Below are 144,179 nucleotides of genomic sequence, written 5' to 3'. Positions count from 1 at the left end.
CTATATATAGCGTGGCTGAGCGAGGTGCACAGTGGCAGTACACACAATGCTATATTAGTCAGGCTAAGCCGTGTACACAGAGTGTCAGAAAACACAATGCTATATATATAGCGTGGCTGAGCGAGGTGCACAGTGGCAGTACACACAATGCTATATATAGCGTGGCTGAGCGAGGTGCACAGTGGCAGTACACACAATGCTATATATAGCGTGGCTGAGCGAGGTGCACAGTGGCAGTACACACAATGCTATATATAGCGTGGCTGAGCGAGGTGCACAGTGGCAGTACACACAATGCTATATATAGCGTGGCTGAGCGAGGTGCACAGTGGCAGTACACACAATGCTATATATAGCGTGGCTGAGCGAGGTGCACAGTGGCAGTACACACAATGCTATATTAGTCAGGCTAAGCCGTGTACACAGAGTGTCAGAAAACACAATGCTATATATATAGCGTGGCTGAGCGAGGTACACAGTGGCAGTAAACAATGCTATATATAGTGTGGGTGAGCAAGCGGTGTACTACTGTTCCCAGCAGCGACACACAATGACTGGGGGGGACCCTGGCTAGCGTGGCTGGAGAGAGAACTACCCTGCCTGCCTACCCAAAGCTAAACCCACAGACAAATGGCGGAGATATGACGTGGTTCGGGTATTTATTTACCCGAACCACGTGTCCGTTCGGCCAATCAGAGCGCGTTCGGGCCCGAACCACGTGACCCGTTCGGCCAATCACAGCGCTAGCCGAACGTTCGGGGAACGTTCGGCCATGCGCTCTTAGTTCGGCCATGTGGCCGAACGGTTTGGCCGAGCACCGTCAGGTGTTCGGCCGAACTCGAACATCACCCGAACAGGGTGATGTTCTGCAGAACCTGAACAGTGGCGAACACTGTTCGCCCAACACTAGCAGAGAGAGTATAGTTGCCCCCAGTATAGCTAGTATAGTTGCCCCCAGTATAGTTAGTGTAGTTGCCCCAGTATTAGTATAGTTGCCCCCAGTGTAGGTAGTATAGTCACCCCCAGTATAGCTAGTATAGTTGCCCCGTATTAGTATAGCTGCCCCCAGTGTAGGTAGTATAGTCGCCCCCAGTATAGCTAGTATAGTCGCCCCCAGTATAGCATAGTTGCCACCAGTATGGGGGAAGCTTGGAAGGAGGGACAGCGGCAGGAAGGGGGGGCAGACCCCCCCACCTCCCTCACCTGGGTCCCCTCCTTATGGAGCTTCCCCCTCCAAATTAGCAGTGGCAAACAGAATCAAGCTTCAGCGGGCAGAGAGGAGCTGCCAACCTTCTTCCTGCATACCAGGCGATGGTGCGCAGCGTCACTGTCATGTGACACTGGTCTCCGACTTCTCCGCCGCTCACTGTGCTTCCGCTAATCAGGAAGCACAGAGCGGTGGAGAAGGCGGTGACCAGTGTCATGTGACGATGCAGCTGGCCAGGGGGGGACGCATGCCCCATTTTTCCCAATGTGCGGATGCCCATGATTATATTCTGGCCTATCATTAAACCTTTGCTTTGCTTGCAATACCCTCAGAAGAAAATTTTTGCCCAATACAGATGGGCCTTTCAATCACATAATCTTTCAACAGCTAGTGTCCAGGTGGGGAACCCCTCAGGCAGAAGGACACAGCCTGGCAACCATTGATGTGGTTAACCTGTATAACAGGATAGCTCAGAAAATGGGGGTCAGGACTGTCCTGGACATGCTACATGCAACCCAACTCGTTGACGAGGCTGGCAGTGTGCGTTCTTGGGACAATTTCTCGATATCGTACTAAGCCACAATGCCTTTCAGTTTGGAGGCATATGATATAAGCAAATTGCAGGAATGGCGATGGGGATGTCCGTTTCTCTGACTTTTGCGAATATGTTTCTTGCAAATTGGGAGGCCGAATGGGGAACGTAACCCATTTAGATGTTACCTGAGGGCATGAAACAGGTACGTGGATGATGTGATGGTCATTTGGGGATCCACCAGGGAACACTTTGACCTCTTGAGTATTTGAACGTAAACGATATGAATATGTCGTTTGCTGGTGAATGGTGAGGTATGCAGGTTCCCTTTCTTGAACTGATGGTTGAGGTAATGGATGGTGCATTGATAACTAAGGGCCACAGGAAGAGCACGGCCACAAACTCGGCCCTGCATTGTACTAGTTACCATCCCCCACAAGTTAAATCGGATATACCGCATAGCCAACTTCTTAGACTGCGTAGAAATAATTGCGGAATTGAGGACCTTGAGGAACAGGCACAAGAAGACATGTGCGACCGTTTTCAGGCTAGAGGCTATGAAAAAAGTGGCTTGGACTTAACACTTGACAGGATAAGAAATACGGACCGGACTGATTTACTCAGAACTAAGGACAAAGATGAAAAGAAAGGGTTTGTGATGGTTTTTGATTACTCACCTATGTTTGATAGGATACAAGAAATAGTGAGACGTAACTGGCAGATCTTAGAACAGGACAAGGGGTTGGATCCCAAAGTTTTACACTCTCCCACAGTGGCATTCAAAAGAGGCTCCACACTAGGTTCTATGTTGACAAAAATTGAATTTGTACCCCCCAAACGTGAAAAATGGTTGGGAAGGAATAGAATAGTGGGAACCCACCCCTGTGGACATTGCCCAACATGTTCACATATTTGGAAAACTAAACAGGTCAGATTGAGATGTACCCACTTTCAGATTAGGGATTTTATCACATGTAGGACCGAGTTTGTGGTCTATGCACTCCCGTGTCCCTGTGTATTTTTCTACATTGGGAAAACTACACGCCCAATGCAAGAAAGATTGGTTGAACACATAAGATTCATTCGGAAAGGGGACCCCCTGTACCAAGACTGGTTAAACATTTTAGGGACATACACGGGGGCGATTCTTCCTGACTAAGAATAGAAGAATTGGTCACCGTCGTGACTCCAAGACGAGGGGAAGATCGTGAAAGACTTCTCTCCCAAAGGGAATCCTTTTGGATTTCAAAAACTGATGCAATGGGGCCCCTTGGCTTTAATGACCGGAATGAGCTATGTGTTTTCTTATGGTGAATACACACGGTTCTTCCCGCATCAAATGCGCCGCTTGATTCACGACAAATCGATTATTCCCGAACATTTGCGAGCGCATTTCGATGATTTTTAGGTCGATTGCCATGTAAAGTATGGCAAATCGACCTAACGATCCATCGAAACGCGAATCGGACATGTCGGAAATAAACAAATCGACAGGAATCAAGCGGCGCATCGACGGGAATCGAGTGCGGGAACGAACCGTGTGTATCCAGCATTAGAGAAATAGTCCAAGGTTCCCCAAACTGTGATAACCAGTAGGCAGACATTTATTTTCCATTGTATTTCCCTGCAGGGAAAGTATGACATTTAACCTTAATCCTCTGTATAGAATTTTTGTATTGTTGTGTGTATATTGTGGCTTAAAGGGACTCCGAGCAGTGCAAAACCTATGGAAAGATGCATATCATTTTAAAGCTATCTTTCTCCTGTTTCCAATGATATATAAACCGCCACCCTACGCCTTTTAGTTTTCTCTATTTTGAGATTGAAATTGCCGCGGCCGCGATTTAGATTGCAAAAATAGAGAAAACTGAAAGGCGTAGGGCGACGATTTAGGGGTCGTCAGAAAGAGGAGAAAGAGAGCTTTAAAATGTATATCCATCTTTCCATAGTTACAGGGCGACTTTTTCCTAAAGTCAGCAGCTCCATTCTGCTGAATGGAGCTGCTGACTTTGTGAAAAAGTCGCCTTGTGTAATACAATGTAACTATGGAAAGATGGATATAATGTTAAAGCTCTCTTTCTCCTCTTTCTGACGACCCCTAAATCGTCGCCCTACGCCTTTTAGTTTTCTCTATTTTCGCGACTGCGGCACTTTCAATCGCGAAAATAGCGAAAACTATAAGGCGTAGGGTGGCGGTTTGTATATCATTGGAAAGAGGAGAAAGAGAGCTTTAAAATGATATGCATCTTTCCATAGTTTTTGCACTGCTCGGAGTCCCTTTAAACCTCTTCCTTATAGCCTCTATTGTCTGGTATGGGTATCTTTGTATTTTTGTATTTTTCTAACTTTTCTATAGTATTTTATAATCTGAAATACATTTGTATACTTTGTATTGATGTAAGTTTCAGGTCTGACGTTAAGAGCTTAAAGAAGACCTGAACTGAAAATTAAAAGTCAAAATAAACATACACAAGTCATACTTACTTCCTGTGCAGTCTACTCCTCAATCTCTTATTCCTCTCCTGAGTCCTGTTTGTCCACTGTGATCAATGGAATTCTCCGTCCTCCATTTTGAAAATGGCCATTACACCATAACAGCTTTCTGGTCAGCACACAGTTAAACTGTAACATCGCCCACTTGAGCCATAGGGAAACATGGACACATCAGTTCTCCTCTCAGCTGTAGCTGACAGCAACTGATATATAACTGACAGCAACTGATATATTTCAGTTCTGACAAAATGTTGTCAGAACTGGAAGAGATCATTGTCAGAAGAAAATGGTGAGTTTCTGAGAGGAACTGATGGCAAGGTAACTATGTAATGTTCATTTGAAGTTACCTCATGTGTTTATTTTAAATAATTTTACTCAGTACAGGTTCCCTTTAAGTCCCTGTGCGTTCTGATGCCAGGCTAGTGGAAAAGTGGGCTCCATTAAGCTGAGGCTATCGGGTCGTTGTCTTCCCCCGAATTTTCATTGGCGGTAGCACTTCCGGATTGCCATCAGGTTGTTTACCCGTTCCCATAGCGATGCAGACGCACGCTAAGCGTGACGTCAAAGGCAGCAGGGATCAGCGGAGTTAGAAGGGCAGCGGCGGAAGTTGCGCACTCAATGTGACGCACCCGCCGCCAACCAGAGGAGCCAGCACACCATTGGCTTGACACACAGATGGGCGTGCACACTTTCTATCTTTAGTTCACGCCCCCCCTCCGTGGCGTTTGTTGGACTTAACGCCATTGAGCTAGACCTTCCGTGATCAAGCACCGCTCGGTGCGAAACAATTGTCGGAGGACGGGTTCTGATGTGTGTGGTGTCATCTGACGGGTGAAGTACATGCTTGGTTTTACCATGTGATACACTGGTACAACTGTTTCACACTTACTGAGCAATAAATAATTGCTTAAGTGCATTGGTGCCCACGTTTCAAACTTCTTAAGGACTGTGATCCCTCAGGCAGAATTGTTTGCGTCTTCTCAGAACAACAAAGTCTCTCTATTTTTCTACTGGTTCCGCCATCCAGCAGCAGCAGCAGGGGATGCCCTCTCTCATCTTTGGCAGTTCAACCTTGCCTAATATACCTTTCCTCTCACTCCACTAATCCTCAGATTTCTAAAAAAAAAAAAAAAAAAATCAAATGTAATGCACAACAGTGGTTGCAAAAATACCACTCTGGCCTAAGAGATCATGGTTCAACCTTCTTCTTCAGTTAGCCCTGGAGGATCCAATTATGTGTCACAAAATCCCAGACCTTTTAACGTAGGGATAGGTGAACCATTCAAATCCAGATCGGCTTCAATTAGCGGCCTAGAGGCTCAAAGCCAAGGAGCATCCCAGTAGAAAAACTGGAAGTTCAGAACACGTGATCAGTACCCTTCTAAAAGCTTGCAAAACTTGATAAATTCAGCATACTATAACATTTAGGATACGTTTGTAGCCTTTCACAGACATTCTTCATAACTTTTCAGGGCTCGACAAGAGTCTTAGTCCTTGTGCTCTAAAGGGCCAAGTTTTTTTCTGTTTTAATGATAACCAACTACATGTGGGCAAATCATCATTTTACAGTGCAATTTATGAGAGCAGTTATAAGAATGAGACCTCCAAGAAACCCTTTCTTTCCTCAGCAGGAACTGTGATATCATCCTCCAATTTCTGTTCCCTTTGTCCCAGATTACCATTCAGCCCTCAGACACTGATGGTATTCTGAAGGGATTCAACACTGCAGACAAAGTAACCTTTTGGATTGGTTGATGAGCCCACACACAATTACGATTGTATGTACAATTGATATAATCTGCAATCTTGTCCTGAGATTGGGTAAGCTGGCACAGCTTCGCATTTGGGTTATTTCAACAACCTCACTAGATATGGCAATCTATATATAATTAAAAACAGTTATGGTAAAGTTCTCCCTAAAAAAGACAGGATTCTTTGCAGAGGATATTCAGAGTAAGCGCTTAGACAAACAATTTTTAATTGTTTATTTTATACAAAATAGTGCATAAAAGAGTACATAAAAATGACAAAAGCTATAACAAATGACCAGATTAATATGGTTAAATATTGGGAAAAGTAAAGTTGAAATAACTGGATAAAATCTGAGCAGTCGATGGATTACTGTGTCGTTTTGGAAATTGTAAGTCCAAGAAGATGATGGAAAGTTCTTGATTAATAGTCCAAAGATAAGCCGAGGTCCAAGCCTAGGCTTCCTCAAGTGGTGGATCTGCCAGGAAATTGGAAAATGTAATACCTACCTGACAGTTATTTTCCTTTTCTAGTGTAAACACATGATGGCCAGGGTTCCTTCGCTTCTCGTCCATGTGGGTTTTCTAAATAAGAATGAGGTACGGTGGGGATCCTAAAGCATTTAAAGGTAGGCTGTCAAATGTTAAAGAGGATCTGTAACCTCAAAAAATCCCCTGGGGGGTACTCACCTCGGGTGGGGGAAGCCTCCGGATCCTAATGAGGCTTCCCACGCCGTCCTCTGTCCCACGGGGGTCTCGCTGCAGCCCTCCGTGCAGCCGTGACGTAATATTTACCTTCCTGGCTCCTGCGCAGGCGCTCTGACGGCTGTCGGCTCCGAACTACACGGAAATACCCGATTGCCGTCGGGTCTGCTCTACTGCGCAGGCGCAAGTTTCCGGCGCCTGCGCAGTAGAGCGGACCCGACTGAGATCAAGTATTTCCGTGTAGTTCGGAGAGGAAAGCAGCCACAGCGCCCCCGCTGGAGCCAGCAAAGGTAAATATTGAAATTACAGTCGGGCCTGTCGCCGGCTGTTCAGAGGGCTGCAGCGAGACCCCCGTGGGACTGAGGACGGCGTGGGAAGCTTCATTAGGATCCGGAGGCTTCCCCCACCCGAGGCGAGTACCCCCCAGGGGATCTTTTTCATGTTACAGAGTCTCTTTAAGGGGCTAGAAATTAACCCATCTGTTACCGCCGCACAATTGTACCAGGAAAGGAGCACTGAAGCAGGCATTGCAATTTTCCGATATACCCTTCCCACTTCCAGGCTATCCTCTTTGTGGACTGGTGGTGAAACTGTATGCATATTCAAGTCTCCATCTTACTAATGCTTTTTAGAAAGGGAAAGTTATACAGTATATGTATCTTTCCTTCTTACGAAAGTGATAATTACATGCTGATATTGAGTTCATAATTGACAAGGACATCCACATCTCTTTCTATCAAGGGATAATCTAATATAATTACCTAGGTGACCTTGTAAACTGGAGTTTTTTTTTATTATGGTTACTGTAATTACTCTTTAAAATATTTGACTTCTGGCTAAAATCATATTTTCAGACAGGAAGAAGCAGATTTGCAGCTATGTTCCCTTCAAGCACCCTAGCACTTAAAGGACAACTGAAGCGAGAGAGGCTTCCATAGGCTGCCATATTTATTTCATTTTAAGCAATACCAGTTGCCTGGCTATCCTGCTGATCCTCTGCCTCTAATACTTTCAGACATAGACCAGGGTAACAAGCATGCAGAAGATAAGGTGTTTCTGACATTATTGTCAGATCTCATAAGATTAGCTGCATATTGTTTCTGGTGTGATTCAGACACCACTGCAGCCAAATAGATCAGCAGGGCTGCCAGGCAACTGGTACTGTAAATAAAAATGGCAACCTCCATATAACTCTCACTTTCAGCTGTCCTTTAATATAGGTAGAAAAAACAACGTTTTGTAAAAAATAATAACTTTTAATGGATAACTGATAGAGTTAAATTATGCAAGCTTTCTGGGATCTAGTCCACTTCTTCAGGCATATTTCCAGATGTTAGCTGAAGTAAAACACTGATGCAGATAAATAGTAAATACGAAGATGACAGTTGTGCTGGTTACTGTTTATCCGTTAGGTGTCAGGTGATCAGCAGGCTGGAGCCAGTGAGTTAGTGCAACCATACATGAAATCCAGCAGGTTTCTGAAGGATCATGAAGCCAAATCAGTCATGTTACATAAGGAGTCACGAATCCTGTTCCACAATTTAAACCTTCTGTTAATGTCTTGAATATTTTCATAAATTTGTACTCAGACATTTTTCTTGATTTTTATAGTTGTCCTTTAACAAATGCAGGCCATTTTTTTTACAGAATATTGCTTAGGTTGTCCAGACAGAGTGGCTTTAGTAAATCAAACTCATTTATCACAAATGTATTTCCAAATGTAGGAGTTTCTCAAACTTCACATCAAGCTAGCACCACTCCATCTGCAAGGATGTGTATGCACATGAATGATTTCACAGTAGGAAATGCTCACGGTGATTAATTGATTAGTTTAGTAAGTGAGCCATTAATTATATCTATGAACTAATGACAAGGGCCTCAGGATGATTTAGCATGGCAAACACCAGTAACTGGCACACCTTTTACCCTCATGAGTCAGAAACCATCAACAGACAAATACTACAGTATTTTCCATCCATTTCAACATTACTAATCTCTGCCACTTGGGGGCAGACTTTCACTTACACTGAGCTTTTACTGCAGAGCTGACTTAGATAATAGGAGTGATGAAGTTTCATTGACTCAGCACTTAGCAGCTGGACACATCATCTTGGCTTCAGGTATGCTGGAATTGGTTAGGCACAATGCCACGTACGTACAGCAGGAAGAACAGTTGTGCCATTACTCAGAAAACATTCCCAATACCCTAGAGCAATATGAATACATTGAGGCTTTCTGTTTATCAGCCTCTCCCAGCAGCAGCAACTAAGTGTGGTGGATTCTGATCATAATTTATTTATACATCTCTAGCAGAGACAGCATGGCGTTAAGATATGAAAGGGCATTTTCCCTTTTGCGTATTCAGTGGGGTATACAGCAAAACATTTGTGCAATAACATTTATAGTTTTCACCTGTTAGTGCTATTTATCTACGTTTAAATAGTTTTTCACCATTCACATAAATAAGACTTTTTTATATATAAATTGTGTTTTAAGCATTATAGAAAAAAAAATGTGCATTGAGGGGCGTAACTACAAATCATGGAGCCCCTCAGCAGAGGCGTAGCTAGGGTTTTCAGCGCCCGAGGACAAAGACTATTAATGCGCCCCCAAAGTGAAGGTTGCATGCCGCGCCAAACAAGGGGCATGGCTGAATAAATGTGGGTGTGGTTATGGGTGGAGCCAAATGTTCATGGAGGTTAGCAGGCTCACGCTCACCCACCCTCCCTCAGTATGTACCTTCCAGCATGTTGCAAGACAAATTCAGCAATCATGAGCCCCCCCCATCAAGAAAAATTCAGCAATCATGAGCAAACATGAGGCCCCCAACATGACCAACTCAGCAATCATGAGGCCCCCAACAAGACAAATTTAGCAATCATGAGGCCCCCAACATGACCAACTCAGCAATCATGACGCCCCCAACAAGATAAATTTAGCAATCATGAGGCCCCCAACAAGACAAATTCAGCGATCTTGGGGTCCCCAACAAATCATGAGGCCCCAAACAAGACAAATTCAGTAACCATGAGGCCCCCAACAAGACAAATTCAGCAGTCATGAGGCACATAAATAGACAGCATTTCACATAAATAGGCAGAATGCCCCCTTAATATGGTAGACACCTCTCACCTGGCAGCAGTTCCCCAAAATACACTTAATCTGACAGCAGTGGTTCCCCAAAAATAGGTAGCCCCAGGTCTATAGGTGTCCCCAGAATAGGTGGCCAGCAGTATAGATGTCCCCAGAATAGGTGGCCAGTGGTATAGATGTCCCCAGAACAGGTAGACAGGGGTAGAGATGTCCACAGAACAGATAGCCAGGGGTATATGTGCCCAGTATATGTAGGCAGGGGTATATGTGCCCAGTATATGTAGGCAGGGGTATATGTGCCCAGTATATGTAGCCAGGTGTATATTTGCCCAGTATATGTAGCCAGGTGTATATTTGCCCAGTATATGTAGTGGGGGGTATATGTCCCCAGTATATGTAGTCGGGGGTATATGTGCCCAGTATATGTAGCCATGTGTATATGTGCCCAGTATATGTAGCCAGGTGTATATGTGCCCAGTATATGTAGTCAGGGGGTTATATGTGCCAAGTATATGTAGCCAGGGGTATATATGCCCAGTATATGTAGCCATGGGTATAATATGTGCCCAGTATATATAGTCAGGGCTATATGTGCCCAGTATATTTAGCCAGGGGTATATGAGCTCAGTATATGTAGTCAGGGGTATATGTGCCCAGTATATGTAGCTAGGTGTATATGTCCCAGTATATGTAGGCAGGGGTATATGTGCCCAGTATATGTAGCCAGGCATATATGTTCCAGTATATGTAGCCAGGTGTATATGTGCCCAGTATATGTCCCAGTATGTGTAGCCAGGGGTATATCTCCCAGTATATGTAGCCAGGGGTATATGTTCCAGTATATGTAGCCAGGGGTAAATGTCCCAGTATATGTAGGCAGGGGTATATGTGCCCAGTATATGTAGCCAGGGGTATATGTCCCAGTATATGTAGGCAGGGGTATATGTGCCCAGTATATGTAGCCAGGTGTATATGTCCCAGTATATGTAGCCAGGTGTATATGTGCCCAGTATATGTAGCCAGGGGTATATCTCCCAGTATATGTAGCCAGGGGTATATGTCCCAGTATATGTAGCCAGGGGTATATGTCCCAGTATATGTAGCCAGGGGTATTTGTGCCCAGAGTAGATAGCCAGGTATATATGTGCCCAGTATATGTAGTCAGGGGGTATATGTGCCCAGTATATGTAGCCAGAGGTATATGTCCCAGTATATGTAGCCAGGGGTATTTGTACCCAGAGTAGGTAGCCAGGTGAGCAGCGGTAGGGAAGGGGGCCATCTCCCCCCTCCTTCCCTCACCTTAGGGTGCTCTCCCTCCCTCGCTGTTCCCTCCATTAATGTCCGGGTGTCTGGCGCAGCGGGCGGAACTTACCTCCGTCTCGTCGCAGCACCGGATGGATTTGCCGCTACTCTGGTCTGGTCAGACCAGAGCAGTGGCTGTGACACCCGAACTTCTGGCGCTGGAGTGAGACGGAGGTGAGTTCCGCCCACTGCGCCAGACACCCGGACATTAATGGAGGGGACAGCGAGGGAGGGAGAGCACCCTAAGGTGAGGGAAGGGGGGAGATGGCCCCCTTCCCTACTGCTGCTTACAGCTCTCCCTCTTCTCTGCGCTGCTCCCCTCCCTAACCCCCCCCCCACCCCCGAAAAAAAAAACCCACTGCAGCTCAGCCGGGCGCCCTTGGGGACCCAGCGCCCGGGGGCACTTGTCCTACCCCGACTCCCCCCTAGCTCCGCGCCAGCCCCTCAGCAAAACTTTGCCTCCCCTTGGTGACCCTCACAATATTGGGGTACATCATACCAGGGTCATAAAACAAGTCATCAGGATCTTCACACTCATTATAATTTGTAACCACAAAAACCCTCTTTCCTGATCTAACCCTACCCCTCCTTCCTTTTTTTTTCTTTCTTTTTTTTTTTTCTTTTTCAAACTCAGCATAACCATCCAGGTAATTTCCCGACTTTTTCACCAGCCTCTCTCCATTCTTATTTTTGCTCTCGAGGCCTTTGCGTCAGGAGTGTTAGCATCATAGTTTGAGAAAATATTTTTCATATGCTAATAAGGATAAAAAAAAAAAAGAAAGATTGTGTATTCTTACGTTCTAAAACTCATCTTTACATAGATGTTTTTAGTTATATCTGGTTAAATATAATTGCAAAAAAATATGTCTAGAAAACAAAGAAAAACGGCTTACTAGAAGTAGGCAGAATTGAAATTAACTACTTATACCTGAATAGGTCTCATTCATACTATTATACATATGTCCCTCTTTTCAACCCAAACAAAACATACCCTACACAGCTTTACATTCATTTACTCCAACAGAAACCACCCAAACGGCCACTCCCTCAAAATTTCTAAGCTCATATATTCCGCAATTTCCCCCATTTCTCCTTCCAACAATGAATTGTGTTTGATGATCCTTCCTCCATGTTTTCTATATTTATCTCACATAAATCATCCATCCCTTTTACCCACTCAGCAAAGTTTATAGGTGTCGATTCCTTCCAATGTCTTACTATTATTTGACGAATAATTAGAGAGCCTACTTCTTTTAAGAATATAGTGTCCAGGGTTCCTGGTTGAGTGTTGACACCAAAAATAGCGGTAAACGGAGAAATAGCAAAGCCTTTCTCGGTCCTAGATTGGCAGAATTCAATGTAATCTCCCCATAGTTTTTGTACCAGCTGACAGCCCCACCACATATGCACTTCATTGCCTCCCATCTCCCCACATTTCCAACATCTGTTATTAACTGATGCAGAGTACTTATTGTAAAGTACAGGGCTACCCCTCCTTCCTGATGCCTAACCCTAAACCCCTCCTTCCTGATGCCTAACCCTAAACCCCTCCTTCCTAATGCCTAACCCTAACCCCCCCCCCCTCCTAACGCCTTACCCTAACCCCCCCTTCCTGATGCTTAACCCTAACCCCCCCCCCGCCTTCCTGATGCCTAACCCTAAAATCCCTCTTCCTGACGCCAAACCCTAAACCCCTCCTTCCTAATGCCTAACCCTAACCCCCCTCCTAATGCCTTACCCTAACCCCCCCCCTTCCTGATGCTTAACTTTAACCCCCCCTTTCCTGATGCCTAACCCTAAAATCCCTCTTCTTGACGCCAAACCCTAAACCCCTCCTTCCTAATGCCTAACCCTAACCCCCCTTCCTGATGCCTAACCTTAAAACCCCTCTTCCTGAGGCTTAACCTTAAAACCCCTCTTCCTGAGGCTTAACCTTAAAACCCCTCTTCCTGATGCCTAACCCTAACCCTAACCACCCCCCCCACACACACACACACACATACACACATACACACATCTGCAAATAATGTAAATGCAAACAAATTGCATTTCAGCAATATATTTCAACATTTGAAAACAAATCAAAGACAAAACATTTGGGTTTGATGGGCTTGGCGTTTGCTATTTATCAGGTGACCAAATATCTGCTTTTGGCACATCGCCTATGGGGGCACCCAAATTGTCCATTAGTTCCAGCCTCCAGTGGACAATTTCATAGTGACGGCTGTATGTTCAAGGTAGTGTCCTCATTGCACAAGGTACCACATGTGGATTATTATGCTATTATTGTACTATGCCTGTCTGCCACCTCAGAGCTATCTGCCACTCTCTTTGCCAATTTCTGACCATTTGCTTATACCTACCCATTTTTTTTTCTGCAGGAGCTGAGTCAGGGATATAACTGTAGGAGAGCAGCCCCCGTGACCACAGGGGGGCTCAGAGCAGTGGAGTCCCCCTACTACTAACTTTCCATTCCTCCGATACAGGGGACCATCTTCCAGATCAGGTGTTTTGTGGCTACACTTGTTATAGGTGTGAAGATAATGATGGCCAAACTAATTTTATGACCCCTGTAAGATGGGCTACCAGGAAAAAAGGGGAGGCAAGGGAAGGGGTTTGAACATTGGGGGGCTCTATCAATGTTTTGCTGGGGGGTCCCATGAATTGTAGTCACGCCACTGCTCTGAATTAATCCTCCTTACTGAACTTTGCAGTTGTTAGGCCCAGTGCACACCAAGCGGTTTTTGGAGCGATCCGCCGGCCGCATCCGCCTCTAAAAACGCTTGTCTAAGGTATTGCAATTGGGTGGTGCACACCGGCGGTTTGCGTTTTTTGCCAAGCCGCAAACGCGCCTCCTGCTGCGCGTTTGCGGTTTTCGGAAGCGTTTCGTCCTCAATATAAAGTATAGGAAAACCGCAAACCGCTCTGAAAAACGCTAGTTCAGAGCGGTTTGCCAGGCATTTTTGTTACAGTAGCTGTTCTGTAACAGCTTTTACTGTAACAATATGTGTAATCTGCTACACAAAAACGCACGCAAAACCGCTAGGTATGTTTAGAAAACCTCTCTAAACATACCTAGAATCGCTCTGAAATCAGCTCCCAAAACCGCTAGCGTATTGCGGATCTGCTAGCGGTTTTGGTGTGCACTGGGCCTTAATCAGATTTTTTTTACAGTGAAAGTGTAATGTTCATACTCTTGGTTTAGTGCTGCTGCTCCAAATGACTGTGCATGAGCTATTAAGGGTATGGAAGAGTTGGTTTAGGGTCATGGTTGCAACAATCACCCCTGCAACCCCTGTCATCATAGGGGGGCCCAGAAGCTTTGAGTGCCCCTCTTCCTCCCTCTCCACAAATGCAGCCAATGAGCAAAAAAACCTCCATACAAAGGAAGGTAGATCAGCGCATCACCAGGCCGCCTCAGATTGGTATATGCACAGCTTCTGTTTTGGGTACAAGGTGCATTTGTTGTCTCGGGGGGGGGGCCCCTCCCAGCCGAGGATGACCTCATCGTGGTGGGAGGGTCCAGTACTTGATAATTTGCATGCAAGCTATTATGGAAACTAACATCATCCAGTGGTAGTCAGGTGCAACTCATTTGAATGCAGGGTGTGTACTTTGTCTACTAGTAGTCCTTGCACATTTTGTACTGGTAGTCATATGGATGCAGTCTGCCCTAAGTAGCGCTGTCCATTATTCCCTGTATAAAAAACCTCCCTGTTCGCTCACAAAAAACGTGTGCAGGAGCATGTGTAATTGTTTCCTGCTTCCAGAGGCTGCTTCACAGCAGAAAACTCTCTGCTGCCATTCGCCAGCTCCCGATCACGTGATCTGCATGGGGATCGGGGACCAAGGGGGCACCATGCTATCATTTTTGTAGGGGGCCCTGTTAAGTCTAGTTACGCCCCTGGGGTACAAAAATTGTGTCAATGCCAAAAATGTGTCCACACTCTGAATTTCCAAGAAAGTGTCATGTTTATCCATCGCTGTCTATAAAAAGTCCAGACTTTTTGCTACTGTGCCCGTAAAAAAAATAGAAATTAGGTGGACAACCCTTCACAGCGATGAACTGATACTTATAAAACTAACAGTGTTAGCAGTCCTAAGTATCTTTAGTGACAGTACAAATAATAGTATAATTTAGGCCACTGCATTATTTTGTAGAGGGCCAGGCTTTCTACCATATGCATCTTTCTGGTTGGTGCCACCAAGACTGTGACACACTCAAGTGAAATCAGCAGTGTCTCATTATGCAAACCGTGCCAATCAATGTAGACTATTTTCTTAAAGATGTACTAGTATAACTCACAACCAATTTTCTTCATAGATGGCATTAAATAAAAACTGCAGACATATGCAACATATAACTAATTGCACATGACATACCTCCAACACCTTCCTGGAGGAAATATCTGCAAGGCCACCCATTATGTTTGTGCATCAAACATTCCACACTGCGGGTTGGGCGTAGGTTTTATTCTTGTAACGAAAATCCTCAGGCTCTGCCATTACCATCCTGCAATCAAACCCTCCATCAGTGCGCCAAACCAGTAGGTGCTAACACGTTCGGCATCCCTGTATCAAAATGTAATAGTGTCAAAGAACCACCAACCACCGCTGTCCCTCAGCGTGTCCCACAGAGTGTTCCAAGCCGCATCCCGTGACTATTATGCTTCGTCCTTCAACCCGTTAGGAGGAAGTGTTTGTAGTCACGTGACCGCGGCTTGGAATGCAGCGTGGGATGGGTTAAAGAAGAAGGCTGCTGGGTAAGTTTAACCCCCTCCCCGCACACACCCGCTCAGCTGCACTAATTAGGAGGATGAAATCTGATTGAAACTCATTCAGATTTTATCTGGAGCTCATCACTGCCCAGTGCCCCCTCCCCCGTGCACATACCTGGAGGGGGCTCAAATTTTCTCTCAATACCACTATTTCAATGGGTAACTATGGCAGCGCCCCAAACCTCCGCCACTAGAGGGCGTCCAAATTACCTGTTTCCGGTGAGGCGAGAGGGTATGAGGAACTTCAATCTTGAATAACTGGTGTAGTTATTACTCAGAACAGTGCTCAGAAACATTTTTTAAAATTCAGCATTACACCTTCACTGTGCACATTATACACCAGCTGATTGCTTCTGTGCAAGAGATTGTGGGGGTGTCACATAATACTCCCGTCAATAGGAAGCATTTTGTTCTGTTAACAATGGGACTTTTCCTGTTAGCAAGTGAATGCATCAGGCCTTAAAACCAGTCTTCAGTTCACACTGTTTCCGTTCTTTAGATTGAGCTCTGAGGCCAGAGCAACTCGAGAGGACAAGTGAATAAATTAACATCTTTTCCTTTGACATTTTTGTTATTATTATACTTTTTATTTATATAGCACCAGTGTTTTACAACAGCATTTTACGGACAATACCTAATATAAACAGTGAAAAAAAGCATTATAGGATACAGATGATAATAATTATTCCAGGATTTGTATAGCGCTTTTCTCCTGTTGGACTTAAAGCGCTTGCGAGGCAGCCACTAGAGCGCTGTCATTAAGCAGTAGCAGTATTAGGCTGTCTCGCCCAAGGACTCCTTACTGAATAGGTGCTGGCTTACTGAAATAGGAAAAGCCAAGATTTGAATGCATCCAGGTCTCCTATGTCAGAGGCAGAGCCCTTAACCATTACACTATCCAGGATCCAGAATACACTATCCAGAAATTGAAGGCGTCTGTGGGAGTTTACTGGGGATGAGTATGTAAAATAAACGGACAGTCACATGTCATTGTTCAACGTATAAAACCATTTTTATTTCAACATTTAAAACATGCAGATAACACACATACATATAAAAATGGAACACTAGCTTCCAAACCAATGGGCTCTATTCTCAATCACACATGCGGTAAGACATTTTTTACCGCTATATTACCGCCAGTGATAATTTCCGCATTTTTTCCACATTCACTAAAAATGTCCTGCATGTTTCCCGCATGCGGGAACAATGCGTAAAAAAAAATTGAGAAACATGCGTAATTACATAGTAAACATGCGGAAACCATGCGGAAAAAAGTTGCATAAAAAAACTTATCCAAAAAAAAATAAAAAAAAATTAAAGTCCACCAAACACGGCACTCAAGGCTCCAGACTCTATTTAAGTCAATGGGAAGTGAAATATATCACCAAGTACTAGTAGGTGATAAAAATTTGGTAGTTAAGTCAGAAATAAGGCGCTTCTTTTGTTTTGTGAATTTTTTGCGGAAACTACCGACTTTTGCGGTAAATGTTCATGCGTAAACTGTCAAGATGTTTTACCACAAGTGCATTTCCGCATGCGGTAAATCATTGACAATAGAGCCCAATGAATGCTTGTTACATAGTACATAGACCATCAAGGTATAAATAGGCTGCAATAATACCAACTCCTTAGCCAAGTGCTCGGCCTTGATATATTGATTTTCTATAACATGACATGGTATTATATCTTATGATTATATGAAGTGTAAATACCTCTAAATCATTCAGAGAATGATGTGTATCTATTCAAAATTCATTGGTATTTTTGCAGTCTATTTATACCTTAATGGTCTATGTAATATGTGACAAAACATAATTGGTTTGGAACCAAGTGTTCCATTTTTTAGATGTATGTGTGTTGTCTACATGTTTGAAATAAAAATGGTTTTGTATGCTGAACAATGACATGTGACTATCCGTTTATTTGATATACTCGTCCCCAGTAAACTCCCACAGACTTCTTCAATTTCTAACCTATGTATAAGGGAGGTGGGGCAACTTATTAATAGTGGGCTCAGCCCAATCTGTTAGTGCTTGATTACCTGTGGGCCTGGAACTCACTAGAAAAGCGCAAAGCGCTATCGCAATCGATAGCGATTTGTAGGAGTGATTTCCTTGCTGCTATAAAATGCATTAGAATGGAAACGGTCTCAAAATGCTACATGTCCTGCGATAGCGTTTTCCTTAACCTCCCTGGCGATAACCCTGACACAGTGTCGGGCTAGCTGCCGCACGGGATCGCATGGCCCCGGGAGGATTTTTTTTTTCATAAAATGTGTTTAATTTTCTTCAGCTAGAACTTGGCTAGCTACTTGTGCCCCCCAAGTGCCTCTGCTCTCCCCCCTGATCCCCGCCGCAATACATACCCCCAGGGATCCCGCGATGGCGCAGCCTTCCGATCAACTCCAGGCTTTGCTATCGGGAGGATCGTGACTGCGCATGACGTCATGACATAGATGACGTCATGTCCGATTGTCGCCATAGCGATGACTGAAGCTAATTGGGAAGCTACGGCTCTCGCGGGTTCGTGGACGGGTGAGTGTTGCCGGCGGCAATCGGGGGGAGCAGATAGGTGCCAGGGGAATTGGTGGCCACAGGTAGCTAGCCTAGTGCTAGCTACTAAGTTTTATGGCCCGTACTCACGGGCTGCAAATGTTGCCTGTCGCCAGCACACGTGAGCGTGTGGGCGACAGGCCGGCGACAGCTCCTCGCCAGGTCCCTCCGCGTACACACGCGGAAGAGGGACCAGCGGCGAGGCGGAAGCTGTCGCCGACGTTCCTCCTCCCTCCGCCGGAAGCTCCATATACTTTAATGGAGGTTGCTGTCGCTAGTCCGCGTACTCACGCAAACTAGCGACAGTTGCGGCGTGGGTGCGGCGGCGACTGTTGCCATGCGATTGAAACTTTCAATCGCATGGCGACATGAGCGACGGGCGACAGTTCGGGGTGCGCGCACGTGCAACGGCCCATACTCACGGGCGACCTGTCGCCGCAACACGCGCTCGCCGCGTGTTGAGGCGACAAAAGTCCCTCGTGAGTATGGGCCATTAAACTACTTTTATTCTAAAAATCCCTCCCAGGGACGTAGCCTCATAAACTTCGTACCGCCAGGGAGGTTAATTGCAATTGCTCTAGTGCAACTTGACCCATCCATTTACATTGGCCGAGCCTTTAGGGAAGCGATGGAAAGCGTTCCATAAACGCTAAAAAAAAACACTCTAGTGGGTTTCCAGGCCTCAGTCTTAATTTTTGGAAAGTCACATTACACTGTCCAACCAGATAATATACAGTTTTTACATTTTAAATTGTACATAGAAGTGGAAGGTATGCAGTGCTATGCACACACATTGCACAGCAGTACTGGAGCTCGCTAGGGAGAGCCCTATCCTTTGAGATTCATAGTCAAATTCTGAACAAATGCAGTATTTTCATTTTTATTAGGTAGTCTCTGCAGTAATGATATCCCATCCTATGCATACATCTGAATAGAGAAATATGGCATTGCAGTGCAGGCATTTACCCTGCAGGAACATTCAGAACATTCTGAGGAATTGGACTTCAGGGATGTAGGTCTGGTAACCAATCAAATTCCAGCTGAATCCAAAATGAATCAGTTTTCATTAGATGAAATGATGAATAACAAAAGATGAAACCTTGAAATGAGGCGCAATTCCCACTGGAACTGATGTGGTTAACTTGCTGGTTCCTTGGAGAAATTATTGCATGTTCTTTGACCTTTTGTTTGATGGGTTGTCTTCAACCTTGTATGATTATTAATTGCACCTTTTAACTGTGACAAGACCTCAGAAAGCAAGCAAGAAAGCAAGCAAGCTTGAAGGTCGTAATCAAAACAGAAAAGCACTTTTCAGGCTCTATAGTCATGTACAGGTATTAGAATTTTGTCACCTGAAACAATTGTTTACAGTATATTCATGATGACAAAGTGGATGGCATCCTCACCATGCAGTGCTGGGTCCATGGCTTACATCAAGGGAAGGACACTATCTGCGGCAAGTTTGTATGTTCTCCCCTATTATTACCTACATATTATGTTCTCCCCATGCTTGCATGGGCTTATTTGTTGAATTTGCAGACAACAAGATGGCAACACCCATGAAAGAGAGAGAAAGACAACCCTTTCTGCAGCTCTGGCAAACAAGATTATATAGCAATGTGTGTTTATAAATTACTGTTATTTATGTATCTAAAACATGAGAACAAGTAATTTAAAAAACCATAAAGTCTGGGTTTCCTTGAATAGGAAGGCTGCATTAGTAGCGTCTTAAATCTCCATGTCTTTCGCAGTATGTAGGTGAGTGGTGAAGCCTTGAGGCCCCTTTCACACGTGCGCAATGTTCGTCAATTTGGCAGCAGGCCAACGCTGCGCCAATATAAGTCTATGGGGTATTTCGTACCTAGTGCGATGCGTTCTGTCGCAAGTGCCCCATTCAACGCGAGAGCAATAGTGCGTTGTCAGGCACCTTGCGTGGCGACATGCAGCGAACTGGAAGTCATGTAAGTCTATGGCGATGCAGTTTTTTTTTTTATTGTTTTACGATCGTGTTGTGGCGCGCATGCGCGGAAGTGTATTTTTCAATACACTTCTGCTCAATTCTTATTTCGGCCACAGGAAGTAAGCGCTAGAGAGTCTCACTTCCTGATTGGCCTGCAGCCAGAATGGAGATTAGGCACACTGCCGCAGTAATCTTCAAAGGATTTGTTTGGGCGTTGCGATGCGATCGGCCAATAGCACCGCAACCCCAGGTTAGCAGTGTGAAGCTGGCCTCAAGGAAAGGCAACTTTTTACCGATTTTTACTAATATAGTGTTTGTTTGTTTTTTCTCTTGTTATGCTTACTGTATCACTGTTATTTTGTCGTTAACAAGGAGGTTGATTCAACAACAAGCCTGAAATCTGAAATCATTGCCTCATTTACTTACACAAGATACCTTATCTTACTGGATGCCCACTTCTTAAGGTTACATACATCAGGCGACTTGGCAGCCAATCGACCACCCGATTTGATTATAATCAAAGGAAAATCGGTGCCACCAAGAGCATGCCCGGTCGATGATGAGACCATTTTCGGGTTGAAATTGGTCGCATGTGTCAATCAGACATGTTGGAAAATCTCAGGTCAGCAAAGGACTAGAGGACATGATCTGCGCATGGAGGAAAAACGTTTTAGCCATTTATTTAGGAAAGGGTTCTTTACAGTAAGAGTGATTAAGATGTGGAATGCATTGCCACAGGAAGTCGTTATGGCAAACTCTATACCTGCATTTAAAGGGGGCTTAGATGCTTTCCTTGCGTTGAACGACATCCATGGCTACAATTACTAGGTAATGCCTAATGATGTTGATCCAGGGATTTTATCTGATTGCCATCTGGAGTCGGGAAGGATTTTTGCCCTTTAGGGGCTAATTGGACCATGCCTTGTAAGGGTTTTTTCGCCTTCCTCTGGATCAACAGGGATATGTGAGGGAGCAGGCTGGTGTTGTACTTTATACTGGTTGAACTTGATGGATGTACAGTAGTGTGTGCATTTATTCATTACCTGTCCTGTAGCAGCTTCCAAACGGTGTTTGTCCATCTCGCCGGGTAACAGCCGCATGCACGCTAGCGGCGCATAGCGTCTGACGTTAGAACCCGGCGAGATGGATGGAAACCGCGTGGAGGCTGACACAGGACAGGTAATGTATAAACGCACACACTACATACATTTATACATTGCGGCGGCGAGGGTTTTGTCGTCTCGGCGTTCATTCGCAAATTGACCAACCAACTTCGGCCCTGACATCTTGCAGCATGCGCGACCGACTGTGTGGCCAATTTCCGTCTCGAAATTGGTCGCTTTGTCGGTCGGGCATGCACTTTGCAGCACCAATTTTCATCCAATTTGATTATAATAATCAAATTGGATGGTCGATTGGTTGGTTGGTTGGTTGGCTGATGTATGTCCACCTTAAGACTCACAAATGAACAGATTACAAAGGGCTGAAGTGTAAGATAATGATAATAAACACAGCATGCTGAAGTCTGCTTTAGGCCTGGGACCAACTAAGGGTGTGGCAAAGCACTATTTACTGAATCCCGGAAGTGCCACGATTTCACAGCGACTTCCAGGGTGATTGGGAATTGGTTACTGCAGCCACTGATACGATTACTCCGGTATCCCTCCCAAAATGCTGTAAGCAGCACTTTGCAATCGCTTCACAATCGCAATGCTGTTACTGGGACCACCCCCATAGGGGCCCGCTGGTGTAGCCCTTAGCTAGGAAAACATTTGTGTCACGATCAAATGTGAAGTGAGAATAAAAACCCATGTTCTGATTTGGGTTAATCTCACTTTGAAGACTGTTTAACATCACACTTGCATTTTGACTTTTCACTCAGATCCCATACAGAGAATTTATGACAGACTTCACTGAACTTTTTATCAGTATCCCATGTTTGCACAGCCACACAATAGATTTATAGCCTCTAATTAGTTTTTGAGTAACTGACTTTTTTCTTTTTGGGACTTTTACACAATCCTGCCTAGAGCACTTTACATACATGCGACAACTTATTTTTTTAAACCCATTTTTCTCACTGCAGTGAGTGTTTGGAAGAAAAGTGTACTATGCATGTGTGTATATATACAATTTGACTATGGGGGTTTTCAATATATGAATTCATTGGTCTATTCAGGATATCTTATTATTTTATCAATAAACGTCTTTGTTTATGCATTACTCTATTGTAGCTTAGCAGTATACTGTATAAGACAGCGCTACACAGACCATGCTCTTACATGACTTCAGTGTACACTGTACAGTGTACTGTATTTTTTGAACTATAAGACACACTTTTTCTCCCCCAAAAGTGGGGGAAAAAGTCACTGCGTCTTATAGTCCAAATGCAGAGGTGTTCTGACTTGTGAATGCCAGCCAATACAAACCTCCAACCCCCTGAAATGTCGGGGACTCCTTGTACTGTGCACATGCAGAGGAGGACACAGGGGGACAAACGGTGGACACAGGGGCACACAAAGGGGCATAGAGAATGACACAAGGTGGACAGAGGTGGACACATGTGGGACACAGGAGGGCACAAGGGGACAGAGGAGGACACAGAGAGACACAAATGGGACAAGGGGGCATGAGGTACAAAGGGGGCAAAATACACAAGATGCCCCTTCACCATGGATGCACCCGGTTTAGTATGTATTTTTTCCCTTGGCTTTTGTCGCTGCCCACACTGTAACTTAAGCTGGAGGGGAGCGCAGAGGGGAGAGCCCTGAGGTGAGGGAGAGGGGGGGGGGGAACTTCCCTTCTCCCCGCCGACTGTGGCCAAGGCTTTCCCCTCATGCTGCCACCCCTCCAACCCCCAGGAAATTCTGCAGGGGGGCCCGGTGGGTCACAGTTACACCCCTGGTCGGAAGCATCTTATAGTCCAAAAAATATGGTACTTTTCCTGAATACTACAGTCAAATTGTCCCACTTCTTGTATATTCTGATTACACCTTGGCCAGCACACAAAAAGTCCAGGCTATGAATCCTTATAACGTGAGCACCTCCACCATACCCTCTCGATGGAGAACCCACAGTCAGTAAAAAGAGACCCTATATTTCTATGGGTCAAGCAGTGCTTTTAGGGTAGTTACATAGGCCTTCCCTCAGCCTTACTCAAACTTCCTGGTTTCCACTTCCGTGATCACTCGGTCATAGAGAAATAATATTCGCCATAGTAAAAAAAAACAACATTTATATATTTATTAGAAAAAAACAGTTGTACACTAACAAAAAATGTCATCAGATAATGTGTATGAATTTTGATGTTACGCTAGTTGGCCTCCAGACTGGCTCCTGTCTCACGCTGCTAGAAAAAACGATGTGTGTACGCATGCTTAGAGCTATCCTGAATCTTGGCCAGGATACCACTTGCATGTAATGTTCTGCCCTTGTTTTTGTTTGTGTTTCCTCTGGGCACTCCAGTGTAATTACATCCCAAAACATACTTATAAGTTAAATGGTTCCCCCCAAAGCTGGTCCTTGACTATGGTAGAGACATTATAGGATGACTACAGTAGAGATTAGATTATTATTATTATTGATTTTTAAAGTGTCAACATAGTGACATAACTATTTTCTTTGTAGAGTGTTGTGGAAGATGTTAGAGATGTATAAACATAATATAAATAAATAATAATAATAATTCACAGGAGACTCAGTTGCCATGACTAGTCACTTGGCCCTTGAAGAGGTAACCATGAAGGTCGAGCGGTGGGGAATATAGACATACATTTGAAAATGCTGTGTTTAAAAATGGGTACAATCTGTAATTTTATTGAAATTCTACTGTCACACTCTGTCTGTACTCTCACAAGAACTGTCCCTTATCTATGCCTAAAACTAACCACCCCTATTTTTGCCTAAAAATAAACACCCACACCTACACCTCAGCTATACCTAACACTAATGGCCGCCGATGTAAAAAGCCACCATTGGCTACTACGACAGTAAATAATAATAGTGGGTGCCGGTACCGCTACTGCTATAAATAGCGAGCGACGCAATTTGTATAGCGGGCGGTCAGAGCAGGGACAAGGTCCTCCAGCACCCAAGGCTGAGACACCAAAGTGCGCCCCTCCATCCCTCCCACCCCAGCCGTCACACACTGATTGCTATTAGACTAAGAGAGCCACAGGGCCCACAACCTCCCCAACACCTTAATATCTAGTTCTCTGGCTTGCAGTCACTGCCATGTATCCTACACTGCGCCCTGAGGCTGGAGCCTCTCCAGCCTATGCCTCGGTCCTGGGGGCCTGCTATTTTTCTCGGGTGCCTCCGGCGCCCAAATTTACTGTTGTAACCACTATTAACGGCTTTTTACATGGGTGCCTACGGCGACGCCCGCATTTACTTAGTTCATTTTAGGATGGGATTGCTGTAAAGTGTTGCATGTAATCTATAAAGGCATCGTATAATAATAAAAACAATTTTAATAGTATTATTACCTCATAATATAGTACATACAACAATCTACAGCAGTCCTTGCACAATGGGAACTTACCCTGCAACATGTGAGCCACTCCATGCCTCTAGCTAAGGCTAGGTCCACAGCGGTTCCATCATATGTCCGTTACATTATTTTACACTACTCACCATTGTGCATCTGCTCCAGTATGGTACTGCTTCCATCTGTTGTCGCTGCCAGAGACAGGCACTGCAATACAGATGGGAGGCCCGGGGCATTAAAAAAGACTGAATGCAATCCTTACTTCCCCAGGAGGATTGTTATTGGTCCACCACTCGACCACCAACTCAACCGATCGTTTTTTCAAATTGCAAAAAAATCATTTTTTTTTAATTGTATTGTGTGTGGCCACCTTTACACTATCTTTCCCTCTCCTGTGCCTTAAACTACCCTCGAAAAATCTGACCGATGTCTCTCAAACATTACATTTTTTCCCAGTTATGAAAAAGAGAAAAGATTGCTTGGATCTACAAGGCCTCTTTCACAGTGTGACGTTAAAGTTGCACGTTAAAACAACATTTAACGCAGAGTAACTCACTGCAATGAAAAATCAATGGGCTGTTCACAGTGCACACGTTGCGTTGGTGACTAAGGCTGCACGTTAAGTGAAAGTACTGCATGCAGTGCGTTATATACGTTATTAGCTGCGTTGGACTGTTTGCACATGCTCAGTAATGACTTGGACATACTTTTCATTGCCTGTATGCTCTACTGTATGCGATCGTAACGGGGCATTAAAGAGACTCCGTAACAAAAATTTCATCCGGTTTTCTTCCATCCTACAAGTTTCAAAATCTATTCTAATGCGCTCTGGCTTACTGCAGCACGTTCTACTATCACCATCTCTGTAATAAATCAACTTATCTCTCTCCTGTCAGACTTGTCGGCCTGTGTCCGGAAGGCTGCTAAGTTCTTCAGTGTTGTGGTTCTGTGATGCATCTCCCCCCTCCAGGCCCCTCTCTGCACACTGCCTGTGTGTTATTTAGATTAGGGCAGCTTCTCTCTGCTCTCTTATCTTTTACAAGCTGGATAAATCCTCCTCTGAGCTTGCTGGGCTTTCATATACTGAGGAATTACATACAGGCAGAGCTGTCTGCACTCTGCAGGAAGAAACAGCCTGAAACTTCAGTGCATGAGAACATAGGGAAAGAAACACACAAATGATCTCTTGAGATTCAAAAGGAAGGGTGTATACAGCCTGCTTGTGTATGGATGTATTTTCTATGTGTGGACATACTGTACATCAACCTACTTCCTGTTTTGGTGGGCATTTTGTTTGTTTATAAACAAACTTTTTAAAACTGTTTTTAACCACTTTTAATGCGGCGGGGAGTGGTGAGATTGTGACAGAGGGTAATAGGAGATGTCCCCTAACGCACTGGTATGTTTACTTTTGTGCGATTTTAACAATACAGATTCTCTTTAAGTTGCGGTCCGACTTTTTGGGGGCATTGCGTTGTAATTTGCGTTGCGACTTTAACGTCGCATCAAACTGCAACGTCCTACTGTGAAAGAGGCCTTAATCAAGAAATTGACATTTTTTAATCATATTTCAGTTCCGCTATAACTGAATAATAATAATTTTTACACTAAACAGTCTTTATTTTTTTCTTTTGTGAGGCATAATAAGTTGAGCGAAGCAAGGATTAATTCGTTTTCAAGAAAAGTGAAATTCCACTTCAAACAAATGACAACCCCAGGCTGTGTAAGAATTGAGTAAGTTTCTCCTTGCAGACAGACACAGACAGCAGTAACAACTGGCACGACTGTTTTGAACCTTTCCCACTCTCAAGCTAAAAACCAAACGTTTGGGCTGGAATTCTTTGTATTTCCCATCAATGCCTAAAAACTATTAAAGTTTAGTCTGAGAAAAAAAAAAAGAGCTGAGGGTCAGCAGGTTTGACATGGAAGGCGTAAACAATAGGCTGAAGCAGAATTTGTTACAATCCGGGCCGGCGACCAATGGGAACGAGAGACCGCGCTGACAGACGTGCAAAAGAACCAATAGGAGAGACGATTGACTGTAGACGGCGAGCTTCCTTCTACTGTCACAAGGAGAGGGGTGGCGGTGTAGTGTCAGATAATGCTCCCTATCTGATAGTGCTCCCACGCATGCGCAAGCCGACTTTTTCACACCGGCCGGACGGATGGGTGCGGGCAGTGGAGAGCGGGCACCAGGGTGATGCTGCGGGTCAGCTAGTGAATAGAAGGAGCCAGTGGAGGCGAGGGACGGACGGACGGGGGGAGTGGCTGGCCCAGGCTAGAGGTGTCTCGGTGGAGGGCCGTATCCTGTGCCTAGCCTGCCTGCAAGTTGTGTTTCCTGAGGATCAGTGAGTGGATGTGCTGCTGCCTGGCCTGCACTGTCCATGCTGCTGTCTGCATGGTCCTCTCAGCACAGTGCTCACCCTGCACTCTCCTGCAGCAGCCTTTTGTTTCTGCTCATTCCTTCTCCTATTCAGGTTCTACTTCTCTACTACTGATAGGCCAGCATTATTATTCACAGCCTCCTCCTCACCTGGATGTAAAGTGTAAGATGGTTTGCAAGGGCAGGATTTGGGTGATTGTAACTTTCTGGCAGCTGCCCCAAGTGTGAATTTGTATTGGGGCGTCAAACTTTCTGTTTGCCATTGAACTGGCTTGTGGCATATTTGAGACTATGTTAAAACTACTGTTTTAGTGCATTTTCTGTAGAGTTGACCTGAGTCGTGTTTTGGAAAACCCATGGTATTCTTCACAACTCCCCTTTCTCTGAATTTTTATCCAGCTGTGAAGTGTAGTGCATGGGCACTGGGCACCATACACCAATCAACACCTATGGATCGGTTCAATGGAGCCTCTCAGATGTTTGCTCTCCTTGCCTGGCAGTAGCAAGACTTCAACTGGAGTGACTAGAGGTGCAGCCAATGCATCAGTGTTGCCAGTGCCTCTGGTCTCGGAGGATGATGAAGACCAGGATGACAGAGGAAATACACCCACTAGGCAGGAGTTTTTGGAGGAGTATGTCTGTGGTGGTGGTGGAGGAGGAGACGCTGGGGTCATTGGAGGGCAAGCATCATCTTCATTATCGAATCCACTGTACTGGACTGCAGTGTTCGATTACGAGGCCTCTGCTGAGGATGAGCTGACCCTGCGTCTGGGAGACCTTGTTCAGGTGCTGTCCAAGGACTCGCGTGTTTCTGGCGATGAAGGCTGGTGGACTGGGAAGATCCAGGATCGGGTTGGCATCTTTCCAAGCAACTATGTGACCAGAACACAGAGCTTCTCCAGCAAACTACAGGGCAAGAGGGTAGAAGAACTACCTTGCTGTCCAGCTTCTGCTCTGAAATGTAAGAATTTCTTGCCTCAAATATTTTACAGTCTTTTGTCATTGTAAATTTCCCTTGATGAGAATTGACATTTTTCACCCCCTTTAGGTATCAATGTTCAAAATTTTTCCTGAGAATTAAATATAAATTTGTCAGATCTGGTAAAGAAGAAGAACCTGGACTGTTAAGCAGAACACCTAGAGGCTGTCATTGAATTATTCATAGGCTAAATGCTTGGCACGATTCTACTTTAGGGGACCCAGCAGGAAACCTCATATGGAACAGTTCTCTGATCACAGCACCCTCTTACAACACAAAGCATTGTGATTGGCTGCACAGTGTAGGCGTAGTTTACTACAACCTATTAGAAACCTAGAAGTTTCAGAGGGTGCCATCCACCCAACCACGTCGTTAGTGGAATTTCCCTATGAGGCTTCCGGCTGAGTCTCCTAAAGTAGACTAGTGCCAAATGCTTATTTCAGGGCAATAAATGACTGTTCTGACTGCTTTGCAATACAGTAGTATGCAGCTTGTAAGTCTATACATTGGCAGATCGTGCATTCCATTAGACAGGTTCTTGTTGACAGACTTCCTATAACATGAATGAACATGAAAATGGGACCAAAATGTGATATTGAATGCATTTGGCATTGTAGATAGTGATGGTAATGTCTAGGAGAACTCATGGAGAAGCATGTGATTGGTTTGATCAGCTGAGAGATTTGCAAAGCTCTGATCTGATCACATCCTGCACAGGATCATGACTAGCAAATCTGAGACTTGCATATCTACCACCTGACCAAACTGATCACATGCATGAGTTCTAGACATAACCATCACTAAAGGTGGCCATACACTTGATAGATTTGCAGCAGATTCGACCATCAGATAGATTTCTGTCAGATGCCTGTCAGGTCAAATCTGACAGGAATCTATCTGATGTGTGCCACACACTAGGAACAGATTTCCAATAAATTTCAGAATGAAATTATTGGAAATCTATTGAAAATCGATCTAAAGGCATTATTGCACCATCAGATCCAATGCAACTCTATGGGCCATCGATCTGCCAACTGCAGATCGACCTAGAGCTTCCATCCTGTCAGATAGATCAAATCGATCGAAATCGGCCACAAATCGATCGATCGGCAATCCATTTCTGACACTAAATCGCCAGCGCTTTTTGAAGTGCTGAGCAATTTTTGCGTCCCCCCCCCCCCTTTCCCTGCACTGTATAAAGTGCTATATTTTGAGCACTTTTGCAGAGGGATTTTTTTTCCACTTCCTATCAGGAAGTGAACTCTAGTACCCGGAACTGAATAAATACAATGTATTTATTCAAGAAAGCGCTGGGGAAATTGCTATTCAAGGCGCTTTTTCAAGCGCTTTGCGTTTTTTTTTTCCCCCCTATACCATCCGCTAAAGGCAAATCGCCCAGAAAATGGTACAGGCAGCGCTTTGGTGAGCGGATCGGAATCGAACCACTCCTATGTGAACACTCTCATAGGGAATCATTACACAAGCTCTTTTAAGGCGATTTCTGAAATAGCCAGCGCTTAAAAAAAAAACATGAAAACGCCCTATGTCTGAACAAGCGTTAATTGAGCACTCATGGAGGTAGTAGTAGCTGCTGAAAAGTTAACTTTTTAAAGTTGAAGTCGATCAGTAAGGGCTGGTGCACACCAAGCGGGTTTGTCGGCGTTTTTGCAGCCGCTTGCAGCTCCGGATACGCTTGGTCAATGTATCTCAATGGGTGGTTCACACCAGAGCGGGAGGCGTTTTGCAGAAACGCATACTCCCGGGCTGCTGCAGATTTTGGATTGCGGAGGCGTTTCTGCCTCCAATATAAAGTATAGGAAAAACGCAAATCGCTCTGAAAAACGGCAGTTCAGAGCAGTTTTGCAGGCGTTTTTTTTTGTTGCAGAAGCTGTTCAGTAACAGCTTTACTGTAACAATATATGAAATCTACTACACCAAAAACGCATCACAAAACCGAAAAATGCTATCTGAAACGCTACAGAAAACTAAGAAAAAGCGTTTCAAAATCTGCTAGCGGGTTTTGGTGTGCACCAGGCCTTACAGAGAATGAGTATGATGTGGATGAGATGTCCTGACGTATCAGACTGACAAAGAAGGATAAAAATGGCAGCCACAATTTTCCACTCACTACTGGATTCCTTTTAAGCCATTGCTTACCTTGCTTACCTTTGGTGTTTAGAATGGCATTTAAAAAAAATTCCATCAATAAAAACATGCACGTTAAAAATTGCAAAAAAAAAAAAAAAAAAAGGTTTTTGTTTTGAGACCTAAAATTTAAGACTACCTTTTCTTGTGAGTTCCAAATTGTCAGGGTCTCATCACTAATTGTCATTTTCCTACTCACTTGAGTAGTTCCTTTTTCTGGGCATGCACAAGTTCCAAACAATGCATGCCCTAAGTCCATTATCTTATTATTGGGCACCAGCACTTGCTATTACTGGACATGCCTGGTTGAGAACTCGCGCATGCCAGTCTCTACACGCTTGCGCATGGCCAAGGGTGTTTTAAGCCTTCAGTATTCTACTGTATGGCCAGTCAAGTACTAAGTGCAGAACGGGAGAGGGAATCTAAAGGCAACCAACAGTGGTAAAGCTAAGTACACACAAGTCCTGTTGCTCAGCAGGGATAAGGACACTATCTTCAGCTACAGATCATGGGCAAGTTCTATACAATCAGTTTGGTAGCTTGCAGGCTAGTGACACATCTGTTGCTATGTCGGGATGACGTAGCCGCTTCCCGCGGGCTGGGGCGAATGGTGACACCAGTTTGATTGGCTGCTCAGACGTGAGCAGTTGCTAAGGATCCGCCATGCCTGATCTTTGGATGATGTCGGGCTGCTGTACAAACACTAGATTCATGCATGATTCGTGCCCCAGAGGGTCTTCATCGGCCGACATTGGTTTGTATATAACTTAAGAGGCGTACCACTAAGCTTTTTAGCCTACAAATTAATTGTTTAACGTTCACTTCAGTCACTTAAAACAAACCTATATGTATTTCTAGGGGGCAAAAATAAGATGCTCACCTCAGTAGAAGGAAGTGTGGATCCTCCATAGGCTTTGCCCATCCTCTTTACCAGGCTGTTGCAGCTCTGGGACCCCTGAAGCTCGGGGCCACACTGTGCAGTAGCACAAATTTGCTGCTAGTGCACAGGAAAGAGGTTAGGCACCCTTTTTACATGTGTGCAAAATTGGCTGATGTTCCCCCTCCCAGCTACTTACACTGGCATAGGAAATCGGCTTTGCAAACCTAGCCAGCCAGGTAGTTGAAGGGAAAAAAAAAATGTCTTTGTCGGGATTTTGTCACAAATTGTGAAGTGATTCCTGTTCAACAGAACAGTAATTACAACGCAACCGCCCCAAAGCACTGCATGCAGCACGTTTGTGAATTATGCAAATAGCGAACGCTACGATGAGAATGATCCCGAAGGTCTGTTTTCCACTGAGATCAATTTGCTTCAAATCATAAAACACTATTGTTTTTTTCAAATCGCTAGGGTTACTACATTAACATAATTGTGAAAGTATTTTCCACTATCGTGATTTTATTTCCTGTAAATCGCAATCACTTTTTGGAGCTAGTTTTTGCTTGTGCGTGTTTTTTTTTTTTTTTTTCTTTTGCCATTGCTAGTGGAAGAGGGCCCATAGGGATACATTAGCAGCCAGTGCTGTGGTGTCGGTACAAAAATCATCCGACTGCTCAGTTTATGAAACCTCCGACTCCAGTAACCGAAATTGCTCCGACTCCCAACTCCTTAGTCTATTACTTACCAGGGTGAGGGATTTGGTACAAAAATCATCCGACTCTTCAGTTTATAAAACCACCGACTCCAGGTACCCAAAATTGCTTCAACGCCAACCCTGACTCCACAGCCCTGTTAGCAGCAGCCCCTTGCTGACCGCCGGAGATCAGCAAAGAGCTGAAACGCGCTCAAGCGTGAACCAGCCCTAAAGGTGGCCAAACACCATGCAATTTTTAAAAAATATATCTTTTCAATTTAAGAATGGCAATCAATTTTTCTGACTGATTGTAACATTTCAAAAATCTTACCAATGTACCACACACACATGTTCAATTTTTCCTCAGTTATGATAAAAATGATTGGAAACTCTGAGAAAATTGCTTGTGTTTAAATATTAATAAATTGACAATCTGCCACACACCGTTCAATTTTCATAAAAATTTATCAGAAAAATCCACCAGTCCTGATAGACTTTTATCAAATAATAATGGGAAATCCGATCGGATTTCTTGCTTGAATAAATGTTTTTTTTTTTTCGATTCAAGAAATCCAATTTTTTTTTTTTAATCGAATTGCTGTTAAAATGGATCATTTTATTGTATCGTGTGTGTGGCCACCTTAAGGCACACCCGCTATGCATGATTGGTGTTTCACTTGCAATTAGCAGAAGCCCATACAGTGTGGCTAGTTGTCGGTTGAAAAATCCTGAAATGTCCTTTCACTGCAGTGTACAGGCCTGAGTGACAGCAGTAAAGTTTTAAAGTGTAGGGTCCTATTGAGGAAGAATACCATTTAATTGTAGTTTTACTAGACCTAGCATGTCAAGCTAGTAACCCAGGGAACAGACATGGCCCTGAAGGCTTTTGTTTGGCAGTGGCTTCCTGTACCATTCTTCAATTGAAACATTTTTAAATGGATGTAGCACAATCCTGTATTGACAGAGCAACATTCACAGAGCTCCAGTAGCTGTTGTAGACAGATGTGCAGTACTCGCTGCAGATGCCTTCGCCCAATAGCGTGCTTGTGTCTGGGAGAGCTTGCTGGCGGTGTTTGTACTAGTGACCAGTGGGTGACCTTCCCATAGTGTTGGCACTTTTCCTCAGTCTAGGGGCTTTCCAAAACTTCTACTTGTAGACTTCACAATGATCCACTTCATGTTTTCAGAGACTTGAGTAGCAGCCAGTCGAAATCAGCAATTTTCTCATTTGTGTTGGGGATATTGAATTATTGCTTTCCTTCCCAGGTCTACATAAACACCCATGCAGACATCAGGCATACAGTTTTGTGGCTGATCAGGAGCTAAACAAAAGCGTCATTCAGTACCAGTATCTGCATTTCCCGCCAGTTAATTTCTGTATAGTTATGCCCTGCATTCATAAGATATACAGTGGGATGCGAAAGTTTGGGCAACCTTGTTAATCGTCATGATTTTTCTGTATAAATTGTTAGTTGTTAAGATAAAAAAAAATCATTTAAATATATCATATAGGAGACACACAGTGATATTTGAGAAGTGAAATGAAATTTATTGGGTTTACAGAAATCGCGCAAAAATTGTTTAAATAAAATTAGGCAGGTGTATAAATTTGGGCACTGTTGTCATTTTATTGATTCCAAAACCTTTAGAACTAATTATTTGATCTTTCAACAAGGAAATTAAGAGGAGGGAAACTTACAATTGACTCCCTTAAAGAGGAACTCTGGAGAAAATAATGTAATAAAAAAAGTGCTTCATTTTTACAATAATTATGTATAAATGATTTAGTCAGTGTTTGCCCATTGTAAAATCTTTTTAAATCCCTGATTTACATTCTGACATTTATTACATGGTGACATTTTTACTGTTGGCAGGTGATGTAGCTGCTGCATGCTTTTTTGGCAGTTGGAAACAGCTGTAAACAGCTATTTCCCACAATGCAACAAGGTTCACAGATGGGAAACTGCCAGGAATACCACGGTCCTCAGAGTTTCTTGTGGGAGGGGTTTCACCACAATATCAGTCATACAGCGCCCCCTGATGGTTTGTTTGTGAAAAGGAATCGATTTTTCATGTAAAAGGGGATATCAGCTACTGATTGGGATAAAGTTCAATTCTTGGTCGGAGTTTCTCTTTAACCACTTGCCGACCGCACACTCATACCACGCGTTGGCAAAGTGGCAGCTGCAGGACCAGCGACGCAGTTCTGCGTCGCCGGCTGCAGGCTAATTAATCAGGAAACAGCCGCTCGCACGAGCGGCTGTTTCCTGTCATTTCACGGCGGGGGGCTCCGTGATAAGCCTGCGGGCCGCCGATCGCGGCTCGCAGGCTAAATGTAAACACAAGCGGAAATAATCCGCTTTGTTTACATTTTTACAACGCTGCTACAGTAGCAGCGTTGTAGTAGATCAGCGATCCCCGGCCGGGGATCGCTGTCACATGACAGCGGGGAGCCTGTTAGAGGCAGCACAGAACAGATCCGTTCCTGTGCAGCCTCCGATCTCTCGGGGAAGGGAGGGAGGAGAAGGAGGGGGGAATCCTGCGGTGGAGGGGGCTTTGAGGTGCCCCCTCCCCCCGCCACCCACAGCATGCAAGAGCGATCAGACCCCCCCCCCAGCACATCATCCACTAGTGGGGGAAAAAAGGGGGGCGGTCTGGTCGCTCTGCCTGTCATTTGATCTGTGCTGGGGGCTGTAGAGCCCACCCAGCACAGATCTGAAAAAGCAGTGCTGGTCCTTAAAGGGAAGGTTCAGGGAGGGTGGGTAAAAAATAAAAATCAATTTCCACTTACCTGGGGCTTCCTCCAGCCCGTGGCAGGCAGGAGGTGCCCTCGCCGCCGCTCCGCAGGCTCCCGGTGGTCTCCGGTGGCCGACCCGACCTGGCCAGGCCGGGCTCTTCTGCGCTCCAAGGCCCGGAACTTCTGCGTCCCACGCCGGCGCGCTGATGTCATCGGACGTCCTCCGGGCTCTACTGCGCAGGCGCAGAGCTACTGCGCCTGCGCAGTAGAGCCCGGAGGACGTCCGATGACGTCAGCGCGCCGGCGTGGGACGCAGAAGTTCCGGGCCTTGGAGCGCGGGCCTTGGAACGCAGAAGAGCCCGGCCTGGCCAGGTCGGGTCGGCCACCGGAGACCACCGGGAGCCTGCGGAGCGGCGGCGAGGGCACCTCCTGCCTGCCACGGGCTGGAGGAAGCCCCAGGTAAGTGGAAATTGATTTTTATTTTTTACCCACCCTCCCTGAACCTTTCCTTTTAAGGGGGGGGGGGGGGGTGTAAAGGCTGAGTCCTGAAGTGGTAAAATACCCTTTCTCATAATTTGATTTACCTGTGTATGTAGGTCAGGGGTCACTGAGCTTACCAAGCCAATTTGAGTTTCGATAATTGGTTCTAAAGGTTTTGGAATCCATAGAATAACAGTGCCCAAATTTATGCACCTGCCTAATTTTATTTAAACAATTTTGCACACTTCCTGTAAATCCAATAAACTTCATTTCACTTCTGAAATGTCACTGTGTGTCTCATATATGATATGTTTAACTGACATTTTTTATCATAACAACCAGAGTTTTATACAGGAAAAGCATGACGATTAACAAGGTTGCCCAAACTTTTGCTTCCCACTGTATACTGCATTTTATGTTACATGGTTAGGGGAGTGTAGAGATAAAATGGACTAAGCTGCTTTATGATGCAGATGAGGCAGAATTTTTAGCAGCATTGATATGACTCTTTGCTGAGCTTTGAGAAACTAGTGTGTGTGGGAAAACTCTATTGCTGTAACTGTATTGCTATTTATTTCCCTATTGCATGTTGTTCCATTCATTGTTTGGGTGTTTGCACACTAGGAGTAGCTATATCTCCGGACCTGGAGAAATTGTTTATGTGATTTTGTAGTTCTCTTTTTAGTAATCAATTTCATTTCTCCCCACACCCAATTTTACCTATAAATGATAGAATGTGAGGTCACAGTTGACTTTCAAGGGCAATATGTAGGCTTTTATGTCATGTATTTCAGTATTTCTCAAAGATGGGTCATTTTGTTTTTCACTTAAAAACACAACTTTTATTTAAAGGACAACTGAAGTGAGGGATATGGAGGCTGCCATATTTATTGCCTTTTTACCAATACCAGTTTCCGGGCAGTCCTGCTGATCTTCTGCCTCTAACACTTTAGGCCATAGACCCTGAACAAGCATGCAGAAGATCAGGTGTTTCTGACATTATTAGCTGTGTGCTTGTTTCTGGGGTTATTCAGACACTACTGCAGCCAAATAGACCAGCAGGACTGACATGCAACTGGTATTGCTTGAAAGGAAAATAAATATGGCAGCCTCCATATTCTTCTCACTACAGTTGTGCTTTAAGGCTACTTACACACTAAGACGTTGCGTTTTAGGGGACGTTAGGGTCGCATAACGTGCCCCTAACGCAACGTATGGTGGTGTTGAAGTTGGACGTCAGATTCAGCTGCGTTATGTATCTCTCAAAGCAGCCGCTCCAGGTTAGTGATAGGAAGTCTGGATCTTTTTATGGATTCTGATTATTTGAATCGGATCATTGAAAAGATCCGGATCTTTGAACCGAATAATTTGAATCATTTTACTAGGGAAGCAGACTGGGTGAAATGACTAGCAGGACAGGACTTTCCCTGCACTGTACATTCTGTATGTTCCTGTTTCTTCCAGACAGACATCCTGTGAACCGAATCTTTCATTGTGATGACCCGGATGATTCGACTCACAAAAAAGATCCGGATCAAATGAATGGTTCGTTCATGATCCGGACAACACAACAGTCCCACCACTAGTCTCTGCAGTGCAGTGAATATTAATTAGCCATGTGGCTGGCTGCTGAGGAGGAGGGGAGACCTCCTCCTCCAACATTACTGAGCATGTGCAAACAGCCTAACGTGGCTTAGCCCAGTATAACGTACAGCATGCAGCACTTTGTTTTAACGTGCTGCGCTACTGTGTAACACAACGTGTGCACTGTGAACAGCACATTGATTTTACAGTGCTGGGAGTTAGGCTGTGTTACTGGCTGCTGTAACGTGGGACTTTAACGTCCCCCTGTGAAACCAGCCTAAAGGGACTCTGAAGGGAGAGGTACTGGTATAAAGATGACAAATGTATTTCCTTATAAATAGTAGTATTTGCCTGGCAGTCCTGCTGATGTTTCTGATCTCTGGCAGTCCTGCTGATCTTTCTGATCTCTGTTACACTTTAAATGTAGGTTCCCTTTAAATTGAGTAGGTTAGTATTAGTTTGTGTTAAAACTTCTTTTTAGGCCAGGGTCATAGTTAACAGAATCGCACGAGTTTTCCAATATGTTCTATGGGGAAATCTCATGCGATTCTAAGTGTAACCCTGGCCTCAGTAAAAAAAAGTGTAGCAGGCTGGGCACATCCAATTAAAACGCCTATTTATTGAAAAAAACATTATTTAAAATTACATACGAATCCACGGCAAAGGCCACAAAGAGAGAGAGAGTGTACAACCCGCACAGAGATCACCTGCTGACCTCTGTGCTGCTTGTACACCCTCTGTCTTTGTGGCCTTTGCCGTGGATTTGAATGCATTTTTAAAGGTTTTTTTTTTTTTTTTTTTTATACTGTGATGGTCTTAGAGCACTCCATTGAGCCTCAGTAGCTGGTCTTGCGCACCTTCCTATCTACACGACCTTACCCAAGTAACCCTGGCCTCAGGTTTTTGCAAAGAACGAAATTTCATTGTATGAGGTGCATGCAGACGCAATAGAGAAGACCAGCAATATCAAGGGATGCGTGTATATGCTTTAGATTTTCTGGCCAGAATTATCAGGAACAATAGTTTGGGGCAATGAGGAATGCTTAAATATGGTATATACTCTAGATGATCAACTCTGCCAATGTTGAGATGGACTTATTTCTTGAAAAACCTTTGAAGGAAAAAGTCAAAAGTTGGAGAAAGAAAGAGTAGGAGACAGAGATAGTGACCTCAGCTCAGGGCTGTGGAGTTAGAGTCGGAGTCGGGGCAATTTTGGGCACCCGGAGTCGGAGTTGGGGTTGGAGTCGTGGTTTCATAAACTGAGGAGTTGGAGTCGGAAGATTTTTGTACCGACTCCACAGCCCTGCCTCAGCTCACCGCATAGAATACATTTGGGATGAATTGGAGCGGAGACGGCGAGCCAGGCCTTCTAGTGATAAGTTACAGAATGTGCTAAATGTAACCATGATACTGTCGGCAAGAAAAGAGACCCTGTATTATAGTTTCCTTAGAGGGAGTCTTAAGCGGACAAAAAAAAACCAGAAACGGACCGAAGGAGTGGGAAGGCTCTGGGTCCTATAGGGCCTTCCAGTTCCTCACATGGTCCTCTCATTCCAGCGTGGGCTCCCCCCATTCATGTCTCCTGTGGCGGGAGGATTCAGAAGTCACTGAGGGCTCCATACTGTGCATGCGCGAGAAAGTGTGCTCGCTCATGCGGAGTACAGAGCAGCCCGTCTTCTAGAGCATTCAGGCTCCCAAAGACTTCTGAAGTCTCGGGCAGTGACCCATCGGTCGGAGACTGCTAACAGGGGAGCTAGCACTGAAACAAGGGGACCAAGAGGAACAGGAAGGCTCTATAATACCCAAAACCTTCCCTCTCCTTAGGTAAGTATCTGATAATTTATTAATTAATTTTTTTCACTTCAGACTCACTTTTTAAAGTTAATGGGAATTAGATGGGGGGGAAAAAACCCAAGATACTGACCTAAGGAGAAGTTAGGCGCTGGGTCCTGTAGAGCCTTCCCTCTCCTCTGCCGGTCCCCTCGTTGCTGCGACAGCTCCTCCATTTGAATCCCCCTCTGAGGGGGACTTCGGGAGCAGAGTCTACCCGAAGACAGGCGGCTCCATACTGCGCTTGTGTGAGTGCGTGAGAGAGGGCGCTCGCGCATGCGCAGTATGGAGCATCTTTGGGAGCACTCTATCTCCCGAAGCCTGCGTCCGTTGGCGGAGATAGCAGCATTTGACCAAATTGGTTGAATACTGCTACGGGAGAGACAGCGCTGGAACGGGGACTGGGAGAGGAGAGGGAAGGCCCGTTATACCTGCCAGGGCGTAGATTTTAATCATCCTGCAGCATGCTATCGCAGATCACTCGCCCTGCCGATTTCAGTGGCTTCTGACCCGGTCATCACTGTATGCCAATCCCATTGGCTTACATTGATGGACAGCGTCAGGAGCCAATGAAAGTGGCTCCTGACCTGCTCACACAACTTTGCTGTCATAGCGACAGCAGAGAGAGGAGCCTGCGGGGATGGAGGAGTGGAGTGTATGTGCGTCGATTCGTCAGGAGGCGCCGTTCTTTGGTACCAGCAGTCTCTGTGAAGAGACTGCTGGTACGGAAGTGGTTAAACGATATCAGTTGCCTGAAAGTCCTGCTGAGCTTTTTGGCTGTAGTAATGTATAAATTGCACAACTGAAACAAGCATGTGGCTATTCCAATCCGACTTCAGTCAGAGACACGTGATCTGCATGCTTCTTTATCTTCTGTGGCTAAAATTATTGGAGGCGCAGGACAGCCAGGCAATTTGCATTGTTCAAAAGCAAATGAATATGACAGCCTCCATATCCCTCTCACTTCAGCTGTGCTTTAAAATGGCATTGCACCTGGAGCACACTGTTCCCCCCAGGGCTGTGGAGTCGGTCCAAAAATCCACCGACTCCGACTCCTCAGTTTAGGATTCCACCGACTCCGACTCCACGACTCCGACTCCTCTAATTTGCATATTACAATTTTGTTGATTAAAAGTATGTAACATGAAATTCATCTCTTAACTGCCAACGCTTAGGAATTTTAAAAGACAACTGAAGTGAGAAGGATATGTAGACTACTATATTTATTCCCTTTAGACTAAAACTAGTCCTTGGTAAGAGTACTTGTAAAAGGTACAACCGGAACAAAGAACATTTATCAAGTGTGGGTGCATGTAAGAATGATGTGCAGGTACTCTGCAGGGGAATGAGGAGATTGTAAACAGACAACACCTCTGTGTTCAATGTGCACAGCATTCTCAGTGGATTCCCTGCAGCTCTGTGGGGAGTGCATATGTAGAGTATAGTACTACTGTGTAACAAAGTAAACCTGAGACAGATGAAATTAAAGTTTTATACATACCTGGGGCTTCCTCCAGCCGCCTTCAGGATAATCAGTCCCTCGTTGTCCTCCTCCACCACCTGGATCTTCTGCTATGAGTCCAGGTACTTGAGTCAGTCAAGCGTAGTGCGCATGCACACACTCCGCCGCCAGGAGCATACTACACCTGTGCAGCACTATTGCGCAGGTGCAGAATGTTCCTGGCTGTGGGAGCGGGGTGCGGCCGGACAGCGCTGACTGGCTGAATTACCAGGACTCATAGCAGAAGATCCGGGTGGTGGAGGACAGTGAGGGACTGATTAGCCTGAAGGGGGCTGGAGGAAGCCCCAGGTATGTATAAAACTTTACTTTTCATCCGTCTCAGTTACCCTTTAATTTGTAGTCACCAAACCAAATTTTAATAACATATCAAATTATTTTATTTCATCAGCAAAGGGAGTGCATACATTTGCATAAATCAGCATCAATGCAGAATTATTTCCATCGCGTTGACCATCTCTATTAGTGACACAGCTACACATCAGGATTTATTCTTACAGCATAGATGTTATTTAGTATATATAAGAGATTCCTGTGTACACATCATATATACAGTCACAATCAGATATGTATATCTGACCTTAAAAATACGGGGACTGCTTTATTGAAGCAGCACAAGTAACTAATTTTGATTGGTTTATTTCATTTTTGTGGACTAAGCACAGCTATTACTGTATATATACTGTATATATACATTATTTTTAATGACTATTATCTGAGAAATAGAACATTTTATCATATTTTCTATTTTAATTACAGTTACAAATTCATTAGGAGTCGGAGTCGGTGCATTTTTTCCCGACTCCGACTCCAGGCACCCAAAATTGCCCGACTCCACGACTCCGACTCCACGACTCCGACTCCACAGCCCTGGTTCCCCCTCCTTACCTCGCCCACCAGAAGCTGCTCCATGGTGCACTGCAGTATTTTCTCTCCTCTCTTCTCCATAGGAACAGACATGCAGCTCGGCTGTAGCTGCAGGACACGTCTGTGCAGTGCACCGCAGTGTCAATTGTTTGCAAACAATAGTTGCTAGATCCCGATAGTAGGTTCATTGGTAGTTTACATAGATAAAGGAGACATTGAAATTGAAGTCTATAAACTGCTTGTTCTGTGTCTGCGTCTAGGTTCCCTTGAGTCCCCCTCCTGCATTGCCGGTATATCTGTGAAAGAAGTTCTTGTATGTGGTCAATAATCATCACGTCTACTGCAGCAGAATTGCAGAAGACAGCTGAATTGTGGCTGCCGGGTATAACCAATTTACTCGTTCAAAAGCTCCCGTAGACCCGCGGTCTGCTAGAGCAATTCGGTAATTACTTAGTACTCCCGAATCACAGAAATGCTGCCATTTTCTCCAATACCCACAGCGAGATTTGGTTCCCATTTCCTTGTATAGCGATCGCCCCAGGTCAGTTGCTAAATTGCTGCAGCTGCTGTGCAACCATCCCCATAGGGTTCCATTGGTGTAGCGTTTTTGCAATCGCTCACGATTGGCAAGCACTGTAAAAAGAGATGCTGGTGGGACCCCTGGCTTAAAGGGAACCTAAACTGAGAAGGATATGTTTTTTTTTTCCTTTTAAAATAATGCCGGTTGCCTGACTCTCCTGCTGATACCGTGTTTTTAACACTTTCATTCACAGCCCCTGAACAAGCATGCAGATCAGGTGCTCTGACTGAAGTCAGACTGGATTAGCTACATGCAGGTTTCAGGTGTGTGATTCAGCAACTGCTGCAATCAAAAAGATCAGCAGGACTGACAAGTAACTGGTATTGTTTAAAAGGAAACATCCATATCCCTCTCAGTTTAGGTTCGCTTTAAGGGATTAAGAAAAAGTCAACAGAAGCAAATGATTTTGGTGTACAATTAATCAAACCGCAATTCTTGCGCCTGATTTTGGTCAACTATTTGTCTGCAATTAGTCTTTGAAGGACAACTGAAGTGAAAGGGATATGTAGGCTGCAATATTTATTTCCTTTTAAACAATACCAGTTGCCTGGCAGCCCTGCTGGTCTATCCTGTAACAAGCATGCAAAAGCACTGATCTGCATATGCTTGTTCAGGGTCTATGGCGAAAAGTATTAGAGGCAGAGGATTAGCAGGATAGCCAGGCAACTGGTGTAGCTTAAAAGGAAATAAATCTGGCAGCCTCCATATCCCTCTCACTTTTGTCCTTCAAGAGGTTCTGTATCAGCAGCAGCAGACAAAATATATGCATGCAGTATTATTCTAAGCAATCAATCTAAACTGAGAAATAACTGGAGAAAAAAAATAAAGGGCTTGGTATCCTGTTCTCCAACGATCTTATGGAAGGGTGTTGATTTTCAAAGGCTTCTATATGACTGTATGTAGACTAAATGTGCATATATACACATCCAGTCTTGATTGACCACTTTTACCACTTCCATGTGATACCAGACCTCACCTTCACAATCTCTTCTGTAGTATTCACAATCTGTTGGCCATCATACTGTATGGATGTGGTAAAATTGGCCAATCAAAAATAGATTTAAAGTAATCCTGTGACCGCAAAATAAAAAGATTTTATACTCGCCCGGGGCTTCCTTCAGCCCCATGAGCACCGATATGTCCCTCGCCGTCCTCCTGAGTTCCTCCGTTCGGTTGAAATCAGCCCAGGTAATCTGGCTCAGTTGCGCCAGTCGACTCTTCTGCGCATGTGTGACCCCTCTGCACATGTGCAGAAGAGCCGACTGGTTCAACTAACCCAGATTACCGGGGCTGATTGCAGCCAAATGGAGGCACTCGCAACTTCAGAACTCAAATCTCTGCTGTGGTGAAATCATCCTATTTTCACCTGAAGAACATTGCAAAAATCAAGCACCTCATACCCCCAGAAGATCTGCCAACCTTAGTCCACGCCTTCATCACATCCCGACTGGACTACTGCAATGCTCTCTACACTGGCCTTCCAAAAAAGGTCTTGTACCGACTACAGCTGATACAGAATACTGCTGCCAGACTGCTAACCAACCAACCTCATCACTGCCACATAACGCCAGTCCTGCACTCCCTTCACTGGCTACCTATAGAATGGAGGGTCCTATTCAAGATCGGCCTACTGACATTTAAATCCCTGAATAATTTAGGCCCTAGATACATGAAAGATATGTTGCAGCTGCATAGCAATCCCCGCATTCTCAGATCAACAGGTTCCAATAATCTAGTCATACCCAGAGTCCACTTGGAAACTTTTGGTTCCAGAGCCTTCTGTCATGCTGCCCCTATGTTTTGGAACTCCTTACCTCAACAGATCAGGACAGCTCCATCCCTGGACGTGTTTAAATCCAGACTGAAAACCCACCTGTTCAGTTTGGCATTTGCAGAAATATAACTTTTGTTGTGTGAATACTTCATCCTACTAATTACTGAATCTGAGAGAGCCTAAGCGCTTTGAGTCCTATGGGAGAAAAGCGCTATAGAAATGTTATTGTATTGTATTATTGTATTGTATCGATAATCGTGGGGATGGAGGAAGCCTTGCGTAAGTATAAAATTCTTTTATTTTGCCGTCACAGGTACACTGTAAGGCTAGGCATAGCGTCCTAATTTTTTAAACAATCTATTACCTTATGACTGAAGTTCCTGTCCTGCTTGCAAGATTAATGCCTGTTTTCACAGTGCGACGTAAAAGTCGCATGTTAGAAAATGTTTCAACGCAGACTAACGCACAGCAATACTGCGACATTCACAGTGCACACGTTGCATCTGTGTGTAACGTGTAACGTTATTAGAAGGTGCTGCATGCTGTGCGTTTAGCAATGAATCTGCTGCATTATTTGTGTTGCACATGCTCAGTAACGTTTTTTTTTCTTTTAAATGTAACGTATGCGCCGTTTTCGTTCAATCATTGTGCGACGAAAACGGCGCACCAAGAGACGCGTAAAGTAAATGTCCAAGTTAAAGTCTATATGCGTTGCGTTAGGGCCACGTTGTGCGACCTTAACGTCGCACTGAAACGCAACGTCCTACTGTGATTGAGGCTTTACTCTCTGTTGTCAACATTGCTGCTACAACTCAAGAGTCTGAGGCTATGGACCAATAGAGATTATGCTTTCTAGTAATCTAGAAAGCACTTTTCTATTGAAAGGCTATGAGGGTGAGCACACAGCAATGTTTCGGTTGTGGGCTGATCACAAATATTCTGCACTGCAGCACTTTTGCGATTGATCCAAAGCGATTGCATTCAAGCCAATAGGGGCCAGATTGCGAGCGCTCCAGAATCAGGTCAGAAATCACGGCACCTCAGTCCATCACCAATCCTGTGTGGCTCCGTAAGTCTGCCACTCACTACTGTGCAATCGTCAGCCCGATGGCGCGTGTCCTCGATTGCCCTCCCATAGCCGGGAGCGCTATCCACATGCGCGCTACGTGAAGACTCGTGCACATGCACTAGGTGCATCTGGCCATGGGAGCGCTGCTGGACCTGCTTGGCAGACTCGTGAGATTTTTTACAGAGGAATGGAAGAGAACAGCAGTGAATGGGAGGAGCGGAGGGCATGAATCTTCTTGCCCATACTTGGCTGTACCCAGCCTTTATACAGCGCAGTTCTCCTCGGGTATCCTTTAACATTAGCAGCATAATAATAATTCCAATATTTGTACAGCACTTTTCTCTTGTCTGCCTCAAAGTGCTTGTGAGGCAGCCACTAGGGCGCACTCAGGCAGTAGCAGTGTTAGGAGTCTTGCCCAAGCACTCCTACTGAATAGGAAGTGCTGAGATTTGAACCCAAGTCTCCTGTGTCAGAGGCAGAGCCCTTAACAAGCACATTATCCCAGGGCTGTGGAGTCGGAGTCGTGGAGTCGGGCAATTTTGGGTGCCTGGAGTCTGAGTCGGGAAAAAATGCTCCGACTCCTAATTAATTTGTAACTGTAATTAAAATAGAAAATATGATAAAATGTTCTATTTCTCAGATAATAGTCATTAAAAATAATGTATATATACAGTAATAGCTGTGCTTAGTCCACAAAAATGAAATAACCCAATCAAAATTAGTTACTTGTGCTGCTTCAATAAAGCAGTCCCTGTATTTTTAAGGTCAGATATACATATCTGATTGTGACTGTATATATGATGTGTACACAGGAATCTCTTATATATACTAAATAACATCTATGCTCTAAGAATAAAGCCTGATGTGTAGCTGTGTCACTAATAGAGATGGTCAATGAGATGGAAATAATTCTGCACTGATGCTGATTTATGCAAATGTATGCACTCTCTTTGCTGATGAAATCAAATAATTTGATATGTTGTTAAAATTTGGTTTGGTGACTACAAATTAAAGGGTACCTGAGACGGATGAAAGTTTTATACATACCTGGGGCTTCATCCAGCCCCCTTCAGGCTAATCAGTCCCTCGCTGTCCACCACCCGGATCTTCTGCTATGAGTCCTGGTAATTCAGCCAGTCAGTGCTGTCCGGCCGCATGCCGCTCCCACAGCCAGGAACATTCTGCACCTGCGCAATAGTGCTGCACAGGTGTAGTATGCTCCTGGGGGCGGAGTGTGTGCATGCGCACTATGCCCGACTGGCTCAAGTACCTGGACTCATAGCAGAAGATCCAAGTGGTGGAGGAGGACAACGAGGGACACATTATCCTGAAGGCGGCTGGAGGAAGCCCCAGGTATGTATAAAACTTTAATTTCATCTGTCTCAGGTTTACTTTGTTACACAGTAGTACTATACTCTACATATGCACTCCCCACAGAGCTGCAGGGAATCCACTGAGAATGCTGTGCACATTGAACACAGAGGTGTTGTCTGTCACCCATAAACCTTGTTCAGATTGTGCATGAAGAATGTGTAATAGAGGAAGAATCTCCTCATTCCCCTGCAGAGTACCTGCACATCATTCTTACATGTACCCACACTTACATTGCCTAGGGCCTGATAGATGTTCTTTGTTCCGGTTTGTACCTTTTACAAGTACTCTTACCAAGGACTAGTTTTAGTCTAAAGGGAATAAATATAGTAGTCTACATATCCTTCTCACATCTTGTAAAATTCCTAAGCGTTGGCAGTTAAGAGACGAATTTCATGTTACATACTTTTAATCAACAACATTGTAATATGCAAATTAGAGGAGTCGGAGGAATCCTAAACTGAGGAGTCGGTGGATTTTTGGACCGACTCCACAGCCCTGCATTATCCAACCACGGCCAAGCATCATGATCAAAAGATGCTTCTGTAATAATTCCAGGTTGCATGCAAATTGTATGCAGAGAGGAATTGAGACAATCAAAGGCACTTGATGCTGGTATTGAAAGGGCCAATTGAAAGTTTCAAACAATTTGCATTAAATATATATGCAAGCAGAAATTATTAGTCTCTCGTGTCGTCTCCAATCAAGATATGCATTGGCAATATTTGGCCCATTTTAAAGCTGCGTGAAATATGCATCAATTTGAAATGACTTGCACCTATTTGACCATTCCTACCCGCTAACCAAGACTAGTAAGCAGGATGAATATAGGTACAGGCATTTTTATTTTTTAATTTTAATTTATTTTTTAGCCAGGCCACTCCCCTACCCAAGACTGTAGTAAAATAAGATTACATCTCTTGGTAAGGCTAAAAATACCTGAATCTAATAGTCAAACGACCACCACTGCACTGTTGTTCTCCCTGGGGCCTAGTGGAATAGCAATGCATTCTGGGAAGAAAGGCATGGTGGTTTGTGGGAGAAGAGCTTGCCCAAGCTGCCACTCAGCCTCCTCTTGTTAGGGTCAGTGAAGTAGAGGGTGATGATGTGGTTCCAACTGCAGGCTAACAGGAAATAACTGACTGTTCAGGGAACATGAAGATTCAGCAATGGTCACATGACCTCAGGGCAGTTTCTAGGCTAAATTGCACCCAGGGCGAGGGTGTAAAAATTTCATCCCCTTCCCCCCCCCCCCCCCATTCCCATTCCCATGGACTAACGAACTCTTACTCTTTAGGGACAGTCACGTAGTCACAGGTCACTAGTAGATCTGTCTAATTACTAGTGACAAGCTGCTCATCCAGGTGGAAGCAGGGACCATGAAAACACGCAGGCAAAGAGAGCCCGGAAAGCATGCAGTACCGCTACAGGACGTCAGGTGTCATCGCATGGTGGTGAGGTGATGATGACTTAACGTCTAACGCAGGCAGCCGCAGGGTGCCCAGGAGGAGTCAAGGAAGGTGATCGTGCTGGTAATCTTCTTTCTTTTTCCATTTGGCTGCACCGCACGTCGCCAGCTCCCTAGTGGTTATGTCCTTCTGCCTGCGCCCTCTTTCTTTTACTTGCTGGTCTGCACTCAGGGCGGTCACCCTGCCCAAGAAACAGCCCTGCATAACCTCCACTATTTACTGCAAAATTAACGTATCTGCAGACTTTGGAACATCTTGTGGGATGGCTATAAAATATATAGCCAATATAAGCCGATTTATAGCCGATATTAAAAAAAACAAAAAAAACACAAAAAGCCTATAAGAACAGGAATACTATCTTAATAAAGGACCACTATGGGGAAAAATTGTGAAATTTAAAATACATGTGTACATATACAGTATAATATCAATATATAAAACATTTGGGTATAGTAATCTAAAAAAAAAAACAGGTCCCAGCCAAGCACCATTATAAGTATATGGGAATAATGCCTGGTATAGTAAACCCTGATATAGTAGAACTTCTGTTATGATACACCTGTTTTTGGCCTGTTCTGTATTCCTTATCCGGCTATAGTGAAAAGTTGGCGGACGCATGCATCGGAGCCCCGCAGGCGCAGTGGCTGGTAACTGGTCATTCGCCGAAAACCAATCTAGCTGTCTGTGGGGAACAGGAGGATCAGTTCAAGACGGCGTGGGCACAGGACGTCTGCAGTGGGTTGGGAGAAGCCCCAGGTAAGTGAAACTTTTTTTTTTTTCTTAGCTCAGTTAAGGTATCCTTTAAGACAATTTCTGAGTAGTTTGGGTCACCCTGAGCTGCTTGGTTACTCTGATATATAAATGGATTCTACTGTACTTATAACTAGTACAGTTCTCCCAGAGTAAAATGCACTAAAAGGGCCCTTTTCCACCAGCGCTGGCCGAATCGTAAAGTCGCAAACCGCTAGTGGAACTACGCCACAATGTGACACTGCCCACTCCATTGCTTGGCAGCATAAGAGCTATTTTACTAGAGCTACAATTACATCTGATGCTTCCAATGGATGTTGGCTACATTTTGTTTGCTATTGGAGGTGAATAAAATGCTTATCTTCATAGTCTTCTGGTGCTGGTCATTTTCTACAATACAAGCAGGAACTGAAGACAGTTGTATTAGAGGCTGGCAGAGCATCACCAGGGATGAAACCCAGCCACTGGTGGTGATGTCTATGCGTTCCAGACTTTAAAAAGTGAAAGTTTGATTTATGATTATTATTCTGGCCCCTTACTTTTGGCCCCTTAACAAGTGGGAGGCACATACAGTATGCAAACTTGTCATCCCTACACCGTTCACCTAATTTGAATGTAAATACCCTCAAATTAAAGCGGACAGTCTGTAGTTAAAGAACAAGTGACACCCATGCTAACCGAGAAATAAAAACACATTTAAGTTGATAAATACTAGTTCTACTTGCATAACAGAGGTATTGCACGTTATGATTCCTGTGAATTTTATAAAGGAAAAGCAGTGAATCCTATTCTAGACAGTTTCCATCTTGGTTACCTTTGACATCCTGACATGATTTCTTCCCTCACTTTCTTTTATCTTCTCTTGCTAATTGTGTATTCGTTATCTGCCCTCCTCCCAGAGTTTTCAGACACTCCCACCAAGGTCTATACTAGGAAGTGCACTGTCTTATGTCATTAGAAGGAGGGGGAAATAAAGGGAAGAGGAGCAGCGCCGGCCCTAGACTTTTTGGCGCCTGAGGCAAATTTAAAAAAAAATTATTGCTGCCGCCCCCCTCCCTCGCCTGGGTCCCCCGTCCTCCGCTCCCCTCCAGCCTAAAATAGATCAGAAGCGCTACTCATAGGAGGCAGTGGGCGGATGCCGCCCCTAGAAATGTGCCGCCTGAGGCAAAAGTTTCACCCCGCCTCATGAGCGGGCCGGCCCTGAAGAGGAGGAATAAATTATAGATTAAAAGACCCCCAGCATGCAACTGTTTGGCAAGTAAAGGGCCAGTTCTCCTTAGCTATGTGATAACTCCAAACCATAACAGCAGAAAAACTTTTGAAAGTTTTGAATGTAGGATTAGCATCTTTATCACTTAAAGGGGCACTACAGCGAAAAACTGTAAAATGTAAAATATGTGCAAACATATACAGATAAGTAGTACACTTTTTTCCAGAGTAAAATGAGCCATAAATTACTTTTCTACTATGTTGCTGTCACTTACAGTAGGTTGCAGAAATCTGACAGAAGCGACAGGTTTTGGATTAGTCCATCTCTTTATAGGGGATTCTCAGGGATATATTTATTTTCAAAAGCACTTAGTGAATGGCAGTTGCTCTGTCCAACTGCCAAAAAAACTGTGTAGGGAGCAGGAAAGCTGGCCAGCATCATTGTTTTAAATCCTTTTTAGGGAATATCTTTATAAAGAATAAAAGCCTTGCTGAGAATCCCGTATGAAGAGATGGACTAGTCCAAAACCTGTCAATGCTGTCAGATTTCTACTGCCTACTGTAAGTGACAGCTTTATAGGAGAAAAGTAATTTATGGCTCATTTTACTCTGGAAAAAATGTACTTCTTATTTGTATATGTTTGCACATATTTAAAATGTTACAGTTTTTCGCTGTAGTGCCCCTTTAATACGCTCAGACCAGTTGCTGTTGAAATTTGATTTTTATGGTGACAATCCTGCTTTAAAGCACTTTATGTGTCGATTCATTTCAAATCCATGGTGGTTGTGTATAGAGCCAAACATGTTAGAATTGTGTCGCTGTCCCAATATTTATGGACTTGACTGTATACTGTAGTTTATTTTACTGTTGAACAAATGTGCATTTTATACTTATAGCCGTCCTTTAAACTTGGTTTTCTAATTTAAAATGTCTTAATATATTCTGTACTGGTTGTATTTTGAATTGCAGTTTGATCACTTGCATCAGTTAGAGCTCTTTCACATCACAGCTTGCGTTGGAGAACGCTCAAAGCATACGTTTTGTTGTATGCGTTTTAATGCGTTTTGATATGCGTTGCACTGCAGTGAGTGTGCGTTTTTAATCCGTTTTCAATGCTTTACAGCACATAGGAAAACGCAGGTAATTTTTTTTCTTTTAGTTTTCAACTTTCTACATTGTTCCTCTGTTGCATTCTGGGACTGATTGCCTGCGTTAACGGATTAAAAACGCGCATAGTGTGCGTTTTACATTGACTAACATTGTAACGCATAAAGCTAGCGTCGGCCAAAAAACTGCGCCTGGGTACAGTGTAACGCAACGCACAAAAAGGCTGCGTTATATGTGAAAGCTAAAATGAAAGTCTATGGACTTTCATTTCACCTTGGGTAACGCAAACTTTACCCTTTGCGTTGAAACGCAGAAAATCTGCCCTAATGTGAAAGAGCCCTTAGAGCTTGCCACAGGAGAGTGCAGCTACCTAATTCTGGACATACTGACACATTGAAAACACACCCTGTTATTGACTTGATTGGCCTCCCATTGTAAACTGCTTCCACACCTTGTTACAACCTCAAGAGGAAACCCCCCCTCCCTCTCCACTGTATGGGGATCCCGCTTCGCTCAGCTATGCATTGTTCCTTATCCCTGCTGAGCCTAAACTTAGCAGAGCTTATGTTCCACTGAGGAGTGGAAGCCTGATGGAATTCTGTCTAGACTGGCTTACTTCAGTGCTTGCTAGAAAAATGTGCTCTGCAGGTTAACTAGCACCATGTAGTGTGCAGATCATGGCAGCTTCTAGGCTAAATTGCTACCAGGGCGAAGGTGTAAAAATTGCGGCCCTCCCCCCCCCCCCCCCCCCCCCCCCCCTACCCCCAGGAACTTGTGAACGTCACACAGCCACTACTTACTAGTGACCAGCCGCTCATCCAGGAGGAAGCAGGGACCAGAAAAACACACAGGGGAACCCCAGAAAGCCGACTACTCCGTGGGCGCTGCACACTGACAGCCTGCAATACCGCTACATGACATCCGGTGTCATCACGCATTGGTGACATGAGTATGACTGGATGTCTGATGCAGGCAGTCCATAGAAGTCAAGGAAGGTTATTGCACTGGTAATCTTTTTCCATTTGGCTGCACCGCGCGTCACCAGCTCCTTAGCGGTTATGTCCTTCTGCCTGTGCCCCCCTTCTTGCCGGTTTGCACCCAGGGTGCAGGTCGCCCTGCCCAAGAAACCCTGGTGCAGATCACTGTATATTGGGATAAGTCCTTGCATGATGTCTGTAGGTTTGTAAAAAGATTAAGACGGTCTTGCTCATGATCTGGCTTCTGTAGTTCCTGTGCAACAGATTTTATGTGTGCACAGTGTACATTAGTTCACACACCAAACAGTTGGAAGCTGGGTCGATAAGCGATAAGTATATGGCAGTGATCTCACTGCCACGATCGCTGGAGATTTGCGGTACAATCGTTTTTTTGTTTTTTATAGAGACATTGCAATTGCAAAGTTACACAAAAGACAGTTGTAACGAGAGGGATATGGAGGCTGCCATATTTACTTTTAAGCAATACCAGTTGCCTGGCTATCCTACTGATCCTCTGCCCCTAATACTTTTAGCCATAGACCCTGAACAAGCATGCAGCAGATAAAATACAATAACATTTTTATAGTGCTTTTCTCCCATAGGACTCAAAGTGCTTAGGCTCTCTTAGATTCAGTAGTTTTTAGTAGGATGAAGTATTCGCACAACAAAAATTATATTTCTTCAAATGCCAAACTGAACAGGTGGGTTTTCAGTCTGGATTTAAACACGTCCAGAGATGGAGCTGTCCTGATCTGCTGAGGTAAGGTGTTTCAGAACGTAGGAGCAGCATGACAGAAACCTCTGGGACCAAAAGTTTTCAGGTGGACTCTGGGTATGACTTGATTAGAACCTGTGGATCTGAGATTGCAGGGATTGCTACACAGCTGTAACATTTCTTTCAAGTATCCAGTGCCCAGATTATGTAGTGATTTAAATGTCAGTAGGCCGATCTTAACAAGGACCCTCCATTTTATAGGTAGCCAGTGAAGGTAGTGCCGGACTGGCGTTATGTGGCAGTGACGGGGTTGGTTGGTTAACAGTCAGGCAGCAGTATTCTGTATTGTCTCTATACGGTACAAGTCCTTTTTTGGGAGGCCAGTGTAGAGAGCATTACAGTAGGGCAGTCGGAATGTAATGAAGGCCATGATCTTCTGGGGGATGAGGTGCTTGATTTTCACGATGTTCTTCAGGTGAAAATTAGGATGATCAGGTGTAAGGCTTCTTTTCCACTTGCAAGCGCAATCGCAAATGTGTTTTCAAAAGCTGCTTTTTCCACTCGACCCGATAGCAACGTTCACTGTCAGGAGTGAAACACAATCACGCCAATAATCGTGCAACACTACAGTTGTGCTCGGGGAAAGATCAAAGAAGGTACATTTTGGCCCCTGGAGGCACCTGATAGTGGCCCCCACTGTGCACCCAAATTTCCTTTCTTTGCGGATTTTATATTGGGGGCCTATGGCAGGGCGGTTTTTTCCAAAAGTGCTCCTGTGCCCTTCATTGCTGCTTCGCAATAGGCCACCTTCATAAATAGGTCTACTTGCATTGCTGTACTGTTATACAGAAATATGTCAAGATTCTTTCCTACATCCTGCTATACTACAAAGAGAGCATCTGTTGCATTGTTGTGTTGCAGCTCAGACTGGGGATATGAAGATATTATATGCATGAGCCCCACTGACCCATCCTGTTGCCTGTATACCAGGTGTGGGGAGAACAGTCGTGATAAAGAACTTCGGGCTGCTTCCTGGAAGCTGTTCTCACTCCTTTTTTTTTTTTTTTTTTTTTTTTTTTTTTTTTCCCTTACTGGAAAAGCAGAAAAAAACTGAACTGCTGTGCCAGCAAATTAAGTACAATACATGTTGGCATTTGAATGAAGTCCTTGCCAGATGTTCTCGAGCAGAGATGCAGTTCAGTTGCTTGAAACTTGTTTTCTGTAATGTTATGCAGATTGTATTTGTATTTTCCCTTGCAGAGTGGGGAAGAAAATAATTAGATTGGCTGACGCATTTCACGCTTTATGGGACATAAGATGCCAATTTCTATTTTTGCTTCTTTTTTCTGAATGCTTGCTTAGAGCACGAAACTAGACCTCAGATTCAGGAAAAACATTGCCAGACATTTTTAATGTAATCTTGGGTGGCTACTCCTGTCTGGTGAGCAGCAACACTTCAGCTCAAGATGGGTCTTCCTGCTTTTGTCTGTTGCTAGAAGTTTTGTTGTTGGTGAATTTCTCTTCCCCCCCCCCCCCCCCCAAAAAAAAGACAGAATGTTCTAGTATTTTTTTGCCTTGTAGTATTTAATTCATCTCTACAGCAGGTGCTTCTGGATTGAACATGTCCACAGGTGTTGAGCACTAATAAATTGCTTCTCAGTTCAGTGAATAAAGGCTACACATTGAGGGCTCGTGTCCACTATTGCGGTGCGGAATCGCCTGGATTCCACCGCTGATGAAATCGCATGCGGATGCAGTTCCCCATGCGATTTTTGCTGCGAATTCGCATAGGTGAGGGTATATGCGATTTTTAACCATGTCATTGCCTGTGATTCGCATGCATTCCACTCTCAGGCGAATTCGTTGGCTCTTTTGTGCGTTTTTTCACCGCTCAAAAAAACGCACATCACCAACGCAACAGTGGAAACAGGCCCATTCACTTGTATACCATGTGCGAATCCGCATGCGTTGGACGCATGCGGATTCGCGATAGTGTAAACGAGCCCTGAACTGCATTTTAATCTGCAATACACAGTCTGACTCTGACCGCTTAAACAAAAGCAGATAGTACAAAAATATCAATTCACATAAACCGAGAGACCTCTAATTAGCGAAATCTATATATAATCTGTATATAATAGTTTCACAACAATTTTCTCCACATACTGCATACTTTACTGTACAAATCTCAGTGTTCTCCCCAGAATTTTTTTCAGTCGGGTGGCATGAAAAAGTAGCCGGGTGGGGCGAGATGAGAATGCAGGACTAGCACAACTCTGCTTACCGCAAAGAAGGTGAGCCGCTGACAGCCGGGCACTCACCAAAACTACCTAAGTGGAGCACCCGGCTAAAAGAGCCTGGGGAGAACAGTGGATCTGATCGAATTATCACATCTGAGGAAAATATTGGGAACTTAAACCAGCCTGACTAATGCAAAGCTCGATGCTGAAACCCATAAGGCTTTTCATGAACCTCTGTGACTAATATAAAGGAATAGCAGTGGAAACTGAGAGGGTCTACATAATAATTCTGCCACACAGTGTAAAACTGTAGCAATGTACAGCTTTACAAATGCAGAACACCTCAGAGCTTCCTGCAAATACAGGAAGTACCTGTAAGAGTCTAGAATGCTGTCAGAATCTGCCTGAGAAGAGCAATTCTGTTATTGTGGAGTGCAGGTACACTCTACTTTGATACATAAATAGTAGCTTGATTTGCCTAGCAAAGCACCTGATTCCACACCCCACAACCTCTCCCTGGCAATTTGTTTATAAACTACTTCTGGGCTAGTGCCTGAGTTTTCACGGACATGAAGGAATGATTTACATATTCACTATCCTAAAGTGATGCTTTTAGAGAAGTAAAGGTGCTTCTACACTTGTCAATTTTACCTTCTGATTGAATCTGCTAGAAATCCATGCCCCAACAAGCACAATAGATTGTTTGATGTACAATGTAGGACAAAAATATCGCAATGCTGTGGTTTGATAGATTTTTAGTAGATTTCATGCTGAAATATATTAAAAATCTGTCTAGTATGTGTGGAAGTATCCTACAAGTGCCACCATAGGGTCATATCAATTCATAGCTTGCACTGGTAGAGGCCAACAAACCTGAATACTGTATGACAGGTGTGCCATAAGCGGGTCAACCTTGATTTTTAGTGCCCCCCCCCCCCCATACAGTTTCTTAGTGTCTAGCTGACCTCCCTCCCAGTTTCCTAGTGTCTAGTGGTCCTCCCTCCCCAATACAATTCCCTGGTGACTAGTGACCCCCCCCCCCCCCATATCTCCCCTTTACATTTCCCTGGTGACTAGTGGTCCTCCCTTCCTCCCTCATACAGTTCCCCAATGTCTAATGTCCCCCATGTGGTTTCATAATTTCAGCGCTTAGCTATATAGACTTCGCGGTCAGTTGCTCACTTGCTAATTATAATGCAAAGTGAGGAAACTACCTGCGGGACAGATTTTTCTCCACGGGCCAGAGTTTTACATGTATTCTCTAGGTTCTGGTTGATCACCAGGGGAATTGGTTCATTTTAAGTCATTGAAAATATACATGAGAGAACTTTTCAGTCATAACTGAGTCACAGTAACAAGCATCCCTAGAGCCTTGTCAGTTTTCTGTCTCCAGGGGTGGAGTCTTCATGTCTACTTCTTGTGACTACAGGTCCTGCCTCCTCCAGACAGACACATAGCTTTTACCCCAATGTAGGGTTTCTGTGAAACCTAGTCTGGCATCTATTTTCTTCCTATGTTGTGTGTCACATGGTCACTTCTGATTGGCTTTTCTGCAGTGTTTCACTGCTTTTCTTTTTGTACACTGTTAATAGTCACATATCATCCTCATAGCTGTTAGAATGTGCCTTGTTCAACTCTGTTTAGTTAGGATTGAAGAACTTTTGTAATTGTAGATCATGTTTTGACTAATGCACCTTTTTTTATTTCCCATCTGCCCATACAGTACAAGAAGTTGACTTTTCCGAGCTGCTTCTGGAGGAGATCATTGGGATTGGTGGTTTTGGGAAGGTTTACCGTGCTATTTGGGGAGATGAGGAAGTAGCTGTGAAAGCAGCCCGACACGATCCAGATGAAGACATCAGCCAGACTATTGAAAACGTCAGGCAGGAGGCTAAGCTCTTTGCTATGCTTGATCACCCTAACATCATCGCACTGAGAGGTGTGTGCTTGAAGGAACCCAACCTGTGTTTGATCATGGAATTTGCCCGAGGAGGATCCCTAAACCGAGTGCTTTCTGGGAAGAAGATCCCACCAGATGTATTGGTGAATTGGGCTGTGCAGATTGCCAGGGGGATGAATTACTTGCATGATGAAGCCATTGTTCCTGTCATTCATCGCGACCTGAAATCTAGCAACAGTAAGTGCCAAGTACCGTAAATACATGTGGAGAAGGAATTGGTAGCACTGTATAAAAGGAACACCAAAAGTCTTGAGTACAAATGGGAGAAAGCATATCTCACAAATCAGTTTTGTTTTAAAGAGGCCCTGAAGTGAATCCAAGTTTATGAAAGAGAGGTGTTTACTAAAAGTGTGGTTTCTGTTTCGTACCTTGTAAAAGTTTACTTTGAAACTGTATTCAAATTCCACATCTTTGATCTGTCTCTGCACCAACTCTCTCCTTACTCCTTCCATCTGGTGAATCATGTTGTCTGCTCTCGTGTGCAGTCTTTTACTCTGAGTCTGGTTCCTCACATGGTTTTGTAAGAAAGAACAGAGGCGCCAAAAGGATAAAAACAGTAATTCAAATGTTTAAAATAGCTTGGGAGGCAGTGGTGGGCTTACCGCCTATATGCAGACACAACAAGCTGTGTATTCAAAATAAAGGACATTTATTGGTACACTCCAGGGGTTAATTGCAACGCGTTTCGCAATTTCATACCCGCTTCATCAGGCAAAATGTGACAGGAGTACACAACTGGGGATGAAAAAGGCATGTAAAATTAATGAGACTATAGGAATAGCAATACTACTAAATAGTATTGCTATTCCTATAGTCTCATTAATTTTACTGGAACACTATAGCTTTCTACACTTGACCCAGCTCACTCCCATACTCCCTCCTTTTCCCCATCCTCTCCTATGGCTTAAAAAACCTCCCCCATGACACCCATAATACACCTCCCCCCCCCCCCCCCCTCCAAATCATCCTGCCTTCCCCCACCCCAGTAAAAACGCATGCTTAGTTCAATACGTATTTACACAGTTTAACTGTTTTCTTTTGAAATCACATAACTGATATACATGTACTGATTTGGATATACACCGATACGTGCCTTTTTCATCCCCAGTTGTGTACTCCTGTCACATTTTGCCTGATGAAGCGAGTATGAACCTGCGAAACGCGTTGCAATTAACCCCTGGAGTGTACCAATAAATGTCCTTTATTTTGAATACACAGCTTGTTGTGTCTGCTTATAGGAGGTAAGCCCACCACTGCCTCCCAAGCTATTTTAAACATTTTAATTACTGTTTTTATCCTTTTGGTGCCTCTCTTTCTTCCAACACGTTTAATATCCACCCTTGGTGGAGTGGGATACCCCTTACTTTTTCTTTGAGTCTACAGAGAGCGACTTCTTATTCCTGAGTGGGGACAGGACAATATCCTCACCTGCCTATACAGTGGTTGCCTGGAGGTAACCCTGGTTTGTGAGTATTATTTTACTCGTTTCAATTATATCAATTTGCCTGAACGTACTACACTATACTGGGCTCTCGGTTCTTTCTTTTACATATATCCTCACATGGTTGAACTCTCAAAACAGCTGTCTGGTCTCTGCACACAGTGGGCAGATATCATCACTCATGTGAAAGTATGGAATTGGCAGAAAGACTGGGCAAAGCTGCAGAGAAGACCATGCTATAGTTTTTGTTGTGTTTGTCTGTGCACTGAAATTCACGGTTATGCACTCCAGTAACTTCCTATAAGGAGTTGGTAATTAAGTGGTAATAATGTGTGTGGAGATAAAATGCATCCCTGCAGATGTGTGCAGATTTACTGGTAAGCCTTGAGCCAGTGACAAAGAAAAGAATTTGGGTACATCATGAATACCAAACAGTATGCTGTTGTCACGGTTTTAAACAGGTTGGTATTGTTACTGCCTTCACAAAGGAATCCTGAGTCGAATAGGCAGAGAGGGACCCAGCGGTCGGGCGTAAGAAGATATGGGAAACTTCTTGACTTTCTTATGCTAGGCATACACGGCTCGTTTTTATATTATCAATCGAGCCACTGATGGCTCGATTGATAATATCCGATGTGTCCGATCACCGAGCGGGATTGATACCGCGCTCGATCCCCGCAGGCGGACAATGGAAGAAACGAAGCGCAGATAAGGAAGTGCCCGCGGGGACGAGCGGAAATCGATCCGCGGGGACGCCTCGGCATCGAGCCGGCGGCTCGATTTCGGCACATAAACGTGCCATGTATGCCCAGCATTGGAGACTTCCCACCACTGAGGTAAGTATCTTTTTTTTTTTTATTTTAATTCGCTTCAGGATTGTGGATGGAGGCGGAAGTGGAGGACTAACAACCTATAACTTAGAATAAAAGATGCTTCATAGACCATTTCTAAAAATGATCCTGTTATGTATCCATATTTGTATTCTGAAACAGGAAAGTTTAGTGAAAGCCCAAATACTACTTTTATTCTGGATCATGGTGTAAATCAAAATTGCTGTGAAGCTGTGCTATTCAACTCAGTTTGCTTCCATGTGATCAGTGCTGACCACATACCTTCCGGTTATTCCTGCTTTTAAGTCCTGTAGCAGAGCAGGTAGCATGAGTCAACAGAGTTGAGCAGCGATCATGGGTGAGACATCAGTCAGGCTGAACTGTGATGCATTATATATTACTACTACTATATTTGAACTTCTCTCAAAGAAAATGACCGCGCTCAAAACTGGATCAAAAAACGCCTCCCATCTGTCAAACTCATATATATCTTCGGCAAGGCATCTGCCGAGGATATATATGAGATTGACAGATGGGAGGCGTGTTTCCAAACTGGAGGGAGGTGTTTGGGGCTTATAGGAGCTGATTAGCGTAATGATGTCAGCCCCTGATTAGTCATTTACGTGACGAAACGCGTTGGGCGGAGCTACATCCCATGTGACCAGCTGTCGGGAAGTAGAATGCAGGTGGCTGGGATCTGAGGCGGCAAGCGTATAAACGGGACTCGGGACTGATACTTCGCTATTTGTACAATGCCTTTTGACCTAGGTCTTTTGTGAGTGCAATTTGTGAACTTTTTATCTATGTTTTATTAAACAATTTTACGCTATGAGAAGCCTTTTAGTTGTAGTGCCTATGTGACCTTCCAATGCAGAAGTGGTTTATCATATGACTGTTTGACTGTGCAGTGGTCTGTGTAACCCAGGCATGGGCAAACTTGGCCCTCCAGCTGTTAAGGAACTACAAGTCCCACAATGCATTGCAGGAGTCTGACAACCACTGTCATGACTCATAAAGGCAAATGCATTGTGGGACTTGTAGTTCCGTAACAACTGGAGGGTCGAGTTTTCCCATGCCTGGTGTAACCCCATATGTTATTGAACCCTACCTCCGGATCTGTGGAGGCCTCAGAGGGTGAGTGTGGGTGTAACAGACACAGAGGTGATTACGGGAAGTGGAGAGTGCACACTGGAGTGGTGACGGATAACTGTTCTGGAGTTGATTATGCTATGTACTTTCCTTGTTCTCTTTACATGTGACCTGTTGGCTGAATAGAAAGAGACTGGTCCAGATTTTGGGGGACATCAACAGTGTTTCTGCTTGTTTGGACTTACCTGGAGTATTTCCAATTGGTGATGTGTGACTTTCTCTTTTTTGATCCAGTTTTGAGCACGGTCATTTTCTTTGAGTGACTCTTCGCAATTTAAGTTTGCTGTGACAAGGGCACCACGTTTGTATCAATTGTTTTATCCATTTTATTTTTTGTTATATTTAAACTTTGCTGCACTTGCAGTGGCTGTATGAAAAGATGGAGAGATCGAGGCAAGAAACAACATACGTGGTTTCATTAGTATTTGTTTTTGAAGCTGTGGCTGTGGATTCCTATGTGTGGACACACTACTGTCACTATATATTCAATGTGTGGGCATTGATTTGCTGGCTGTTCTATAAGCATTTTGATGCTGAAGAATGTTTACTGAAGACTGAGACATCATGCAGTGTCACTAATCACTCATTGCTGAAATGAATGGGCGTTTTTTATTATAGGAGTATAGAATTATATGAACATTAGGCTGGTACCGCAACAGCTTTATTCACACAGTGAGAGTGCAGTGTGTGCTTTACTCTCTTGTGTTATTGCATTATAGGAAATTACACTCCCATTACAGTAGCGCCCGTTATTACATTATCTTCATTATAAGTGAGAATTTTACATTAGGAGCATCTAAAGCAGAGTCTAGAGGACGCTGCACAAACTGGCTTAAATCACCAATAGGACAGCACCGTATTAACATTTCAGCGATTCCCCCTCACAGATGGCTAAGGCTTATTTATACTAGAAAAACCAACAAACTCCTAGATTAGGAAATAGCCATACTTGGCGCTGTCTAAGAAAGGGATAGCTGGAGATTCCATGCAAGCTTTAAAAAAAATGAGGGGGGAGAGGATGAGGTTTATTTTATGAGCTTTGTAAAGTGGAATTGAACATGCATTTTTAAAATGTTTTATTTTGTATAAAAAATGCAAAATTAAAGCAAACGCGCACTGTGCTTTATTTCCATCCCTGACTCCATCCCTGTACTTGTGTACATGGCTAACTGACACAGCAGGAGTAGAATATCTGCAGAAGCTGCTGGATCCATGGCAAAGGGTTCTGCCTGGTTCCTCTGATACTGGGTAAGGGGTGGGGGGAGGGGGTTACTATTAGTCAGCACAGTAACTCCGTTCATATTCTGAACAAGTACTCTAAGACCAAACTGCAGCTCTATTCTAATAATAATAATAATAGGAGAACAGATCTTACTGATGTCAGCAAAGGGATAATTCAGCCTGTTTATGCTCTGTTTCATAGAGGCATACACTGTTAAGGTGGCCACTAACTGTTCAATTTCTAGCGAAAAATCGTTCGAGCGATCAGAAATTCTGATCGGACGAAAAATCGTTCACTACACCATCAACTAACCAATCTTTGCTTCCTATCTATCACGACCACCAAGAAAATCCAAATTTTCATTCGACGAAAATTCATTCGGGCGACATTTTTTTCACTCGTTCATAATCGATTGTGTCCACCAATGGAGATTATTTACAACCAATCCGATCAGAATTTCTGATCGCTCGAACGATTTTTCGCTAGAAATTGGACCGTTAGTGGCCAGCTTTAGATGAGACATAAGATTCCATATAAACATCAAATCAAATGATGGGGGTTCTGCATAGATTGTACTGCATCAGGCAGAACAAAGCTAGTGGCTGCAGCAATGAGATCAATATTAGACAAGAGTTCTGTGGAAATCTTGTCTAATATCTAATGGTCCAGAGTAGTGCAAGATTGCTATGTGGAAGATTTCAATAGTTTACCTGATCTACCACAAATTGAATAGTGTATGGCCACCATTAGTCGTAGCTGTGGACGTTCAGAGCAGGAAATTTTGAATCGGGATGAATTCATTTATCGGTTAAGGCTTATTTAGAGTGAATGCAAAGCAGCACATTAAATGAGCAGAAGTGCTCTGTCGCTATCTGTCTTGCATCCGCTCCACCGTCATCGGCCCGCCATCATCCGTCGCTGCCACGCAAATATGCGTTCCCTAGTTCCGCCGCTGCTGACTCCTCCACTTGGTCCCGAAACTGTTACACAGACCAGACCCCAGGAGCATGGGGCTCCCAGTGGGATTAAAATAGACCTATTCTCCCTAGCAAATTGGTCAACCATGAACCAATGAGAATCCTCCCTGTTTCTGAGGATTCCTTTTGCAATCCAGTGGGGATCCCGATGCTTGTGCTTGGCACTGATCTATTTACCAGAACCGAGCAGACGAGACAGAAGCAGCAGAACCTGGGGCGTGTGAGTATTTGCGTGGTGGTGACTAGAGCAGATATGGCCTCGAGCCTAGTGAGGATGGACAGGTTCATTCTCATTGAGTTCAATTGCCTCTGTGTGCCTGGTGCTTTGCGTTCTATTCTGGATAAATGTGGCTTTTTTTTTGACAAGTGGAAGCAGATTCTATTTTTATTAATCGGATCCGCTTCCTGCGTTTAATGGAGGTGCAGAAAATATACCAAACGGGTAAGTTTTCTGCATACGTGGGAACCGAGCCTTAAAGTGGACCTGAACTCTTGCACTGGACACAAGGAAAACATAAGAGAAATGTACCCTGTATGTATTTAAAGAGTTTAGCCTGTGCAATTCCCCCTCATTTGTGTCTAATCACTAGTTGTATTTAGATCTCCCCCCGTGTCACATGACTGCCTATGGCAGATAAGCCCATTTGAAAGCACAGGCTGTAATCAATATGTCTGCTTCCATGAATCAGGAAGTAGAAACTGTGCAGATTTATTTTAGGATTTGTATCGGCTGTAACAAAGAAATGTTTTTAGTTTAAAGGTTATTATGCTGTTTATCTTTTTAGAGCAGAGAGGAGTTCTGAGTTCAGGTCTGCTTTAACTTGAAAGAGTAAGCTTTCTTCAGACTCTATTCCTACTTTAAAGTGTATTTGCACCACAATAGAGGCATGATTCTTAATTCAAGACATCTTTGTCATTCTCCAGTCCTTTTCCTGTATGCAGTTGGAGACCCAAAACTTGGGCTAACACTGAAGAAACGCTGAAGAGACGTTAAGCCTTATACACAAGCTAGATATGGAAACTATCTTTTGTGGTCACCTTTAGTGACAATTTACCCGTGATCACAATACAAATGTGCTGTTGGGCAGAGAGCTAAGCAGCTACAGTTGTGTGAGGATTTCTAGACCCGGTGAATTGTTGAGTTTGAAGCTACCAGCATATATCCACTACACTACAACTGTATATAGGCCTTAAATGGTGCATGTCTTCAAGCAACAGAAGAATAGTAGTTCCCCCACCCCCTCCCCCCCCCCAGTTTTTTTGGGTTTAAAGACCAGCTGAAAAACTTGGGCATGTCGAGGTAAGGGGTGTTGATAGAATACATTCACATATGTTCATTATCAACGTTGTTGGATTCTTGCCAATTATTGCGACCAAAAGCCGCATCTACACACGTAGATGCGGCCGCGATGCTCCTTATCAATTGAGCCGCTGATGCGGCTCGATTGATAAGATCCGACAGGACGGATCTTAGCACCACCGATTCCCTGCTCGCTCCCCGCGAGGGGACAATTGCAGGGAATCGAGCGGCAGATGAGCGGCACGGGGACGAGCGGGAATCGAGCGGGTATTGATTCCCGCGCACGCGCGCCGAGCGGGGACGCGGCGGGCACGCGGAAGAGGCGATCCGGCGGCTAATCGAGCCGCCGGATCGCCACAATCTCTCCCCGTGTAGACGGGGCTTAAAGTCCCAACCTTTACAATTCTTATGAGCAATGGATAGAAGTCATAACAGCAGTGCTATGAATGACTGTTGTATCAGACATGACACTATGAATGAGGAGTTTGTGCCATGGATGGTGACTGCTCTTCCGCTGTCACCATGCACAGCACAAATCCGTTCTAGTATGGTCTGAGCCTATCAGTATTTTCTGGCAATTTTCTCACCAGCAGTGTGTGGCTAGTAAGATTATGCCCAGTGTATTTTGGGCCACACCCCTCACAGTTGCATTGTCTTCACTACTATATAGGCTCCAGTATTAGTTCACATTAGTGTGTTCTTTGTTGGGGTTTGTAATAAGGTTAGATGCCTTCAGCTACTGCTGACCTTACTAATCCTCTAGGATTACAAAATTAGCAGTACCTGAGGGCTTCTGACCTTATGAACTTTGAACCTCTTATCATGTCACTCAGTGTGACAAGTACATGACCTAGAAAGTGGGCTCACATTTGTCAGTATCTGACATTTAACACTAAATGAGTGTGTTTGTGAACATGACCTAGCCACAAAAAGTTTAGCATAATCTTCTATATTGTAAGCTTCTTCTTTAAATTATTTTTATTCTGTTTAACCGTTTTCTAATAATGGGGACAAGATAGACCAATTATACAGTTTCTGTTGTCTTTCTCCCCTTCCTTTAGGATTCATTCGTTCTTTTCTCTGCCTTTCTATCTCTTATTCCATGTTTAGAGCCCAGATCTTGTTGAAGTTTCTGCTTGGATAGGTATTCTATCATTTCTGCCAAACTTATGCTTAGAGGTCAATAGCATTAAAGTATATACACCTCCCTTCCTTATATTCCTTTTCTCCCCTGCTATCTTTATTTATGCAGTGGTACCAGAATGCATATTTTCATGTGTCTGAGGATGTCCGGATCCTGGAGTCTTTGGTAAGAAGTAGTCACTACTGTTCATGGGCAATGGGTGCCAATTGGTCTTGAGTTGGTGTATTGCCATGAAGGGCAGGTTTACAAAGCAGCCAGGTATGATGGGAATGGGTTAAGGGCCTTTGCATACTATACTTCAATGCATCTCAATACTGTAACAGATAGATAGTAGTGGAGAGTTTCTACTACACGCAGATTAGATGCAGAAAAACTGACTCCAATGAATGCCTATGGGAAAATCTGCATCTGAAAAATTGCGTTTATTAGAAACAGGCCCATAGGCATTCATTGGAGTCAGTTTTTCGGCATCCAATCTGCGTGTAGTGGAAACAGGCCCTAACAGAATCATTGCTATCTTTTGGCTCACAACAACCCTTTTTTAACAATGAACTTTTCCAGTGATGGTTGCTTTTGCCCACTTTTGAGAATTTCATGGAAATGTACAGTCCCTACACTATGGCTGCCATATTTCTTTCCTTTTAAGCAATTCCAGTTGACTAATACTTTTGGCCATAGACCCTGAACAAGCCTGCAGCATATCAGGTATTTCTGAAATTGTCAGATTTGACAAGATTGGCTGCATGCTTGTTTCAGGTGTGATTCAGACACTGCTTCAGCCAAATAGATCACCAGGGCTGTCAGGCAACTTTTATTGTTTAAAAGGAAATACATATGGCAACCTCCATATTCTGCTCACTTCAGTTGTCACAGAATGCTGCTGTACACGTGGATGCGACGAGGAGACATGTAGCTGGCCAGCTTTGAGGGGGTCACCACTTCTGGCTGCAGGGCTGCGGAAGGACAGCATGGGCACAGGATACGATACAATACAATACAATAACATTTCTATAGCGCTTTTCTCCCATGGGATGCACCAGGTAAGTTGAACTGCTTTTTTTTTTTTTTTTTTTTTTTAATAGACTTTAAGTGAACCCAGGGTGAGAGTTATATGGAGGCTGCCATATTTATCTCCTGTTAAGCAATGCCAGTTGCCTGGCTGTCCTGCTGATCATCTGCCTCTAATACTTTCATCCCTTGACGCTGAACAAGTATGCAGCAGATCAGATGTTTCTGAGCTTATTGTCAGATAAGCTGCATGCTCGTTTCTCGTCTACTTCAGACACTGCTGCAGCCAAATAGAGCAGCAGGGCTGCCAACCAACTGGTATTGTTTACAAATAATTTAATATGGCATCCTCTATATCACTCTTACCTCAGGTTCACTTTAAGATTTCCTTTAAGTAAAATCCTGCAACATCAAAGGAAACCATTGGCTCAGTTGTGACGACGTGACGCACAAATACATTCTTTGCTTGTATATCAAGATGGTGCTTGTGTATCGAGTCAAGATTTCCTAAAAAATGTTTTGCTTGTCTTGCAAAGCACTTTTGAACCATGGTACTGTATATACTCTAGTACAGTGATGGCTAACCTTGGCACTCCAGCTGTGACAAAACTACAAATCCCATCATGCCTCTGCCTCCCTGAGTTATACTTAGAGCTGTCAGAGTATTGCAATGCCTCATGGGATTTGTAGTTCCACCACAGCTGGAGTGCCAAGGTTAGCCATCACTGCTCTAATATAAGTCTAGAAATGTAGGTCTGATTCACTTCATAAAAGTATAGGGGTCGACTTATACAAGAGTCACGGGAAACACTGAGCACACTGAGTTACATGTGGTCTAATAGTGACATTCCCATTTGCAGTGAATAAAAAATCCAGCGTAAGACGTTTGAATATTGGAATCGACTTACATGAGGTCGACTTGTATTCGAGTATATACTGTACTTGCAATCCAAGGTTTTACTGTACAGTCCTGGCCAAAAGTTTTGAGAGGGTCAAAATATTAGTTTTCACAAAGTTTGCTGCTAAACTGCTTTTAGATCTTTGTTTCAGTTGTTTATGTGATGTACTGAAATATAATTATAAGCACTTCATACGTTTCAAAGGCTTTTAACCTCCTTGCCGGTCTAAAAAATCCGGCAAGGAGGCAGCGCGGCACTTTCTAAATTTTTTTTTATTTTTTAAATTATGTAGCGAGCCCAGGGCTCGCTACATGATAGCCGCTGAGCGGCGACATCCCCCCACCCACTCCGATCGCCTTCGGCGATCAGAGTATGCAGGGCTTCCCCGGTCGCCATGGCGACGGGGCGGGATGACGTCACCAACGTCATGGACGCCGGGACGTCACAGGGAATCCCGATCCGCCCCTCAGCGCTGCCTGGCACTGATTGGCCAGGCAGCGCAGGGGTCTGGGGCGGGGGGGAGCGACTTGGCGCGGCGGATTGCGGCGGATCGGCGGCGAGCGGTGGCGATCGGAAGTTACAAGCAGCTAGCAAAGTGCTAGCTGCTTGCAACAAAAAAAAAATTATGCAAATCGGCCCAGCGGGGCCTGAGAAATCCTCCTGCGCAGGTTACCCCGAGCTGAGCTCGGGATAACCGGCAAGGAGGTTAAAGGATACCCGAACTGAAATGTGACATGATGAGATAGACATGGGTATGTACAGTGTCTAGCACACAAATAGCTATGCTGTGTTCCTTTTCTTTTTTCTCTGCCTGAAAGAGTTAAATATCAGGTATGTAAGTGGCTGACTCAGTCAGGAAGTGAATACAGTGTGACCCTCACTGATAAGAAATCCCCCTTTTTTACCTCTTTCTTGCTTTCAGAGGCCATTTTCTGCTAGGAAAGTGTTTTATAGTTGGAATTTCTTATCCGTGAGGGTCAAACTGTAGTCACTTCCTGTCAGGACTGAGTCAGCCACTTGCATCCCTGATATTTAACTCTTTCAGGCAGAGAAAGGAAAAAAAAACACTGCATAGTCATTTGTGTGCTTGGCACTGTACATACACATGTCTATCTCATCATGTCACATGTCAGTTCGGGTATCCTTTAAGGACAATTAGATGAGATTTATGCAAAGAGTCAGTATTTGCAGTGTTGGCCCTTTTTTTTCAGGACCTCTGCAATTCAACTGGGCATGCTCTCAATCAACTTCTGGGCCAAATCCTGACTGATAGCAACCCATTCTTTTATAATCACTTCTTTGAGTTTCTCAGAATTAGTTGGTTTTTGTTTGTCCACCAACTTGAGGAATGACCACAAGTTCTCAATTGGATTAAGATCTGGGGAGTTTCCAGGCCATGGACCCAAAATTTCAACGTTTTGGTCCCTGACCCACTTTATCCTTTTTGCCTTATGACATGGTGCTCTATCGTGCTGGAAAATTCATTGTTCTTCACCAAACTGCTGTTGAATTGTTGGAAGAAGTTGCTGTTGGAGGGTGTTTTGGTACCATTCTTTATTCATGGCTGTGTTTTTTGTGAGTGAGCCCACTCTCTTATATGAGAAGCAACCCCACACATGAATGGTCTCAGGATGCTTTACTGTTGGCATGACACAGGATTGATGGTAGTGTTCACCAAAAACTTAAGCACCAACTTTTTTAATTTCCAATATTTTTGACAGTCTCAACTTTTGGCCAGGACTGTAGTAATGTAAAATTAGAAGCCGCATCATTGCTTTCTCTATTATAGGTCTGCATCCTAATCCATTTTACAGTGACAATTCATGGGACACTGTTTAAATAAATGCCAATTAAGGTGCTCAGAGGAACAATGAAATGGCCCTAACAGTAGCTCATACAAAATAGCGCTAAGTGACTTCAAAAGCTCCTATTCCTTTCATTTACTGCCTGACCACATTATTATAGAAGCTTGCGGAGCTTGACAAATTAATGCCCTGGAGCAGAAAATGCTTTCACACAAAAATAATGCCTGTGTATAGCAAAAACAACAATCAGCGGGGAGTTTTCTATTCCTTCAAAAGCAGAGATCAGCACTAAGGTACTTTCCTATATCCTAAAGCACAAGCTAATCTGAAGTCCTGAAACTGCAGCAGTAAATGACTGATTTACCTATCCTGGCTTGCATACATACATGCCTTACAGTTGCTGAAAATGGGAACCAAAATAAGGTTGTTTTACCCAAGAGGTGTTTTTGTATTTTGCCTTCTTGATTTCTTTAGATGTCACCTTTTGTCGAAAATCGATTGTCCATGAGTGTTGAACTATCTGAAACGTAGTTTAAGGGCTAAGACATGTTGGCCAGCGTTTTGTGATGTGTTTGAATTTTGAATAACACATTTCTATTGACTAAATGCAACGCCACAGAATATATTGGCGCTTTATAAATCAATAATAATATTGCAGCAAAATCAATTATGGTATTTTTGCCATGGTTTTCATTCAAGTCAATAGGAATGCCTTTTTCAAAAAACAAAAGCATTGACAAGAGGCAGTGTGTCTCACCTAAGTTGTGGGTCGAATTTGTTTATTAAGTAGCTTAACTATAGCGACTGTGAGAGGCCTGCTCCTCCCCCTTCTGCAGAGTAGCACAGTGGAGCAGTTTAAAGGGGAACTTCAGCCTAAACAAACATACTGTCATTAAGTTACATTAGTTATGTTAATTAGAATAGATAGGCAATATAATTTTTTTACCCACCCTGTTTTAAAAGAACAGGCAAATGTTTGTGATTCATGGGGGCTGCCATCTTTGTCATGGGGGCAGCCATCTTTTTGGTTGAAAGGAGGTGACAAGGAGCAGAAGACACAGTTCCAACTGTCCTGTGTCCTGATCACCCCTCCCAGCTGCACACGCTAGGCTTCAAATGTCAAATTCAAAATGTCAAAAAAAAAATGTGCACCAAAACAGCAGAACGAGAGCAACAACATCAGAAATCCCATCATGCTTTGCACAGCATCAGGGGAAAAAAGCCCGGGCAGTTTTCTTCTGTGCAGCTAAAAATGAGGCTTGTATAAGAGAAACAAAGTTCTGATGCTGTTAAACCGTTAAATAAACACCAGGCCTTTTCAGTGCTGCTGAGTCGATTTTTAGTCCGGAGGTTCACTTTAATATTTACCTGCTCCAGTGCTGCTTCGGGTCTCTTCTGATCCTCCTGACAGCCACATGCTCTACGCAGCATACATCAGGCTTCTGAGGCATGTCACATGATTGGGAGAAGGCGGTATGGAGGCACCAAGCATGCAACTGACATGAACAGAAGAGACATGACACATCACTGGAGCAAGTAAATATTACACTGCTCCTCTGCACTACTCTGTGGAGAGAAGGGGGGTCTACTAGTCACTAGTCACCAGATCTGGGGCATTCCTGTTGGTTTTTGCTGTAACCGGCTCAGTCTGACAGTTATTCAACTACAAACACTGTCACTGGTGTTCTCTGGTTGGGAAGGCAGTGCACTGTTCTTTTATTGCTTACATTTTCTGTGAGGGAGGGGCACAGGAAATGTCAAGAAGGGTCTTCATTACGCCCGGGGGCCTTGAGTTTGGCACCTGTGATCTAGAGGATGGGAGCAGAGGACTGACAGGAACAGGAAATAATGCCTTCCCACCAGCATAATCGCATGACCCTCCATGTAATACAGCTTTTGCATGGGCATACAGCAACCAGCAAGGTGGTACCTCTCTGTTCTTATCATCAGGACTGTGGAGTCGAGGAGTCAGAGCAATTTTGGGTTCCTGGAGTTGGATGATTTTTGTACCGACTCCACAGCCCTGCTAATCATAATGTGACAAAGTGGTGCTCCCTTTACAATAATGAAAAATTCAATGCTTCATTGATTTTGAGTGAAGAAAAGAGGCACATAGTTATTAACACTATACATTTTGTTTGGTAGCTATAGTTAATTTTGTCAATTCATTGACTGGTCTTTCAGCTGTGACTCTTCCCCAAAGCTGCCGAGTGTCCAGGAGTAAAGCAGTAGGATATCAGCAGGATTTCCTCTGATTTATCCTGGAGATGTGTTTGATGGACACTTCTAGGGTTGGTGAGATGGGAAATCTGGTCAGTTTTCTGCACCCTTTCAAGGCTTTCACGCTGCAACACACGTGCTCTGAAATGAGTAATCTTCTCTGGCAGATACAATAAACCGCTAATATTTGGAAGTCTCCCATTTCATTGCATCTCAAATGTATTTTATTATAATCATAATCGCCTCCAAAATGTTGCAGGACTTGCATTTGCTTTTGGGAAAACAATCACATCGCTCTAGTGTGAACTAGCCCATAGAAAGACATTAGCCAAGCACTTTTTGAAAATCTAGTGCTTTTAGGTCCCTTTGTATCCCTATGGGGAAGTCCATACTTCCTATGTTGTGGTACGGCTGCGCCTAATATAACGCTAGCGCAGAACTACGTTACAGTGCATGATCCGCAGTGATCTGCGTTGGCCCAGAAGTCATGGTAGTCCATGGCGACATGGGGTTTTTAAAAAAAAAAAAGTCGGCAGCGCACATGCGTGGAAGCATATTTTAACAATCCGCTTCCATGCACTTTCACGTACCCGAAGCAGGAAGTGACCGCAAGCGCGCATCACTTCTTCCTGCTCAGAAGATTGCCAGACGGAACACCGTGTACTAAATCAGTGTTCCCTGAAGACCTGTTTTTGGCGATGCTACCGTCAGTTGCTCTGAAGCTCTGTTGGTGAGAACCAGCCATGAAACAAACGTGGTCAGACTTTGGTTAAGTTCCATACCAATGGGAGAAAAAATCGCACAAAATGAACAATGAAAGACATGTGACAAACTACAGATTTCGATGAACGTTTTGTGAAGATTTTTGGGCATTTTGAGCAACTGTCTTGATGGATCACATTGGCATCTAAACGATCTTACCTCCTGCATCCGTCATTTTTAACGATTCTATCATTGACATTCTTCGTATGGTCTATTGCCGCTGTTCACATCCTACCGCTGAACATTTTTATTAGAAAGATTGTGGAAACTTCATTCATCAACTGTTTGCAACTATTGAGTCTTGCAGTCGGCACTTAGGTTTAGAGCATCTCTACATACCTATTCTGGATTTGTGACTTTATTACAGGAAAAGAGCAGGCAGAACAGCTGGGCAACTGACATTGCTTGAAAGGAAATATCTGTGATAGCTTCTATAACCCTCTCTGTACTTTGCTCTCTATAGGGCCACATTGATGTCTGCATTTCTGCTAACACTGGACATTACTTCACTAGCTTTATAAGTAAACGGATCCATAACTTCATTTTCCAAATATTAGATGTACTAGAAGTCGTAGCAATGTATTTTACTCTATATTCTAATGTAATTGTATTCATTATACATGTGAAGTTATAATATTCTGCAGAATGCATCTTGACACAATGTGAGAAACAGAGTGGAAGACTAAGTAGTATTTGTGCTGTGGTCTCAGCGTAAGATAATTGATGCTCACAATGTATTTGTAGTAGCTGATGACTCCTGCACATTCAGCAGGATTCAATACAAACTGCAGCCTGAATTATTTAAAGCTAGGCTCTGGATGAGTTTGAATTTCGGCTTCTGGTTTTGTGAGAATGGGCATTATTCACAAAGCTTTTTACCTCTTTTCCTCAGTTTTCACCGTATCTATGTTACATTTTTAAGCTTCCAAAGAGCTAAAATATAATTAAGGTAAGAAAAGTAAGATTGATATGAAGTTATGTAGGAACAACTTACTTTGAGGAGTGATTATTTTGCTTGTAAATGTGCTAAAAGGTTATTTTTATTAAATCGGTGATAAATTAACTCATGTGTGTGAAGTTTTGTGAATAGAGCCCAATGTGCTAAAGGTTTTTATTCTTGAATCACTTGCACGCCCAATTCCAAGAGAAAAAAAAAAATCTGGGAAGCGGTATAAAATAGAAACAGAAGGTGATTGATTTGCAAATCATGTAATCTCCATGTTTAATGCCTTAGTCCAGACTCCTTTTTTATGCCTATGGTCATAAAATTAGTGTCAATTAGAAATGTATATGCTTTTGTTCATTACAAGGCTGCGCTTCTTACAATACATTTTAAAACACTTGACTGGCTTGCTCCTGTAGTTTCTTCATGTCAGGAGGGTGGGAATTGCTTCTTTAAAACAGAGTAGATCTATTGTCCTTGCCTACCTTTTGCCTATCGAGACAGACTAAACATGCATTAGATGAAACTCTGCCAAGGGGGCAGTTAACCACCGCCTGTGCTAAGAAACTAGCATGTGTACAGCGGTTTCCTAATCCTTTCTGACTCCTCGACCAGTAATTAGCCTGGTGGATGGATTCGGCCGAGTGCAAGCCGAGAGCATTGTCCTCCCCACTCACCCCGCCCACTGCATGACATCACTCCTGGGCCGCTCTGTCAGCCCCCCACCCCACCTCTCTGCATTGCAACAGAACGTGTGGCTAGCCTGCAGACTAGCCATGTGCCTGTACAGTTTTGGTGCTGCAATGTTGCCTGAGAGTTCGTGTTGAGATCCCTGCTAGGCAGCATGGCTCGTACATTTGTACAAGGCAAAACTGTTAGTAGTCAGCACTGCAATCCAATTCCTTCACTGGTGTGTAAAAAGCATTTAGGAAGATGGTACACATGGGGCTCCAGAAGTGATTCAAAAGAAAAATACCTGGCAGGTTATTATGTATATTAGAGGATTCATTCAATGTTACATTTAGTGATTTTGCTTGACTTGTTAAATTTAGAGTGAAATTGCTGTTTAAAAATATTTAGGAATGGAGAAGACCAGTTGATGTAGTTTTGAAAAATATGTCCCCTTTTTTTGTGATGTTGGAATTTAGCTACTCCAATAGTTTGGGGTCCCCTTTATCTGATTTTTTGTAATGCACCAAATATTTTTAATGTTTGTCAAGTCTGGACTGCAGGCAGGGCGGTTTATCACTGTTTTCTATGGAACCATGGCATTGTAATGCATATTTGTGTTGCTTAATAAGCAGGATAAGGAAATGATTCACACTCCACACCTACATAGACATGTTAAAATTAAGCAATACGTGTAAACAGATAATTAACAATTCATTAGTATCAAGCAATGCAATGCTGAATGTAGTTTAGCATTGTTTGATGAACTTCCCTGAAAAATGTCTTAGTGATAGCGTACATTGCTTCAAAACCTGTATAGGATGTGGTGTCCATCATTTTCTTAAAGAATCTTGGTGTGTTGGATCACAGGGCAGTTTTTCGTTGTTTCAGTCCATCTTAAAGGATACATAAGGTGATATAATCCTATAAAGCTTTACCTACCTGGGGCTTCTTTCTCCCTCTAGAAGTGTCTCTGGTCCTTCACTGCAGTTCGGTCGTTCTCCAGGGTCCTGCTGTCAGCCCTGCATGCGTGCCTCTCATGATCACACTCCCGTATCCAGGAGCACGATCACGAGGCGCATGTACAGAAGCTACTGACCTGGCAGTCACTACGGGGTTGACGGCGGGACCCTGGAGGAAGAAGGAACTGCAGCGAGTCACAAGAGAGACTTCTAGGAGCTGGAAGAAGCCCCAGGTAAGTAAAGCTTTATATGATTGTCACCTAGTGTATCCTTTTAATGAGCTCAGGCCCAGTGAAGGTGGCAGGGTTTCTTGATCATGTTAATGTACTTTTTTCCCCTTTGTATGTCAGTTTTTTTATTTTTTATACTTTTATGTAAGTCTCTCTTTCTCCTAAGTTTTTTTTTTTTTTTTTTTTCTCCTAGCTGACATTTTCACACTAAAATGCCTTTTTGAAGAGTCTGAAGCCTTATAAAGTTGCTCTTTTTATTTAACATTTATCTTCTGCACTATCACCATAGCTAAAACGCTGCATCCCCCAAGGCAGAATGCTGTAATTAAACCCACTAAATCCCACAGCAAAATGCAGGGATTGCTTCCTGGTAGAGGCAGAGCTTAGGGCTGTAGCTCTGCCTCTACTCGCGTCAATCCCTGATGAATGCTGCCTCTCCCCGCCCCACTGTCTTCTTTCATCGAGAGGGGCGGAAAACAGTGGAGGATTGACTCTAATGGAACCAGAGCTACAGCGCTAAGCTCTGCCTCCCCAGGCAGCACAATCCATGACTTTGAAAGCTGTGGATTTTTGCCCCGGGATTTGGGGGGTTTAAGTACAGTGTTCTGCCGCGGGGATGCAGCGTTTTAGCTATGGTGATAGTGCAGAAGATAAATGTTAAATAAAAAGATTTTTAGAAGGCTTCAGACTCTTTAAACCACCAGCAAGCAACAAAATAACTGGGATAATTTTTACAGTAATTTTTCATCTAGGTTTGATACTTTTTCAATTGCAGAATGCTAAAAAGTTATTTTCAACAGGGGGATCAAAAATTATCTCCTAGAGGAAAATGTTGAAGAAAAAATGAATTGATTAGTGGCCAATATGTTTATTCAGCAGAAAGGCGATGTGACAGAACATGTAGGATCAATAAATGAAACATCTTCACAGGTGGTGTCAAAACATAACACTACATCATTACAGCAAGAAAACACTGAATGTTTCCTCCCAAATTTTCCAACATTACTCAATGAAGCAATAACGTGAACTCCTGAATGTATGGCAGAGTTTAGAGTGTACTTGTAGTGAAAAAAGTGCAGCAAATGGGTACTTTCCCTAGAAGTAGAGGGACTAGGCAGGGGCTTTCCCCGTTCCCTCCTCCTTGCCGTCTGGTGCAGGGACACCTGAGGCACATCCAGAGGGCTTGGCCTCACTGTGCAGCAGATCGCTCATGGCGTGGCTTTTTCTGCCAAGCCTGAGCAGGACCCCCTGGCTACTTTGCAGGCGCAAGTCGTCCTGCACCTGTGCTTGTTTGCATACGGTGTGTGGCTGTGAGATTCTGAGGGTCCGACCGCTGGATAAGTGGTTGGGAGGAGGACATGGGGGGGCCTCTAGAGGTTCCAGAGGCTTCCCTCTATTGAGTTTATAACCTGTATACCAGGGTTCAGGAACCTTTTTGTCTGAGAGAGTCATAAACGCCACATATTTTAATAAGTAATTCTGTGAGAGCCATACAATATGTTTCATCCTGGGACAGTAGGGCTCACGGTCTGGTTGCCATGGTGATGTGCATACAGTTGATCTGACGATCTTCAACTTCTCTTGGGTTTCAGCAACATCAGCAATTTCCCCGAGAGCCAGACAGGTGAAATACCGACTAACAGCTTGTACAATTAGCTAGCTGACTTGGGGGTTGATTCACTTTGTAGGACGAGATCCCCGCACTTTGGCCCAATAGGCTGCCCGTCAAGTGACAGGCAGCCTATTGGGCCAATCAAAGTGCAGGGATCTCGTTATACAAAATCACTGTACCTGACAGGGTCCAGAGTGGGACAATTGGAGCAGCCGTTCGTTTTGGGGTAGCGCGAGTAAGTTAGTGGTGCATGCTACAGCAGTAGTGTGTACTACTTTGTAAATTTTACTTGGGCTGCCACACTAAGCTGTGCTGCTTGATCAGTGTATCTTAGAGAATCAACCCCTGACTTGTCTGTGATCCAGATGTAGCCATCAAAAGAGTCACATCTGGCTCCCGAGAAATAGGTTCCCTACCCCTGCTTTAGACCTTCGAATCTTATTGGTTTGCTTTAAACTTGATTTTTGTGGATACAGCCATTTTCAGCAGGCAGTGTTTTTTTTCAGAAGAGTGCCTAAGCCCCATACAGTGATTCTTACTACAGAATCCAGTGTTTTAATGCAGTGCAGAAGCCATCCAATATTGATGTAAGCCTTTTCTCTTGCATAGAGAGATATTTTATTGGCATGTACCCCTTTTAATACCCTGTACTCACCAAGTACCCCCCCAACATAGTAAACCTCACATGTAGGGCTGCTCAAATCCGGATTCGGGAGAAACCCGGATAGTTGCTATCCGGATATCTCCCTGTAAACCTGTGCGGGGGGGTCAAGCCTACCTGTCTGACGTCTTCTTCGTCCGTCCCTGGCGCCTCCCACGATGCGGTCCAAGCGGCGGTCACGTGACTACAGACACTTCCTCCTTCCAGGTTGAAGGAGGAAGTGTTTGTAGTCACGTGATGCACGTGGACCGCATTGTGGGAGGCGCCAGGGACAGACGACGAAGACGTCAGACAGGTAGGCTTGACCCCCCCGCCCACCCCGCTCAGGTTTACTGGGAGGTATCCGGATAGCAACTATCCGGGTTTCTCCCGGATCCGGATTTGAGCAGCCCTACTCACAAGTACCCCTTAACAAATAAATGTTTGTTCGTAGTATTTAATAATTGGTTCTAAACAATTTCCAAGCATTTACCATTGCTTTTAAAACACAAATTTTGTGTTGTTTAACCACTTAAGGGATCACAGGGTTACACCCCCATGTGACCAGGTTTTTTTTTTTTTACAATTCAGCCCTCTGCAACTTTAACAGTGTGCTGCACGGCCATACAACTTGTCACTCAAATGATGAATCTTGGCTCCTTTTCTTCCCACCAGCAAAGCTTTCTGTTGTTGGGCTGTGATCTATTTATTTATTATTATTTTTTTTTAAGTAATTTAATGGTATTTTATTTTTAAATATGTCTATTCACCCCCCCCCCCCCCCCCCGAGGTCCATTCAGAGCGATAGACATCAGCCTATGAAAGAGGATTGCATGGCGAGCCGCTCCAGGGGACAGCCAAGTGACAGGGCTGTCCCCAGTACAGAGCTGCGGTAGATCGCTCCGTCACACAAGTGCGCGCGATACCCGCTAATCTCCTCCCCCAGGACTTGACGCCAATTGGCGTTAGGCGGTCCTGGGGGAGCCACCTTCCTGATACCTATCGGTGTTAGGCGGTCGAGAAGGGGTTAAATAAAACTTTATACAAAACTTTTAATTTCACATTGTAAAATACACTCCTAGTAGGAGAGCAGAATCTTCAGCCCTGGTTTATGTCAATATCATAATAATATATACCGTATGTCAAATATTGTCAAAATTATTTGAAGTATTGACTTGCTTGCTGGTGGTTTGAAGGGAATTTTTTGGCAAGTTGTGAAAATATCACCTAGGAGAAAACTCAGGAGAAAAAGTGAATTGCATATGGGCCTTGGTGTCCATAATATTTCTGCTATAGCTTCAGCATTGCTCCTTCCAATGAACAAGCAGGATTAGGACCTCCAGACTCAAAATGAAAATCCGACAGCCTGCAAGTAAAAAGTTCTATTTACCTGAGAAGTCTTGTCCCGCGATGCCGTCCAAAGTCCCTGTTTCACCCGACTTCCGGCGCCTGGCCCCGCCTCCTCTCTCTCTCCGCAGAGAAAAACGCCAAGCTATTTACCATAGTAAATAGCTTGGCGTTTTTCTCTGCGGAGAGAGAGAGGAGGCGGGGCCAGGCGCCGGAAGTCGGGTGAAGCAGGGACTTTGGGGCGGTATCTGGGGACAAGACTTCTCGGGTAAATAGAACTTTACTTGCAGGCTGCCGGATTTTCATTTTGACTGGAGGTCCTCTCTAAGGATTGACTGATTGGATCTTCTTGTAAGGGACTCTCAAAAGTCATCTCCTGCACCTCATTTGAAGGCATCCATTCTTGGCTGTAAATTAAGAGATGCACTGTTAGGAAACCACCTGCCCTCGTTTGCTGCTTCTGAATCCCTGGATCGGAAATACTGTCACAAGTCAATAAAAACTTGGCAAGGCAATATGTATAGCACCAAGTGCCACAAATAAATGTCCGTATGCTTTACTGAGGGAGCTTATGCCGACTGGCTAACACATTCAGCTTTATGCAGCTGACACTGGTACTGCTGTTCTCTGCTTATATCTTTTGCATAAATCTCTGTCATATATGTTATCTCCAGTCTTGCCTCTGGCCAGAAAGTCTGTCATGCTCATCATGTGTCAACACAGACATGTCAGTATCATGTCTAGCCTTCAGGCGAATTTATTTACATAACACTATTAGTTGTTCAGTATTCTGCAGTAGGGCAACACACAATGCTGATAGGACACAAATAAAATAATAAAACAATGGAGTAAAGCATGTATTTGATTTTAGTAATTAGTAAGATTCCTTTCATATAAGGAATACTTTGGGTCTTTTGATATCTTCTCTGTAGATACTGGGATGTACATTATATTGCATTCATTCATTCTATTATGGGAGGTTTTGTGAAATGCAGGGTTAATTGCTGACACAGCATGTCCAGCACAGGAAGTCTGCCCTTAGCAGATAATGGGCTTCCTCAGGAAAAGCTTTATGCTAAAATTACTGGTAAGCAGTAGCAAATCCCTTGTCTTTAGCATTGCAGTCACTATAAACAACAAACTCAAGACAGTCATAGAAAGGAGATCCCCAAGCAGCTTATGGATAAGCAAGTTACATAAAGCACAGCGTCTGTATAGGAGCAGAGGGGATGCAGTATGCTTTATCTTTGGGAAGAACATTAGAAACCACCAGAAATTGTGCTGAAACTGAGGAAATGCTGTGGCCTTTTCTTGTCTGTTACACATTGATGCAAATGAATATTTAATGTAATCGCACTGTATTCCCTGAATGATGGAGAAATCAGTGTGGCAGATTTTTGTCTCATAGGTTGCCATATTTATTTATTTTTAAACCATACCACTTGCCTGGCAGTTGATCTATTTGGCTACAGTAGTGTCTAGATCACACACCTGAAGCAAGTATGCAGCTAATCCAGTCAAATTTTAGTCAAACTGTGGATTCGGTGGAAACGGGCCCTAACTTGGGATCTTAGCATGCGATCTGTCGTGACGGCTGTTATTGCAATGTGACACTAAGCGACGTTCACGCAGTCGTCTGCCTGTACCCACGTCATGATATCGCGGAAACGACTGCTCGGCGTTCAAAAAATCTTCAGGAAAATCGCGGCGTGGGCCCAAGCTTATCTCTTTTGCAGTTTCCCTCACTAATGTCCAGTCATGTGTCCTGGGACCCCACACAATTCCCAGGAATTCATCTAGTCTCTTGTAGTCAGTAGAGCAGGTCACTACATTCCATTTGTAGCAGCAGAACAAAAGCCTGGATCACATGTACTTCTAGCCTGCTGGGCTTGTGGGAAAGATAAGGCCAGAATAACACAGAGCTCTGTGTTTCTGAAAGCAACATTTTACAGCCAACAAAGCCACAGATACATGCAAATACAGTGCGATTCTGTCTTCAGTGCTGTGAAACCATGTTCTCTAGCTAAAGAAACACTATAGTCATTTAAAGGTACCATGGATCTCAATCTAAAAGCACAGAAAATCTCTAGAGAAATCATTACACTTTCAGCATTAGTTATAGGAAGCATAGCCAGTGGGGCAGAGTAAATGCTATATCAAATTATTCATTCATTCAGCCAAATATACAGAGGGGATTCATAGTACTTTTAGATTTATTTTACTTTTTTTTTTTTTTTTTATATAGATTTTGTAAATGGTCACCATTTACAAAATCTATTAAAAAAAAAAGTAAAATAAATCTACTCAAAACTGTAAAAATGCACCTTTATTTCCAAATAAAATATTGGCGCCATACGTTGTACTAGGGAAATATTTGAAACGTTGCAGGACAAATGGGCAAATAAAATGTGGGTTTTATCCACAATAGCGTGTTTTATTTGAAAACTATAATGACTGAAAACTGAGAAATGTTTTTTTTTTCTTATTTCCTCTAAAATGCAGTTAGAATAAAATAATACTTAGTAAAAAGTACAACCAAAAGAAAACCTAATTGGTGGTGAAAACAAGCTGTAGATCATTTCAGTGTGAAATGTACTGATAAAGTTGTTGGCAGATGAATGGACGCAGTGCTGAAATGTGAAAGTTGCTGTGTTTTTTAAAGGGAACCTTTAAAGGGGAACTGAAAAGAGAGAGGTATATGGAGGCTGCCATGTTGATTTCTTTTTATGCAATACCAGTTGCCTGGCAGCCCTGCTGATCCTCTGCCTCTAATACTATTAGTTATAGCCCCTGAACAAACATGCAGCAGATCAGGTGTTTCAGACTTTAAAGTCAGATCTGACAAGATTAGCTGCATGCTTGTTTCTGGTGTTATTCAGATACTACTGCAGAAAACGCGACCAGCAGGGCTGCCAGGCAACTGGTATTAATTAAAAGAAAATAAATATGGCAGCCTCCGTATACCTCTTACTTCAGTTCCCCTTTAACTGAACCTGAAAAAAAAGTTTCACTTACCTGGGGCTTCCACCATCCCCCTGCAGATATCCTGTCGCACGCCATCACTCACTGATCATCTGGGCCCCCGTGGCCTTAGTTTAGCTTTCAACAGTGCGCTTGCGCGGCCCTGGCCGCGCTCCCGTGCCTGTTGCCGTCTTGTGCCTGCGCAGTACCCAAACTACGCACATAGTAAAGAAGGTAAGCTCGCCGCATACATACATTTTAATTACTTTTGCACATGTAGCTGGAGGGGTAGTGGGGACGGGGGACCCAGGTGAGGGAGGGTGGGTGTCCCCCCTCCCTGCCGACCGCTGTCACCTCCATCCTGGCTGCATCACCCTCCACTTCGGCGGCCCCCTCCCTGGGCATACGTTTCCACGGACTGAAAACGTATGCTCCAAACATATTAAAAAAACAAAAACAGAGGGGGAAAAACAAACCGGACCCGTTTCAAACAGATCCGATCTGTCACGGACCTAGTGTGGACAGTGTGAACTGGACAAGTGTGGACAGAGCCTTAGGCTTGGTCCACACTTTTCCATTTGCAGATCGTATCTGTTTCAAATGGATCAGTTTTTCTAAAAACTGATACAAAACTGATCAGTTTTTCAAAATGTTGTCCAGTCCTTTTGTAGCATAAGTTTCTAGTCCGTTCAAACATATGTGTTGTAGAGGTACAGACTAACCAGCAAGCGCATGGTGAACCAGAACTCATTGGAGTGTGTGAGGGGATGTGTGTTTCTATTGGATAAGAGATGATATTGAGGGGAGGAGCAAGCAGTAGGCAATCCATTTTTGCCTCTTGTTTTGTGTGTAAAGGTTCTCTGTGTAGAGGACGATCCGTTTTTGTGTAGCCTTTCACTACCCCTCCATGTGTCCGGGGCCCGTGAAAAACCTGCAAATCCAGAATCTCTGTTCAGTTTTTCAAAACGGATTCTGCAGATCCATTTTTAAAGTGTGTGAAGACGGCCACTGTTTTAATCACTTAAGGGCCAGGGGTGTTTTGCAGGATCTGTGCTGCGTGGGCTCTCCAGCCCACAGCACAGATCAGGATTTAGCTAGGGCGATCAGACTTACCCCTTTTTTTCCCCACTAGGGGGGTGTCATGCTGGAGGGGACTGATCGCCACGGGATTGCTGCGCTTTGCGGGGGGGACTCTTCAAAGCCCCCCTCCGCAGCGTTTTCGGCGCTCCCTGCCTTCCCGTCCCTCCCTCTTCCTCCATGGGCTGCGCAGGACGGATATCCGTCCTGCGCATTGAAGGATAGGCTTCAGCCTATCATATGCTGGCGATCCCCGGCCAATCAGAGGCCGGGGATCGCCGATCTACGTCACGGCGCTGCTGCGCAGCAGCGCCGTATGATGTAAACAGCGGGGATTTCTTCCCCGCGTGTTTACATTTTGCCGGCGAGCCGCGATCAGCGGCTCTCCGGTTGTTCACGGAGACACCCTCTGTGAACTGACGTGAAAAGGCCGCTCGATCCATGGGAAACCACTTAAGACCTGCCGACGCCTATGGGCGTTAGCTGGTCGGTATCTGTGGCTCCAGTTTTGATACGGGCCAAAAAGCGAAGCCACGGATACGTTTTTAAACATGTGGGAACCGACCCTAATTCCCATGTAATCAAATTTCACATTTTCAGGCTGGTCGTATTGGTGGGTTGTTCTTAAGTCCGGCGTTAGTAAGTCAGGGACTACATGTATTGTCGCATCTTCAAGTCTCAATGATAATGATGATGAAGCTCCCAGATATTTGTCACCTCCCAGGGGAATGAATTCCTCTTACCCATTCTCATAAAGCATGAAATGTTAAAGTGGACCTGAACTCTTGCACCGGGTAGAAGGAAAACAGAGAGAAATGCACCCTGTATGTATTTAGAGAGTTTAGCCTGTCTAATTCACCTTCATCTGTGACTAATCACAAGTTGTAATTTGATCTCTCAGTTGTGTCTTTTCCGGAAACTCTGCATTCCTCAGTAGAGCAGCTAATTTGTAAACATAGGATGTTAACCTGTAGACACCCTGCATATTTATTGCAGGATTTGTATCGGCTGTAACAAAGAGATGGTTTTTTAAAGGTTATTATGCTGTTGCTTATAGAGCAGAGGGGGAAAGCTCTGAGCTCAGGTCCACTTTAAGGGCTGGAACCCACAGGAGCGCTTTTGGCAGTGTTTTGGCAGCACTGCGATACGCTAGCAGTTTGCCAAAACGCTGGGCTAATGTTAATGGATGGGGCAACTTCCACAGGAGCGTTTGCGTTTCCCAGAAACGCAAACGCAGGACCTGCAGCATTTTGGGAGCGTTAGCGCTTCAATGTAAAGTATTGAAACGCTAGCAGAAACACTCAGCAAAACCTAAACTGAGCGGTTTTGCTAGCGTTTTGCGGTTCAGCACACTGTAACAAAATTAAAAATAATTCACAGGACCAATCAGGATAAAAACGCAAAACGCTAGGCACCCGCTGGGGAAAAAAATACAATGTTGCAAAACACAACCCAAAACGCGCATGAATCCGCTTGCAAACCGCTCAGACAAAACGCTAGCGGTTGCGTTTTGCGTTTGCGGTTTTCAGTGGGTTCCAGGCCTAACTGTACAAACACCTTGATAAAGTGCTGTGAGAAATGAATAGTAATGCATCGGCAATAAAGAAATAAAGTTCTATACACAAATAATTCAAATTTGAATCACTAGTGTTAGTAATGAGACTTGGAAATTGTTTAGTAGGTGTGCTTAGTAGTAGTAGGACAGAAAAGTGGATGAACTGCCATCTGCTGGTCATGTTTATATTATTTTTCATAGACCTCTGCATTCATATTTGACAATATGTTTTTGTTTTATATAAAAGGCACCATTTATGATTAAAATGGCATGTTTGCAAATTAGCACTATACAGTGGAGGAAATAATTATTTGACTCCTCACTGATTTTGTAAGTTTGTCCAATGACAAAGAAATGAAAAGTCTCAGAACAGTATCATTTCAATGGTAGGTTTATTTTAACAGTGGCAGATAGCACATCAAAAGGAAAATCGAAAAAATAACCTTAAATAAAAGATAGCAACTGATTTGCATTTCATTGAGTGAAATAAGTTTTTGAATCCCTACCAACCATTAAGAGTTCTGGCTCCCACAGAGTGGTTAGACACTTCTACTCAATTAGTCACCCTCATTAAGGACACCTGTCTTAACTAGTCACCTGTATAAAAGACACCTGTCCACAGAATCAATCAATCAAGCAGACTCCAAACTCTCCAACATCGGAAAGACCAAAGAGCTGTCCAAGGATGTCAGAGACAAAATTGTAGACCTGCACAAGGCTGGAATGGGCTACAAAACCATTAACAAGAAGCTGGGAGAGAAGGTGACAACTGTTGGTGCGATTGTTCGAAAATGGAAGGAGCACAAAATGACCATCAATCGACCTCGCTCTGGGGCTCCACGCAAGATCTCACCTCGTGGGGTGTCAATGGTTCTGAGAAAGGTGAAAAAGCATCCTAGAACTACACGGGAGGAGTTAGTGAATGACCTCAAATTAGCAGGGACCACAGTCACCAAGAAAACCATTGGAAACACATTACACCGCAATGGATTAAAATCCTGCAGGGCTCGCAAGGTCCCTGTGCTCAAGAAGGCACATGTGCAGGCCCGTCTGAAGTTTGCCAATGAACACCTGAATGATTCTGTGAGTGACTGGGAGAAGGTGCTGTGGTCTGATGAGACCAAAATAGAGCTCTTTGGCATTAACTCAACTCGCTGTGTTTGAAGGAAGAAAAATGCTGCCCATGACCCCCAAAACACCGTCCACACCGTCAAGCATGGGGGTGGAAACATTTTGCTTTGGGGGTGTTTTTCTGCTAAGGGCACAGGACAACCTAATCACATTAACGGGAAAATGGACGGAGCCATGTATCGTGAAATCCTGAACGACAACCTCCTTCCCGTTGCCAGAAAACTGAAAATGGGTCATGGATGGGTGTTCCAGCACGACAATGACCCAAAACATACAGCAAAGGCAACAAAGGAGTGGCTCAAGAAGAAGCACATTAAGGTCATGGAGTGGCCTAGTCAGTCTCCGGACCTTAATCCAATAGAAAACCTATGGAGGGAGCTCAAGCTCAGAGTTGCACAGAGACAGCCTCGAAACCTTAGGGATTTAGAGATGATCTGCAAAGAGGAGTGGACCAACATTCCTCCTAAAATGTGTGCAAACTTGGTCATCAATTACAAAAAGCGTTTGACCTCTGTGCTTGCAAACAAGGGTTTTTCCACTAAGTATTAAGTCTTTTATTGTTAGAGGGTTCAAAAACTTATTTCACTCAATGAAATGCAAATCAGTTGCTATCTTTTATTTAAGGTTATTTTTTCGATTTTCCTTTTGATGTGCTATCTGCCACAGTTAAAATAAACCTACCATTGAAATGATACTGTTCTGAGACTTTTCATTTCTTTGTCATTGGACAAACTTACAAAATCAGTGAGGGGTCAAATAATTATTTCCTCCACTGTATGTACCTTACTGTTCCTTCTGAAGGTGGTTTACAATTTGTAGCCAGAAGATTAAAGGGACTCCGAGCAGTGCAGAAACTATGGAAATATGCATATCATTTTAAAGCTCTCTTTCTCCTCTTTCCAATGATATATAAACCGCCGCCCTACGCCTTTTAGTTTTCGCTATTTTCGCGATTGAAATTGCCGCGGCCGCGATTTCAATCGCGAAAATAAAGAAAACTAAAAGGCGTAGAGCGATGATTTAGGTGTCGCCAGAAAGAGGAGAAAGAGCGCTTTAAAATGATATCCATCTTTCCATAGTTACTTGTATTACACAGGACGACACTTTCCCCAGTGTCAGCAGCTCCATTCAGCAGAAAAAGTCGGCCTGTGTAATACAATGTAACTATGGAAAGATGGATATCATTGTAAAGCTCTTTCTCCTCTTTCTGGCGACACCTAAATCGTCGCCCTACGCCTTTTAGTTTTCTTTATTTTCGCGATTGAAATCGCGGCCGCGGCAATTTCAATCGCGAAAATAGCGAAAACTAAAAGGCGTAGGGTGGCGGTTTATATATCATTGGAAAGTGGAGAAAGAGAGCTTTAAAATATGAATCTTTCCATAGTTTCTGCACTGCTCGGAGTCCCTTTAAACCCATTTGAAATGCCTTTACATTGTTTTAAAGTTGAAGAGAAATCGACAGCCCAATATGGTGTAGTATGTCAAAATTGATTGGATAAATGAAACAGTGAGATGGTAATACTCACAAACACGGGTTACCACCTAGGTAACCACTCATTAGGCAGGTGAGGAGATTAGACCTGTCCTCACTCAGGATTAAGAAGTCGCTCTCTGTAGATAGGAAGAAAGGAAGAAAGAAATATAACAAATAGAACAATATACTTTACATTGTTTTGTCACTGTAATTAACAATACAACCTGTATCAATTGTTATTGTTCAGCACTTGTTGCTAGAAATAATTGCACTCAACTAGAATGTGTCCTTCCAGTGACTATTTTGTCTTTTTTATTCATTTTTTTTTTTTTTACCTATTTTCTTTTTTTTCCTGTATGCTATTGGCTTACAGGATGTTGAGACTGCTTTGTTACATTTTCAGGGGTTTATGAGAGTTCAGCATAAATCAGTGTTTGTTGTACATGTGTTCAACATTCAAATTCTACACAGTGTGTTTGTGAAATGCCACACCAATATGATGCTCATTTAAGCCACTGCCAAATTCATACAGTACAACAGAAACTGCCAAGGTCAAATGGTGCCCCACCCCCCTCCTTCCCCTACATCGGAGACCTGAGCTCAAAACAGAACGCTCTTAACACACAAACTGACAGAAATGCTTGCATCAGTACATTTTTGGAATACACTGCAACTTAATGCATCAGTGGGAATGTCAAACATTGGTTTCTGCACAATTCCTGATGTTTTCTTGTATTTCAGACAGCATGGAGTTGATAAAATATAACTCATGAATTACATCTCTTTACTTGAACTTAATCACCTCCGCTATAAAATATATCAACCCTTTCCAAGAAAAAAAAAAATAATCAAATCAAGAAAGAACTTGCTTGTGATTAGCTTAGCAGAGATATTAATTTTTTTCCTTTTTAAACTTTCATTTCCCATTGGGTTTTTAAAAATGTATTGTAGATCAGGTGAAAAAAAACTGGTATGGATGGATAATTCGTGAGGTAAAACCAATCAGGAGAGAATTCATGAGATATGCTTTTGTGAATCAGCCCCTATGTGCTGTGCAGTGTACTTTAGCACTACATGTTGTGCAGTAATGAGCCCTCGGTGGAAAAATTAAATATGAGATGAAGAGGATGTAATAACTGGACCATCCTCAGCGTCCAACTCAAATCTTTTGGAGCCACAGCTGTCTGTCGTGCTGCCCCCACCCTTTAGAGCATAGTTTCTCAACCTGTGGTACGCATACCCCAGGGGGTACTTCTGAGTGTTCCAGGGGGTACTCGGGCTTGATATACTTAACCAAGAATAACACATTTAGAGTTTTAGAAAATGATAAATCCTATATAAACAACACCAAATTAGTATTTTAGCTAATTAAAAGCAATAGTAAAAGCTTGGAAGTGGTTTAAAACCAATTATAATGTACTAGGATTGAATATATATTTGTCAAGGGGTACTTGTGATAATGTTTACTATGCTAGGGGGTACTTCGTGAGTATATGGTTTTAAAAGGGGTACATACCAATAAAATGTTGAGAAACACTGCTTTAGAGCACCTGGCCACATCCAATCAAGACCGCTCCAACCTTGGAGTTGTTTAAATCAAAATTGAGAAGCCACCTGTTCAGTCTGGTATTTATGATCTCATAACTTTCCCCTGTACACATCACAAACCCATAACTATGTATGGATCTGACACAGGCCTATGCACTTTGGGTCCTATAGGAGAAAAGCGCTTTACAAATGTTGCAGTGGGGTTTTCTTTTGGTTCTGAGCCTAATATAGCTTTAGGTTTGGGTACTATGATGTGCTGAATGCAATGGTATATAGATATACTTTTAGGAGGAATCCTAAAGAAGGAATCAGATTAGCATTCTGTATTTGCTGTAATGTTTTTTTTTTTTTAAATATCACTTTATGTAAAGTACATTATTCACATGACCATATATAAATTATCATATATTTTATTTCAGTTTTAATTTTGGAAATGGTGGAGAACAGCGATCTCAGCAACAAGGTTTTGAAAATCACAGACTTTGGCCTGGCAAGAGAATGGCACAGAACCACCAAGATGAGTGCAGCGGGTACCTATGCCTGGATGGCGCCAGAAGTTATTCGTTCATCTATGTTCTCGAAGGGCAGCGATGTGTGGAGGTATGGCTATGACATGTGCTGCATTTCCCTCATCTGTACATTTATCACAATGATTGAAGACGTATTGAGGTATTTGGATGCCTCAAGGAATTGTGTATTCACAATCCATCACTTTTTTTCCCTATGCAACTTACACTAGGTAGTAGAAATCTGACTTGTATGACAGGTTTTGGACTGGTCCATTTCATCATAGGGGATTCTCAGGGTTCTCTTTTTTTTTTTTTTTTTTTCAAAAGCTGTTGCTTAGTTCAACTGCCAAAATAGTGTGCAGACGAGTAGGAAAGGCTGTCCGGCATCGTTGTATAGATCCTTTCCATGGAGCACTGTTGTAAAGAATAAAATATGAGTCCCCAAGAGCAAATGGACTAGTCCAAGTCAGGTTTGTCTTTTTTTTTTTTGCATCCTTTCCTACATACTGTAAGTATTCGTAACATAGGGGAAAAGTAATTCATAGTGTATTTCACTCTGGGGAAAAGTAGCTCTTATACATTTGCCCCATTTTTCATGATAGTAGTCCTTTTAAACTAAACCGCTTGCTTTTTGCCCTGTTTGGATTCAGATGATGGGCAGGACACTCATAACTGATCATGTGGCATCCAAAGGATGAAAAATAGTAGATGCCGGATTTCATATCCCAGAATTGAAGTAGAAAATGTGTGACTGAAGGTGGTGGCAAAGGATAGTGACAGTCACTGACATGGATGGAGCATGAAAATAGCATCTGCGATTGTATTCCCTATTTCTTACAGGATATTCTTTTATAGGCGAGCAGAGCTTTTGCACCCCACCAAGTGGTAGGAGAGAATAGCTTTGGAACAGTGGCAGTTTTCATGTAGGGCAAATAGGAATTCATGTTGTACATGTTCAAGGGCAGTAGTGCGTGCTTATGAATAGTTTGAATGCTGTGCTCCCAGACATTATTATAATAACCTGCATTGTGTCAGTCCCATGCTTCCTTCGACCTTCACTTCTGGTTTGCAGTGTGCACTGGTTTCCTTAGCTGCACAATTAACTGTCTTACCTCATCATTTAGCTTTAAGGCCCATACACACGTCGGATTTTTGCGAACGACCCGTCGTTTGAACGTTCCGTCGTTCAGTCGTTCGCACGTCAAATCCGACGTGTGTACAGACTATCGTTCGCGTGATAAGACTGGTTTCCAGCGATCCGCCGGGCGGATCGCTGGAAACCAGTCTTATCACGCGAACGATAGTCCGTACACACGTCTGATTCCGCGTGCGAACGACTGAACGACGGAACGTTCAAACGACCCGTCGTTCAGAAAAATCCGACGTGTGTATGGGCCTTTATACACAGAGAGTGGGTGGGAACATTTGTCAGACTCTAGGCTGGCCTAACTTCTTGTATGTGCTTAAAGAGACTGAGGTCCATATGCTATTCACTTTTTTCTCCTAGGTGATTTCACAACTTGTAAATAAAATGCCTTTTAAACCACCAGCAAGCAAACAAATGCTTGCAAATTATTCTTGCAGTACTTTTCACCTACTTTTTGGTACTTTTTTCCATTGCAAAGTGCTAAAAAAAATGTAAAAATTTAAAAAAGTTAATTGCATACGGCCCTCAGAGATGACAAAAGGGGCTGTTTTACCGCCGTCCTACCGCGTGCCTCCGTTAAGCTGCAATCTTCTCCGGTATTTGGCTCAGTGACGTCAGCGGGGGGGGGGGCCTTCTGCGTATGCGCAGACCTTCTGCGTAAGCACAGCAGACCCCAGCTGATGTCACTCCGTCAGACTGAGCTTGACTGAGCTGAGTACCGGGGGTTGACTGCGGCTGAACGGAGGATGGCGGGAGGAGAGCGAGGGACGCATCCATGCTTATGAGGCTAGAGGAAGCCCAGGGTTTAAAGAGAACCCGAGGTGGGTTTTAATTATGTTACTGGGGCACAGAGGCTGGTTGTGCACACTAAGACCAGTCTCCGTTGCCCCATGGTGTGCCTCCATGTCCCCCCTGCGCGCCGCTATACCCCCGCAGTGCTGGCGACACGCAGCGTGTCGCCAGCACAATGTTTACCTAAGCGCTGTCTGTCAGCGCCGCTCCCCCGCCTCCTCCGCATCGGCGCTACCCGCCCGTGACCCTTCCCTCCCGCTGATAGGAGTCGCCAGCACTGCGGGGGTATAGCGGCGCGCAGGGGGGTCCTGGAGGCATAGCTTGGGGCAACGGAGGCTGGTCTTAGTGTGCACAACCAGCCTCTGTGCCCCAGTAACATAATTAAATCCCACCTCGGGTTCTCTTTAAAGGACCACTACTGCAAAAAAATTGTAAAATTTTTAAATTCTCATGAAAAATTGTAACATTTAAAATACACATGTACACATTGGAAGGAACGTACTTCTTATGAGTAGAATGTACTATAAATAACTTTTCTCCTATGTTCCTGTCACTTACAATGGGCTGTACAAATCTGACCGGGTTTGGACTAGTCCATCTCCTCATGGGGAAATCTCAGAGTTTTGTTTATTTTTAAAAGCACTTACTGAATGACAATTGCTCAGTCCAACTGACAGAATAATGTGCAATCTGGTAGGGAGGCCAGCTGGCATCCTTGTATAGATGCTTTCCAGGGCTTTCTTTTGTGAAGAATAAAGATACTAAAAATACCCTATAAGGAGATGAATTAGTCCAATACCTGTCAGATTTTCACTGCCTACTGTAGGCGACAGCAACATAGGAAAAAAGTCATTCATAGTACATTCTAATCCTGGAGAAATGTATTTTTCGTGAGTAATTTAATTTTGGATTTTTAAACATGAAAATGCAAATGTAGTACTTTTAAAGGAAACCAGAGCTGAATGACAGCAACAGTTTTTTTTATTAATGACTGGGGCTTCCTCCAGCCCCGTGTGCACAGATCGCTGCCACGCCTCCGTCCTCAGTTTTCTCCGTCTTCTGTACCTTCCTCCAGTCGCGGCCAGGCTGGGCAAGAGAAGTGCGCTCTCTACTTATCTCTTCGCCGGCCGGCAGAGAGATACCTAGAGAGCGCACTTCTCTTGCGCAGACTGGCCACGACTATAGGAAGTTACAGTACCCGGTAGTGAAGTGAGGACGGCGGCGTGGGAGGGATCCGTGCACATGGGGCTGGAAGAAGCCCCAGGTATGTATAAAACTGTTGCTGTCATTCAGCTCTGGCATACTTCAATTTTGCTTTAATGCTCTAAACAGGGTTAGTTGGGCTTTAAACTTAGGTTTTTGTATGCTGCATTGAGATACTGTACGAACATGCCTGTTATTTGTTTTCATTGTGACTGAATCACAGCTATGGAGTGTTGTTATGGGAACTGCTGACTGGAGAGGTACCATTCCGAGGCATTGATGGTCTGGCTGTGGCTTATGGCGTTGCTATGAATAAGCTCTCCCTTCCTATTCCATCTACCTGCCCAGAACCCTTCGCCAGACTTATGGAGGGTGAGTTTAATCCGTAAATGTTAACTTTTAAAATATCATTCTGTATGACATTACCTTCACTGTACAAGTCGTTTTGTAACTGTTTAATAGTGAATGCTATTAAATGTTATTTTTCAACCTCCGTCTCTAGCTGCTAGAACTTTTGTTTCAATATTTTTCTTGAAAGATTTGTATTATAAAATATAATACAAAAACTGTATAAAAGGCAATAAACGGCATAAGTGAGTTTTTTGTTTTGTTTTTTAATTGATAGGAATAGGAATACATTTTATTTCATTAGTTAAAAAACAACCCTGACCGTATCCCAGCTGTGTATAGCCAAAGGAGTTAAAGGACATCTGAGGGGACATGTGACATGATGAGATAGACATGTATGTACAGTGCCAAGCACACAAATAACTATGCTGTGTTCCTTTTTTTACTTTCTCTGCCTGAAAGCGTTAAAAATCAGGTATGCAAGTGACAGTTTCTGTCCGGGTCGGACTATAGCAATAAGGAATTACAGCCATAAAACACTTTCCTGGTATGGCCATGAAATAGTAAAAACATAAAACTTAGATTTAAAAATAACTAAACTAAAAAAAAAAAAACTAAAAAAGATAATTTTTAGGAGGAGGAGGATGGATACAATTGTTTATCTCATCAATTCTTTTTTCACCCCCTTGGATGTCCTTTAAAAGCTTCCATTAGGTCCGTGAGTGCAAAAAAGTCCACATTACATGAATTTTTAGACATCTACAAGTCAAACACTGTGTTCAGTTATCTGCACGGCCGGATTTATGGGAAGGCCAAAAAGGCCTTGGCCTTGACCTCTAAAATCAGAAGGGCACCAGGACTTGGAGCGATGAGAGTTCACATGTCAAAGAAGGAAGAAACGTTATACTGCCCTGGCACATTGTGTAAGTAATGAAGATTCATCGGAACTCTGTCCCAGCCGGGTTTCAGCGCATAGCTGGACTCCACCTTTTCTATATCTTGTAAAGGGAAGGCAAGGCTTTTTCTGCAAGGAGGTAGAAACATTTGTGCTGAAACACAGCTGATACAGGTCTCCATTTAGTCTTATTATAGTGGAATATATTTATAGTAACCACCAAAGGAACCAGGAAAAGTACTTTATTTTATCATAAGTTTACTATACCAAAAGTTGAGAAATTGTCACACTCAAGCACATAAAATATACTATAGTACATGTGCACTCCGACTTACGAAGAACCTGCCAATACGAACAGCCCGATCCCGTCACAACTACATCATTTCCACGCAGGGGAAGTTTGAAGAAGCAGCTTCAAACTTCCCCCAAGTCCCACCGCATGTCCCCCGCAGAAACATAGTTGGACTCCCTACCAAACTGAGTCCAACGCTGTCCATCCTCCACTTTCCACCACCTTACGGCTCTTGAGCACGGCATGCTTCCTGTATGCCACATGGCATAGAGCAAGCAGTACCGTACACTAGAGGGAACAGAAGGCGTAGTGCCTAGACGGGCAGTGCTGGCTTTGGCTGGAAGGTGAGTCCAGCACTGCTGCTGGAGGGAGGGGTACGGGGGCAGAGGGGGCAGAATCACAGAGGGGATAAAGAGACAGATGAGACAAAGAAGCACAGAGGAGAGAGCGAGACACAGAGAGGGGACAAACAGGCGCATAGAGGGACCGAGAAGCACAGAAGGAGACAGAAACAAAAGCACTGAAGTGGACAGGCATAGAGGGGGGCAGAGAGACACAGGGGGACACTGGAGGCAGAGGGGGGCACATAGGAGACATGGGATAGAGGTAGAACAGTGTTCCAACTTAAGAATGGTTTCAGGTTGAGAACGAACTTACAGTCCCTATCTCGTTCGTTACCTGGGGACTAACCCGTACTGTATTTAAATTCAGTCAATATTTGAGTTGTGCCCTCTGCGTATCTCTCCGGCGGCTGATCCCGCCCTTCCCCATCTTCAATTCTCTGTTTCCTACTATATGTCTTTTCTACTTCTTCCCTTTTTATTTGTTTTCTTCTTCTCCAAGCTTCGTCTAGTATTAGATTGTCTGATCCTGCGGGGAAACATTCCTCGGTTGTAACTTAGCACTGAGTCAGGTCATACAGATGTGGGTGATAACCTCCTCTCAGCCCCTCTAGCTGTTTCATTAGAGATATAGGGAGCGTGAGACCTCAAACCATTTATGTTGCTTTTTATTCCGTGGGAAAATGTAGATGTTAACTTGATTTTGACTCTCATATTCATGTTATGCAAGTTAAGCAAATATTGGACGCTTACAAGCTTGTTAATACATGATCTCTACTCTAAAGTTATGTATACATTATAATTAGAAAATGTATTTGTCTTATACACTCTTTATACATCAAAAATTGGGGTACTTAACATAATCACAGATTTGAAAGTCTGCCTCGCAGGAGTACTGTGGAGCAGGCAGGTCATCTGTAGTTTGTAATCAATGCAAAAGAGAGTCAAGGAACACAGGTGCATGCATGGAGCATATCTCTTGGTGGAAGGTACTAGCCAAGATCTAAAAAAAACTATTTTGTTTACTCCCATGGGATGAGACTCGAAGCCTTTTTTTTTTTTTGTTTTGTTTTGTTTTTGCAGGTCTCAAGGGGTATTTTGTGGCCAGTTGGAATTCCTTAACTTTTTAAAGTCCAAAGAATGCAATAAATTCTGCTAAACTCCAGTAATTATCTGTCGTGACGCACCGAGGACTTCTAAATCTAAATCTTCTCATCTATTCCTATTCTTCGATTGATAAGCCACATCGCCGCCTCATCTACGCGTGTAGATGAGGCTTTAGACAGACTTGTCTTGTACTGGTGATAGAGATTATACACAAAATTTATACACAACAGCTTCGAGTGATGGTTAAGCTATGAACATATATTACAGTACTTTCACCTGAAACTAGAATTTCTGATTATTTTTGGTGACAGTTTATCCCTGAACTATGTACACACTGAGCAACATGTTCTCTGCTGTAGAGAGAGGAGTTAGGAGGAAGTACAGTAACATTAATAAAGTATTTACTGCCTTGGCTGATCACTGAATAGTAGGCCACCAAAGTTGGGGGACGCTTTTGCACACTCTAGACCAGTGGTTCCCAACCTGGGGGCGATCGCCCCCAGGTGGGCGATTTGGGTTCTAAGGGGGGCGGTAAATTTGTGGGGGGCGACAGGGAGGCGATCAGTATGAAAAGGCAGAAAAAATAGTGTCGCAGTGTCACTCGTTTTTAAGAAAATTATGGGCAAAAAATATGATCTGTATAAAATATGCAAGTGTGCATGATAGAGTTGCGTAATTCCTCAGGGCTCGTTGGTCACGCGCCGGTGTAATGTCAGATATTGCAGCCCAGAAGCAGCCTTCCTCACTGAGTGTCGCGCATGCGATATTATTTACCTGAAATATCTCCGCTTCCGCACCACGTACACTCCCGAAATTTTCAGGGGAGGGAGGGGACCCCCAGATTCAGCTCTGTGTCGAATTGCAGCCCCAGAGCCCCGCTAGTTCCCGAGATAGGTTTGCTGCAATCAGTCCCGGGAACCAGCGCGGCTCGGGGGCTGCAATTCGGCACAGAGCTAGATCTGGGGGTCCCCTCCCTCCCCTGAAAATTTCGGGAGTGTACGTGGTGCGGAAGCGGAGATATTTAGGACGTTTTACGTGGCTGCACAATTTAATGGGACGCAGGCTCCTACTGCGCATGCGGGGCTGCACAACGTGTGGGGCTGCAATAGCTGACATTACACCGGTAAGGGAATTGGCGCAAAGTAGTTGAGTCACCGGCTATTTTTAGCTGGCAAGGTCACAGCGCTACCCCCTCCACTGGCACCACCACCTGGCGTAAGGGTATACCATACTAAGAGAAGGGGGGCGACAGGGGTGAGTCGGTTTCCACTAAGGGGCAATACCTCATAAAAGGTTGGGAACCACTGCTCTAGACCGTTACCTGAAATAATCACTGATGCTGTTTTGCCCTTTTGGTAATTTGTTTTTGTTTTTAACACACAGCTTAATGAAATATATCAAACACTTTGGTTTTGTTGGAACATGACAGGTATCCCTGAAATTATACTCAAATTTTGCCAGTAACAGTTTATTATGGTGTATATACCGTAGTTATGATCTAGACTTGTGTCACGGAACAGCCGTGAGAAACGCGAGCGAATTGGAAGGACCATTACAGGAATCAGAAATGACATCCCTGGGGGTTTTTTCTTTTTTTTCTTTTTTCTCGCTTTCCCTCCTTCCACCAAAAGGGCCCTAGTCATCTGCAGAGAGTCCCTGGCTTCAAGCTGTGCTGATGGCCCATCCATCAGGTATAGGTGACAAGCACCATGACAGAAGCAATCTAGAGTGGAAAAACTCAGACACTCGGGCTCCTTCCTCAGCAGGGGAGCCGACATGTGGCTTGCTGCTGCCAGCTTCAAAAAGAACCTCACCTAGGGATGACCTGCTGTCAATCCCAGATGCAGATCATATTCCATAAACTGCTATATGTGTCATATTTTCTGTGTTGCTAGGCTGGCAGACTCTCCAAACTAACAGAGCATGTAGGGCCTTGTCTGGCGCTGGTTCTGAGAACATTTCAGAACATTCTGAGGTAAAGACTGTCAGTTAGGCAGTTCGAAAGTGCCCTGATGATACCACAGGGGTCCCACCCCTCATGTTTGGTATCAGGCTGCTGGGTAAATCGAGGCAGACCTGAAAATATTAGTAAATCTGCCCTGACCTGTACGGTTCTTTGAGATAGAGCCCATATGTGGTTAAGACATGATTTCTGGTCCCCAGGACAAGGGGAGGACCCATCTCATGTTCTAAGGGGGTGTGTGGCCCTGCCCTCACTCCCTCCTACTGGATCAGGGGCATAAGAATGGCAGAGGAGACAAACTCAGTGTCCTCCACCCTGAAACATCCTGAACTCATCTGTGCCAGCTTGAGGATATGCTGGCATCCACCTGGTCTGAACTCTGAACTTTGATTGAAACCAAGAACTTTATGATTCTTCCCACAAAAAGGACATCTTTCCAGGAACTAAGTATTTTTTCTCCCTTCTTTTATTTTTCATACTGGCTATTACTGTTTTAATAATTGTTGATTTTAATAATTGTCTGTATATATTAATTATATTGCTTTCAATAAAGCAACGCTATCGTCAGTTGTTGTTCTAGCTACCCTACTATTCAGCACGCACACAACTGAACCAGACCTCTGAAGAGACGTTACTATTGTTTGTTGTTGGCTAGACAGAATACAGCGTGTTTTAACCGTTTTTATTCGCAGGACCAGTCAGTCAGTAAATCAGGTCCACTGGCCCATACCAGTGGTGGTGGGAGATACCCTGGAATCGTGTGTAAGTTGTAATTACCCATATCTCACAGGCTCCCTTCTGGTTTGTCCCAACGGTTCCTGCGCATTGACTGCGACCAGAGTTCGCACGATCCGTGCGCTGGCACCGTTTGGAAGGCCATTTGCGGTCTGACCACCAGGGCTCCTGTGACAACTTGCAATTTGATTTACTGAATTTTTTTCTTTTTTCGTCTTCTTCAGATTGTTGGAACCCCGACCCTCACTGTCGCCCCTCGTTTACCAACATCCTGTTTCAGCTAACCACTATAGAGGAATCCGGCTTCTTCGAGATGCCCAAAGACTCATTCCATTCTTTACAAGAGGACTGGAAGCAAGAGATCCAGGAAATGTTTGACCAGCTCAGAGCTAAAGAAAAGGTAAGTGCGAGTGTAATACACATAAAGTATGCTGAGCACCAGTGCTTATAAATATGAAACCAGCTTTAAAGGAAAACTTAAGTCAGGAAGAAAAAGCATTTTAATTTACCTGGGGCTTCTACCGCACCCCCCCCCCCCCCTCCCCCTGCATCGATCCTGTGCTAGAGCTGTGTCCACACGATCCTCCTTTTCCCCGCAGTGGCTGTTTCGATTTTGGCGATCGAGCCAGTCACCAGCCGCACACGTCCTCGATCATGCTCCCGCCGTAAGGAGCATTCTGCGCATCCGCAGGACCTACGCGGCCAGGGTGCCACAGGAGCAGTAGCTAGCGACTGGCTCAGTCGCCAAAATCAAAACCTAGCCACTGTGGGGGAACGGAGGATCGTTTGGACACGGCGCGAGCGCAGGATGGATGCAGGGGGCTGGTAGAAGCCCCAGGTAAGTTAAACAGTTTTTTCCCTGACTTTATGTAGGTTTCCTTTAAAGAGGAACGTTCACGAAAAGCAAAGTGAGGCGTTTCTAAAATGAAAATATTGATCAAGAAATGATTGCTATCTGCCATGTAATTTGTTCATATTATTTGATCCAAAATGAGCCTGCACGTCATTAGCTTTACTACTGGCAGACAAGGAAAAAAAACAGCACTAACCGCCACAATCTATAACCACACCCGCTAACAATGCAATAGGCTAAAAGGTTGCTTCTTTTTTTTTTTTTTTTTTTTTTTTTAGATATGCACAGAGGGAGATACTGGTTTCTTGGCAGTTGGGAGCAGCTATTATTTCCCACAATGCAACAAGGCTCACACCTAGGTCCTGACATCACACTAAGGCTAGGTTTCCACTTGTGCGTTTTGTGTCAGTTTTTCTGCTCAGAAAATTCGCATAGATTTTAAAACTAATGTAAGTCAATGCAGCCATTTCCACTCTATGCGAATTTTCGTACTTGCTCGCACGCGTGAAAAAATCTGAGGTCCTGCATCATATTTTCAGACATCGCGTACGATTCATGTACAATGCTTTGTGTAGGCAATGCGAATTTTCGCGTTATTTGCACGCAAATTCGCAGTAAATCCATGGTTACAGGAAGTTGTCAGCAATCATGACTAAGCTGTTACTAGGCAGATTATGTGTATTTAATGCGAATTTTCGCGTACGAAAATTCGCATTAAAATGTGTACAAATTTACATGCGAATTTTCACCAATCAGAAAAATCTTATACGATTTTTTTGCAGGCGAAAATGTAACGCTACAGTGGAAACTTAGCCTTAGGGGGGGGGTTTCACCACAATATCAGCCATACAAACCACTCTGATTGTCTATTTGAGAAAAGGTAAAGATTTCTCATGGGAATGGGGATATCAGCTACTGATTGGGATGAAGTTCAATTCTTGGTTACGGTCCCTCTTTAATTGACAGCACAGGTGGAGCAGCACTCATGAAACAGCCTTGCATTTTTCATATAGATTTGGTGAAATAGGTTTAGCTTTTATATTTTTGTGACAAATACAAAAAAAGAGGTTCGTCTCTGGTCTTGACAAAGTTAACGCAACGGGCAAAAACAGCATAGTAGATTGTCATCATTAGGGCTGGTCGATGAAATGCTAATAATTTTGAGATGCAAATGTATGCAGCTTAATATTGAGCCAATTGGATGGTTCTGTGACCGGATATGATAGGTCCATTATACAGAATTTGCATAATGCTGCATCCGCTTGTAATTATTTGCATGTCATTGATCATCCCTAGTCATCATTGCATCACAGGTATCAGTAAAATATATATATATATATATATATATATATATATATATATATATATATATATATATATATATATATATATATATATATATATATATATATATATATACTGTAATAATGGAGGTTAATAGAAAGGTGACAGTGTCTCTCTATATGCAGGAGTTGCGGAGCTGGGAAGAGGAGCTCTCCCGAGCTGCCCTAGAACAGAAGAATCACGAGGAGCTCCTGCGACGAAGGGAACAGGAACTGGCAGAGAGGGAGATAGACATCTTGGAGCGAGAGCTGAACATCATCATCCACCAACTCTGCCAAGAGAAGCCAAAGGTGAAGAAGCGCAAAGGAAAATTCAAAAAGAGTCGGCTGAAGCTGAAGGATGGCAACATCATCAGCCTGCCATCAGGTGGGTCTATCCAGTGATATGCACACACGGGAACGCTTTATCTACTGTGAATGGTAACCCGAAAGTCAATGAACCTTCACATTTACAATGCATGCTGCATACAATGTGCAGTGCATCATAACAGACTAGTACTAGTAGAATCAAAAAAGACACATGGACACTGGGCGCCCACTTTGGCATAATATCGCCAGAAAATAGGAAGAATCGGATAGTTAGAGAATATATATTCACAAGTGTGGGTTGCTCACAGAGGCAAGCACTCATATGGGCACATGGGGAAATACCGTCCCCACTCTGCCTTTGTGATGGGTATGTTGGTCGCAGCTCCAAAAAGATTTGCTCCACAATAAATTGACTGGGGTATGGGGACTAGGGTAAACCCGAAGTGACGTCTGACATGATGAGATAGACATGAGTATGTACAGTGCCAAGCACAATAATAACTATGCTGTGTTCCTTTTTTTCTTTCTCTGCCTGAAAGAGTTAAATATCAGGTATGTGAGTGGCTGACTCAGTCCTGACTCAGACAGGAAGTGACTACAGAGTGACCCTCACTGATAAGAAATTCCAACTATAAAACACTTCCTAGCAGAAAATGGCTTCTGAGAGCAGGACAGAGATAAAAAGGTTCAACAGTTCATAGATTTTAGCTCTGGCATACTTCAATGAATGTGTCATTGAGCAAAAACAGTTTAACCGCCCTGGCGTTCTATTTATTTTGCCAGGGTGGCTGCGCAGTGGGTTTTTTTGTATTTTTTTTTTTTAATCCTGTAGCTAGCCTGGCGCTAGCTACATGATTCCCCCCTCCCTGCGGTGTCCCTCCCACCCCTCCGATCACCGCCGGCGATCAAGCCCGTCCGGAAATCCCGTTCTGAATGGGATTTCCTTTAGGGCTTCCCCCGTCGCCATGGCGACGATCGTGATGACGTCATTGACGTCCGTTGTGACGTCATCGGGAGTCCCGATCCACCCCTCAGCGCTGCCTGGCACTGATTGGCCAGGCTGCGCACGGGGTCTGCGGGGGGTGGGGCCCTCTTTCGCGGCGGGTAGCGGCGCATCGGCGGCGATCGTTACAAACACGCAGCAAGCAAAGTGCTTGCTGCGTGTTTTTTAAAAAATAATTATCAAAATCGGCCCAGCGAGGCCTGAGCTGAGCTCGTCAATACCGCCAGAAGGTTAAACTTAAAAAGTAGATTTAAACATAAAATAAAACTGTGGAATATCTTCAAAAGTCATTTTTAGGAGAAGGAAGAGAAATACAATCATTTATTTCATTAGTTTATTTTTGCTTCGGGAGGCGCCCAAAAGTAGGGAAAACAAAAAAAAACATTGTTTATGACATATGAAATGCTCTGTCAGATTAAAAAAAAAAAAAAAAAGCTTCATCCTACCTTAAGAAGGAGGCATTATGTTTTGTATAAAAAGGGTTTTGACTTTTTTCAGCACTTAGGACCACACGTTTCCCAGTGTAAATCGTCAGTAAATGTGCCAAAAAAAGCAGGAGAGCAGTTTGGGGTTCTCCAGTTCTTGTTAAAGTCATAACAGAGTGCGCCACACATAAGTGTGAAAGGGCCCTTATGCTGGGTGCACACGATGGCATTTCCCGTCAGATCGATGGGTAATCTGATTGGAAGTTGCATCATGTGTACTTATCCAAACTGCTTCCGATCGATGACTGGATCGATTTTACAATGACAACTTCCCAAAATCGATTCCGTTATCGATCAGTAGCTGATCGGACATGTTGGAAATAATTGGTGGGAAGTTGCATGGTGTGTACCTAGCATTAAGTGGCAGAGGTTTTCATCCCTTGTTTAGGTGAGAATGATTATTCATAGTGGGGGTTGTCAGATTTTCAAATCTCTATTTATTTATATGTAAGCACATAGTGCAAAGCATGCATTAAAAGCTGGAGCCTGGGCGAAGGTTTTACCATTTCATAATGCAGCATATAGGTTAAGTTAATACACTGATACTATACAAACGGCAGGTAGGGTGGGTGTTCTGTCTGTTGATGACCATTTCTTTTGTTTTGGTTGTGCTTTACAGATTTCCAGCACAAGTTCACAGTACAGGCTTCCCCTACCATGGACAAAAGGAAGAGCTTAATCAGCACAAAGTTCAGCCCTCCTGCAAGTCCCACCATTATCCCGCGGCTCCGAGCCATTCAGTGTAAGTAGCCGTACAAAGAACCAGTTGTACATTGTATGAGTCTTCGTTCTGGTCAGGCAGCTTGTATGGGGCTTCCGTTATGACAGCTGAAAAAAACATATGCGGTTTCTTTAAGGGCAACTCCACTTTGTGTATCTAAAGGAAAGACCGCTTTTCAAAACATCATTTTCTCCCCTGTGTTTGAGCCTTCTTCATTTACTGACTTCGAATCTATCTTGTGGATAAAATCAACTCTTCGTTAATCAATGGAAGAATCTTGGCAGTGGTGTGCTGGGTCAAAATGTCTCACCAGACTTTTAAAATGGAAGTGATACCCAGATAGCTCATGGTGACCCAGAACCACTAGGAAAGGATAAAATATAAAAAGGGCTTAAGTAGATTTAGAAGGCCTCTTTTTAAAAAAAAGATGAATTTAAAATTTTCTTCGTAAAGGGAACCCAAGCATCACTTTTTTTCCTGCCGTTTCTCCTGGTTTGTAATAACTATAGGAGCTGCCACGTTTCCTCCTCTCCTTCTAGCTGCCCTTATTTATCCATGTGTTAAGATAGTTATCCGTGTTAAGATAGCATCTGTGACTTCTCTAAACTCTTTGAAGCACAGTATGCCATCTCCCAACGTTCTCTTCTGATGAAAGCTTCTGTCTGCTCTCTGCTAATGTGTGCAAGAAAATAATTATATCAGTCCTTATCTGCCTTAAATTTCTGCGGTTGGGCAGGCCTCGGAGGTAGGGTGATAAAAGGTAGGATGTAAAAAGAGGTAAAATTGAAGGTTTTTTTTTTTTTGCTAAATAGCCTCATTATTGGCATGTATGTTTAATGTGCTATTGAGACGCCCTGGGTGCTAAAAATGGTGCTTGGTTCACTTTAAGGCGGTAACGGAAGGTATTTGCAATAATTCAGCTTTAGGTGAGCTAGAAATATTTCCTATGATGCATCACTGCTGACTATGCTGATCCCCTCTTCCTGCCCCTAAATCCAGGCTCACATCCAGAACTGCTGGTGTATAGTAAGCCTATAGCTTATAAATGTTACTGAGCCACACTAATCCAACATGCATACAGCGGTTTCAGAGTTTCTGCTCCTCATCAGTGCAAGGCATGAATTGAAATGGCTCTATGGGCTAGGGCTTGGTCTAATGGTCATTTCAGACCTTCCATGAAGGAGGATAAAGGGGTGATATCTGCTCAATCCTTCTGGCAATACCAGCTTACAAGGGATAAACTGGGAAGGCACCAGATTTTTTTTTCTAATTTTGTAGCCTAGAAAAATATTAGAAACAAAAACGCCTAATTATAGGTCTAATAAACCAGCGGGAAATTCCTTTTTTTTTTTTTATTGTGTGTGTGGTGCTGAAGAAAGTGCAGCATAAAGTGCTCAACAGGCATAAAAGCGGTTTCCTAGAGCACAAGCCCAGTGGTGTACTGACGGCAGTGCGGGCCGCCTTGGGCGACAGAGAGGGGTGCCACCTGGGCTGAGGCAAAGGCTCGCCTGTGCCTCCCCTCGCCCAGCAATATGCAGAGCGGTGCGCGCGGACCAGAGCGAGCTGGCATAGTTATCTCGGCGCAGCTGGGATCAGTCATCTTCACTTTGTCGCACAGTTCCTCCCTCGCCTTTCTATTGCACCCTCTAGTGCCGCCTCTCATTATTGCGCCACTGGAGGAGTCAGAGAGGAGACGGAGGGACTGTGCAACAGGGTGAAGAAGACGCAGGTAAATATACCATCTTGCTTTGCGCACACTATTCTGCATGTAGGAGGGCTGCCTTATATAAGTGGGGACATCTGGCTATACTGAGGTGCTTCCTACTATGAGGGGGGACCACCCCACTGCACTCCCACCTTTTCCCAAAAATGTTGCTGCAATACCCTAGGCACTGCACACACCCAACTGGTGTAACCTACAAGGCAATTTAGAAATCACACGAGCATCGCAAACGCTAAGCTGACAATTGATACAGCCAGTAAACTATGTAATGCTAGACAACACAAAACTTATATGCAGTGAGCTTATCACCTACAGTTGAATCAGGACTATGTTGGTAACAGGGGCATAGCAATAGGGGTTGCAGAGGTAGCGACCGCATCAGCGCCCTTGGGCCAGAGGGGTCCCGAAGGGCCCTCCCTCAACTACAGTATTAGCTCTCTATTGATCCTGTGCTCATAATAATCACTTCTAAATATACTTTGAATAGTGGTAATCATTAACAAACTTCTCCCCATCCCCTTCTTGCACCTCTGACTGTAGTTGCCATTGGCCGGTTTTGGTGCGCCGTATCAATTGCTATGTATAGAGTGCTTGGGGGGCCCCATTGTAAAACTTGCTTCGGGGCCCACAGCTCCTTAGCTACGCCACTGGTTGGTAACATAGTATATATGGCACCATGAAAGTGCATTGTGGAACATTTTATTGGGATTTGTCATTATGACAGGGAGGTATGATAAGTATTGAGGTTACGGTTCAGGGAGGTTAGTTTTAGGCTTTTGGTTAGTGTTAAAGGATACATGAGACAAAGCTAAAACAGAAAAGTTTTACTCACCTGGAGCTTCTTCCAGTCCCTAGAAGTGTAACCAGTCCCATGCCGAAGTTCTGCTGTGCTCGAGGCCACCGCTGTCCCCTCCATAAGACTGTGACCTGCGTCTGGTTCGTTATTTTCTGCGTGAGTGCGCAGTGGTCTCATGTGATCACACTACCATAGCTGGCAGCGCTGTGCACTTGCACAGTTCAAGGCTGTGCGAACTGCGCAAGCACAGAGCGCTCCCAGCCACGAAAGCATGATCACGAGAAGTGTGTGGTTTGCGCAAGCATGTGCAGAAGACCATGACCAAGCCACGGGTCGCAATCTAATGGAGAGGACAGCGGTGGCCTCAAGCACGGCAGAACATATGATGAAACCAGGAACATTACCATAAAATGTAGTATCCTGAATAATTTACTGCATTCTACTATGTGTCACTGGAGTGCCTGTTTAATGGGTGGGTGATATTTCCAGGCTTAGTTAGAAACTGCAGTAATTCATATGGTAGCCCGGAGTTAGGAATTCTAAGTTAAACAAATGAGGTGTGTTGCAGTTTTAGTCATGGAGAATATCCAAAAACCAATTTTTTGTACAAATAACAGTTGCTTCAGGTTATACCTTTAATACCCAGCTGTAGATTGTTTCCTTGCAAGAATTTATAACTGATCTACAGTTAGTCAAGAAAAGTATTATCCCGAAGCAGCTTTTGGTATTTGTCAGAGTATATATTTGGAATTGCAGGCTAGCGTTAGGCTTAAAGGACAGCTGAAGTAAGAGGGATATGGAGACTGTCAGACTTACCGTATTTCATTTTAAGCAATACTAATTGCCTGACTAACCTGCTGATTCACTGCCTCTAATACTTTTAGCCATATACCCTGAACAAGCATGCAACAAATCGGTTGTTTCTGACATTGTCAGATCTGACAAGATTAACTGCATGCTTGTTTTTGGTGTGTGATTCAGACACTTTTACAGTCTGATAGATCAGCAAGACTGCCGGGCAACTGGTATTGTTTAAAAGGAAATGCATATGGCAGCCTCCATGTATCTTTCATGTCAGTTGTCCTTTATCTGAAAGGTCAGCGTTATTGTAGACAGCAGTGTGTATGTACACACAACACACACAGCAGGCACAAGCGCACTCATTGCTGACTGCTGTAAGTCTGTGGATGTTGAGTGCTAGAAGAGAACTGGTTAAAATGAGTTGCATCAGGGTGACAATGGAAGATAGTGAGCTCCATTAGAGCATTCTTATCTGCACCGCCAAGAGATCAAATGAAGCTGCTTGATAATAACACTGAGTCTGCTGACTCCCTGTGGACTCTGCAGTAATTATACTGAAATTCACTCAGATAGTAATCATAATTGCAGTTTGTTAGTGGTATGTTTATTATACATGCACAGACTAGAAACCCAGTGACAATGTAGCAAGACCACTGCAACCCGTGTTACACTACAGTAAACAAGTCTGTTTCTGTGATTGTAAGGCTGTGTTCCCACTTGAGCTGAGAGCATCTGCCAACGGTGGCTGCACGTGATTCGGCGCAAGTGGGAACCGGCTGGTTCGCACTCGGAGCGCACATCGTGACTCGTGATTGCGATTTCACTGCATAAAGTTTCATGATTTTGCTGCAATTTTTGAGTTCCGTTCAAGAGTATGGGAATCACATTGGGATGGCCTCCAAGATGCTGCATGCAGTACGTTTGTGATTTCTGCAAATCGCACACGCTGCAGTGAGTATGATCCCACAGGGATACATTTGTGTCACAGCACTTTGCTGATAGCCTTTTATTTGTTAAGAGGAATTCCAGGTCACTACAAAATCTACACACATTCCTTACCCCTCCTAATAAGGTTTATTTTCAGTCTTTTAAAAATAAAGCTTGAAGATGTTTGTGATATCTCCATTCCAATTTCTGCATTCTCCTAACTTTCTTTTTCTACTCCTGTTCCAAGTGCTTTTTAGTATTCTCTAGAAACCATGTCTTAAAATGAAACCGTTTACTCTTCATCTTCCTACACCAAAATAATACCTAAACCTACAGGAGCAATGTTTCTTCTGAAAATTACTAACCAGTTATTTTCTACTTTATGGTTCTGCCCCCACCTAATTTCCATTAGTTGCTCATCTGATTATGTGACTCGCCTGAGAGCTGCAACAAGCAGTTGGAATTCCTTAAAGTAAGATCTGCCCTCAGGTCCTGGGGAATGCCTGTAGTAAATCCTGCGCCGCCCTTGTGGCTGCCTAAGCCTGATGCGGCGTAGGATTTACGTCACCTGCTTTTAGCGCTCCCAACACAATCGCGCGCACCCGAGAGGGGAGATTAAGCTTTCATATCACAGCCGACATCTCCCCTCACTGATCAGGAGCCATGGCAATTGGCTCCTGATCCTGTGATCGCTATGATCGCTGGCCAACTGCATTGATCACCGTAAGCAGTGGCGGTAGGAGGGGAAGAAAATTCTTGCTCTGCCTGTGTCGGGGCACGGCTTGATGATGTCATCAAGCCGGGACCTGGAACTTAACGGCACTGCGACTAGGGATGCCTGGGCAGAGCGGAGGGGGGTAGAGCTGCTCATCGCAGGAACTGGGGAGGTGAGTAATGGGTGCTGGCTATACGGGGACACCTATTTATACTGGGGATACCCATGCCTAGCAATCTATACTGGGGATACCGTTGCCTGGTTATCTAAACGTGCCCCCCCATGTTAAAAATGGCTGCCTTTCCCCAGAAGGTTAAAGCAGTTGGCCTTAGGCTCAGTTCCCACTTGCACCAAAATATGTACCCGTTTGGGATGTTTTTGGTAACGCAGCAACAGACAGGTTAATAGATCCAATGTTCAAAATAGCTTGTGCTTCCACTTTTTTAGCAGATCCACTGCATATGTTGCGTTAAAAGTCCTGACCTGCAACATTTTTTTCGGATAGCAGATGCGTTTCCCATAGAAACCTTTGGTGGAAACGCATCTGCTCCAGACACGATTCGAATGAAAAAAGTCAAAGTGGACACTGAACTGTCTGTTCCACTCTGAATGAGCCGCTGCAAGTGGGAACCGAGCCTATGTAATGTGCTATTGAGATGGCCTGGGTGCTAAAAATGGTGCTCGGTTCACTTTAAAGGCAAGGCTACGTACTCTGAAAAGTACTGTGCAAGTTGTCAGTGCTAGAAAACGACGTAATCATGGAATGGTAGAGGAAAATCAAAGCCACTCCACAAAAAGGACAAATGATTGTTGTTGTATTCCCCTTCAGCTGGATTTCTCTCACCCTTCGATCCTCCATAGTACACGATCTGCTGCTTGCTTTATCCAAGCATCCATATGTGTTCTGGGATTGCTGGACAGACATTTGATGGATCATTCACTAAAGTGACCTATTTCCTATAATCTCTCATTGCTGGGTGGAGCTATGGAATTAATGGCCTGCCTTCTTGTTTTTTGCGTATTCTGAAAATGACGTTACCACGAGAGCTGATGTTTCTAAGTAAATTTGACACCTACAGACACAAAAACTTCATCTCTGCACTTCAGCTCCCATGAGAGTTGTGCTTTAAAGGGGCACTACAGTGAAAAACTGTAAAATTTAAAATATGTGCATATACAAATAAGTACTTTTTTTTTCCAGAGAAAAATGAGCCATAAATTACTTCTCTCCTATGTTGCTGTCACTTACAGTAGGTAGTAGAAATCTGACAGAAGTGACAGGTTTTGGACTAGTCCATCTCTTTATTGGGAATTCTCAGGGATATATTAATTTTCAAAAGCACTTAGTGAATGGCAGTTGCTCTGTCTAACTGTTAAAAAACTGTGTAGGGATTAGGGAAGCTGGCAAGCATCATTGTTTAAATCCTTTTTCAGGAATATCTTCATAAAGAATAAAAGCCTTGCTGAGAATCCCCTATGAAGAGATGGACTAGTCCAAAACCTGTCACTTCTGCCAGATTTCTACTACCTCCTCTAAGTGACAGCAACATAGGAGAAAAGTAATTTATGGCTCATTTTACTCTGGGAAAAAATGTACTTCTTATTTGTAAATGTTTGCACATATTTTAAATTTTACAGTTTTTCGCTGTAGTGCCCCTTTAACACTAAAGGGGTATAGCTAAGTCAAACAGTGAGTCAGTCCAATTTGCTGTAAAACTTTTTAGTGAAGAGCTGGGAAAGATAACCTCTTGAAAACACAATGAAGTTTGAAAACGGGTATATGTAGAATAATTGCTTAAGTTTTTTTTAAAAAGTGTTCCTTAGATCACGTGCCAGGTTTACAAAGCAGGTTGTGCTAAAGTTTGCTAGTTACCGGTAAGTGAAATATTAGTAAATCCTTTGTAATGATCTTAAGGGAGAGCTGTGCAGACACTAGCCTTCACTTTCCGGTATTTCCGGTATAGTACTGCACAGGAGTTGCCCTTAGTACTGCATATCTTCATCTGTTTCGCTCATCAGGCAATGTCACAGTCTAGTGAATTGGGGCCTCTGAGGATTTCAGCCCATCTTACCTGATGACTAAAATTTGTATTCACAATTTGCCACTCTGTCAGTCTGTTATTATGTATTCATTAACCGGATCCAATTATTTAACACCAAGCTGAGTTTGTCAGGACAGATTAGGGAAGAGCATGCTCTTTAGAAATGTAGCTTGAGGCCCAGGGGGGATTGGTAGAAGGCCAGAAAATCGTTCATAGAGCAGAAATCTGCAGATAAGCAGTGCATTCCTTTTTATAAAGGAGATCAATCACTTATTAATTGAAAACTATTATTATTGTACAAACTGCTTGGTTCTTTTGTACGTTTGTCAAGAGCTGTCCATAACTGGCTTTTTATTTTTTTTATTGCTTAGTAACTCCTGGTGACTCTAACAAGACAAGAAACTGGAGTAACAGTGGCCAGAAGGATGAAAGCGAAGATGAGGAGAAGAAGGAAACAAAGAAAAAAGTTCGCCCCTGGGTATCAACAAATCTGAGTGGTAAAGACTCTGGTGCTAGTGAGGACAGGTAATAGAAAATCTGCACACAAGTTAAAAACTCGTGTGTGTGTGTGTGTGTGTGTGTGTGTGTGTGTGTGTGTGTGTGTGTGTGTGTGTGTGTGTGTGTGTGTGTGTGTGTGTGTGTGTGTGTGTGTGTGTGTGTGTGTGTGTGTGTGGTGTACCCTCAGTGATTGGGAGTTGATCCCTCAAGGCTAGCGACAGGTTTTGTTGCTGTGGAGGCATGGCATATGATGAAGTGGGTGGGGTGGAACAATGGACTCTGCCATCGCTTGGACGAGATGATCTAGCAGTTGCCAACACAATGGTGGAGAGGGGCTGCCATTCACGCTAGATTCACGGCAGAGGTGGCCCAACCTGCTATCTCAGCTGGGAACTATGTAGCACACAAAGCTGTATAGTCTTTGCTGACCCTTTAGCTTTATTTACAGAGTTATGATTATCAAACGTTTTATCTTTTCCCTGATGTCAGAAGTTTTGTTACATCCCCAGATAGGTTTTTGAACCTATTATTAGGGAAAACTAGGTTGCAGTCCCTTTTCTTCACTGCAGAGACTTAGATATATAGAACTTGATCATTAACCTTTATGCTAGGTACTCTCCATGCAATTTCCCACCAGATCAATGAGTTAAACCAATAATTTCCAACTTGTCCAATCGCCTTTGTCTGTCTCCCCCCTTTCTTTCCTCCTCCCTTTTCACATGAAGCTTGCAATAGAAGGAGGGAATAGGTGGGTGGGCGGTTCCAAGTCTGCAGGGTGGTTTTCAGCTGCCCCTGGATTGTTGACTGTTTCAGAGGAGACTGCATCACCATTTCCCATAATGCATTGTGCTTGTCACTGGGCCAAGTTGGGATGAAGGACTCTAGAATTACAGTTTCAGTTATATGTAAAAAAAAAAAAAAAAAAAAAAAAAGTGGCTACTTCTCCTGTGTGCTGACAGAACCTTGTGATTTTTTTTTTTTTTTTTTTTTTTTGGTGGCGGTGGGCGGCCGTTTCCATGCTTGATACAAGCGTGTGTATGCCTTTTAACCACTACCCTTCCACAGGTTATTTCCCCTTAAAAACTTTCTTAAAATGGTGTTCTCTCCTTCCCAGTGACTTCAGTGCATTTTGCAAAAATTAGTTTTGCCATGCCAATACATTTTCGCAAATATTATCATCTCTGCAAAATCTGTGCGAAAGTGACATTTTTTGTAAATTATGACAAAATTGGCTATATTAGCTCTTCACTTATTTTTAAGTATTTTTAGTGATTCTAACTGCTTTCAGGGTATGTTGTGCAGTGTCTATGTATTGTATTTTTTATTTTTTTTTTGGACCCTTGTCATCCGCATGTGAAAGCATTTTCAAGTTGAGCACTACAGGTAGATAACTGCTCACTTGCAAGGTCCAAGTTTAGTGTGAAGTGGAAAAAGAACATTTGCATTACACACATCCTGATGCTTTAAGGAATTTATTTATTTTAACTGCAGGGCATCATTGGAAAGCTCAAAGTCTTGTTCATCAAATACATCAAACCATGGAAAGCCTATCAAAACGTCTGCTGCACCTGGGTTCACCACTGTGACTGAGACAGGTAAGTGAAGTAAACTGGAATACCCCGTGCATTTCAAGCTGCTGATGTCTATACACAGATATTGGCTAGCCGCTAGAGGGTAGTGAATGCCTTATCCCCACAGGACGGTACTTTTAAGCATCCTATAAAATGTTAGCCCTTCCAGGAAGCTGCTCTCAAAATTACTGGGAGGGAGAATGTGCCCCAAAAATAACCATGGATGTAATTAAATGTAAAATGACTGGCCTCTTAAGAAGGGGCAACGCCAATATTAGAAAGACATTTTTATAAACAGACACAAAAAGGAGCACAGTCCACTTCCTCAGATCAAGTAAAACAGTGTCTGAAAAGATGACCAATGTAGATAGTGTATGCGCATTGTTTAAAAGGAAATAAATATGGCAGCCTCCATATGATCTTCCATTGATCATGTGTGCGCACTAGCCCGCGGCTCCAGCTTGCTGCGCATGGGCGGGTGGGCTTGGTCGGCATGCTAAGTGACTGGTGGCAATGGAGTAGGGAGGAAAGCCTCAACAGGATCCTGAGGCTTCCCTCTCTTAAGGTAAGTATCTGATTTTGTATCCATGCTTTGGCACGGGTAAACTTTTAAAGGGACCCTGAAGTGAGAGGGATTTGGAGGCTGCCATATTTATTTCCTCTTAAACAGTACCAGCTACCTGGCAATCCTGCTGATCTTTCTGGCATCAGTAGTGTCTGAATCGCACACCTAAAACAAGCTTCCATCTAATCTTGTCAGTTTTTGTTAGAAACATCTGATCTTTATTAAAGGCAGAGGACAGCCACGCAATGTGCATTGTTTCCAAGGAAATAAATATGTCTTGCTCCATATCCCTATCACCTCAGGTTCCCTTTTTTAGAGTATTACAGAGAGAGTTACAATGTTTGAGTAGCTTGACATTCCTGTGAACACTGTGTCCCTTTTACCTCTGAGGACCATCTGTTAATGTTGTAATGTGATTTTTTTTTTTCTTCTACTTGAACAGAGGCTGAGAATGCTGCTGATCCATTTGTGAATCAGGTGGACCACAAAGATTCCCAGACGCCCACCCCAAACAAATCCTACCTCTGCATACCATTTCACAAAGGAGAAGATTTGGAGGGTCATTTTAGTGACACCAGTGACAATCCCACACCAGTGAACTCTGCTACAAGCACTCCTCAACTTACTCCCACTAATAGTCTCAAGCGTGGCTCTCAGCACAAGAGATGTTCAATGGTTCTCCTGGGCTGTGGAGCGCTTCTTGCCACTGTTGGGCTGGGCTTTGACCTTCTAGAAGCGGGCAAATGTCAGCTAGGTCAAGATGAACCTGAACCAAAGGAAGAGAAGAAGAAAAAAGAAAGCCTCTTCCAACGTGCTGCCCGTCCAAGGAGAAGCACCAGTCCACCATCCAGAAAGCTTTTTCGTAAAGAAGATTCACCATCTCACCCAGCAGAACCGACAACCTCCGTCACAATGCAGTCTCTGTCTTCCATTTCTGAATGTAACTCCACCCGTTCACTGCTGCGCTCAGACAGTGATGAGATAGTGGTATATGAGATGCCCACAACTCCCAATGAAGAACAGGCACCGGTTGTCTGTAATCCACTGGTTAATGTCCAGGTGGAGACTTTCAAGCGAGCTCCTAATCAGTCCCTTACTCCAACTCATGTAACTTTGAACACCAGAGCTCAGCAAGGACACAGGAGGACTCCCTCTGATGGTGCCATTAAGGCAGGCCCAATCATTGCTAATGGGACTTCACCCAATAATTGCTTAGTAATCGCTACAGGTTCAAGTAAGTTATTCTAAACATGCAGATACTTTCCTTCAATTGATTGCATTTGCCATGTCCCAGATACCTATATAGCCTTGTTATTCTAATGCACAGTGGTATCGCACCTTGCTGATAGAGTTGCAGTATATGTTGTCTGTGTATCATATGGACTGCTATATAATGGTTGGAGAGCATTGTGGGTGTCAAAAGTTCAATCCGTTTGTCAGCATTGTCAACAATCCATACAGAATTTGTCATTATCTCCTGAAAACCGCTTAAAGAAAACCCGCGGCAGATTTATAGACACTTGCCTAAGAATAGAGATGCCTGGAGCTTCCAACATCCTCCTCCGGACCACTGCTGCTGCTCTGGACCCTCTGACAGTTTGCACCCGCATCCCTCTTTGTGCACATGAGTGGCTTTGGTTTACTGAACAGGCCTGGCAGTACTTGCACAGGCCACAAGAATATATCTAACAAGCTATTGTTAGATATGTTTAGAGGGCCTGTGTGCGGCAACGATGGGGCAAGGAGGACGTGAAAGCTTCTGGATTATTCAGATCTTACTTCCCTCTACCTAGATAATTATCTAACTTTTTTTTTTTTACCACCTTGGGTTTACTTTAAAAGCCATTATTTTTTTTCTGCATTTGGACTGTGCAAAGTATAGATTTTTGCGTGGGTACGATCCTCAGAAGGGTGCTGGGCTGTGACGACTGTCTCCAGGACGACACCTTTTCTTAGGTAAGTACCTAATTTTTTTCACCTTAGTCACCTCGGGTTTACTTTTAGCATACAAGAGTAAAATTAATTATGTGGTATAACAGAGGTGCCAAGTAGAGTAAAATTAGTTAAAATTGTTAAAAAGGGGGAAGTGGGTTGACTCGCCACCCTTCTGAAAACAATGGCCAGACAACGGGCAGGTTACTTCAAGTTTAAAGTAACATTTATTATGAGCTCCAAAAGTGCAACGCGTTTCACAGGTAACAGTCCCGCTTCTTCAGGCAAACAATTTTTGGAGGGAGCTGGGGAAGGGAAACAAAAGAGAAAAGGGGGATGCCAGAGGAACACTAGGTACAAGCACCCGAAGAGCTCATAATAAATGTTACTTTAAACTTGAAGTAACCTGCCCGTTGTCTGGCCATTGTTTTCAGAAGGGAGGTGAGTCCACCCACTTCCCCCTTTTTAACAATTTTAACTAATTTTACTCTACTTGGCGCCTCTGTTGTTATACCACATAATTGTTTAGTCCACCCTTGGTGGAGGGGTGTATCCCCATTTCCTTCTATCTACAGAGAGCGACTTCTTAACCCTGAGTGGGGTCAGGTTACAATTCTCCCCGCCTGCTTATCCAGTGGTTGCCTTGGAGGCGACCCGTCCTTGTGAGTAAAACCATTGTGTGTGTTTGCATCAGACATCACCTCATTAACATACTACACCATATCGGGCTCTCAGTTCTTCCCCTTTCTTTCAAGAGTAAAATTAAACAAGATGATTGCAGAATAAGCCGGAGAGCTTCTCTAGTTTAGTTACCAGTCCAAACAGAATATTCACAAACCTATACAGTACAATCCCTTTATAGTAAACTTCAAGGAACCAGGAAAAGCAGTTTACTATATCAGAATTGGTCACACATTGTATTGTATATTTATAGACACATTTGCTGGCACCTGAGGACTGCATTTACTATATCCAGAGGTTTACTATATCAGAGTTTACAATAACAAGATTATACTGTATATTTGATCTGTTAGCATTGTACTGACCAGAGTAGGAAAACTTGAGCTTGTGTTTTTTTGGTTTTTATTTCCTTTAGGTATTGTATCCCCAAACAGAGACCCTCAAGAAGTCCCTCGTCTGCCAGACCCTAATATAGTGTTCCCTCCAACACCCCGGCGCTGGAATATTCCGCAAGATTTAACACTGGAAAGACCCAAAACTTTAGAGTTTGTTCCTAGACCTCGTCCTTCCACGAACAGGCAAAGACTGGATTCATGGTGGTTTGTCTCCCCAAGCAGGAACCGAGGAGAGTCTCCTGCTAACAGCTCATGCACTGAAACCCCCAGCAACATGGACTCTTGTTTTGCCAGCAGCAGTGGGAGCACCGTGGAGGAGAGGCCCGGTTTCTCTGGCTTTATTCCTTTCCATGTGACACAACCTGTAGTTGAACGGACACTACTGGACGTTGACGTGGAAGGTCAAAGTCAAGATAGCACTGTTCCGCTATGCAGAACCAAACTTAAAACCTTCAAAACTACAACCTGTGAACAAAAACAAGAGTTCTGGTCTTAACCCGGCATGTCGACCTGCCCCCAGCAGAAATGTGACATGGCCATGTATCTTGCACTGAATGCACTTTGAGGATTCACAAGATCACTAGAAGGCAATATGAAATTTAGTCCTTTATGCTGCTTGCGCTGATTATTCTTAAATCTGCCTTTTAATTACTTAAAGACTTGGAATTATTGTTAACTCACGAAACCTCTCCAGTCCCCAAGATCTCCTTGTAAGATGTACTGAGTTCTGAGAATTGGATCAGTTTGCCTTTTCTGAGGAAGAATGCCACATAGCCGGATTTAAAATAAGTATTCCAATTCATTTTTATTTTCCTGCTGCCATTTTATGTAAAACTACATTCCTTTTTATTTCCGCTCTGTTGCCTTTCCAGTTAGTGGAAGCACTGCTCCAAATGTCTACTTCTTTGTTTATACTGCAGTACAGGCAAAAGTCCTCTTTGATATATGCAAATGGGGGTATAAGATCCCTTTTTTTATTTTTACGTCTTCTAAACAGGTCGTTTTATTATGGTGACTTGCCTTTTCTGTGTCGATCACTTCTTGTATGCTCATTTGTTCTTTGTGTTCTGTACTCTTGGCAACCTGATGCCAAAAAGCTATTTCGAAGTCTACACTGGAGCCAAAAAAGCATTAATCAAAGCAAGCAATTGGCTGAGGATTGATTATGCGATCTCTGTTGATTTGTCTGTTTTGTTCCCCAATTTGCCATCATTAAGTTTGTAACCACGCTTAGCTAGCCACAGAACAAATCCTGGTCAGTTTGTTCCATACCTGAGTGGATAGCTAGTCACTAAAATGCCAAGCTACTTTTGTTTACCTCTTAACGCTTTTAAAATATGAGCCGATGAAATGGACTGCAGTGAATTGCTGTTTGACGTAGATCAAATGCTGTAACCGCTCTGGCGGCAGATATTATTTACTGTTTAAAAAAAGCAGACCCTTTCCTAAATTAACAAAGAGAAGTCTGGAGTGCTGCAGATTTTCGGCAGTGCCCCCCTTCATCCCTTTTGATTCGCTGGTTGGAAAAGTTAGGACTCTCATATACCGTCAGTGTAAAGTTGCCCTTAGATGTGATATTTTCGTTTTCAGGTTACATGTCCATGGCTGACCCACCCTCTGCAAACCAGCCCATAGATTTTGTGTAGTAATATTTGAAATGGGGCCAAAGTGGCCTCGTTTCTGCTATCAAACTGTGAAAGTGTGGTGAAACAGTAGTGAATGATGTTTCTGCATTCCCTGCTAGGCAAAGTTGCTGTATATTCAGGACATTAACCCATACATCCAAGCAGCTTGGCTTTTCTACTGAGATAAATTGTTTCGTAAGGCAAGAAAAGATGTTTCAGACTGCAGTGAGGTAATTAAAATTGCCAACATCGGCCAGGCAGTCAGTGTATTATGTACTTCCAAGTTCAGATGGGCTGCAATCCCCAGATTCACCAGACGGCGGTGCTGCTATGAAAACAAACGAGACGTTTGCCAATGTGGTCTCTTTATACAAGATTATGTAGGGCTCTGAACCAAGCCCTCTTTAATGGCTACTGTGCATATCATTTTGCCATCAGTTGAGTAAGCGAAGTGCATAATACTAGTTCAGTTTAGACCCAAATTAGGGACCAAACTGGACAAGATCCTTGCATTCGTCTTTTGTGCCAATCCTCTAGGTCAGTCTGTGTGTCATCTCAATTTTAGTGTTAATATGGCTCCAATTCTGACCACCACAACCACACCACTTGCTTATTCGTCTTGCTCTTGTCACTATTTAAAAACTCAGCTCTTTCATGGTTCACCATGTTGCCAATTGTGTATCTGTCTGGTTGTTTTCACCTCCCCTTGCCAGTCTAGCTCTTTGTAGTGGTAAGTTTGCATATGGATACATCGGGGTGATTTAGGCTTCACACATAAAAGGTGTACATTTCCAGTCCTGTCAGTTTTGTATCGATTATGTATGTGTTTCTATGGTTGCGTTCACACATTAAATGTTTACATTTCTGGTCCAGTCAGGTAAAACTGACAGAAAACTGACCGGACAGTACTGGACCAGACCAGAAATGTGCAGATTTATGTGTGAACCAGGCCTTACTGTAGGATAATCTGTAGAATGATTTATTCCAGAAAAGGTACAGATTTCTCGTTGGGTATCAGCTACTGATTGGGATGAAGTTCAATCCTTGGTTACAGTTCCTCTTTAAATCAGACTTAAGGTGCCAATAACTGTTCAATTTTTTTCATCAGATGCAATCTTTCGATACACGTTTCGCAATCAAATTGGAAGGAAATTCTCAATTGTTCTCATAAACCAGCCGATAAGGGCATTTTCTCTCTTCAGATACGATCATAATATCCAATTTTCGGATCAACAGAATATTCAGTTTCAATCGACCCAAGAAACATGCTAATGTTTTTCAACACATACTGTGCTATTCTCTGTACAATTTGATCATAAATATTGCATCGAAAGATCGCATCTGATGAAACTATTGTAACATTAATGGGCACCTGAAAGTCCCAGGCAGAAATGAAAAAGGAAAGTGCATAGTTGCCTCCTCAGGAATTCATGCAATGGTTTCTCTTCCTTTCCTACAGTTTTTTTTATCCCCCTTTCGGCATGGGTAGACCATCAACAGCTGTCTGCTCAGTCTTCAGGCTTACCAGCCCCCACTACTTCCAGTCAGTCACACTACAGGAATGGTAAGTGGCCAGTCGACTTGTCAGTCACAGCTGCGCCCTTACCTTCCTTTAGGGCCCATTCTCACTTGTGCACTTTACAAGCGATTTCAGCATAGCTAGTGTACAATGAAAAGTATATGGAAGTGTTCTCATCTAAGCGATTTGCTGAAACGTAACCGTGTTGCCTGCAGCATTTTCTGATTGGTTCTGAGCGATTAGCGCTTCAATGTTAAGTATAGGAGCGCTGGTAAATCGCTCTGCAAGCGCTGGCCTGTTCACAAACAACAGCGTTTTTCCAGCGATTTTATCCATCAAACCTTGCAGTTTACCCACAAAACACCTCTTTTCCTGTGTAGATGTCATTTCCTGTTTATGCAAGACAGACACAGCCTAGTGAACTAAAGATCGCAAAACGCTAATTGCTGAAAAAACGCTTTCTATTCAGTGAAAAATCACTGGAAAATCTCTTGGAAAAAACGCCAGAAAATCGATCAGCGTTTGCGATTGCATTTAGCGATTTCTAGGGTGAATGGGCCCTCAGTGTCATTTACTGAAAGGGTCTGGATGTCATGGTGATACTAGAAGACTTGTGTGAAGACACCTGTGGAAGAAAGCAGAGGAGAATGGAGGACCGAGGGGCAGCCTTCCTAGGGCACATGCTTGTCTTTCCACTAGAGAATTTTTGAGTCCTGCTTGAAATTACAAGTGTTTTTCTGTTTTATTTTTTTGTAAGTATAACTGCCACAAAGCACTCAGCTGATCTGTAGCTCCAGCCAGTTGCTGCACGTTTCCGCCACTCTCAGAAACTAGCCTTGTCCTCTTATGGTCAGGAGACGGGTGCTGTGAGGTCTTCACACTGTATCCAGGAGACGTGCGCAACATATCATTTTAAAGCTGTTTTTAGAATTCAATTTTATCTCCAAATTATTTCTGGCCCCAGATAACACCGGAATGTCAGCATATTAGATCCACTCCCTTCTGCGAATACTACTGAGTCATCACTGCGGAGGTGTTGTTCCGTGTATGTCACAACTTGAACCTACTCACAAATAACAGTTTTGTCAATTTCACACTTACCTAAGGCTATTTCTTGTGTTTTTTGTTTTGTTTTAAATTGCAAAGTATTATACTAAAGGAAACACACAGTGATTTTTTAAATGTTTTATTTATTAAATTTGGCACTAAAATAGAGCCTTAAAATTATTACCCTTCAGGTTAATATTACCGTACATATAAAAACAAAAACCTACATAGTTCGCTTTGCAGGTAAAAAGAAAGATAGCTATATGAGATTTGATAGAGAACAGCTGGGCCGAATTTCCTAGGGACTTAGCTGTTGTAATATCGGAGGCTTGTTTACCACAGTAGTAAAGCAACAGTCTCTCCTTGCAAAACATGTGTAGGTGCAGCTGGATAAGCAAACAATGGAAAGCTTTATTTGTAATATTAATATAATTTTTTTTTTTAAAAAACACAGTATTTGAAAAAGCACTTAACCATTTGAGGACCGCAGTCGTAAACACCCCTAAAGACCAGGCTAATTTTCACTAAAATGGCCACTACAGCTTTAAGGCCAAGCAGCAGGGCCGAACAACACAGCACAGGAGTGATTTACCCCCACCAACAGAGCTCTCAGTTGGTGGGGTATGATTGCCCCCCAGTTGTTGTTTTTTTATATATATGTGTGTGCTTTTGTGTTCATCTTTAATGTTTTCCTTTTTTTTTTTTTTTTTTTTTTTTTTTTTTTTTTTTTTTGCAAACCCCTCCCTCCCCCCAGCCGGCCAATCCTGCCTATGAGAGCCGATCGCTCTCTTGTCCCCCAGGGGGACAGCCGGGTCACACGGCTGTCCCCAGTGCAGCGCTGCCGCTGATCACAGCGCTGAACCGTGTAAATAGATGGCAATCATGCTGTCTAACAGTCTCCCGAGTGGCAATAGCCGCTCGGAGACTGAAGAGGGGGTGGAGCTCCACCCCCGAGAAGGAGATGCACGCGCATCTCCTTCAGTAGCCGGCTCCAGGACCTGACGCCAATTGGCGTTAGGCGGTCCTGGGGCTGCCGCCGCGGCCACGCCCATTGGTGTGGAGTGGTTGTAGAGTAGTTAACCACTTGATGACCCAGCCTTTACCCCCCCTTAAGGACCAGCTCTGTTTTTTATGATCTGTGCTGGGCGGGCTCTGCAGCCCCCAGCACAGATCAGGGTGCATGCAGAGCGATCAGATCGCCCCCCCCTTTTATCCCCCCTATGGGGATGATGTGCAGGGGGGGTCTGATCGCTCCTGCCTGAGGTTTGCGGGGGGGGGGCACCTCAAAGCCCCCCTCCGCGGCGAAATTCTCCCCCTCCCTCTCCTACATGTCCCCCCTGGTAATCGGGGCTGCACAGGACGCTATCCGTCCTGCGCAGCCTGTGACAGGATGTCCTCTGTCACATGGCGGCGATCCCCGGCCGCTGATTGGACAGCAGCGCCGTTCAATGTAAACAAAGGAGACAAATGTCTCCTGCGTTTACATTTAGTCTGCGAGCCGCGATCAGTGGCTCGCAGGCTATTCACGGAGACCTGCTCCGTGATCTAACAGGAAACGGCCGCTCGCGTGAGCGGCCTTTCCTGATTAATTAGGGAGGCACCTGGCGACGCAGATGTGCGTCGCTGGTCCTCCAGTTACCACTTTGCCGCCGCACGGTATGAGTGTGCAGTCGGCAAGTGGTTAAAGTACCTTTGAAATGGGTGAAAAAAGAAGTGTTTAAAGACCATGGTGGGCTGGATTACTTCCCCCTTATATGGCTTATGCTCTCGTTGTCTTCAGAGTCCCTCCCATTTCATGTCCCTGGTCCTCTAAGAATTCAACTGGATCTCTCCATCAAATATTTTTCCAGAAGTTCCCCTGAACTTTGTCTAAGTACTGTATTCAGAACCGCTTAGGTGCAAGTCCCAACCTGTGCATGCACGGCTACAGGCAACCCTCTTCCACCAGTGCTTTCTTTCACTGTACATCTGCTGTACGAAACTCACTCGTGCATGCGCAGGTCAGAATCCCTTAGCACTTCTCAGAGGAACGTCTGGGAGACTGGCGAGAAAAGTGAACCAGGCAAGGGAGGGATGCCGAAGATGACTAGCAGCATCTGGAGACTGAGGAGCTAATCTAGTAGTGCCAAGCTCCAAGATCTAGAGTAGGGTGATGCTACATATCATAAACCATCTTTAACTCCGATAAGTAGTTCCGTTCTATGCACTCCGATCTAAACTGAAGAAGGGCACTGACATTTATCTTAAATGCGTCCTTTGATAGAAGCCCTACACCCATGCGAAGGCAAGAGACGGCCAATGAGCTGCAAATCATTCCAAATTGATGCAGGATTATGCAAATTTCTGCAGTTTGAAAATCTATTTATCAAACCCCACCAAGGTGGAATTGAATTTGTCCATGTTCAAGCTGCATATATTTGCATACAATATGTGCATAAGACTCCATCATCTTCAATGGATACTTGGCAAAAAAAAATACTGTTGAATTCTTACTTCTGTGTGTGTATACAAGGCTTTTGTGTACAGTGATTTGTGTACCGCATGATTCAGTCCCGCGCTGTTACTCAGGCTACAGGCATGCAGCATCGGTATATGAAACAATACCTATGTGTATACAGTTCCAGTGTTCTCCCCAGGCTCTTTTAGCTGGGTGCTCAACCCGGCTAATTTTGATGAGCAACTGGCTGTCATTGGCTCCCTTCCTCTTCATCCTCCAATGCTGTAAGCAGAGTTGTGCCAGCCCTGCATTCCCCCACCCGGCTAATTTTTCAAGCCACCCGGCTGGAAAAAATTTCTGGGGAGAACACTGCAGTTTGGTTATGCTAAGATGCACACAATGGCAATGTGTTCCTACTTCAGTATACAGAATACTTGACTTGTGCAAACTTAATTAAAAGGGAACCTGAAGCGAGAAGTATATGGAGGCTGCCATATTTTTTTCCTTTTAACCAATAGCAGTTGCCTGGTAGCCCTGCTGATCTCTTTGGCTGCTGTAGTGTCTGAATCACACCAGAAACAAGCATGCAGCTAATCCTGTCAGATCTGACAATAATGTCAGAAACACCTGATCTGCTGCATGCTTGTTCAGGGGCTATGGCTAAAAGTATTAGAGGCAGCGGATCAGCAGGATAGCGAGGCAACTGGTATTGCTTAAAAGGAAATAAATATGGCAGCCTCCATATACCTCTCACTTCAGGTGTCCTTTAAATCCCATCTTAACATTTTGTTTTTACTTTTTAGCAGGGCAGCAAGTATAGCCAACCCTTTTTTTTGTTGTTTTTTAGTTGTAGAGTAAGGAATAGTTGCAGTTCGGTTCTGTTGCTGTATATGTTATAGACAGTGAGATTCTCCCCCATTTCCTATCCCATTGATGTGTCCTTGAGACACAGATGGATGGGATTTTTTTTTTCAATGATGAGAGGTGTAGAGTTTGTCTATCTCCCCAGTCATTGTTTAGGGTATTCATAACTTCCCCAGGAATTGAGTTTTCAAATAATATTTGTGCCTACTCTGTAGGCTTTTTCTTAAGCCTCCATTCTTAAGCCTCGTACACACGTACGAGGCATGTCGCTCGGTGGGTTTTAGGACCCGATCCCTCAGGCGGCATTGCATGGCTTTGGCTGTACAGATGCTTCGCTAACCTGCAGGCTAGCAACGTGTTTTGTTTTTATGAGGAAAGATGATACATGAAGCTCCTGACCAAAGGCTAAAGATCGTCATTTTATATATTTCTTCCATTTCTGAAGGGCTCTTTCACACTACAGGCAGCAGTAAAAGGCTAAAACGCTGCGTTTTGGCTGCTGGCGTTTTTAAGGCTTTTTCAAAGCGTTTTTAAGGCATTTTAACACCAATACATTAGTATCAATTGTATTGAGAAACGCAGCGGTCAGCCCTAAAAAAGCTCCTGGGAGCTTCAAAACGCAACGCTCCAAAACACAGCGTTAATTGTGAAAGGTAAAATGAAAGTCTATGGACTTTCATTTTACCTAAGAAAACGTTAAAACGCCGAAAAAGCCCTCTGGTGTGAAAGGGCCCGAATAGTTGCGCCCAGGACCGGTTCTTTCATGAGGCAAGGTGAAACATTTGCATTTGCAGAGATTACAGGGCAGCAATTTTGTACTGTGTTTACATTAACAGCATGTAGTCAGGGTAGAAAGAGAAAGAGACTCACAAACTCACAGCCAGCCAGAGTGCTATTGTATTCAGCTGTCTGCAGTATGTCATGTGAGAACATTAATTGAAGCAGAGAAAATTGTCGGGTGCTGTGCGATCATTCCAAATCAGGTGGGGGGCGCATCCTTACAAGTTTGCCTGAGGCAGCAAAAAGTCTAGCACTGGCCCTGGTTGTTCCAACAATTGTCCCCTACTAACAAAGCTTCTTGCTAATGGCCCATTCCAGAATTGTGCAGCTCCACTATCTTGTCAAGTGTGTCCTTCAACTGCTGTTGTTGCCCATGGTGATGGAATGGTTGTAATGAAAGGTACTGACTGTGGACATGTGTGCTTTATGCACATAGTGAGTTGAGGAGTATCTGTAATTGATTTATTGTAATTTGCATGCCACATGGGCACATAACTAATCCGTGGGAGCCAGAATTCTGTGTGGATTGTAGGGGATCAAATACTTAGTTTTCCTCATTGACATGCAAAACGTTTTTTTCTGGATTTTTTGGTTTGTTGTCTGTCCCTTATTAAAATGAAACTACCATCAAAATTACAAATTGTTCATTTCTTTGAAATTGGACAAACGTAAAAATTTAGCAGGGGATCAAATAATGATGTCCCCCACTGTACAAGCAACGTCCATCTAAGTAGAAAAAAGGCCCCATTTCACGTCAGTGCAGTAAAGCTAGCTCCACAATGAGCAGGAAGTCTGGTTATCAGTTATGAAAAGGAAAGACTTTGCTCTTGTAATGACAGACGTGTCCTGCTATAGTAAAGCGGCACCGTCACCTGCTCACAAAACCTTGCAAGGTGAAGGAAAAGCACCCAAAACTTGAAACATTAGTTTCAATATTATATGTATTTTGAAGTAAATAGTGAGGCGAGAGGGGCTCCAGCCTCAGGGCGAAGTGTAGGATGGGCCGCACTACTTACTCATCTATCATTCCTCTATTGTGCTTGAAGCAGAGAGAAATAAGAAATGGGGATACATGGCAGTGTCTGCAAGCCAGATAACTAGAGATTAAGGTGTTGGGTCCCTGGGGTGCCTCTAATGGCCCATACTCACGGGCTACTTTTTGTCCTGTCGCTAGCACACGGTAGCGTGTGCGCGACAGGTTCGGCGACAGCTCCTCGCCAGGTCCCTCCGCGTACACACGCGGAAGAGGGATTACTGAAGCGACGGAAGCTGTCGCCGACGTTCCTCCCCCTCGCCGGAAGCGCCGTGGATTATCTGTTATGTTGCTATCGCTAGTCCGCATACACACGCGGACTAGCGACTGTCGCCATGCGACGAGCGACGGTTCAGGGTGCGTGCCTCATACTCACGGGCGTTGCGGCGACATTTGTAGCCCGTGAGTATGGGCCATTAGTCTAATAGCAATCAGTGTGTGACGGCCGGGTGGGAGGGATGGAGGGGCACACTTTAGTGTCTCAGCCTTGGGTGCTGGAGGACCTTGTCCCGGCTCTGGTACTATACTGTATATTCCCTTGAAGGTGGCTATGAAGATGGTTTCTCCATAGCTACATCTTCTGTTACATTTTATTTATTTGCTCTGTTGGTAAATTTTATTTGTACTTGTGTTGTAGTGACTATTTCCCCCCCTCCCCCTCCCATTCCAGTTGCATTTCATTGTGCGGCAGTATTAGTTTTAACTGCATCAAGGAAATATTCCATTCTCATACAGATGGAGTACATTGCCTGCAGTGTGTTTTTATTGAGTGATTTTAGGGCTAAATGTACACATTCTGAAGCCAACAGTTCAAGCAGCATCTTTAAGCACCAGTAAGTTTAATTATATCTAAAATTGCTACAGTACAGTATACAAACCAGCTCTTACTTTAGGTTACTTACATCCATTTGATCTGTAGCATGGTGCCTTTTAATTATTTTGCCACCTATATTGTGTTAAATTTGAGTTTTGATTTTCCACTGTTATAGAAAATCCTAGGGATATTTTTCACTTCTGCTTAAAATAAGTTTTCAGCACTCTGCAATTGAAAAAGTACCAAAGAGTAGGTGAAAAAGTACCATCAAGGTTATTCTAACTATTTTGTGCCTCCCGGTGGCCTAAGAGGCATTTTATTGGTAAGGTGTGAAAATATCATATAGGAGAACACGTGAATTGAATAAGGGCCCAGGACTTTTTAGTAGGCTAAAACCAAAAGGCCCTCTTCTGGGTGGATTAAACTGTATAGCACTGACCACAGATGAGAAACAGATGCGGCCCCTGGATAAATAAGGGCAGCTAGAAGTGGAGGGGGAAACATTGCAGCTCCTATAGCTATTAGAAACCAGGAAAAAATGGTGCTTAGTTCCCTTCAGTATACTTTACAGAGAACAGGCAGTGGCATCTACAACTTTAGAAAAGCAGCTGTGAATGGAGGTCTAGACCTGAAACCCCACCCGCTGAAGCCATTCACAGGGGAACTTAGATCAATTAATGGGATTTGTTTTCCCATTCATTGATGTAGTGGCTGGCGATCGGCAGTAATGAGCAGCGGTACCGAGCGCCCCTCTCAGTCTTCTTTCAACTTGATTTGCATGGCTTGCCCAAAATCTTTAAATGATTTTTGGCATTTTGCAGGGGCGTAGTTACTCGTCCAGGGGGAGGGGAAATGGCTAAACCCCCCCCAAATCCCCGGGGCAAAATTCGGGGGTCGCTTCCTGGTAGAGGAGGGGCTTTACCCGGTAGCTCTGCCTCTGCTCCAGTCAATCTCCGACGATCTCCGCCGGTTCCCGCCCCTCTCAGTCTTCTTTCACTGAGAGGGGCAGGTAGAGGCGGAGATCGGTGGAGCTCTGCCTCCCTCGGGCAGCAAAATCCATGACCTTGAAAGTCGTGGAATTTTGCCCCGGGATTTGGGAGGGATATATACCCTGTTCTGCTGCAGGGATGCAGCGAATTAGCTTTGACCTTAATGCTTAACACAACTGGGCAACAGATGTAATTTATTTGGCTTCAGACTCTCTTTAATGGGGAATACATGAAGTACCACCTGGGCCCCCTATCCCTATGCTCCAGGTGGTAAAGGATTTATATAGTTTGTCAGATGAACCCAGAGATACATCCTCCATTTCTCTGTTTTCCGTGTTCTGAGTATGCAAAGCAACAAGAATATTGAAGAACAACCCTTTTTTATTTGACCTTAATATAGTGGTCGATGAAGCTTTACCTGTTTCATTTACAGCAAAAGTCATTGATGATTACCCTGATGTAACACAGAAATTCTAATCTTGCACTTCAAAAGGGTTACATTTGGTCCTCGGTCCTCACAAATGCTGTGTTTAAAATGAATGTCAGCTGAAAACTTACGGCACTGCAGAACTGATTATGGTTTGAAGCTAAAATTCCTAACTCTCATTTCTCTTAACTGTGGTCACATGATTATGCCTACAGGAAACTACCAACTCTGATGCAGACTGGAAGAAAAAATCCAGTATTAAAAGAATGTATTGAACCAGCAGCTTCCTATAGGCATAATCCTCAGGGAATATGAAGAAAAAGCTGTCTTTTCATGCTGGACACGGGCGACTGCACTTGTACTTTAAAGAGACTCAGAGCACCTCTCATGGGCATGCCTTTAAGACTTCGACCAGTACTGCAAAGTACTTAAAGATGCATACTGTTCTGTAGCTTGTGCTCTCCTCTTTCATTTGTTGGCTGAATCGCCGTTCTACACCAAATCGTTTTCGTTCGATTTCAATTTAAAAATCGCAGCTGCCATCTTGGCTCTGTTATAACGTCCGGGTCACCGCTGTCTTCTCTGTTAGAAGAAGTGCATCACTGAATGAAACAGGAAGAGGAAGCGACATTGCAAGAGGCTCCTCCAGAGGGGTCATAGCACGACTTTGTTGGAAGTCATCTGGTTTAAAGGCATGCCCATGAGAGGTGCTCGGAGTCCCTTTAAGGCTATTGCTTTACACCAGTAATTCCACATGCACAATTGGCAAACTTGATTTGCATGGCTTCGCCCAAAATCTTTACATGAAGAAAGCATTGCTTTTCTTTCTTTTTTGCATCTGCAATGTGAGGATCGCATAATACCTTGTGTTAGATTAAGTCATTGGTGTGTTATGCAAGCTTTAGCACTTGGGGGTCACCACCACTCCTTGCATGACTGAAGGAGACTGTAAGAAAAGGGGGAGAACTAAAGGCTAATTGACCCAATGTGTGTCACCTTTAACAGTCTTGCCTGATCGTTAGGGTGACACTGGTGTGCATGAGCATTGTACAGACACGCTTCTCAGCTACAGCCGAGATGCATGTTCTGTTCAGTGGAGGGGGGAAGACGGAGGATAGGATGGCTTTCGGCTGATCAGGCTAGTGGAAACAGTGTGCTAGTTTCAGTGTTGTTGAGGGATCCGGTGTGACTGATCACTAAACAATGATTTGGGGCACTCATCAGAGACCTCACAAAACGAGCATCTCGGACCAGTTTTTTTTTTCTAGCGTGTACAAGTTGTAGACCTGTCGCTGTTGTTAAAGGGACCCTGAAGTGAGAGATACAGTACAGGCTGTCCTATTTATTTCCTTTTAAACAAGTCACACACCTGAAACAAGCATGCAGCTAATCTTGTCAGATTTTTGTCAGAAACGCCTGATCGGCATACTTGGTCAGGGTTTATGGCTGAAAGTATTAGGGTGTGCACACTTGACTGACGGTATGTCGTATGTTGCCGTCTGGGTTCGGGGGCAGTTATGTAGCTGACACTGCATTCTGTTGCTGGGGGGGGGGCATGAACAATGAAGTTGGCCATCGGTCAGGTGAGCTCACTTGATTATCCACTAAGGTGGTAGTTACCGACCACCTCAGCCGACTTTAGCCGAGCGTGTGTACGAGCCTTAAAGTGGACCAGAACTCGGAACTCCTCTCTGCTCTAAAAGATACACAACAGCATAATAACCTTTGAACAAAAAACATGTCTTTGTTACGGCTGATACAAATCCTAAAATAAATCTGCACAGTTTCTACTTCCTGATTCATGGAAGCAGACATATTGATTACTGCCTGTGCTTTCAAATGGGCTTATCTGCCATAGGCAGTCATGTGACACTAGTAAATGGACACAAATGAGGGAGAATTACACAGGCTAAACTCTTTAAATACATACAGGGTGCATTTCTGTTTTTTCCTTGTGTCCTGTGCAAGAGTTCAGGTCTACTTTAACAGGCAAAGGATCTGCCTTTACCTCTAGGATTTGCCAGGACTGCCAGGCAAATGTTTTTGGTTTTTAATTTAAATAAATATGGCTGCCTCCATATCCCTCTCACTTCAGGTGTCCTTTAAATCAGCTTATCAGGTCTAGTTAATGCTGGGCATACACGGCTCGATTTTGCCGCTAGATCGATTCTACGCTCTATTCCGCAGGTGATTCTCTTATCTTCTGCTCGTTTTTCTTATCTTTTTACATTTTCCTCAATGCGGAATCGAGCTGCAAAACGATCGGGCGGGAGATCGGACATATCGGAAATGATCTATCGAGCCATGTAAATGGCTCAGAATCGAGCTGTGTATTCCCAGCATAAAATGGCTTGTCAGTCGGCCTAATCTAATTTAGCCAAACAGATACAAGTTTTGAAATTTTCCAATACTGACCTGTATATTAGCCACTTGGTTATTGAGGAGAAAGGAGTGGTATTTGGTTAGCTTAAGTGACGCGCTCGTTTACAGCACTGAGCTGCCATTCTGTGGTTCTTTTGTATGTTGAGCAGTTTATATATTCATGAGAGTTCTGACATAGATTATTTACCACCTGCATTTCCCTGTAGCTGGGAGGAATAATGGAAGCTTGCTCCTGCCTAAACTTGACAAATCTTGTGTATAGCTGAACCCTCTGGAACACAGGCTGTGTTACAATTTTTAGATGTCATTGTGAATTGATTTGAGAATTATGTGAAGCATTCCTGTTTCAAGTATAGTATTTTTTTTCTATAATTTAAAGCAGAATTGGGTGACCTGTGCCTCTCAGCAGCAAAGTAAACGGGAATCCCATTCTCTGACTCTTCTGGGAGAGCTGCTGGAGGAGCACAGAATTCCCATGCCGGCTTTAAAAAGGAAACCTACAATGGAAGGAATGAGGTTACCGCCATTGTTGATCTTCTCGCTGCCTATGTATAAGGCCCCCTTTCCATGAGCAGTTTATAGGCAGTGAAAAGTCTCTCATACTCGCAACTGCTCACTGCTGCCTGGCAACTGCTTGCTGTGCACACAGTTCAACTGCCCATGGAAATGCTCCCAAAAGTTTAGCAATGGTGGTCTCCACATAGATCTGACCTCTGGTTTTCTTTTTCAACATTTTCCAGCTATCTGAACTTATATTGTAGTAGTAGCTGAGCGCTGACCTGAACGATGTTATTTCTGCTGAAGCTATAACTATAATGTGATCTTGCACTTAGGGCCTTTGAACAACTACCCCTTTTGTGTATCCTGTTAAGAGGACAAGAAAACTATTTGTGACGTCCTACTGATGTATCATGTAAATGTATGTCTATATGTATATACTTCATATCTATATTCCAGTCTATGCCTGTCCAGACAGTCTGTCTGTGTCTATAATGTATTGCTGTCTATGTTTAGGATTCATCAATACCGTTATCTATTTAGCATGATCTTTTTAATAGCGTATGTTTTTCAAATTCAATTTCAGCTGGTAGAGCCTGTTTTCCAGGTCTTCGTTTTGTTTTCGTATGGTTGTGAGGCAAAGAAGGCCTCCGCATAAATCCATTTTGTCCCTAAGTGAACTTTGTCCTCTTGTCCATGTGGCAGCTTTAAGAAGATGACATTCCAATAATTATGGGACTGTCAGAAAGCCTTCTGCCTACTGAACAAATTTGTTCTCATAATATGCTAATTACAACCACCAAGGAAGCAGACGTTGAGACTAGCAAATCAAAGCTTGTAGCAACTGTTCCGGTATGTAGTGATTTGCTAGTCTGAACTCCTACCACCCAAGTGAAACACAACTTCATGTTGGGAGAATTTCCTCCCCATCACTCATGGCTGTCGTAAGAGAGCCTGTCTGGCTGATTGCAGCAGATGGACAAACGCTTCTGCTGAGTTACCTCTGGCATCCCCCCACATGCCCTGCTACCAGCACTCATGAGAGCATACATGCAAAAACAGCGCCGGGAAATTTGGCTGCATGGCAAAGCGAAAGAGGACTTGCTCTGCTCCTGCAAAAGTCCTGGTGGCGTTAATCACCATTCCCCATCCAGGCCACCATGGACTCGGGGAAAGACGTTGCTGGCGGCGGAATTACACTGTTTTTGTAGTAATTCTGGCTCCTTCTTTTGACTTATTACTTGTCTGAGAGCCGCTATAGCTGTAATTCACACTACAGCCTATGACGGCGCATCATACGCCGAAATTTCTCTGTGTCATTCTCGTGAGCAGTATAGTAATCAGGAGCGTGCCTTTGCTTTACTTGCCACTTATCTTGCTCACGGATTTAAGATTGGGGGGGGGGGGGGGGGGGGGGGTAGGTCATGCACTGGTTTGTAGCATTTAAATATTGAAATGAAACTTTGACTGAAGACCCCGTTTATACTAATTTATTCAGATTTGTGAGCTTTTATTGGACAGTCCTACTTTGTCTGAATTTTATTTCAGGATTCAGATCAGCCCTGTAAATTTCCAGTTCCAGTCCTGAAATATTCACTCCACACCAGTACTGACACTCCTGCTTCTATAGTAAGGTTACAGAAAAAAAATAGATCTTTTATGGTTACCTTGAAACAAATGAATAGTATTAGTTAGACTGTTGGCTGCAATAAGTGGATTGCTTGCGCTTACACATTCCTGAGGCATCACCTTCACTCATTATTAGTACTGAAGTGTGAAGACTCTGCAGGAGTGATGGCGGAATGTTTTTCAGTGTCCGCAGGAAGCTAGTCTATGAGAACCAGAATGTGTCCCACTAAAGAGTGCTGCTGCCCACAGAAACCAGACCAGGATCTGCTGTCACGTTCCTAGCTACTCAAGAGATGTGATAACTGGTTTCAGCCAGCATCCTCACTTGAACTAATACCCTTTCAGCTTATAATATTCATTAGAGCAGACCTGAACTCAAAACTTCTGCTCTAAAAGATAAGCAACATCATAATAACTTTGAAAGAAAAAACATTTTTGTTACACCTGATACAAATCCTGCAATAAATCTGCAGTGTCTCCTTCCTGCTTTCATGGAAGCAGACATAGGGTTAACATCCTGTGTTTACAAATTAGCTGCTCTGCTGAGGCAGCCAGATGACACAGCTGAGGGATGAAATTACAATTGTGATTAGTCACAGATGAGGGGAAGTAAGGCCCCTTTTACACAGGCAGATGATAGGCAGTGAATAGCCTCTCAAACTGCTTGCTGCTGCCTGGTAACCGCTCATTGCTGCCTGGTAACTGCTTGCTGAGCGCACAGTTCAACTGCCCATGGAAATGAGCCCTTAGACAGGGTAAACTCTCTAAATACATTCAGGGTGCATTTCTCTGTGATTTCCTGCTGTCTTGTGCAAGAGTTCAGGTCCACTTTAAGGGCAATTGATAAATGTTTAGTTAGGCAGACACGTTGGATTTCATTAAGCAGTGTCTGAAATAATGGCTTTGACCAAACCTTTCCTACTGTCGTTTATTGGCGTTAGGCTATATGGAATGTTGGCATCCTTGAATTGGACAGCTCCAGAATGTATTCTCTATGTATGTGACATTGTAATAAGTATTGCACGTTTCTATGTCTCCTCCCCTAATTGTTACTAGTATCTTAGATGATGGAAAGTCACACGGAGGGGGCTGCATCTGAAGTACATAGCTGGAATCCACCTCCCTCGTTCTATGTAGACCAAATTGTAAACCACAGATTTACTGCACCGAGATTCCCTTCAGCAGGGAAGGGGGTCACCATTGTGCAAAGCCTACTGTTTAAATTACCCATTTACTGTGATTGTATCATGTGTTTGTTACTTGGAAAACTTTTTTTTTTTCCTTTTTTTTATTAAGTTATTGTATGTCAAAGTATTTAAACTGGAGCCAGAAGCTAATGGGATTCATTTTTATTTTGGTTTGTATGTTAATATTAAAAATGAGAATTTACCAAGCCGGCTTGGTGCAACTGGAAACGTTGTTATATATGATGAGCTGCCCTAGGCCTGGTCTGACTATTAGAGCACACAGACCATAAATAAAATGTTTAAACACTCTGACGTCTGTCTCGTGTCTTTATTTGGTTTTCATAGGTAAGCTGGAGGTGTATCGTGTTTTTCAGACTATAAGATGCTCCTGACCATAAGATGCACCTAGGTTTAATGGAGAAAACCCAAGGGAAAAAAATATATACTAAACCTGGTGCATCCATGGTGAAGGGGCATCTCGTGCATTGTGCCCCCTTTACACCTCATGCCTCCTTGTACCTCTTGTCTCCCTGTGTCCTCCTCTGTCCCACTTGTGTCCCCCATGTGTCTGCCTCTGACCTCCTTGTGTCCCCTCTATGCCCTTTTGTGTCTCCCTTGTGTCCCCCTCTATGCCCCTTTGTGTCTCCCTTGTGTCCACCTCTATGCCCCTTTGTGTCCCCCTCTATGCCCCTTTGTGTCCCCCTCGATGCCCCTTCGTGTCTCCCTTGTGTCCCCCTCGATGCCCCTTCGTGTCTCCCTTGTGTCCCCCTCGATGCCCCTTTGTGTCTCCCTTGTGTCCTCCTCGATGCCCCTTTGTGTCTCCCTTGTGTCCTCCTCGATGCCCTTGTGTCCCTGTGTCCTCTGTTTGTCCTTCTGCATGGGTACAGTCCTCTCCAGTGTCCTGTTTGTCCACTGTGATCAATGGAATTCTTTGTCCTCCATTTTGAAAATGGTCATAACCGCTTCCTGGACAGCACACGATTAAACTGTAACATGCCCCACTTGAGCTATAGGGAAACATGCACATTATCTTGCACATTCAGTTGTAACTGACTGCAGTTGATATATAACTGACAGCAAACGGTATATTTCAGTTCTGACAAAATATTGTCGGAACTGGAAGGGATCACTGTAAGAAGCAAATGGTGAGCTTCTGAGAGGAACTGACCATGAGGTAAGAATGTAATATTCATTTGCAGCTACATCATGTGTTTATTTGAAATCATTTTACTCCGTTCAGGTTCTCTTTAAAGCTGGATCTAGACGGAGTGATCCGGCGGCTCGATCAGCCGCCGGATCGCCTCTGCTGCATCCCGGCTCGCCCGCGCGTGCATCGGATTCGATTCCCCCTTCGTCCCCGCCGGCGCCGCTTATCTTCCGCTCGATTCCCTGCCATTGTCCGCTCGTGGGGAACGAGCAGGGAATCGGCGGTGGCGAGATCGGACCTGTCGCATCAGCGGCTCGATTGATAAGACACATCGCGGCGTGTAGACCGAGCATAAGGCTGATTGAGCCCTCTCCATCCTCCCGGCCATCTGGATCTTTCACTAGCTGCCCCATTAACTCCGCAAGTCAGGGCATACAGCACATGCGCGGCCGCAGGAGTGCGACGGCTTGGCGTGCAAGTCCGGACTGCAACTGGCCAGGCTGCACATGCTCCGTACACCCCAACATGTGAAGTTAAGTGGGCAGCTACCAGAAGATCCAGGTGGCCTGGGAAGACTGGGAGGGACCGATCAGCCTGAAGAGGGCTGGAGGAAGCCCCTGGTATGTATAATTTATCTTTTACATCTCAGGTACACTTTAGAGACTCAGAGATGAAAAACTAAGAAGATCGCTGCTGAACGGCAGCCCGACTGGGAGGGACTCGCATGTGTTTATGGGGCTGGAGGAAGCCCCCCGTGTAAGTATGGATTCTTCTTAGTTTTTCATCTCTGAGTCTCTTTAAGGATAGATTCGCATTGGGCATTCCCTGTATAACAGGAATGCAATGAAACAGTCATATTGCAGGTTATGGCCACATTGCATTGGTTACAGTGAAGCATGCAGTCAAAAGTATGTTTCACCCTTACTGTTAACATGAACGTTTACTGGTAGTGCACGGCATGCAGTGGGCCACCAAACCGCAACTCGTTATACCACAAGGCACCCAATGCACTGAGCGCTGCATAGGTGGTGCATTGCAACGCGGTAAGCCATGTTACAAAGCGGCCATTACACTGCACTCCACCACTGTGAATGAGCCCTAAAGGTTTGTACTTCAGATGAAATGCGGCCACTAAAAACCACCTAGTGTGTGTAGGGCAGCCCTGATATAATATTGTATACAAGAAGAGGTCTTTTTAGTTAAAGGACACCTGAACTGAGAGGGATATAAAGGCTGCTATATTTCCTTTTAAACAATACGAGTTGCCTGGCCGTTCTGCTGATCCTCTGCTTTTAGTCTTAGCCATAGACCCTGAACAAGCATGCAGATCAGTCTCAACTGGCTGTATTAGCTGCATGCTTGTTCCAGGGTTGTGACGCCAGACTATACTGATGCCAGAAGATCAACAGGGACTGCCAGGCAACTGATATTGTTTATAAGGAAATAAATATGGCAGCCTCCATGTGTCTCTCAGTTCAGGTGTCTTTTAATCACAAGGATAAGAGAATGTGGGGAAATCGAGATGTCAAAGAGAAGCAAATAATTCCAGTATGCAGCTTTGAATTGAGACAACTAAATGCACCTCCTGATGATTTACATTGGCCAGTTGCAAGCTTTGCATGCAGGCCAGAACTACTTGCATCCAGGGCCGGCCTTAGGTTTCACAGCGCCCTGAGCGAAACCTGATTTTGGTGCCCCCTTTCATCCTTTTCACGTGTGCACACAGGCTCATATGCAATTCACCTTTTCACCTGAGTTACCTCCTAGGACAGGGGTTCCCAACCTTTTTTTTTTTTTTTTAAGTCGTGACACATCACGCCAAATGCTCAGATCTCTGTGACATATCATATATGTATAACAGAAAATACAAAATGGATGGAAAGAGTGCATTATCCTAAATACACTTAAAAATGAAGGCTAGAACCTTTCAGGAATATTAACCACCCTGGTGTTCAATTTCCCCAGCATTTCCGTGCAAAAAGTGTTCCAATTAATTTCCAATAATTTTCAACCATTTATTTTTTTTTGCAATCAATTTTTTTTTTATATTGAATGCAATACGGGTTATTGTATTGAATTGAATAAAAAAACAGTGCTTGCTGCAAGATGTTGATGACGCTGTGTGACCCTGGTGTCATCAACGCCGATCGGTGGGGGACATGTCATCGCCGAGGGAGAAGCAAAATCCGCCAAGGGACATGGAAGAAGGCACTGGGTAAGCAATCAGAGGTACGCGACGAGGGATCAGCACGCCAATGGTGAGTATAAGATCCAGATGTGTAGCCAGGTATATAGGTACCCAGATGTATAGGGAGCCAGATGTAAGGGTAGTCAGGTGTGTAGCCAGTTATTGGTAGCCAGATGTGTCGTCCACCCCCCTCCCAATTCCCTACTTCCCCGTCTGAAGCCCCTCTATGGGGGGGTTCCCCCTTTATGCGGGGGGGGTCCCTTCTGTATGGGCTGGTTGCCGGGCGGGGACTCCCCCCTCTATGGGGAAGTCCCCTTCTATATGTGTGGCCTCTTTCCCTCCCTCGTACCATCTCCCTCCCCCCGATCTGAAGGCCTTTAAGATCTACTCACCTGAGGGCTCTCTCCAGCAGCGGCAGCAGCACTTCCTCCTCCATTGCCGAGGTCTCGTTCTCTGTGTAGTTACAGTACGAGGCTTGGTGTCGTCACCACGCCTCGTACTGTAATCAAAAAGTAGAACACGCTCTCAGTCTATAATAGTGACAGAGGGGCTGTAACACCCAGTCCTCCTTACAGGAATTACAGTTCAGTTCCTCACACAAGGCACCTTCACCGTCTGATGCACAGTCCTCTTCTCTTGTCACATATGACCATCACAGGGATATGTAAGAAAGACAGGAGAAATCACATAGCGTACTTCTGTCAGCAATTCAGTGCCTCCACCACCACCCTAGAGTGATACTGCTGTGACAGGTGTAAGAATGACACATCCAATGTCCAATCCGTGTTGGGTCACTCCCCCTATGTGCCCACACTCACCCTATAAGCCTCCTCAATCCGGAGGTAGGATTTGCAAGTGTTGGGGGATCTCTTATACTCTTCTCTGGCACTAGGACTCAAAGGAGACTTCCATAGTGTAAAACCATCTCAGTTTAATAAAAAAGGTTAAAATCGCACTTACAATTTCCTTCACCATAAACAAGCATGAATGGATCAGTGGGTGTTAGCTCCCGGGTAGCCATTCACACCCATCCGACTTCAGATCACACTGTCTGCTGGGCTCGTTCGGACATCTATTCCGCGTCCTCTACTGCCGGTCACGTGGGTTGTTAGCTCCGCCCTACGCGTTTCGCCATAACGTATGACTCATCAGGGGCTGTACAACCCACGTAACACCGGCATCTCAAATACCCCTAAACTCTCCTCCCTTTGTCCTTACTGCGCATGTCCGGGCGATGCGTGAAGCGCATCAGACCCGGAAGTGCGCTCCATTGAAATCTACTAGTCCCGATTGGTAAGTATTTTGGAAACTCCTCCCCTCTACTTCCTACATGTATCTAGGGGATACGTGGAACGCATTGAACTTTAAAAATTGCGTTCCAATCCATATCTGCTAATGTAATTAAGGTTATTAATCATAAACCGACACATCAAATGTACAGACCTCACTCTATTTCACTAGGTTGCCCCTCAGTGTCAATTTGGCACCGCTATCTATACATACCGAACTGATTTTTATCGCAGCTATGTTAACGGGTTACTAAAATGATCTTAAAGGGGCAGTTACATCCTCACGCGAATTGGTGCAGAACGGCTTCCCAGTGATAAGCAGTCACTATACAAAGATTATATCAGAGAACACACGTTATTAAAAAATAAAAAGATAACAATTATCCATTATTAATAAAACAATTAATGTCCAGCTCAACATTCAATCCACTGGACTGCGATGTTTCTAGGTCAAAAATCCATCTTGTTTCTCTCTCTTAGATATATCTCGTACTCTATTATTTCCTCTCCAAAAAGGTAACATTTTATCAACTGCACAAAATGACATACACTTTGGATCTGAATTGTGTACCTGTTTAAAGTGCATGGATACACTATGCTTCTCAAATCCTTTCCTCACATTGTTAATATGTTCTCCAATCCTTGATTTGAGGGATCTGGTGGTGCGGCCCACATATTGTAGACCGCATTCACACCAGATCACATATACCACATATGTTGAGGCACAGGTAATGAATTCCCTAATTCTGAAGGATTGGCCATTTGCAAACGATTGGATACTGTTGGTTCCAACACCCTTTGCCTCTCTACAACATTTGCAATTACGACAGGGGAAGAAACCATTGGACTGCCATCCCTGAAATCGTGAGACTTCAGGAGAAGCCACACAACTAGGGGCTAACATATTTTTTAAATTGGGGGCCCGTCTGTATATAAATTTTGGTCAAGCGGGAAGGGCTTCTTTCAACACATGATCAGACTGCAGAATTCCCCAGTGTTTTTTAAAAATTCTCTCTATAGTCTTATACTGTGTAGAAAACCCGGTAATGAAACTGAACTGATTGGTGTTCGTATTATCCAGTGTTTTGGTGGAGTGTATCAATTCCCGTCTATCCTTCATACTTACCTCTTCTTGTACGTCACCCAACCATTCCCTATCAAAACCCTTCTCCACAAACCTTTCTTTAAGTACATTAGATTGAAAAAAATAGTCCTGTAAATCGGAACAATTGCGCCTGACGCGAGTAAATATTGTAATTTGTCCTGAGCGCATGCACTCTTTTGTATCTTTGTTTGAAAACTACTGTATTTACGTGTTGCAGCTATGGATCTATTTGAAAGCAGGAGAACTAGAGTAGCAAATCTTGATAAAATATTTAAAGAAACAGCACTCCCAGGAGGGGATTTAGATGGAGTTTTAAAACGTTGCAGACAGTGATGAATAAGGAACAACAAACATGGTGGGATATTGCCGCCTTGAGGAAATACCACAAGGAGGGAATCATCCCCCAAAAATTGAGGTGGGATGTGACCCCCAATAATGGAGAGGATACAGAGGAAAATAGTAAGGAATGGGAGAAATATTTCAATAAAAGTGGCTTGGGCCTGATGGAGATCCTTATTAAGAGGAAAACCGGACGGTTGGATCGTCTTGTTTCTGAGATAGAAGAGATAAGAGTAAAATTAGAACCAAATAAGAGTATGTTCAGTTGTCGGCAGTTCAGTTTCATTACCGGGTTTTCTACACAGTATAAGACTATAGAGAGAATTTTTAAAAAATTCAGTATAGTCAGTATTCTGCAGTCTGATCATGTGTTGAAAGAAGCCCTTCCCTCTAGACCAAAATTTATATACAGACGGGCCCCCAATTTAAAAAATATGTTAGCCCCTAGTTGTGTGGCTTCTCCTGAAGTCTCATGATTTCAGGGATGGCAGTCCAATGGTTTCTTCCCCTGTCGTAATTGCAAATGTTGTAGAGAGGCAAAGGGTGTTGGAACCAACAGTATCCAATCGTTTGCAAATGGCCAATCCTTCAGAATTAGGGAATTCATTACCTGTGCCTCAACATATGTGGTATATGTGATCTGGTGTGAATGCGGTCTACAATATGTGGGCCGCACCACCAGATCCCTCAAATCAAGGATTGGAGAACATATTTACAATGTGAGGAAAGGATTTGAGAAGCATAGTGTATCCATGCACTTTAAACAGGTACACAATTCAGATCCAAAGTGTATGTCATTTTGTGCAGTTGATAAAATGTTACCTTTTTGGAGAGGAAATAATAGAGTACGAGATATATCTAAGAGAGAGAAACAAGATGGATTTTTGACCTAGAAACATCGCAGTCCAGTGGATTGAATGTTGAGCTGGACATTAATTGTTTTATTAATAATGGATAATTGTTATCTTTTTATATCTTTTTATTTTTTAATAACGTGTGTTCTCTGATATAATCTTTGTATAGTGACTGCTTATCACTGGGAAGCCGTTCTGCACCAATTCGGGTGAGGATGTAACTGCCCCCTTAAGATCATTTTAGTAACCTGTTAGCATAGCTGCGATAAAAATCAGTTCGGTATGTATAGATAGCGGTGCCAAATTGACAGTGAGGGGCAACCTAGTGAAATAGAGTGAGGTCTGTACATTTGATGTGTCGGTTTATGATTAATAACCTTAATTACATTAGCAGATATGGATTGGAACACAATTTCTAAAGTTCAATGCGTTCCACGTATCCCCTAGATACATGAAGGAAGTAGAGGGGAGGAGTTTCCAAAATACTTACCAATCGGGACTAGTAGATTTCAATGGAGCGCACTTCCGGGTCTGATGCGCTTCACGCATCGCCCGGACATGCGCAGTAAGGACAAAGGGAGGAGAGTTTAGGGGTATTTGAGATGCCGGTGTTACGTGGGTTGTACAGCCCCTGATGAGTCATACGTTATGACGAAATGCGTAGGGCGGAGCTAACAACCCACGTGACCGGCAGTAGAGGACGCGGAATAGATGTCCGAACGAGCCCAGCAGACAGTGTGATCTGAAGTCGGATGGGTGTGAATGGCTACCCGGGAGCTAACACCCACTGATCCATTCATGCTTGTTTATGGTGAAGGAAATTGTAAGTGCGATTTTAACCTTTTTTATTAAACTGAGATGGTTTTACATTATAGAAGTCTCCTTTGAGTCCTAGTGCCAGAGAAGAGTATAAGAGATCCCCCAACACTTGCAAATCCTACCTCCGGATTGAGGAGGCTTATAGGGTGAGTGCGGGCACATAGGGGGAGTGACCCAACACGGATTGGACATTGGATGTGTCATTCTTACACCTGTCACAGCAGTATCACTCTAGGGTGGTGGTGGAGGCACTGAATTGCTGACAGAAGTACGCTATGTGATTTCTCCTGTCTTTTTTACATATCCCTGTGATGGTCATATGTGACGAGAAGAGGACTGTGCATCAGACGGTGAAGTTGCCTTGTGTGAGGGACTGAACTGTAATTCCTGTAAGGAGGACTGGGTGTTACAGCCCCTCTGTCACTATTATAGACTGAGAGCGCGTTCTACTTTTTAATTACTTCATTCGCAGTGTTGCAGCGTTGCTATAGTATGCGATCCACAGATTAGTGATATTGTAATTTGTCCTGAGCGCATGCACTCTTTTGTATCTTTGTTTGAAAGCCTCGTACTGTAACTACACAGACCGGGACTTCAGCGATGGAGGAGGAAGTGCTGCTGCCGCCGCTGGAGAGAGCCCTCGGGTGAGTAGACCTCAAAGGGCTTCAGATCGGGGGGGGGGGGGGGGGGGGTTGTTTGAAGAAGAGGGGATCGGGAGAGGAGAGAGGCCACCCACAGCCCGCCTGCATAGAAGGGGACCCCCCCCATAGAGGGGGGGAGTCCCCGCCCGGCCACCAGCCCGTACAGAAGGGACCCCACTGCATAGAGGGGGAGTCCCCGCCCGGCCAGCCTGCACAGGAGGACAACTCCTATACAGAAAGGGACCCCCCGCCCACCGCATAGAAGGGGGAGCCCCCTGCCAGTCCTGCAGAACTCTGCCCCGCTGATCCACTGCCCAGGGATTCCCCAGGGTGGCTGGATGCTTGTTCTGCATGCTGGAGGTAGCACAGATCGCTACCCGCAGCGTGCAGTCAGGCATCCAGCCATCCTGGGGAATCCCTCTGATGAGGGAAAAGTGAAGTCGGCGGGGCAGACAAACCGGAAATCTCGCTTGCAGTATTGACGAGTTCAGCTTGTCAATACTGCTTTCAGCATGTTTCTACTGGACGAGCCAGGCTCGTCAATACCTCCAGGAAGGTTAATAAATACAATCAGTGGGACAGTTAGGTCCCCCCCAATTGGAATGCTAGCACAGCACTGACAATTTGCACCACGTGTTATAGCTGCAGTGCCCCCCCCCCCCCCCCCAGTAGAATGCCCTCAGACTACAGTAAGTATAGGTAGGGTGCTAGGTACAGGTGCCCCCAGTATAGGATCTTATGTGCAGGTGCCCTCAATATAGGTAGCCAAACATGGGTGCCTCCAATATAGGAAGTCAGGTTTTGGTGCCCTCAGTATAGGTAGCCAGCTATAGGCGCCCCCTTGGAACCCGGCACCCTGAGCAGCCGCTCCAGACGCTCAGGTCAAAGGCCGGCTATGCTTGCATCTCCTTGACATTCCCTGTTGGAAAACCATGAATACACAATCATGGGATACGACCAACAAATATGTTCGCCAAGAGGTATTTGAGAGCGTACGAGATGAATTGGTGCTGGGAGACTAGGGCCCAGGATACAGCTGGTATATGGCTGATCCTGCTGCCGCACAAGTCCCGGCCGTTTTAATTACTATTCCAACTCCAGGCCATCATGGATAGTTGGGAATGATGTAATTCGGCTTCCAGCTATTGCTGGAAGCCGAATTACAGTATTCTAAATGTAACTTACACTCTGTGTGCTGCTATAGCCGTAATTCCTATTACGGCCTATGGTGGCGCCGCCTGTGCCCAAATCTCCTGCGCTGGGTTCTTAGTGTTTGATTTGAGATGGGGTTACCACAATGGGATACGTGGTAAGCGTGATGTGACCACAAGGGTATACTTAGTAAGCATTGCATGACCACAATGAGATACTTGGCAAGGGTTGTGTTACCACAATGGGATGTTTGTTAAGCATGGCGTTACCACAATGGGATACCTGGTAAGCATGGTGTTACCACAATGGGATACTTGGTAAGGGTTGTGTTACCACAACGGGATACTTGTTAAGCATGGTGTTACCACAATGGGATGCTTGGTAAGCATGGTGTTACCACAATGGGATACCTGGTAAGCATGGCGTTACCACAATGGGATACTTGGTAAGGGTTGTGTTACCACAACGGGATACTTGTTAAGCATGGTGTTACCACAATGGGATGCCTGGTAAGCATGGTATTACCACAATGGGATACCTGGTAAGCATGGTGTTACCACAATGGGATACCTGGTAAGCATGGTGTTACCACAATGGGATACCTGGTAAGCATGGTGTTACCACAATGGGATGCCTGGTAAGCATGGTGTTACCACAATGGGATACTTTGTGAGCATAGTCTTGCATAAAGGAATACATTCTGTAATAATGTTGAGAAGCACTAGTGTAGAGGAAGAGGTGTAGTCCACCCAATAACTTGCCCTCGGTACAGGAGTCCATCCCATCCTCCAGTTGAGGTGCTGTGACCTCTCTCGTACTGGATGAGGAAACATGATCGCCTCACTTGTTGTTTGACTCTAGGCAGTAAAGTTTGCAGGCTGTGGGGGTCACCAATGGGAAAGGAAATAAGGAAATGATTTGTAGTTGCAACCCTGTTGGTCCTCTGACATCTATTCTGCCAGCTTTGGTTGCAAAGAGCTGCTTGAATGCTCTTTCTCAGAGAGGATGCACAAAGCTGAAAAATCAATTGTATACATACAGATACAGCGTGTACATACATACAGATTCAGCCGACAAGCTTGTAGTTGTAGCTGTGGCAGAGTAGTGGCTGAAATATTTACCCTCTGTGCTACAGCAGCTTTCCGATGGGTTCTGGCAGAAATAGTTGAGCTTGATCAGGTCCGCTCTATGCAGTAGAGCTGGCCCGATGGGGCTCAGCTATTTCTACCGGGAGCCATTGGAAAGCCGCAGCTGTGCCTGTGCAGGAGAGCGGAAGGTAAATATCTATGCTACAGCCGCTTTCCGATGGGCTCTGACAAAAATAACGGACCCCGACCGTGTCGGCTATATGCAGCAAAGCTGACCCGATTGGGCTCGGCTAATTTTATAGAAAGCCATTGGATAGCTTTAACTGTGCCTGTGCAGGAGCATGGAAGGTAAATATTTACATTGGCACTGTTCAGGGGCTGCCAGAACTGGATCCCTGAAAGTGAAGAGGATGGAGGAAGCCTCATTAAGATCCAGAGGCTTCCCCCTTTCCGAGCAATAACTTTACTATTACTTATGATAATTAAAGGACAGCTGAACTGAGAGGGCATCCTGCTGATCGGTAATGCATCAATACTGTCTGAATCACACACCTGAAAACAAGCCGTCGGCAAATCCAGTCAAACATTTGATCTGCATACTTGTTCAGGGTCTATGACAAAAAGTATTACAGGTAGAGGATCAGCAGGACAGCCAGGCAATGTGCATTGTTTAACCACTTAAAGAGACACTGAAGCGAAAAAAAAAATATGATATAATGAATTGGTTGTGTACTATGAATAATTACTAGAAGATTAGCAGCAAAGAAAATATTCTCATATTTTTATTTTCAGGTATATAGTGTTTTTTCTAACATTGCATCATTCTATAATATGTGCATATTACACAATACTCAGCATTCAAAATTATTCTTTCAGATCAGTCTGTGAACTAATGACCTCTCCTCTGGCAGAGAAAAAGTAAATAGTTCAACAACAGTTGAGATAATAAAAGTCAGAAAACAGCCCTCTCCACGACTTTGAAAGTCGTAGAGCTTAATGGCTTTTTTGCATAGAGATAACAACTGGAGTTTCTTAACTCTTCCTGTACTGGAAACAATTAGACTGATGTATCTGATCTTAATGTTTTATTTCTTATCTGTACTACACATACAAATCATAATATCATAATTGTTTTTTCGCTTCAGTGTCTCTGAACGTGTACACATGTCCAGTGTGGTTGTGGAGGGTGCACCACCAGTTTGTTACTAACTGAGGCATGTGTGGTATTTTAACCGGGACAAGTTGTAGAACACATTTTGGTGTGTTTTGAAGCTTGGACCTACGTCACATAAGAAATACAAAAGGACAAACTTAATCCAACATAAAAATAAATTTTCAAAATTACGTTCAAACTTGGGAAAGAATTAGTAAAACTACACAAGACATATATGGTAACATTTTACCCGTGATAAGAAGTAGAAGAGATTTTAGGGTGTTTTAAGTTTTTAAGGGCTAAGTCTTGTGTATTATTTTTAGTAACAAACTGAATCTAAAGCAATAACATTTTCGTATGTTCTGTATCAAAACCAACACTTGTAAAATGAACACAAATTGACAGAATATAAAAGAAAATAATTAAGTATATTGTTACCTTAGAAACTTGGCATTGTAAATATGTATGCCATGAAGTATATTTGTTATTTTTGCAAATAAGATTGTAATCATCGTCGATCATGTACAATAAGAAAGCAAAAAAATGTATTTCCTTTATTTCCAAATACAATATTGTCACCATACATTGTGCTAGGAACATAATGTAAATGTTGTGATAAGGATGGATAAGCAAATAAAATTTGTGGGTTTAACTTATAGATAGCACTGTTTATTGTAAAGTTCTAATGGATGTAAATGGAGAAATAGTGTTTTTTCCATTTCCCCCCCCCCCCCCCCCCTTATTTTCCCTTTAGTAATTACCTTATTTTCTATGCTTTTTAAACAAAAATATCACTCACTAAAAGCCTAATTTGTCCTGAAAAAAACCCCCATAGATCATTTAGGTGTGATAAGTAGTAATAAAGTTATTGGCAAATGAATGGGAGCAGCGGTGATATGTGAAAATTGCTCTGGTCTTAAAGTGGTTCAGAGGAAATAAATGTGGCAGCCTCCTTATCCCTCTCACTTCAGTTTTCCCATAAGTTTACATTGTTGAATGTATCTGCTGGCATCTTTACTGCAGGCAATGTGAATCACTATGGAATGCCCCCACCACCGCTTGAGGTTTAAACCCTTTTGAGTCATAAAAAAGTGTATTAACCTGTGGTTAAGCACCTCCATTGAAGAAAATAGCATATCTAATAACGTTCTTTAATTCAGCCAATTGTGTCCAATACACAGAACCATCTCATCCGACAGTGCATAAAAAGTAGTGACAGCCATTCCCACTAATGTGTTCTACTGCAGTGCTTTGTGAAGCCTCCGCCGTATGCACATGACATGTACTATGTGCTTAATGATTATGGTCAGTGTGAAAGCTAATAGTACTGCAGGTGGCTGTGCTTTGTAGTACACAAAAAGGCAGGATTAAGAGAACACATATTACATACATT

At 43.9% G+C, this 144,179-nt stretch overlaps 1 protein-coding gene across 1 annotated transcript; it reads left to right on the top strand.

The window, feature by feature from the left end:
* The first annotated feature begins 27,020 nt into the window (after positions 1–27,020).
* Positions 27,021–115,405, top strand: MAP3K9 (mitogen-activated protein kinase kinase kinase 9). Its single transcript, XM_068251937.1, has 11 exons — positions 27,021–28,206; positions 55,946–56,359; positions 87,508–87,688; positions 90,963–91,111; positions 96,645–96,820; positions 98,743–98,983; positions 101,033–101,155; positions 108,510–108,663; positions 110,128–110,231; positions 111,215–112,006; positions 113,801–115,405. Exons 1-11 carry the CDS (start codon positions 27,708–27,710, stop codon positions 114,274–114,276), a joined length of 3,309 nt encoding a protein of 1,102 aa, XP_068108038.1. The 5' UTR covers positions 27,021–27,707; the 3' UTR covers positions 114,277–115,405.
* The last annotated feature ends 28,774 nt before the right edge of the window (positions 115,406–144,179 follow it).

The sequence above is a fragment of the Hyperolius riggenbachi genome, chromosome 9 (genome assembly GCF_040937935.1).
Source record: "Hyperolius riggenbachi isolate aHypRig1 chromosome 9, aHypRig1.pri, whole genome shotgun sequence".
Lineage (NCBI taxonomy): Eukaryota > Metazoa > Chordata > Amphibia > Anura > Hyperoliidae > Hyperolius > Hyperolius riggenbachi.
This window is presented reverse-complemented; position numbering and strand designations above follow the sequence as displayed.

Coding starts and splice junctions, on each gene's coding strand:
- MAP3K9 (XM_068251937.1), top strand. CDS start 27,708: ATGGAGCCTCTCAGATGTTTGCTCTCCTTGCCTGGCAGTAGCAAGACT. Junction 56,360..87,507: donor CGACCTGAAATCTAGCAACA/GTAAGTGCCAAG, acceptor ATTTTATTTCAG/TTTTAATTTTGGAAATGGTG. Junction 87,689..90,962: donor AAGGGCAGCGATGTGTGGAG/GTATGGCTATGA, acceptor ACTGAATCACAG/CTATGGAGTGTTGTTATGGG.